This window comes from Eschrichtius robustus, chromosome 13, assembly GCF_028021215.1.
Source record: "Eschrichtius robustus isolate mEscRob2 chromosome 13, mEscRob2.pri, whole genome shotgun sequence".
Lineage (NCBI taxonomy): Eukaryota > Metazoa > Chordata > Mammalia > Artiodactyla > Eschrichtiidae > Eschrichtius > Eschrichtius robustus.
This window is the reverse complement of record NC_090836.1, coordinates 67021182-67129164: the sequence shown is the minus strand read 5'-3', so window position 1 is coordinate 67129164 and position 107983 is coordinate 67021182. Positions and strand designations below refer to the sequence as shown.

At 36.3% G+C, this 107983-nt stretch overlaps 1 protein-coding gene across 1 annotated transcript; it reads left to right on the top strand.

Moving 5' to 3' along the window:
- Window positions 1-270: 270 nt before the first annotated feature.
- Window positions 271-104727, top strand: PAWR (pro-apoptotic WT1 regulator). The gene is made up of 6 exons (XM_068560849.1): window positions 271-1103; window positions 70637-70768; window positions 79946-79980; window positions 95754-95901; window positions 97509-97613; window positions 99788-104727. The coding sequence occupies exons 1-6, from the start codon at window positions 591-593 to the stop codon at window positions 99872-99874; spliced, it is 1020 nt and encodes a 339-aa protein (XP_068416950.1). The 5' UTR covers window positions 271-590; the 3' UTR covers window positions 99875-104727.
- The last annotated feature ends 3256 nt before the right edge of the window (window positions 104728-107983 follow it).

Here is a 107983-nt window from a genome sequence, read left to right as displayed (position 1 = left end):
TGGACTGCTGGGTCGGGACGCGTCCCGCCTCCTCCGCGAGTCGGTTAGGGGACTCCGCGCCTCGTCCCGGGAATGAGTGTGTCGGTCGCGGGGACCCCGGCCCGGAGCGAGGGCTGGAGATGCGACGGGTCAACAGGTGGGGGGTCTGGCCCGGGTCCCCCGACCGCCGCAGGCTCGGACCCCGGCGGGCGGGCGGGCGGGCGGGCGGGGGGGTGGGGACCGTGCCTCTCTCCACCCCTCGAGGGGCGGTGATCGTCCGGGCCAGCCGTGTAGGTGCGTCGGAGAAACTTTGCAGGGTGGGGACTCTTGCGGCTCCTCGCCTGCGGGGCTGAGTGGGCGCGCTCTCGGTGGGGCTCCGAGGGGCGCGGCCGCGGGGACGACCCTCGGGCCGGGCGAGGATCTTACGCTTCCCTTCTCCGCCCCCTTTTGTGTTTCCCCGCAGACCAGCCGGTCCCTGGGGGAGCCGCGGCCGCCCCCGCGCCCGGGGGTCGTTCCCTCGCCTTCTCCGGGTGGCGGGAAGGAAAAGGGGGCGGCGGCCGGAGTTGGGGCGGGCGGCCTGAGGTGAGAGCCCGGCCGGCCCCGCTGGGAATATGGCGACCGGTGGCTACCGGACCGGCGGCGGCAGCGGCGGCAGCACCACAGACTTCCTGGAGGAGTGGAAGGCGAAGCGCGAGAAGATGCGCGCCAAGCAGAATCCCCCGGGCCCGGCCGCCCCTGGTGGGGGCACGGGCGACGCGGCCGGGAAGCTCCCGCCGGGGCCCCTGGGCACCTCGGCCGCCGCTGCGGCCAACGAGCTCAACAACAACCTCCCGGGCGGCGCCGCCGCACCTGCCGCCCCCAGCCCCGGGGTCGTGAACTGCGCCGTGGGCCCCGCGCAGCTGAGCCGCGCCGCCCCCGGCCAGCGGCGGCCGGAGGATGAGTCCGCCGCCGCGGCCGCTTCGGGGGCAGCGCCCGTACGGGACGGCGAGGAGGAGCGGGACGGCGCCCCGGAGAAGGGCAAGAGCTCGGGCCCCAGCGCCAGGAAAGGCAAGGGGCAGATCGAGAAGAGGAAGCTGCGGGAGAAGCGGCGCTCCACCGGCGTGGTCAACATCCCTGCCGCAGAGGTGAGCCGGGCGGGGGCCGCGGCCGGACCCTTGAGGGCTGCCGCCTCCTGGTGTCTTCTCTCCAGGGCCCAGAGCTTTCTCCCTCGAGCCTGCACTTCTTAGCCTTTCACTGAGTTAGGCAGGCAGGGGGTGATGGAGTTTTACTCTCAACAAATGCTTGCTGGGAAGTTCCCCAAATCCAAAGTCGGACGCGTGCTTTTCAGGCTTTCTGGCTAAGATCTCAGACCCATGATCCTTCTTTTCAGTGTTGGAAAGACAACTCGGGGGCTCCAGAACTTGCCCACCTAGCCTTGTTTGTTTATGCTTGATCAATTAGAAAAATTGATTAATGGTGATGATCACGTACTTTAGTTTCCCACGTGCCCGTCTCAAATTATCAGATAGTTTCTCTCTTCTTCTCTCTTAACAGTGTTTAATAGCACCTGTAAAGAAAACGTGGCTTTAGCACTATCCCAGACAGCTTTATCTTTCAGTGAACCCAAGATAAGTATATCCAGCTGAGCATATGCTCTATTTCATATATAAACCAGCTTTTGGAAGTAGTGCTCCCCCACACACGCACACACACGCTCACACACACACACACACACACACACAGAGTTTTTTTCTGAGTGGTATTGTGGACATTAGAAACGCTGTAGCAACCCTCAATTCTTTTTGCTAAGATGCTCTTTCCCTGTATTTAAGTATTTGGCTCTGTGTATTCTGGAAAACATTTGTGGTAGGGTTGGGGATTTTTTGTTTTTTGGGTTGTTGTTGGGTTTTTTTTTTTGGTATTTTTGAGCAGTCTCAAAAACCATTATGCAGGCAGCAGTATCTTGCCATTACAGAGTGCCTGGTGAAACATTTTTACTTGGGGTATAACCGCACCTTTCTCTACCCTCAACAAAACAAAACAATCCTCTAACAAGTATTTGGTTACTTTAATAGTAACTCACCGGTTTTGGGAAGTGATTCAGTAATCTTGTTTCACCCGAAGTAGTTGCATCTTTTTCTCATTGGTTCTAGGTTTTACCTTTTTTTTCCTCCTGGCCTTCTAATTTATTCAACTTTGACACACAGTAAATAAATAGTAAGAATTCACCAACTTTAATTGTGGTTCAAGTAAAAACATTTGTAGTAAGTTAGGGTGTATATCAAACATACCCAAATTTTTTTAAGTCTTAATATAATTTCCATACCTGGAAAAATCAGAGTTTGTCTTTGAAGGGTATATTTTTATGAGTGTTTCAGAGAGATTTTTATCAGCCAGCAAAACTGTCCTCTGTGGTTTGCTACTTGCACAAAAGATCTGTTACTCATTAAATTGCTTTAAAAGGAATTCATAAGAGTGGTAATCAAATTTCTAGGGTTTTTTTTTTTTTAAGTTAAAAATATGAAAATTAGGGGGAGACTGAAGACAAGGCTTTGGAAAAGCTACATTCCTCAACTTTCTTTTTAAAAGTAGCTGATGGTCCAAATAAAAGAATTTGTCATTTGCAATCTTTTCCTCATTGTTCATTTGACAGGGGTCTTATTTTGGGAAATATCTTGGCAGATGTTAAACTTCATTTTTTGTCTGGCTGCTTGTGCTAAAATTGTTATTTCTCAAGTACCTTTTTGTTTTTGGTTTTTTAACAAGGGTAATGTTTACTGGGGGAAGTAAGTATGGTGTATCTCGTGAGGTCCCAAGAAGCATCCTTTGTTAATATTCCTGTTTTGGGTAAGGGAACATAGTGCTGAGAATGTAGATGACTCCCCACTACAATTGAGTCTGATACTCTGGAATGTTTTTCGTTTGGGTGTTGGCAACTCCTAAATTTAATCTTCCTTAAAAACAAACAACCCAGGGTACCATTTTTTTGTCTGTGGAATTTGAACCTTTTTTATTGAATAGGGAATTGAGTACTGCTTTCTTTTTGTGGTAACTCCGGCTCTATCTGTTTAATACTGTAGGACCCAACAAAACATGGTAATGTTTTACCACAGTATCTAATTAGCAGGAATATTTCTTGAGTGCCTCCTCCCCATATTTTCAGTTTTTTTTTTTTTCCTTTAAATTTATTTATTTATTTTTTTGGCTGCCTTGGGTCTTTGTTGCTGCGCGCGGGCTTTCTCTAGTTGCGGTGAGCAGGGGCTACTCTTCGTTGCGGTTCGCGGGCTTCTCATTTTGGGTGGCTTCTCGTTGCAGAGCACGGGCTTTAGGTGCGTGGGCTTCAGTAGTTGTGGCACTCGGGCTCAGTAGTTGTGGCTCGTGGGCTGTAGATCGCAGGCTCCGTAGTTGTGGCGCACGGGCTTAGTTGCTCCGCGGCACTTCGGATCTTCCCGGACCAGGGCTCAAACCCGTGTCCCTTGCACTGGCAGGTGGATTCTTAACCACTGCGCCACCAGGCAAGTCCCCATATTTTCAGTTTTTTAAAAACAACTTAAGTCTTTCAGATTGTTAGTAGTGGTAACACATATGACACAAAACTCTTCAGGTGGCTCATTCTCATATCTTTAAATTGTTTTTTTTTTTAGAATTGTGTGCCATTCATTTCTCTTAGTAGTTTCAACATTGCGAATGCCAGTTGTGGAGTTTCTTGTGTAATACAGCTTAGGACTCCTATTTTAAAAAGTCATATACTATTTTATAGAATTTTAAGGTATGAAAATGCTATAAAAGCAGAAAATCATCAGTCTGTCAATACTCAAAATTAGACTTCTATTATATATAGTGTTGAATAAGACTCTCTTATTTTCAGACAGTATTCCCATCTAAATTTATATTAGAGATTAGCATGTAACTTGTATGCAAAGAGTCTATTTTAGTGGTTGATAAACATTGTTTCTTCAAGACATATTTATTAAACATGTGTGACACATTTGTTGACTTTCATTAACTTGTTTTACTAATTACAGAGTATTGTAAAGTTGTTACAAAATAACATGACAGCAGCTAAAGATACCACAAGCAACTGGAAGATAGTTTTAGTAAGGAAAGAGTTCAGAATCTTAAAGTGGTGGATGGTGATGGGATACTGCATGTGATGGCTGTAATAAATGCAGATATATAGATGCTCATTAATGAGATAAACTTTAGTTGTTCTTATTTACTAAGTTAGAGGTTTTTTTTAACTTTTTTCTGAACTTTTACTTTTTCTGTTTTTTGAGTCATAGCCCAAATTGGTTAATTTGGATGTGACATACTTCCTGCTGATAATTTTTGTATGCATTTATTAGATCAGCCACATGTTTATTACACGTTGGTGTTCAAGGCACTATCATAAGCACTGTGGAGAAAACAAGAAGAATAAGACAGTGTATATTTTCAAGGAGCAAGACTGTAATCTAGGAAGAAGGCTAAGGCATAATTACATGAAGAAACTTAAGTACTGTACTGAGTTAACAGTTTAAAAGCCATCTTAACGCAGCATGTAACTAATTGTTTATTAACAGTGTTGTCTGTTTAAAGGAAAGAGATGATGGGGCTAGGAGTAGCTGAGGTTGAGGGTCTTGAGCTGAGACTTATATTTCTTTACCTATATATTTATATATTCACACACGTATACATACCTGTTTGTATAGTATTTTAAATGTCAGAGTGCAGTGGTTCTTAACTGTGGCAGTACGTTAATATCACGTGAGGATATTAAAAAAATGCTCCCCCCCTTGCTGATTACTTGTCTTCTACCTCCCTGACCTCCTTAGATTTAATGGGTCTGGGATGGATCCCAGGCATTAATATTTTGATAAGCTCCCCTTGTGAGTCAGGGTTTAGAACTATTGGGTTGCAGTCTCAGGATACAGAAATGAACAATAGGACACAGGCCTTGCCCACAAGGGGCTCTCAAGTGATATAGGGAACTGTGTTAAGTAGTACAGTGTTAAGTACAGGCTATTTCCTGAGCAGGGTACCTAACTCAAGAGGAGGGGGCTCTAACTTCCTCGACGGTTATATCCACGTTTTCAGAGTGCTTGTGAAGTTATTGTCATTGGGTAGGTGTGCATGAATGGGTTAACAGAGATGATTTTCATAGAAAATACAATCTTTCAATAAAGGTCAAATGACGCTAAAGTTTGGATTTATATATAAAAGTTAACATTTATTGAAACTTAACCGTTTTCATAGTGGTTGGCTAAAGTGTTTTATGTGTTGTCTTGATTAATGCTCACAGCAATCCCATATGGTAGTTACAGTTACTCTTTTTATCCCCATTTCCAGAGGAGAAAGTGGAGGCTTAGAGAGTTTAAATGACTCAAGATCACATGGAAAGTGAGTAAGTGGTAGAGTAGTATTTTAAAAGTATTTGGTTTTTTGTGTACATGTGTGTCTAGGGAAAGTGGAGTTTTTAATTAATCTATCTTGCATTATTTAGCTTATGTCCCTAGATTTTTTTCAATAACTTTTTATTAGAGGTTATCGTAAATGATTTGAACATCTGAATGGGGAAAACAATGAAAGTATGGAATTGAATAGAAATTAAGGTCAAATTTGTAGGCTCAGAGATTGCTTCTGACCTTCTAGTCTGTAGTTTGCTTGGCAAAATTTTGAACACCAGATCATCAGCAAATTATTAATCTGCTTTTGGCTAGCAGTCAGAAAATGTGGATCTTTGATTTTACTTAAGTGATATGTTGTTTTTCAGTCAAGATGGGGTTATAACACCTACTACATACTTTGAAGGAACATTTGATATATACAAACACTTTTAAGTGAACACAATTTAAGTCATAATTATTTAGCATATTTATTGACCATTATATGGACAAGTTCCACTTAGTAAATCTTGTAAATCCAGATGGATTAAGAAATGCCTTTTGGTATGCCCATTATATTCCAGACTGTCTACCTTTCTATGTGATGAGTCAGGAGAAGAACTAATAGTGACTCAGAGTTGGAGAAAATTGGACTTGTGAATAGGGTAGAAACAGCATAAACACCTAGGTTCCTTAATAATATTTTAGTCACAGCTTTCCTAAATTGATAAAGAAAATTGAAATTTTAATATTATCAGGATTTGTAATGAGTTTTCTAAGCTGAGAGGCCTTTTTACATAAAAATAATTATTATGTAATTAAAGTAGATGATATTTATGGTGTGTTTATGAAGGTGCCAGGCACTGACTTAAGCACCTTACGTACATTGGCGCGTTTCATTCTCTCTACAACCCTATGGGAAAATGGAGCAGAAACGATAAGTTACTTGCCAGAGGCCATATATGTGGTAAGAAGCAAAGTAGTCTGTCTTCAAAGCCTGGTGCTTTAATAACCATCTTATTATATTTCAGTGTATTACATACTATATATCTAGTTTAAGAAATAAAAAGATTATTTTATAAGATGCTAATAAATTACTATAGAATTTGAAAATAACCCTGTTATGAAAGGCAGATGAAGTGGGACTTTATTGGAAAAATTTGAGAGCAAATAAATATATAAACAGTGGCATTACAATTCTTGTTTAAAATCTTTGTCAAGCTAGCAGCCTTATTTATGCTCTTTATTATTTCTGCACTGGTTTTCAGCATCTGTGATATAGGCCAGAAAATAATTATGCTGTTTAATAGTAATGCTGATATAATGTCTTAGAAATGTAAAATTACTGGAAAATACTAGTTTGAAATTTTCTAAGAGTTTTTTTCTTTTTAAAAAGTGAGATATAATTTACATACCATAAAACTCACTCTTTCAAAGTGTACAGTTCAGTGGTTTTCAGTGTATTCAAAAAGTTGTGCTCTAAGTGCTTTTACATTTTCATCTTAATTTTTTTATTATGTTCCTAGAATGTGTGGTACCTAAGTTTTAGCTCCCTACTCAGTAAAGTGCAACAGTATTCAAACCACGAGAAGCTATTAAGTTAATATAATTTAATATCAGCTTTTCCTGCATTTCACAGAGAAATGAAATGGTAGAATCTCTTCAGTTTTAAGTTTCTTAAAACTTAGACATCTACTACCACTTGTTTTTACTGGAATTTTGTATAAGAGGTACTTAATTTAATTGAATGTAATATTTTCAACTTGTTTAACATTTTACATATCTTTCATGGAGATCTGTAAAGCTCTACCATCTAAACGTTTGGGAACTTTGATTCAGAGTAAAAATGGAGTTTTATGCCATTAATGGCTTTAGTCATACATTACTTAAATCAGGGTCCTAAAAGATGTGGCTGGGTTGGGGTGGGGGGAACCACCTGTACCAATATCACCTGTGTTATTTATTTAAAATGCAGATTTCTGGGATCCACCTCAGTCTGCGGGTGGGAAGGAGTTACTTAAGACATCATTTTAACATGTTCTTGAGTGATTCTTGTACATACTAAAGTTTGAGAAGAACTGACTTAAATGCTCTGTACTGGTTTACTGATCTGTGAAATGAAATTGATACTGATTATTTTATTTAATTCATATAATAATCCTGTGAGATAACATTTCTGAAAATGTTCTAAGAATGACCAAATGATAAGTTGTAGTTATTGTATAGGTTACATTGAAAGCTGATTGTTGATGTCTAGTGGAAATTTCTTACTGGGATGTTAAACATTCTTATTTTTCCCTTTTAATTAAGAACTTTATAGATATTTTAACAGAGACAACTTGAGGTACTTGGAAATTCAGAGTATCTTAAATATTTATGTAATGTCATATATTTAGTACAAAATGTTGTCTGCCTTGCTTCTTGCAGAAGCCTAGCCTACAGAAAAAACCTCTAATACTTCATGTGTAATTTGAACTGTACTTTTACTCAGTTTTCTTTTTTATATTCTTTAAGGGAAAGTGTATGTTTGTGAATATGTTTAATAATTAGTTCAAACTCTTAAAACAGGTTTTGTCCATCTTGTCAAAATAGTCTCAAGTGAAGACTTTTTTCCTTTTGTTTACTACTCTCACATATTAGACCTTTCGGTGTCCTTAGGTAGTCAGTTGATTCTTAACATATTTGCTTATTGCTGAGGCAACTTTTGGTGTAAGTCCTATCCATTTTTTTTTTTTAAAAAATATTTATTTATTTATTTTTGGCTGAGTTGGGTCTCCGTTGCTGTGCGCGGGCTATCTCCAGTTGCGGCGAGTGGGGGCCACTCTCTGCTGTGGTGCGCGGGCCTCTCACTGCGGTGGCCTCCCCTGTTGTGGAGCACGGGCTCCAGTAGTTGTGGCACACATGCTCGGTAGTTGTGGCTTGCAGGCTCCAGAGCGCAGGCCCAGCAGCCGTGGTGCACGGGCCCAGCTGCTCCGCGGCATGTGGGATCCTCCCAGACCAGGGCTCAAACCCGTGTCCCCCGCATTGGCAGGCGGACTCCCAACTGCTGTGCCACCAGGGAAGCCCAAGTCTTATGCAGTTTTGTTTATAGCTGTGTACATACTGGTGTTAGAATTGAGCCTCAGCTATTTATTACATTCTCCTTGGGTTACTTAAAAATATGCCAGGCACCATGTCTGAATAAAATTATAACAATATTTAATTTCTAAAAGCAGCAAAATTATATACTTAAAGGGCAAAAACAGCTCCAGTGAGTTCAAAATTTAGCGCGTGAATTGGCTAATACACATTTATTCTGTGATAGTCTTTAGAAATTTCCTTCACCAAATTTTTATGGGTTACAATGTCATTTTCAATAATAGTTTCATTTGCTTTATAAGTTGAATTTAAAGAAAAAGGGCTGTTGTGTTCTGAAAGTGAGTATTTTATTAGAGTTCTGCTGAAATGAACAGATAGGAGAGAATTTATGTTGTAGATTACAATTCTGTGACAGCTAAAATTTTGTTTGCAGGCTCTTTTTATAAACTGTTAAGAGACTAATTGAATAATAAATAAAAATAAAATACAGTTTGAAAAACATGTGATGAAAACATGTTTTGTAATAAAATTAACTTTAAAAGATACCTTTTAATATTCAGCTTATCTATGGGCATGTAAGTGAACTACTTAATCTTATTTGAGAATTTTTCAGATTATGTAAAGTATGAAATGATTTTCTATTACTTTTGGAATTCCTTGCAGAATATTTTTAGTAGTATTTAAAAAGAATGGAAATCTGAGTTATGAAGAACGAAATGAATATTCAGAAGATGGTACCTGAGGAATATGAATAGGAAGTATTTTAGCTGAAATAGTCAAAGAAGTTACTTTAGGTCTCAAATTCTTGACAAGACCTCTTGATATTCTGTAATGCAAGCAAAAGTTGATCCAAATCAAATTTGTATCTTAAATTATTTTTTTTCTGCTGATAAAAATAATGTGTTAAAACAGTAATGTATTCATTGTAGTTCCCTCGTGTAAATACAAAAAAAGATAGAGAAACCTATCACCTCTTATACATATTAATATTTGTTTCTAGTCCTTTTTCTATCTACATAAAAAATGGAACCACATTATACAGATTTGTGTGTATATTTAGTCATTCATTATGAATATTTTTATGGTGTTATTTTTCAAAAATAGGGGGGATGGATTTTTTTTTTTTAATCATGGTAAAATACCCATACATAAGATCTTAACCATTTTTAAGTGTACACTCAGTGGTATTAAACACATTCACATTGTTGTGCAGAAATCACCACTACCATCCCCATAACTCTTTTCATCTTGTAAAACTGAAACTATATATCTATTAAACAGTAACTCTCCATTCTACCGTCTCTCCAGCCCCTGACAACTGCCAGTATACTTTGTCTTTAGGGATGGATATGTTTGGGTTTTTTGATGTTAAAATATTTCAACATTGCTTTATTGGCCCTACTGCTAAACAGCTATTTATTCCTTTTCATATATTGTGTTTCCTGAACCATTCAAGAAATGTGTTCGAGTCATTCAAAGCATCTTATAGATACTGGGACCTTCAGATAATTGTGAAGGATGCCCAGAGATTTTTTTTTTTTTTTTTACCTCCTCTGTTGCCTTTGATTTTGGCGGGAAATTTGTGATTAGAGCTGCAGTAATTATAAGTCTCTGTAAGCTGTAACTCAACATACAAGTTCATGAAACTCAACATGGTATTCAAAAGTCACATGATTAAAAACCACAGGATGTATGGAAAAATGGAGTTTAGGGGCATAACACTCAAAAACTTTGTCAGTGACATGTGAAAAGACAGAAACCTAATAAAGACTAGCACAATTTTATACATGTTAAATGGTTAAGAAATATAAATGTACTGCAATAAATATGACACTTTACCTTATAAAAGGCCTGAAGTTTGCTTACAGAAGTGGGTGTCAAAAGGGTTGCAACGGGCTTCCCTGGTGGTGCGGTGGATAAGAATCTGCCTGCCAATGCAGAGGATACAGGTTCAATCCCTGGTCCAGGAAGATCCCACTTGCCGCGGAGCACCTAAGCCCATGTGCCATAACTACTGAGCCTGCGCTCTAGAGCCCGTGAGCCACAACTACTGAGCCCATGTGCCACAACTACTGAAGCCCGCGTGCCTAGAGCCCGTGCTCTGCCACAAGAGAAGCCACCGCAATGAGAAGCCCGTGCACCACAACGAAGAGTAGCCCCCGCTTGCCGCAACTAGAGAAAGTCTGCGCGCAGCAACGAAGACCCAACACAGCCAAAAATAAATAAATAAATAATAAATAAATTTTAAAAAAGGGTTGCAACTTGTGAAGTGGTGGAAGAAGGGCTATCTGAAATTGGATTGAAAGTTTAACACCAGACATGGATAGGTGTAGCTCATAACACATACAGTGAGTGAACTGAGCTACCTGGCAGAACTTTGTGGTGTGTGTATTTTGTGCGTTTCTGTGTGGCTGGGTAGTGTTTTCTCTGCTCACCTAGTGTTTCTTGCAGTTGCACAGAAGCAAATGTGAAATTTGTGTTATGCTCAACTTGCTCCCTAACATATTAGTTGCTTTGGAACGAATACAGTTTTCTAAACAAATGCTAGAGTGTATATGTATATGCCCGTACATACATACATATCTATGTATCTATCTATATCTGTATTCATACCCACATCCATATATCCAAAATATATAAAACAGTGGCATGGGAAGATCAATCCAAGTAGTGAGGTAAAGAAAGATCTAGGGAGCAGGCAGCGACTAGAGCTGAGAATACGCATTTAACCATATACTAATACTGATTGCTAGGGCAGTGGTGGTAGAAAAGGAAAGCAGTGGATGGATTTTCGAGGGTTTTTCTTTGGTATTAGAAAATTACATAACTGGGTGTTTTGAACAGGAAAAGTCTTTAGAGATCATCTAGTCCATTATAAAAAAGTGTTAACTTGGTTTTCTCAGACTACTTTTATCTCAAAATTTAAGTTGTATTTCGGCCTCAGCCTTCTTCCCTCTAGCTGAGTGTTGCAGTCCTGCCTCTTCCCCGCCATGCCCCCGCCGGGCTAACTCTACCCTGATTACGATCTGGAATCTCGCTTATTTTATTCCTTCTTAAATACTCAGCCTTTCTCTGTTGGTTCATCTTGCCATGAAGGAATGTTCCCTTAATTCTGCTTCACTTTCAACTTACTTTTCTTTCCTTAATTGCTCAACTTAAAGGCATTGTTTTCACCTGCTAACTCCCATTTCACTGCTCAGTCCCACTACTTTATTAAAATTGATCTTGCCAAGTTTGCTTGTGGCCTCATAATTGCCAAATGTGACAGCTTCTTTTCTATTTTCACCCTCCCTGACCTTCTTTAGCATTTGCCGTTGTCACTCCTCTCCCTTGGGTGCTACAGCACTTTGGTAGATTCTTTTTTAGTTGGTTTACTCAAAAACATTTGAGTGCCTTCTCTGTGCCCCAGGCCCAGTGCTCAGTGATAACAGTGAGTTACATTATCACCCGTCTTTAAGGAACTTAAGGTTTTCTCTTAAGGAAAAAAATAATGTCTTAGTTTAGGCAGTTATAACAGAATCTCATAAACTGGGTGGTATATAAACAACAGAAATTTATTTCTCACAATTCTCGAGGCTGTGATCTTGGACTCCCAAGATCAAGACAGCAGCAGAATCTGTGTTTGGTGAGAGCCTGCTTCCTGGTTCACTCTGTCCTCACATGGTGGAAGGGGTTGAGAGAGATCTCTGGGGTCTCTTTTATCAGAGCACTAATCCCATTCATGAGGACTCCATCTTCGTGACCTAACTCAGCCCGAAGACCCCATCTTCTAATATTATCACATTGCGGTTTATGATCTCAACATAGGAATTTTCTTTTTTTTTTAGCCTTTTATTTTTTTTAACATCTTTATTGGAGTATAATTGCTTTACAATGGTGTGTTAGTTTCTGCTTTATAACAGAGTGAATCAGCTATACATATACATATATCCCCGTATCCCCTCCCTCTTGCATCTCCCTCCCACCCTCCCTATCCCACCCCTCCAGGTGGTCACAAAGCACCGAGCTGATCTCCCTGTGTTACGTGGCTGCTTCCCACTAGCTATCAATTCTACACTTGGTAGTGTATATATGTCCATGCCACTCTCTCACTTCGTCCCAGCTTACCCTTCCCCCTCCCCGTGTCCTCAAGTCCATTCTCTAGAAGGTCTGCGTCTTTATTTCCGTCCTGCCCCTAGGTTCTTCATGACCTTTTTTTTCTTTTTTTTTTTAGATTCCATATATATGTGTTAGCATACGGTATTTGTCTTTCTCTTTCTGACTTACTTCACTCTGTATGATGACTCTAGGTCCATCCACCTCACTACAAATAACTCAATTTCGTTTCTTTTTACGGCTAAGTAATATTCCATTGTATATATGTGCCACATCTTCTTTATCCATTCATCTGTTGATGGACACTTAGGTTGCTTCCATGTCCTGGCTTTTGTAAATAGAGCTGCAAGGAACATTGTCGTACATGACTGTTTTTGAATTATCAGCATAGGAATTTTGGGGAAACAAATATTCAGTCCATAACAGATAACAAATAATTATAATTTGATGTTATAAAAACTGCAGTGTAGAAAAGAACAGAGTACTGAACTATCTCAGAAGAGGGAGCCAGCAGTTACATGAGGGAGTCAAGGAGAGCTTTATATTTGATGAAGTGGTATTAAGCCCTGAGACTTGACTGATGAGGACTTCCCAAGTGCAGAGGGGTACACAGTAACATTCTAGATAAGGGAAGGCACAGAACCAAGAGATAATAGCATTACATTGCATGCCTACTGTGTGCACAACACTGTGCTGGGAACTTTCTGTGCATTATTTCTGATCGTCACATTAACTCACAAGGTAGGTTTTTTTATATTTCTCATTTTACAAGATGAGGAAGTTGAGCCTCAGAGAAGTTGTGACTTGCCCAAAGCTATACTGGCAAACTTGGGCTCCACATTTGTTTAGGTGCCAGTGCTCACACGTTGGTTATCATTGTTGGAAAGAGGGAAGGATATGTTCGTACAGAGGAAACTGATACGCAGAGAATTCATGATTGGGAGTGAATGGAGAACAGCTAAATAGGAATGATATGGACCAATTGTGATGCATCTGAATGTCATGCCAGGGAATTCAGACTTTATTCTGCTGTTCTTTGTTAGTATTATTGGCTAAGCATTTCCTTCCTTTGTCCATACCTATTTATACAATAACTCTGACAGCTTCCAGAATGGAATAAGTTTTGCCTGCCTAATTTGAAGTCATTAAGGGAATTTTCTTGTTCAGAGACAGGTACCTATTCAAGAATGGTAAACAATGTAAAATCCTGTAAAAATAATATGCATATAATAGAATAAATAAATCCAGATTTTCACATGGGGTTAAAAACAAACGAGAGGATAGGCCCTAAGCAAAGTTATACCAAAAATAGTTCTGTACTGAAGATTTGGGGGTGACTTCTTGGGGGAGCGGGTTGGAGTAGAGATGGGGGCGCTGGTGATATTAAATTGTCAGATTCTATTCTGAGTGTAATCAGGGGGAGGTTTATAGCTTAATATTGTCCCTGGGTTTAGACTTTTCCCTGTATTTGATATAAAAACAGGTGTTAATTCCATTCCCAGATTCTTTTAGTTCATCTTGGAATACAGATGCTTGGAATACAGGTGCTAAAGGATGGGCATCGCCTTTGACTCTTTTCCTGCTTTTATTCAGCTTCTACAGATGTTCCCTTCCTCCCTTCCTGTCTCCCCCTTCCTTCTGCCCTCTCTTACTTAGAGGAAGTTAAGTGCTTCTCCAAATAACGTATTAGGAATAGTGTTTATTTTTGATGATTTAAAGGCAGTGTCTTCTCATTGCAGAAAATTTGAAATTAAACAGCCAAAACAGGATTGTGCAAACATCAGCTATAGATTACTGCTATCGATTTGACATACATTCTTTCATTTTTATTAATTGGGATTATATTCTATGTACATTTTTATAACCTATCTTTATTTTTTATTTTTAAAAATTTTATTTATTTACTTATTTTGGCTGCGTTGGGTCTTCGTTGCTGCTCACGGGCTTTCTCTAGTTGTGGCGAGCGGAGGCTACCTTTCGTTGCGGTGTGCGAGCTTCTCATTGCAGTGGCCTCTTTTGTTGCAGAGCACGGGCTCTAGGCGCATGGGCTTCACTAGTTGTGGCTCACGGGCTCTAGAGCGCGGGCTCAGTAGTTGTGGCCTTAGTTGCTCTGCGACATGTGGGATCTTCCCGGACCAGGACACCAGGGGGTGTCCCCTGCACTGGCAGGTGGATTCTTAACCACTGTGCCACCAGGGAAGCCCCTATAACCTATCTTTAAGCTTGACATTATATCATGAATATTGTTTCCTTTTAAACTTTTTTTGAAAGCGGAGATGTTAATTTTTTGATTTCATAAATGTAATTCCCACTATCCAATGATAACTATTACTTTATAGTTTTAGTGTACAAGTTTTGAGGATATTTTTGGGCATACACCTAAAATAAGTATATAAGTCCAGAAATTTAGTCATTCTACAAATATTATAACCTTTTTGCTCTTAGTATCTTATGATCATCTTTATATGTCAGTGAATATATATATAGCTGTGTTGTTATTCTTAATGGCTACAGAATATTTAATAATTTAGATGTTCCAGTAAAGCTACCACACATTTGCTACCTTCTTAGTATATATTGCATATTAGACACTGAATTAGGCCTTTTGGGCATCTGAGTTGCTCTATCTGTTGTTACCAGCATTGCCAGGATTTGGACAAACTCTAATTCATGTTCTTTTCCTTGAGCAATTTAAAATCTAATTTGGAGAAATAAGATTATATAAGATACTTTTGAAACATTTTTTAAAAATGTGTAATAAAGTGTTAAATTATGCCATACTCTTAGTACAGAGAAGTGAGAGTTCTGTAGAGGACTGAATAGTCCAGGAAGTTTCAAGGAGGGAGTGTGAGATTTGAGCTGATCTTGAAGGACTGATAAGAAATGGGCAGGTGAAGAGGAGAGTCATATTTCAGACTGAGAGAGAGCAGAGTGGGCAGTGGTACAAAGGTGGGAGTTAGCAACCTGATTGAGATACAGGGTTTATTTATTTATTTATTTTTTGGCTGCACCGCGGCTTGTGGTATCTTATTTCCCCAACCAGGGATAGAACCCAGGCCCCTGGCAGTGAGAGCACCGAGTCCTAACCACTGGACCGCCAGGGAATTCCTGGGATAGAGAGTTTATATTAGGAAATATACCTCAGCTTTGAAGTATATTTAGAGTAGAGTAGAGGGATTCAGGTATTACAACTGGTAGTTTGCTTTGATGCTACCTTCAAAGCTCTACTCTGTAGATGATTTGAAGCACTCAAATTTGTTCATAGTAATATTTCTTTTTAATTTACAGGCATACCTCATAGATGTTGTGGATTTTGTTCTAGATCACTATAATAAAGTGAACATTGCAATGAAGCAAGTCACATGCGTTTTTTGGTTTTCTAGTGCGTATAAAAGTTATGTTTGCACTATACTGTCATTTCTTAGCGTTATATCTAAAAAAATGTACATACCTTAATTAAAGAATACTTAATTGCTAAAAAATGCTAACCATCTGAGCTTCCAGCAAGTCATGATTTTTTGCTGGTAGAGGGTCTTGCCGGATGCCTGCTGACTGACCAGGGTGCTGGTTGCTGAAGGCTGGGGTGGCAGTGGCAATTCCTAAAATAAGACAGTGAAGTTTGCTGCATCAGGTAACTCTTCCTTTCACCAGGGATTGCTCTGTAACATGCAAAGCTGTTTGATAGCATTTTACCCACAGTAGAATTTCTTTCAGAATTGGAGTCAATCCTCTCAAACCCTGCCACTGCTTTATCAACTAAGTTTATATAATATTCTAAATCCTTTGTTGTCATTTCAACAGTCTTTCAGCAGGAGCAGATTCCATCTCAAGAAACCACCTTCTTTTCTCAGCCATAAGAAGCAACTCCTCATCTGCTCAAGTTTTATCATGAATTTGCAACATCTCAGTCACATCTTCAGATTCCACTTCTAATTCTAGTTCTCTTGCTATTTACACCACCTCTGCAGTTACTTCCTCCACTGAAATCTTCCATAGGGGTTGGGATCCCTTTCTTCCAAACTCCTGTTAATGATGATATTTTGACCTCTTCCCATGAATCATGAATGTTCTTAATGGCATCTAGAATGGTGACTCCTTTCCAGAAGATTTTGAATTTACTTTGCCCAAATCCATCAGAGAAATCACTGTCTATGGCAGCTATAGCCTTACACAGTGTATTTCTTAAATAATAAGACTTGAAAGTTGAAATTACTCCTTGATCCATGGATTGCAGAATGAATGTTGTATTGGCAGGCAAGGAAACAACATGAATCTCATTGTACATCTCCATCAGAGCTCTTGGGTGACCAGGTGCATTGTCAGTGAGCAGTAATATTTTGAAAGGAATCTTCTTTTCTGAGCAGTAGGTCTCAACAGTGGGCCAGCTATGTTGTAAACAGATGTGCTGTCATCCAGGCTTTGTTATTCTTTTTATAGAGCACAAGGGCCCCAGGATTTTCAGAATGGTAAGTGAGCATTGGTTTTAACTTCAAATCACCATCTGCATTAGCTCCTAACTGACAAGAGAGTCAGACTGTCCTTTGAAGCCAGGCATTGAATCTCTCCTTTCTAGTTGTGCAAGTCCTTGATGGCACCTTCTTCCAATATAATGCTATTTTTTTCTATGAGTACATTGAAAATCTGTTTTTTTAGTGTAGCCACCTTCGTTAATGATCTTAGCTAGATCTTCTGGATAACTTGCTGCAGCTTCTACATTAGCACTTGCTGCTTCACCTTGTACTTTTATGTTATGGAGATGGCTTCTCTCCTTAAACTTCATGAGCCAACCGTGCTAGCTTTAAACTTTTCTTCTGCAGCTTCCTCACCTCTCTCAGCCTTCACAGAATTGAAGAGAGTTAGGGCCTTTTTCTGTATTAGGGTTTGGATTAATGGAATATTGTGGCCTGGTTTGATCTTCTATCCAGACCACTAAAGCTCTCTCCATATTAGCAATAGGGCTATTTTGCTTCTTATCATTGAGTTCAGTGGAGTAGCACTTTCAATTTCCTTCAAGAACTTTTCCTTTGCATTGACAACTTGGCTAACTGTTTAGTGCAAGAAGGCTAGCTCCGAGCCTGTCTTGGCTTTCAACATGCCTTCCTCACTAAGCTTAATCCTTTCTAGGTTTTGATTTAAAGTGAGAGACTTGGGACTCTTCCTTTTGCTTAAACACTTAGAAACCATTGTAGGGTAATAAATTGGCCTCATTTCAATATTGTTGTGTCTTAGGGAATAGGTAGGCCTGAGGAGAGGGAGAGAGATGGGGGAATAGCCGGTCAGTGGAGCAGTCAAAACACATAGCATTTATCAATTAAGTTGGCTGTCTTTTTTTTTTTTTTTTTTTTAATTATTTATTTTATTTATTTTTGGCTGTGTTGGGTCTTCGTTTCTGTGCGAGGGCTTTCTCTAGTTGCGGCGAGCGGGGGCCACTCTTCATCGCGGCGCGCGGGCCTCTCACTATCGCGGCCTCTCTTGTTGCGGAGCACAGGCTCCAGACGCGCAGGCTCAGCAGCTGTGGCTCACGGGCCTAGTTGCTCCGCGGCATGTGGGATCTTCCCGGACCAGGGCACGAACCCATGTCCCCTGCATTGACGGGCAGATTCTCAACCACTGCGCCACCACGGAAGCCCTGGGCTGTCTTATATGGTTGCAGTTTATGCCACCCCAAAACAATTGCAGTAGTGACGTTAAAGATCATTGATCACAGATTACCATAACAAAATAATGAAAAAGTTTGAACTATTGCGAAAATTACCAAAATCTGACTCAGACAGGAAGTGAGCAAATCCTATTGGCAAAAATGGTTCTGAAAGACTTGCTCAACGCAGGTTTATAAAAAATGCAGTGTCTGCAAAGTGAGATAAAGCAAAGCACAATAAAACGAGGTATGCCTGTAAAAGACTTTGTTAGAGTTGCTTTAGTTTTTAGAGAAATTGAGTAGAAAGTAGAGAGTTCTCATATACTCCCCTACTCCCTAGTTTCCCCCATTATTAACATCTTGCATTGGTGTGGTACATTTGTTACAATTGATGAACCAGTATTTATTGAACCAATATTAAATAAAATCTGTAGTTTACATTAGGGTTCATTCTGTGTTGTACAGTTTTAAAAAAATTTTGTTGAATGCATAATGTCACGTATCTACCGTTACACTATCATAGGGAATAGTTTCACTGCCCTAAAAAATCCCCTATGCTTCACCTATTCATACCTCCTCCCCTTCCCCTGGCAACCACTGATCTTTCCACTGTCTCTATAGTTTTGCCTTTCCCAAATGTCATAGAGTTGGAATTCTCCTATGCAGTCTTTTCAGACTGGCTTCTTTGATATTAGCAACATGCATTTAAGGTTCTAAGATTTCATTTTTTTAAAATCAGATAATAATGGTATTAATTAACCTAATCACCTAAGTTTCCCCAGATGACCTGGGATGATTTTTTTTCAAAGCATCATTATCTACCCTCAGATGACAAACATTTGTTACCAATAAGGAGTTACAGCATAAATGAGGTGTTGAATCAATGTTTATCAAATGAACAGTTGTTCAGAAGAGTATGCCAAAGCTTTAATGGAAATATCAAAAGAGGAGCACTAAAAAATATTTTGGTTAATGATGATATTTTCATAAAGTGTGTACAACTTCATAAGGTGTATATAAAACCTTGAGAAGGTCCTATTGCTTATTTGATCATGTCAGTTAGAATATGTTTATGTTAAAATATTAATCACATTACTTTCTAGTCCACATTTGTAGTTTTTTATGTGGTTTTCCACAAATATCTGATCCTGTGTTTTCACAAAGAAATAAAAATCTATCCTTGACTTTCCAAAGATCCTTAGAATTCATTTTTTATGAATTCTAATAATCCTTTAATTCATTTTTTAATTGATTCAGTGAAATGTCAGAAGGGTAAACATCTAGAGCTTAAGGGCTTTCTTTATGCCTGGCTTCATTTCTAGATGGCAATATATTTGGATTCAGAGAAGTTACTTCCACCTTCAGTATATAGAACTTAAGGCCTGTGTTTCTAGCCTGTTGATTAAAACCTTTCCTGTGTCAATGAAATCTGTCCACAAACTTCTCCCAGAGAAGGGACTCAATCTTGAGATTGGTGGAATATTTAGATGGTAAGTTGATTAGAGACAAGGAACTTTAATTACATTCCTCAAATTTTTATTTTGTTGAATTCAAGGTTAAAAGGGTGAATGCAAAACAACTTCAAGCTGTACATGTTTCTGAAATCATTATTAGAATGTAATGTTTTCCTTTTTTAAGCTTAGCTTTCCTTGAGACTCCACTTATCTTAATATCCTCAACACTTAGCTCATTGCTTGCTCTGCAGAATTAAGACTTTATTGAGAATATGGCAAATGTGTCAAATCTGAGTAAATGATTTCATTTATAAATTATATTTTCTCCTGGATTCCTGCTCTAAAATCACAAAATCTTGAAGTTGACTTAAAATTGGAGTTAAACTTATGATAGCTCTTTTTTATTGTGAACTGCAGTTGGTAATATTGTTATCTATTCCAGTGAATAGTTGAGGATAACAAATACTAGAAAATATCTGCCAAAAAATTTGTGTGGGCATAAGAAAGAGTCAGTTACAGTAACTGCTGTTATTTTGATATTTTGTAAATTACTCCCTTTGCAATACTTGTGTCTCAGGAAACCTCTTTTTTTTTTTTTTTTTTAATGTCATGGAATTTTTTAGAATGAAACTGTATGAGAGACATTTTTAGCATCTTGTAACCCACTGATTTTTCTATGAAGAATTTTCACTGTTACTGACTGGAATTTTTTTGTTCAAGAAAAAATTTATAATAATAACATATAAGATGGGCATGATAATGGTAAAATGTTTTGCCCATTTAATTTTATTTTGGCTCCAGAAACAGATTTGACAGTTTTGTTTTTTAATAGACTTTAAGAGCAGTTTTAGGGTCACAGCAAAATTGAGTGTAAGTTGTAGAGATTCCCCACATCTCTCCTCCCTCTCACGTGCATAGCTTCCCCCATCATCAACATCCCCTGCCAGAGTGGTGTATTTGTTAGAACTGATGAACCTACACGGGCACCCAAAGTCCATGGTTTACATCATGGTTTACTCTTAGTGTTGTACATTCTGTGGGTTTGGACAAATGTATAATGACATATATCTATCGATATAGTACCGTACAGAGTAGTTTCACCACCCTAAAGATCCTCTGTGCTCTACCTGTGCAGACTTCCTCCTAACCTCTGGCAACCACTGATCTTTTTTTTACTGTCTCCATAGTTTTGCCTTTTCTAGAACATCATATAATAGCAATCATACAGTAGGTAGTCTTTTCTTTTTTTTTTTTTTTTTATAAATTTATTTATTTACTTATTTTTGGCTGTGTTGGGTCTTCGCTGCTGCGCGAGGGCTCTCTCTAGTTGTGGCGAGCGGGGGCTATGCTTTGTTGCAGTGCACGGGCTTCTCATTGCAGTGGCTTCTCTTTGTTGTGGAGCACGGCCCCTAGAGCGCGCGGGCTTCAGTAGTTGTGGCACATGGGCTCAGTAGTTGTGGCTCGCGGGCTCTAGAGCACAGGCTCAGTAGTTGTGGCGCACAGGCTTAGTTGTTCCGTGGCATGTGGGATCTTCCCGGACCAGGGCTCAAACCCGTGTCGCCTGTATTGGCAGGCGGATTCTTAACCACTGCGCCACCAGGGAAGTCCGGTAGTCTTTTCATATTGGCTTCTTTTGCTTAGTAATATGCATTTAAGGTTCTTCCATACCTTTCCATGGCTTGATAGCTCATATCTTTTTAGTTCTGAATGCTATTCCATTGTCTGGATATACCAGTTTATTTATCCATTCATCTACTAAAGGACATCTTGGTTGCTTCCACATTTTGGCAGTTATGAATAAAGATGCTATAAACATCCACGTGTAGGCTTTTGTGTAAACATAGTTTTCAGATCCTTTCGGTAAATACCAAGGATCATGATCAACGAATTATATGGTAAGAGTGTGTTTAGTTTTGTAAGAAACTGTCAAACTATCTTCCAAAGTGGCTGCACTATTCCCACCAGCAATGAATGAAAGTTTCTGTTGCTCCATATCTTTGACAGCATTTGGGGTTTTCATTGTTCCTGATTTTGGCCATTCTAATAGATATGTGGTGATACCTTGTTTGTTTGGTTTTTTAAAAATAAATTTATTTATTTATTTTTTGGCTGTGTTGGGTCTTCGTTGCTGTGTGCCGCCTTTCTCTAGTTGCGGCGAGTGGGGGCTACTCTTCGTTGCGGTGCGTGGGCTTCTCATTGCTGTGGCTTCTCTTTGTTGCAGAGCACAGGCTCTAGGCGTGCGGGCTCTAGAGTGCAGGCTCAGTAGTTGTGGCGCACGGGCTTAGTTGCTCCGAGGCATGTGGGATCTTCCCAGACCAGGGCTCGAACCCGTGTCCCCTGCCTTGGCAGGCGGATTCTTAACCACTGTGCCACCAGGGAAGTCCTGTGGTGGTACCTTGTTTTAATTTGCATTTCCCTGATGACACATAATATGGAGCATCTTTTTATATGCTTATTTGCCATTTGTATATCTTCCCTGATGAAGTGGCTATTAATAGGTCTTTGGCCCATTTTTAAATGGGGTTGTTCATTTTCTTTTTGTTGGGTTTTAAGAGTTCTTTGGGTATTTTGGCTAACAGTCCTTTTTCAGATGTGTCTTTCGTAAATATTTTTTCCCAGACAGTGTTATGTCTTCTAGTTCACCAACTATTTCTCTTCATGGATTGTGCCTTTGGTGTTGTACCTAAAAAGTCATTGCCAAACCCAAGGTCATCTAGGTTTTCTCCTATGTTAGTTATCTTTTTTTTAAAAAAATATTTATTTATTTATTTATTTATTTGGTTGCATGGGGTCTTAGTCGCAGCAGGTGGGCTCCTTAGTTGCAGCACGTGGGCTCCTTAGTTGTGGCATGTGAACTCTTAGTTGTGGTGTGCATGTGGGATCTTGTTCCCTGACCAGGGATCGAACCCAGGCCCCCTGCATTGGGAGCGAGGAGTCTTTATCTGGGCACCGCCAGGGAAGTCCCAGTTATCTTCTAGGAGTTTTATAGTTTTAGGTTTTCCATTTAGGTCTGTGATCCATTTTGAGTTAATTTTTGTGAAAGCTATAAGGTCTGTGTCTAGTTTCATTTCTTTGCGTGTGGATGTCCAGTTGTTCCATCACCATTTGTTGAAAAGACTATCTTTGCTCCATTGTATTGTCTTTGCTCCTTTGTTAGTTAACTGTATTTATGTGGATCTATTTCTGGGCTCACTATCTGTTTCATTGCTCCTATTGGACTGTTCTTTCACCAGCACCACAGCATCTTAATTACTGTAGCTTTATAGTAAGTCTTGAAGTTGGATAGTGTCAGTCCTCCAACTTTGGTCTTCTCCTTCAATATTGTGTTGGCTCTTCTGGGTCTTTTGCCTCTTTATATAAATTTTAGAATCAGTATCTGCAAAATAACTTGCTGGAACTTTGATTGTGCTCTCATTGAATCCATAGATCAAGTTGGAAAGAACTGAAACCTTGACAGTGTTGAATTTTTCTAACTGTGAACACAGAATATCTCTCTATTTATTTTGTTCTTCTGATATCTTTTCATCAGAGTTTTCTTGTCTTCCTTATATAGATGTTGTACGTATTTTGTTAGATTTATACCTAAGTATTTAATTTTGGGGGGAGCTATTGTGTTTTTAATTTCAAATTCCACTTGTTCATTGCTGGTATATAGGAAACTTATTGATTTTTAGAATACTAATCATATATTCTGCAACCTTGCTGTAATTCCTTATTAGTTCTGGAGTTTTTTTGTTGATTCTTTCAGGTTTTCTACATAGATGATCATGTCATCTGTGAACAGTATCATTTCTTCCTTCCCAATCTGTATACATTTTATTTCCTTTTCTTATTGCATTAACTGGGATGATAGTTTCATTTTTTAAGTTTAAATTACCTGATTCCACGGTAATCTTTGAGAATAGTTTTAAAAACAAACAAATAGTAAAACCCTTTTGTAATTTGTTAACTTTCCATGCATTTTTCTTTTAGACCTTGCTTACATACTGTCATTGAGTTCTTTAAAATTTGTTGTTAAAACTGTTTACATTGTTAAAATGGGGAAAAATAATAGAAATTTGCTCTGGTGCAAGGAATGAAACAGTGTGATTAACAACTTTTATTTCTTTCTTATTTAAAACCAATACCTATCTTTAGCTTTTTATGCACCCATAAATTAAAAATATTGATATTTTTTTCTTAGAAAAGTAATCCATTAAAAACAAAGAATAACTGGTATTCATAGAGTATAACTTACCAGTTTCAATATACTTTTCCATTTATTATCTGATTTTTTTTAAAGAACACTTGAGAGTTACTCAACTAAGGATAGATTATCAAGATGTTTGTTAGAGTTGCTTCTTTTGGAGGACTTGAAAATGAAGCATCATTTAAGATGATTATTAGATGGGGAGATGTTATTTAAATATGTTTCTTAGTTATTTAAGTTCCATGGATATGATGACTGTATTTTGCAAACCAGTAATCAGGATATAAGACCTGACGACAAGATAGGATATTTGAAATTTGGATGATCCTGGAAAAATAGACATGGCCCTACTCCATGATATGGCTTACTCTTTCTTGTCATGTGGGGAAAGTTTTGAGATTTGTGTGATTCATAAATCTATTATGCAAGTTACTTAAAATTCTGTTAAAATCACAGTACAAGAAACCTTCAATGTAAGCTTATTGGTTTTATATCCTTGATCTTTACATAGCCTTATTGGGTGGGGAATCTCATATATAGCCCAAGCCAATAACTTTTAGGGCTAGTCTTTCAACACCTCCAGGAAAACCAAAATGTGGAGACTAATCAAAGTCCATATCTGAAATAGAAAAAGGCAGGAGTGAACTTATTTTAACGTGCACTCATTCCTTCCTTCCCATGGCTCTGTTTTGAACTTTTTCTTCATTTCAGGGTCTCGGCTGTAGCACACAATCAGAAATGCATGTGTGTAAGCATGCTGGTATTTGTTCTGTTGGGATGAGACTATATCCTTCTAGTGTGAAGTTCCCAACTTGCTACACTGATTCCTCTCTTTATGTTTGTCCTCTCTAACCTTCCTTTCTTACCAGTTGTCCTTTTTGTTTTTGCTTTTGTTTTGATACTCTTGGAGGGCGAAGGGTTCAGAAATAAAACGCTGGAAAACCAAAGACATACTGTTCAAGGCTGCCTTCTGAAGCAGAAACAGCACTTCATCAGGCAGCTTAATGGGAAGAAATACTGGTTATAATAGCCTTTGGCTTAAGAGCAAATGATAGTGATTCAGCTTACCTACAGAAATAAATTTTTTCCTAACTTGAATCATTAAAAATCAACTACCTTTATTATGGAAAAATCAAATGAACAAAGGTGAACAAAATAGTATGATGAACCCTGTGTATAAATGTATTACCCAGGTTCAATAATATTTCACCTCTTTCCCCCAATTCCCATTATTTTGAGGTAATTCTAGAATCATGTCATTTCATTGTAAATAGTATAAATTTATAAAGATAAGGACTCTTTAAAGATGACCACAATACCACTATTACATGTAAATAATAATTCCTTAATATCAAATGTCCAGTGTTCAGACTTCCGTGATTATCTCATGCATGTTTTTTATATTTTGCCCAAATAAAGTCTATACACTGCAGTTGGTTGCTGTGTCTCTTAAGTTTCTTTTAATCTTCACATTCTTCCTCTTTTATTCTTTTGCAGTTTATTTTTTGAATAAAGCTGATTGTCCTGTAGTAGTCTCTACAGCCTGGGTTTTGCTGATTGCGTTCCCATGGCGTTGTTTAGTGTAATCCTCAGAACATTGTATTTCTTGTAAATAGGTAGATTTTGATTTAAACTAGATGTTTGATCAGATTCATGTTCAATTTTATTTTCTCAAGAATACTTCATAGGTGGTATTTTGTATTTCCATCAGGAGGATTAAAACTCTGGTCAACTCTTTTTCTGTGATGTTAGCAGATACTGATGAATTGCCTAGATCAGCTGTCCCCAAGCTTTTTAGTTTCAGGGCCCCTTTATATTCTTAAAAATTATTAAAGACCTAAAGACCTTTTGTTTATGCGTAAATGATATATCTATTGGTGTTTACCTTATTAGAAATTAAAACTTAAAAAGTTCAGAAATATCTGCTATTTATTTAGAAATAACAAAAATAAACCCACTGCATGTTTAAATAAATAACATTTTTGTGAAAACTATTTTCCAAAACAAACTTAGTGAGAAGAGTGGCCTTGTTTTACATTTTTGTAAATCTCTTTATTGTCTGGCTTAAAAGAAGACAGCTGGATTCTCATCTGCTTTATCGTTTAGTTTGTCGTAATATCATGTGTCATGTAGCCTCTGAAAACTTAACGTACACACATGAGAGCGTGAGGGGGAAAAAGCGAGTAACATCTTAGTATTATTGTAAAATACTTTTGACTCTGCAGATTCTCTGAAAGGGTTTTGGGAACCCACCCACAGGGGTTCCTTGGACCATGCTTTGGGGTCTGCTGGTCTAGCTCCATTTTGTTAAGGGTTGCAAAATGGTGGTACTCTAATTCTGTCATTCCCTTGTAATTTATTAGCTGGAGTATTTTATAAAGAGAACTTTTATCAACTATTTAGTTACCTTGAGATATGGCCTGTACAAATAAGGTAGGCTAAATGCTTGGTTTTTTCCCTTTAAAGAGATAGAAGCTTTATTGCATTTGTTTTACCATGTGAGAAAGAGAAAGAGAGGGCCATGCAGCCCACTTTGTACTAATTGAAACCATGTCTTCCAGTTAGAGTCTCCTAGAAGGGAAGGGAAGTCTCCTCTGCTAATACATTTGAGTTGCCTTCCTAAATTATTAAAGTGCAGTTTGTATCTTACAGGTTGCTTATTTAGTAGTATATCATATAACATTATAATCTCTTTAAGAAACTACTTGGAGAGTCTAAAAAGGATTGAAAAGCTTCCAAGGTATCTGATGCTTTTACCTATCTGCCTCCTTATAGAAATTTTGTAAAGATTAACAAGATAATGTCTGTGAATAGTTTAAAGCTCTTGTATATTGTGAGATGTATTACTGTTAACTCCATAGAAGGAAGAATATAGGCTCTCTTACGGGATGTTAAGTTTTGCTGCAGTTTGATTTTAGAAAACTGAACTTTCTAATCTACTTCCAGAATTGCTTCCAAAATTTGAGCACTCTTGAAGCAAGACTGGGAGTTGTAAGCTGTCATAAATGATAAAATCCAGAAACTAATACTTGGAATGGAATGAAGTTTGGAGAGAGGAGATGTGTGTCAGAGAAGTATAAGCAGTAGATTAATTAGTCATAATAAAACTTAATTTCTTGTTCTTAAAAACAAATGAAAGGGGAAGGTCGTCCTAGTTTCTTACTCTTGTGTACTTGAGATGAAATGTAGACTCAGTTCTCCTGTACTTAACAATTTTTATTTTAATTGACTTTTGGAATTTTTATGATACAATAGAAATATGTTGAGATGAGTTTATTGAGCCAACCATCTATAGATCTTAAAATATTTGGCAGTTTAAATAGTTATTTAATGTGGGTTAGAAGTGAGAAAGGATGTGAGTTGAAGGATGGAAAGAAACTGAACCAAATAGAATAATGTCAGCAAAATAAATCTTTTCCAGTTGGACTTAATCTCTTGTTGTTTTTGGACCTGGTGAAAATTATTTTAGAGATTAGAATTTAATAGCATAATTATGGCTTGAAGATATCTGCTTTAGCTTTATTTGTAGACTATAAGAAAATTTTAAAAATTTGAATAATTTTTGCATTTATAAAATTTCTTAGAAAAAAGTTACATTTTTTGGAGAATCTTTTGAGTAACCACCATCATTCCATGGAAAAATATCTGTTTGGAGAAGAAATTAAATCTTTTCTTTCATTGTTTTAATCTTTTTTTTCTCATATATATTGGGGGTATTATCAAACCTCTTCATAGTTGAAGCCCATAATACAAGTATTGTTGATTTTTGGAAGAGTATTTGGTGAACTGTCCCTCCTTCCTGGAAATTGAAGAAGAGTTTTCTAGTTGTTAATGAAGAATGCAGTGACTGAATGTTCACTACAAAGTTAAAAAATATTTTGGTTTGCTTAAGGTCGTGATAGATGCATATTTACTATGTTTATACAATTATCAGTATGTGTTTTGTTCTCATTCTTTTTTTTTAAAGTATAAACTTTGGAGCTTTATGGAAAAAAGATGCTTACTTTGACCTTGAAATAGTTTGGTATCACAATTAGGACTTTTTAAAAAAAAATTATTTATTTTATTTATTTATTTTTGGCTGCGTCGGGTCTTCGTTGCTGCACGCGGGGTTTCTCTAGTTGTGGCGAGCGGGGCGGTGGCTTCTCTCGTTGCAGAGCACGGGCTCTAGGCGTGCGGGCTCTAGAGTGCAGGCTTAGTAGTTGTGGTGCACGGGCTTAATTGCTCCGTGGCATGTGGGATCTTCCCAGACCAGGGCTCGAACCCATGTCCCCTGCATTGGCAGGTGGATTCTTTTTTTTTTTTTTATAAATTTATTTATTTATTTATTTATTTCTGGCTGTGTTGGGTCTTCGTTTCTGTGCGAGGGCTTTCTCTAGTTGCGGCGAGCGGGGGCCACTCTTCATCGCGGTGCGCGGGCCTCTCACTATCGCGGCCTCTCTTGTTGCGGAGCACAGGCTCCAGACACGCAGGCTCAGTAGTTGTGGCTCACGGGCCTAGTTGCTCCGCGGCATGTGGGATCTTCCCAGACCAGGGCTCGAACCCGTGTCCCCTGCATTGGCAGGCGGATTCTCAACCACTGCACCACCAGGGGAGCCTGGCAGGTGGATTCTTTACCACTGTGCCACCAGGGAAGCCCAGGACTTTCTTTTTAATATTACATTTAAAAGCATTGACTTTCTGAAGAACGATATGTGACCCAAAACAAGCTAATTCCATGGGTTTAAAAACATAAATAAAATATACTTTCAGGGTGTGTTCCAGTAAATATAGATTTAGTGTAAAAACTTGCTATTATAGTTTAGGGTAATTGATGATATAAAAGCACGACATGACCCTAAAGGGCCAAAATCTAGAGAAGACTCTAAGGCAGTAAAGGAACCTTCTTTTTGAGTTTTTAATTTAAAATTATATAATTAAAAAATTTTATATTTATTTTTGGCTGTGTTGCGTCTTCGTTGCAGTGTGCGGGCTTCTTCTCTTGTTGTGGAGCATGGGCTCCAGGCGCGTGGGCATCAGTAGTTGTGGCTCTTAGGCTGCAGAGCGCAGGCTCAGTAGTGGTGCACAGGCTTAGTTGTTCCGTGGCATGTGGGATCTTCCCGGACCAGGGATCGAACCCATGGCCCCTGCATTGGCAGGTGGATTCTTAACCACTGCGCCACCAGGGAAGTCCTGAAATTATATAATTTTTTTTTAATTGGGGGAGGGTTTTGCAGAGGTGTAGTGAAAGAATAGGATCATTCTGGCCTTCCTTTTTTAAAATCTCTATATCCTTTTGAGTAATGAAAACTCACTTCAAAAAAAAAAAAATTGGGGGGGCTTCCCTGGTGGCGCAGTGGTTGAGAATCTGCCTGCTAGTGCAGGGGACACGGGTTCGAGCCCTGGCCTGGGAAGATCCCACATGCCGCGGAGCAACTAGGCCCGTGAGCCACAACTACTGAGCCTGCGTGTTTGGAGCCTGTGCTCCGCAACGAAAGGCCACGATAGTGAGGCCTGCGCACCGCGATGAAGAGTGGCCCCCACTTGCCGCAGCTAGAGGAAGCCCTTGCACAGAAACGAAGACCCAACACAGCCAAAAATAAATAAATAAATAAATAAATAAATAATTAATTAAAAAAAAAATTGGGGACTAGTTACAGCCTCAAACCTTTGAAGTGGTAGCCTCTAGTGACTATTTTAAGGACTGTTTTTTGCTTTGTACAGCTTTTATGAAAATAATCATTTATCAAAAATAGGTAAGTAGTCCTACTAAATTTCTTACCAGGTCTAGTTATTTTTAATAGGCAATTTTTTGTTTAGAATGTAAAATAAACTACCTTATTATAAGCTGCTATTGACTGAATGTTTATGTCCCCCCCAAATTTTTATGTTGAAACCTAATCCCCAGTGTGATGGTATTTGGAGGAGGGCTCTTTGGGAGGTGATTAGGTCATGAGGTCGGAGCCCTCATGAATGGGGTTAGGGCCCCTATAAAAGAGGTCCAAGTGAGTTACCTTGCTCCTTCCACCATGAAAGAAAAGCAGAGAACTCCATCTGTGAACCAGGAAGTGGGTCTCACCAGAATACCCAGTCTGCCAGTGCCTTGATCTTGGACTTCTAGCCTCCAGAACTATGAGAAATAAATTTCTGTTGTTTATAAGCTACCCAGTCTATGGTGTTTTGTTTATAGCAGCCCAAAGGGACTAAAACATGAGCTATTACTCCCTTTGACAATTTCATATTTGCCAAGACTTAGTACTTTTTCTGGAATGTGTATTTTGCATGTGCTTTGTAATTGGATTTATTTTTATTTATTTATTTTTATTTATTACATTACAAACACATAGCCTAGTTAATTGCTACATATAGTATAACTTTAAATTTATTTCATTTGTTGTTTGCTGTGTCAGAAGTTCACACTAGCCTATTTAAAACAAATTTATAAAACTTTATTTGCCAAAGAATCACTATGGGAGATTTAGTAAATCTAGGATAGGACCCATGAGTCTGCATTTTAAAGATTTCACCAGATAATTTTGATGAATGTGGACCATCAACAATACCTTTGAGAAATATTGATTTACAGAATTTATTAATAGCTTCATGTTAGCTAAAACAGATTACTCAATTTAAATCTGTGGTTTATTTTTTCTTGGCTTTCATTTTATAAGTCCTACTTTTTTAAAGATTTTGTAGAGTTATTAAACATTTGGTATTTTGCCTGTGAAGGTAGAGTAAGGAAGCACTGAGAAAATGCTATTTAAAAAATGCTAAGCCCTAATCATAAGGAAATAATGAAAATGATACTGTGTTGTCATTGTAAATAAATATAGCTACCACTTATTTGAGGACTTTTACTTGACAGATATTTTAGGTAAACACATTTAATTTATTTAATCCTGAATTTAGAGATAGGCGAGTGAATCTCCATTTTATTCATGAGAACTCTGCACCTGCTCAATTTTACACAAGTAATAACTGATGGTACCGAGATTAAAATCTAGGTGTATCTCACCCCTGAATCCATCCTTCTTAATAATTAACATCATTAGTAATTAACAGTATTCAATAATACTTATTAAGAATTAATATGAAGAATAAATGTTAGGAATTAATAATTCTTAAAGATTAACATTACATTAACAATAATTTGTATAATGGGAAAATGATGAGTGGATAGTTGTTTGGTAATGTGAGGCTTGCTGCCTTGGAACACTGATCACTTACTCTGTATTTACCATATTTTTCACATGGGGTATGGAAATCTGCTGAGATTCTTCTTGGTGCCCTGCCCATTTTTCCTGTCTCTCTCATGATTTTAAGTGTTGATTCACACATTTTAGAATTTATCTTCTGTCCTCTGTCCTCTAGGAATAGACTTGATGGGAATGGGTGCCATTTTATGACTTGAAGTTTGCAGATGCATAAATGGACTTAATGTGATTTTGGTGTAAGCCTTTGTGGATTTCTTACTCTGGAATCTGTAGGAGCTGGGTTCTTGCTTTGGCCTTTATGTGTGAATGATGCTTTTGCTTTGCAAGAAAGGATAAAGGGAAACAAGCTGAACTGAATTCTAGTTCGCTTTGACAAAGTGGTAGGTCCATTAGTGAATGGGCCAGAATGAGGATGTGAATGGAAATAAGAGTTTAGTAATCCCAAGCTATCTAGATTTACCCATGTGGAGATACAGAAGAAAGGACTAGATGCATTAGAAAGATACAGGGTAAAGACTAAAAGATTTTTGACTTTTCTACAGCTTTTACCTAACTTCTGTCATCTTTGATTTCTTTATTTGTTAGAATACATCTTAACGTAGTTGTTCTAATATCAAAGCCTATTTACAGGACTATTGTGAGATTCAAATGAGAGGTTATCTATAAAAACTGTTTTGTTGAATGTGAAGTATTATCCCTACAAATGCTTTTTATCACTGTTTCCTGTCTCAGATATCTGGATTTTTTTAAGCTCTACTGTACGTATTGACTGAGATTTTTCTATATTTCAGGTAACATTTACTGCATTTCAGCTTCTTTTGAGAAGGCTGTTTTTTAGTTTGAGAATCTTTTCTAGCATTTTTTTCAAGTGGCAACATTTGGGTTTTCATTTGAGATATTTTTATTTGTTTTTACTTTTTATTGCTTTCCCATTTTAATTTCTAAATATGATTAAACAGGCTATAACCCTCCTATATTTTAATTCCCTGAATCCTGTCGCCTCTGAGCCCTGCTTAAGGTATGGCCCTGTTTGATCATATTATTTTTTTTTACTGATGACACATGGCTTTTCATAGGTTCTTAGTGAAAAAAATGTTTATGGAGATAAAGGGAACATGATGAAGGGAGGGGGCTTTGGTTTAATGTAACATAATGATGCAAAGGCAGCATCAAACTTCACAGAAAACAAATTTCCGAGTTCTAATAGGGCTTTAAATTCAAGTGTTACTAATATAAGAATTTTTTTAGAAAGTAAATAAGAAAACTATCTTCTTATAACTAAAAGTGAAATATTACCTTAAATGTAATATATTAATTTTTAGAAGTTACATGCCTATGATAAAATTTCAAATGGTACAGGCAGCCACTGTTATTTTTTTGTGTACCTTCCAGAGATATTCTCTACTTTTGCCAACAGATATGTATGGATATCCCCAGAGATTCTTTCGTTAGAAATATTATGGCTAAGAGTTCGAAATACAAGTTCTTAAGGACAGATTTTTTTCCTTAGCTGTGAGTATATAGTTACTGTTTATATTCTCCAGTTTGTATGATTTCATCTTTTTTCAAAGTTCAATAGAATGCTTTTTGACAGTCTTACTAGATAGACTGTGTCTGGATTTTAGGGAAGAGGTCTGGCCTAGAGATAACAATTTGGAGCTAGTCAGTCTGTGGCAGTGGTTCTCAAGTTTTAGTGCACACCATCACTTGGAGGGCTTGTTATCCACACATTACTGATGTCCACCCAGTGTCCAATTCAGTAGGTCTGGGTTGGTGTCCAAGAATTGCACTTCTAACTTGTTCTCAAGTGATACCGATGCTACTCTGATTCCACACTTTGAGAACCAGAGATCTGTGCTGTTCAAACCATGTGAGAGTAGATAGATTGAGTTAGCTTGGGTGTGAAAGAGCAGACAGAATTTTGAGGGCTGAGTACCTTTAATTAATGGAGGCAAGGGGTGGGGTGAGGTAGGGTGAGGTCCTGCCAGGAGAAGAAGAAAATTTCAGGTAGTTAAATAAATTTGGAAGGTCTTTTATGTTATATCACTCTCTTGAAAGTTCCAGAATACACACAAACATGGTAAAGGACTTAAGAAATTCCTGAGGAGAGAATTACGTTTTTTTTTTCCTTTTATTTTTATTAGGACTTTCCAGTGGTTGGTTGGTAGGGGGCAAACATTTCCAACACGTTTTAAAACAGTGTTTTATGGGTTTTCATTTAGTGCTGACAAAGGATGGACACAAAGCAATACGATGTCTTAACAGAGGTCGATTCACAAATCAGCATCAACTTCAGGACTGGGATACTTATCTTAATTTACAATCTGTTTAATCTACTTCATTCTCTTGATCACTTTTTTTCCCATTTTATTTTATTATTTAAAAAAAATTTTTATTGGAGTACAGTTGCTTTACAATGTTGTGTTAGTTTCTGTTGTACAGCAAAGTGAATCAGCTATACATATACGTATATTCACCTCTTTTTTGGATTTGCTTCCCATTTAGGTTACCACAGAGCATTGAGTAGAGTTCCCTGTGCTATACAGTAGGCTCTCATTAGTTATCTATTTTATACATAGTATCAATAGTGTATATATGTCAATCTCAGTCTCCCAATTCATCCCGCCCCCCCCCCCTTCCCCCTTGGTATCCATACGTTTGTTCTCTATGTCTGTGTCTGTATTTCTGCTTTGTAAATAAGATCGTCTATACCAATTTTTTCAGATTCCACATATATGCGTTAATATATGATACTTGTTTTTCTCTTTCTGACTTCACTCTGTATGACAGTCTCTGGGTCCATCCGTGTCTCTACAGATGACCCAATTTCATTCCTTTTTATGGCTGAGTAATATTCCATTGTATATACGTACCACATCTTCTTTATCCATTCCTCTGTTGATGGACATTTAGGTTGTTTCCATGTCCTGGCTATTGTAAATAGCACTGCAGTGAACATTGGGGTGCATGTGTCTTGCTGAATTATGGTTTTCTACATGTTTTAAAGAATGGTTCTGTATGTCTGCCTTGGGGGCAGAAGGAAAGGGTTGCAGTAGAGACAGTTTACCATTTCCTGGATGGCCGGGGGAGGTGGGTGTGGCATGGAAGCTGGGGAGGTATTAGCAGTTACCAAAAGGAAAGTCATCCGGGTTTATTACAGAGAGGACGTGGTACCAGCAAAAAGGCCCTAGAGGAGTTTCCTAATTCTGAAGTTGGTTTGCCTGTGTTTGAATTCCAGCCACGTTTGAGAATCACTGACTGATCCTATTTGTATTTTTTTTTAAAGATTTATTTATTTAATTTATTCTTGGCTGTGTTGGGTCTTAGTTGTGGCACGCAGGCTTCTCTCTAGTTGTGGTGCACAGGCTCCAGGGCGCGTGGGCTGTGTAGTTTGTGGCACTTGGTCTCTCTAGTTGAGGTGCGTGAGCTCAGTGGTTGTGGCGTGCAGGCTTAGTTGCCCTGTGGCATGTGGGATCCTAGTTCCTTGACCAGGGATCGAACCAGCGTCCCCTGCATTGCAAGGCAGATTCTTTACCACTGGACCACCAGGGAAGTCCCTTGTATTTTTTTATAGATTAATGTTACACACAGTAGGTACTCAATTAATTTTAACTTTCACCAATTGGTCTTTTTTGGTTTCTGGTTTGTTGATATACCACAGAATGTTTTCAATTTTGCTAGTGCAGAGATTTATACGTTTTGTACTTATTATGTTGAATTACTCATACCTTTTTTCATTAAATTTCACAGTTGTACTCTGATATATAGTAAAAGGAGAGGGAATAAATAAAGGGTTTCTCTTTTAATTGCTTTAGCAGATTAGGCAGGCATGAATGTCAGGAATTTGTAGCCTTCAGGTCAGGGAAATTCTTGTTTGTGTCACCATATATGGTTTCACTATCTAGTACAGAGTCACTACCACAGGTGGCTGTTGAGCTCCTGAAATGTGACTAGTCTGAGTTGAGATGTGCTGTGAGTATAAAATACATACATACTGGATTTTGAAGACTTTGTTTGAAAAAATGTGAATATTAAATCATTAAAATACTAAACATTCATATATAATGTTTTATATGAATTACATATTGAAATGATACTTTTTTGAGCTATTGGATTAAATAAAATATATTATTAAAATTAATTTTACCTGTTTCTTTTTACTTTTTTTAAATGTGGCTACTAGAACATTTAAAATTACATGTGGCTTATGTTTTATTTCCATTGGACAGCATGGATATGGGGGAAGAAAATTAAAATAGGAACATCCAACTTTTAATACTCTGGCATTTGTCAGTGGATGAAAGGGAAGGGAATAGATGAACTAGACAGTGAATCATATAATGTTATGAAAAGATTGACACACATCTGTTATCTCTAAATTCCTTGGCAATAGCAATTTGTGTATGTATTCTAAAGATATAGTGGTAGAGAATCTTCTATAAATGTTAATTATAAAAATGACTTTGGAGAGGAAAAACAACTATTTGTTACATGTGCCCTTTCCTCAAGGAGGTGAGCCATAGTTTTTAAAAAACAAAGCAGACATTAATACTAATTTATATAGATATGGCTTAACAGTTTGGAGAAAATGAACATGTATTATCTGATTTGATCCTATTGACCTCATTTTTGGTAATTGTAGAAACAGATTTAATGTTATGCCATTAATAGGCTTATCATACAAACTGGTGTACTCAGACTGCCATCAAATGACTCGGGTAGGAGAGGACATGGTTTATATCCCAAGGGGCTCGAGTTGTACTAGTATTGTTGCCCAGTTCTTTGAAGTCTTCTGTACTGTTCTGTACTATTTAACTATTCCCCCCAATCTTTGAATACATTTAGTACTTTAGGAATAGGTCATATATGAACTGTTATTCTGCATATGAGGGTGTGTATTTCCAGGAAGGGTATATGTATCCTAAAATGAGAAACACAGCTTCAAAGAAAGTGGAACTACATCAGATCAAGTATTTCTTGCAGGCCTCTTTTATGAGTTCTGGATATAATATAGGAGAAGATGATGCCTCTGCTTTCTTTTCTCTTTTACACTACCTTTCTAACTATTCTTAATTGGAGGTTAATTCTGTTAAACAGTGTCTCTGCCCACCCCCATCACATATACAAAATCTTTTCCTGTAAATGAGAAGACTCAAAACTATAAGGTTGGGCTTCCCTGGTGGCGCAGTGGTTGAGAATCTGCCTGCTAATGCAGGGGACATGGGTTTGAGCCCTGGTCTGGGAAGATCCCACATGCTACAGAGCAACTAGGCCCGTGAGCCACAACTACTGAGCCTGCGTGTCTGGAGCCTGTGCTCCGCAACAAGAGAGGCCGCGATAGTGAGAGGCCCACGCACCGCGATGAAGAGTGGCCCCCGCTTACCGCAACTAGAGAAAGCCCTCGCATAGAAATGAAGACCCAACATACCCAAAAATAAATAAATAAATAAATAAATTAATTAAAGAAAAAGAGAAGAAACTAAAAAAACCCCAAAACTATAAGGTTTATAAATCGTAACTTTTAAAAACAAAATTTTAGTTAACAGTACTTTGAGTATAGGTAAAATAACCAAATACACAAAGTACTTAAATAGTTATAGTAATTACAGATCCCAGGACTTAATCTCTTTTAACTTCAATTTCCTCACTTGTAAAATGGGACTAATAGTCCTCTTGGTGTTGATATATGGATTAGTAGTAATAATGGTGATGATGATAATGACAATAGAAGCTAGGTTTTATTGCTAGACACTCTTCCAAGCCCTTATGTGGTTGGTATTATTATTATTACTCCTGTTTAATAAAAGAAGAAATTGGCTTTATTTGGAATTCAGATCCATGCACTACTGTGTTCACTGAGCTTACACATTAATGCCCTTGACCGCCATGTTATTTAGCACACGGGGAACTCATTAAATGGTAGGTTAAAAATAAGCACGAAACAAGACAGCTATAACAAAAAAACTGACAGAATGGAAAGAATAACAGTTAAGTAAGAGGCTCAAAGGCCAAAATATTTGCCCAAGGCCATTCTACTAGGAGGTGAAAAAACTGAGATTTGAGCCTAGGTCCATTTGACTCTAAAGGCAAATGATTTCATCAATTACAGCCTAGTTTACTTATCTCTGAAATGTAGAGAATATTATCTGGAGTGGTTGAGCAAATGTAACTGCTTAGTGTTAGTGTCTGACTCATAGATACTTAATGAATTTTAGTGATGATGATTTAAGATTATAGATATCTAATGGTGGTATATGCATAACATATTCTCTTCTCCACTTGAATTTATTGCTCTTGCTGTTTAAAAATACCATCTTTTTAATGATATAAAATATTCATTGATTTTTCTTCTTTTACTTCTAACTTTTTTGCTTTTTCTGCCCTTGTCAAATTTCTATGGCTTATGACCTCCCTATGAAATTAGATTGATGTCCAGTTACTGCCGTTCTCATTAAGACTGGGGCAGTTCTTGTCGCAAATACTTGGACATTTATATTGTGCTTTTGTTTTCTATGTCTTCATACTTTTCTCTTTTTTTTTTTCATACTTTTCTCTTTTAATCTCCCTCCCTCCCCACCGCCATTCACTACATTCCGTGTTTTTCACAATGGTCTTTATTCAGTAAGCAATATTTGGAGACTGTGATGTATTTGGCATTGTGCTAGGTGATAGGAGTACAGTGATGACAGTGATGGGTTTAACAGAGCCTTTCCCCCCCTCCAGATGACAGATATTAGTTAAATAAGTGAACATGAGTGGGTTGAGTCTTACAAAAGGGTAAGTATAGGGCAGTGCTGCTTCTTTATTTTTTTTTAAGCATATGTCATCTGAACAACTTGTGTTTATTTATTTATTTATTTTTGGCTGTGTTGGGTCTTCATTTCTGTGCAAGGGCTTTCTCTAGTTGTGGCAAGCGGGGGCCACTCTTCATCGCGGTGCGTGGGCCTCTCACTATCGCGGCCTCTCTTGTTGGGAGCACAGGCTCCAGACGTGCAGGCTCAGTAGTTGTGGCTCACAGGCCTAGTTGCTCTGCGGCATGTGGGATCTTCCCAGACCAGGGCTTGAACCCGTGTCCCCTGCATTAGCAGGCAGATTCTCAACCACTGCGCCACCAGGGAAGCCCCAGGGCAGTGCTTCTTAAAGTGTGGTTTTTGGGTCTAGCTTTATCATCACCGAGGACCTTGTGAGAGATGCAAATTCTTGGGCTTCATCCCAGACCTACTGTTTTAGCAAGCGCTCCAGGTAATGCTGCTGCGTTGTAGCACTTGAGAAATTCAGCGTAGGTTATTAGGAAATTTTAACACAGGAAAGTATTCTTACCTTGTGAGGTGATGAGAGTGGTGGTTGTGGTGTGTAACTATGAAGGTTATTCCCATGAAGTGTTTTTTAAGTTCTGTTTTCTTTCATTCTTTCCCTCTTTTTTCCTTTCTTCAATGCCTGCTCCCAGCACTTCTGCTGCTTGTTTTTATGTCTGTCATCTTGAATTGTCCTGTGGTACTTAATAACTAGTTTCATTCCCTGTTCCTAACATGGTCAGTTGACCAGGAAAGGACCAGATTCCTGTCAATGCCACACTGAAGTTTACCCTAGGAAAAAGCATTTTATCTTTACTGTTTCCTGTTTCCTTCATTTCATTTCCTCTGGCTACTCCTGACTAGGATAAATTGATCAGAGGCTGCTCACCACAGCTGATTGCAGAACTCCAGGTACTTGCATTTATAACCCACTATGTCTGTGGTAGATTTGCTTTTAATGTCTAGCTGTGTCTCCCAAACTGTTATCATGGGCCTGGCACTAAACGTAATGAGCTATTGTCTTTAGGTGTGTTTTTTTTATACTATATTTGTTGCAGCCGTGTCTAATAAAATAGTTGGTTAAGAAGAGTGAATCGAAAAAAAAAAAAAAAAAAAAAAAGAGTGAATCGGGCTTCCCTGGTGGCGCAGTGGTTGAGGATCCGCCTGCCAATGCAGGGGACACGGGTTCGAACCCTGGTCTAGGAAGATCCCACAGGCCGCGGAGCGGCTAGGCCCGTGAGCCATAATTACTGATCCTGCGCGTCTGGAGCCTGTGCCCCGCAACAAGAGAGGCCGCGATAGTAAGAGGCCCCGCGCACCGCGATGAAGAGTGGCCCCCGCTTGCCACAACTAGAGAAAGCCCTCGCACAGAAACGAAGACCCAACACAGCCATAAATAAATAAATAAAAATTAAAAAAAAAAAGATATCTAAGAAGAGTGAATCTTTTCTTTCCCTGCCCACCCCCCAACCCCCGCCTTTAATCTCTCTTCTTTTGCACAGTTTGTAAAACTGCTTTTGGGGAGTATGTAGTCTTTTAAACCCAAATATTTTCTTTTGTTAAATATCAGAAAAGAAAAGAAAAAAAAAATGGAAACAGGATGGGCCACAGACAAATTCCTTTCTAAATATCACAGAAAATAATTTTTTAGAACTTCTGATGTTCTGTCTTTCATTGGTAAGTTTTTTTTAACGAACGTCTGGTCTCAAGCTGCTATAGGTTATTTTCTTCCTCTTAAATTATATGTTACATAAGAATGTAATTGATGTTCTGAATGATTACGGATAGAAATGTGCATAGTTGTAAAATGGGATTTACTGTGAAAAAATTTTTTTTAAACTAAAGATGGATTTCATCTATAATTATTATTTTTTCTTTTTTTTCGAAGGTGAATTTTAAAAATTTTATTTATTTTTTTGGCTGTGTTGGGTCTTGGTTGCTGCACACGGGCTTTCTCTAGTTGCGGCGGGCAGGGGCTACTCTTTGTTGCGGTGCACGGGCTTCTCATTGAGGTGGCTTCTCTTGTGGAGCATGGGCTGTAGGCGCGCGGGCTTCAGTAGTTGTGGCACGTGGGCTCAGTAGTTGTGGCTCACAGGCTCTAGAGCGCAGGCTCGGTAGTTGTGGTGCACGGGCTTAGTTGCTCCGTGGCATGTGGGATCTTCCCGGACCAGGGGTCGAACCCTTGTCCCCTGCATTGGCAGGCAGATTCTTTTTTTTTAATAAATTTATTTATTTATTTATTTATTTATTTATTTTTGGCTGTGTTGGGTCTTCGTTTCTGTGCGAGGGCTTTCTCCAGTTGCGGCAAGCGGGGCCACTCTTCATCACAGTGCGCGGGCCTCTCACTGTCATGGCCTCTCCCGTTGCGGAGCACAGGCTCCAGACGTGCAGGCTCAGTAGTTGTGGCTCACGGGCTTAGTTGCTCCGTGGCATGTGGGATCCTCCCAGACCAGGGCTCGAACCCGTGTCCCCTGCCCTGGCAGGCAGAATCTCAACCACTGCACCACCAGGGAAACCCCGGCAGGCAGATTCTTAACCACTGCGCCACCAAGGAAGTCCCACTGTGAAATTTTTTTAACGTTTTAGTCTTATTTAGGGATTGGTTGGTCTGGACAATACTGTGAACTAGTGGGCTTTCTCCAGACATTTATTACTACTGTACAAATGGAAATGAAGCTAGTAAGATGAGGTAGAGAGCAGGGGAAGTGTTTTTAATGACAAGAACAAAGTCTGCCTCTGTTTGTGAATGATATGCGTATTTGGCCTTCTACATTGGCCTATTTTATCCAATATCTAAAACGCCCCTGCTGCAAAATATTAAAGAGATTTTTAGCTTGAGTTTAGATTTTTAAAAGTATGTTGATAGTCAAGAGATGTAACAGATTGAATTTACTAAATATTCCAAAATGAAACAAAAAAAAGTTATAAAATATTAATTCTATCTGTGTAAAAATTTAAAAGAAGCAATTAAACATAATTACTTTTTGGTATTATTTATTTTGAAGGATGACTAGCTTGGTCTCGGAATTTTAGTGTTATATAACATAGATAAATCTGCATTTGTTTTGAAGATTGTTCACTTAATTTAATTTACTGAATTAAATTCTTATGTGTGCTGATGATGTGCATCTGTATGTAAACATAAATTTTTATTCTAACATGAGGCAAAAAAAATCTTGTTCTTCTTGGTTGGCTGATAGGAAGAACATAAATAACCCTATTACTCATTAAAAAAGAAAAACTGAAAGAATTTCAAGTATTTAGTTTCCTATTAAATTTAGATGGGAAGATAGACCTCCAAGTTGGACTTTCACTCATGCTTAATGAGTATATGCATTAATTACTGTTAGCTTGATTCTGATTTGATTTCCTTTAAAGACTCAGTTAAGGACAGTTAATTACTGTTGTTTATGTTGAATGTAGCATATTAGTTAGAAGGGTGCCAGTGCCAGATGAAAAATAATCTATTAGTGTCTAGGATTCATGGTTTTTCTTAACTGTCAAACCTTAAATAAATTTTTTACTATATTTCTTAGTCTTTCTAGTTAAAATAACAAATTATTGGATCAAGGATGTCTTGGTGCTCTTTCTCCTACACCATGCCTACCTCATAATATTCTTCTCTTTTGTACGTTGAACATTTTTTAGGCTTTATCTTAATTTGACATTATAGATTGCTCTTTCCTTTAAAGACTCCTTGAGGGAAAACTCTTTTTCCTTTGCTTCAATTATGCCACACTCTCCAAGTTTCTCCTCTAATTCTTTGAAAACTCCTTCACAATCTCTCTGCTTTATTACTTCTTTAAATGTTGGTATTCTTTATGGTCCTTTCCTAGGCCTTCTTCTCAATCTGTGTATAATTGCTCAGCAATCTCAACCACCCTCATAACTTCAGGTTCTGTGTATATGCTGATAGTTAAAAATTTTTTTTTATTGAGATAGATTGACATATGATAAACTGCATAAATTTGAAATGTACAATTTGACAAGTTTTGACATGTGTGTACACCCATGAAACCATCATAACAACCAAGATATTGAATATATCCATCACCCTCAAAAGTTTGCCCGTAATCCGTTGTAATTTCTCCCCCATCCAAGGCAACCACTGACCTTTCTGTCACAATAGATTACTTGGCATTTTCTAGAATTTATATAAAGGTAATCATATAGTGCGTACTCCTTAAAATCTGGCTTCATTGATTGAGCACAGTCATTTTTCTTGTATCAGTTTCCCTCTAATCCTTTCAGATGGATTAGCCTTGGGGTGCTTCCTCATGTGCCTCCACTGGTCAATGCTTAGCTTAAATCTAGAGAGGGGACCCTTTCAGATCTCTGGATATTTTTGTGCAGCTTTCTTCTCTTCAGAATTCGGTCCTGCATACTCTAGCTACCTTGGCCTTGCTGGGCTCCCATATCCACTTCTTCAATTCAGGGAGATTGCTGGTCTCTGCCCAGGTTCTTTCTCACTGTGCTGCTGTCTGGAAACTCTCTAGGAAGTAATTGCAGAGTTTTTAGTTTTCTGTCTCTCAGGATTCATTATTGTGTGCTGCCTTATAGTTATTGTCTGAAAACCATTATTCCATGCATTTTATGTATTTGTTGTTGTTTCAAGCAGGCAGGTAAATCTGGTCCTTCTTTCTCCAACTTGGCCAGAAGTGGATGTTATTAATGTTAATTTATGAATATGTATTTCCAGTGCCTGTTTTCCTCTTGAGCTTAAAACTTTTGTGCTAGTCTGTCTACTGAACATTTCTGGTTTTTTTCTAAAAATTTACAGTCTTTTCTGCTAAACCTTATTGCTCTGGTGTTCCCTAACTTGTGAGTAATATGGCCTCTGCTTAGTTTTTCCAAGTTATTGATATGAATGTTCTGAATTACATGAGTATGTGGCATATTTCCCTGCCCCACCTCCATGTCACATCTATTCATTCACCACATGTTGTCAACTTTAGTTCCTAGATATCGTTCAGATTCATCTACTTCCCTCATATCCTCATTACTACTATACTATTTCAGGCCACCGTTATCACTCATTTGGATCACTGCAGTAGCTCCTAATTAATTTATCTGCCTCCAGTATATTATTCATCTTGTTAGAGCTAGATTTCAAAACACAAATCTATTCATACAATTTTCCTCTTGGAAAAGGAGTTAGGAAGTCTAAGCTCTTTAGTTAGTTCAACACTTTCTCCATTATCAGAACTATATTCAGATTTTGAGTTGCTTTCATTTTCCATTCTCAAGTTTTAAAATGTTTGGAAAGTAGTGATCTGCAATTAGGCCTGGGGCTAGTTGGGGATGTCAGGCTGTCAGGTGTGGCACTTTAGAGGACACCTCAGACTTAAATCTGTATACAAATCACCTGAGGCTTTTGTAAAATGCAGATTTTTTTGAAGGATCTGGGGTGAGGCCTGAGATTGTGCATTTTAGCAAGATTAAATGCATTAGAAAACTAGTCGAGATGTTAAGGAACTTTAATGAAAACAGACGTGTACTTCCTTTTACTTCCTTGATTTCCCCCTCAGAGTACAGTAGCAGTACTTCACAAGCTGAAATGATTCCTTGATTGTTACTGAACGGAAGAGAAAGGGCATTTAAATACTGCAGTCTCCAGTTCCCAAGTGGTAGTTCCCCCACCCAAGGGGTGGTAAAGCATCACCAGAACTAGGCTTTTTGAGCAGCTTTCCATCTGCAAACTCTCCCAGAGCCTTCCTTAGTTGGTTGATTATGGGAAGGAGGAACACTTTCCTTTTGCACAGAGGGACAAGAGGGCTGTCTTTTGAGCCATTATCTTAGAATTATTGCCAAGCTTTGTCTGTTAAATGGGACCATATCCTCTCTTTTCAATATATTGATTACAGGTACTACCTTATTACTATTACTGTTGTTATTATTTTTGACCATATTATAACTATTGGATTGGCTAGTCCATGTCTTCCCCCTCTGCACACACTTTCTTTGCTGGTGCTTTAGTGGAATAGTATTTGTAATTAAGATAAAATTTAAATGTAGTCATATTTAGCCAAACATTATTTATGCAAATGGTGGGTGCTGCCATTACGGGTAGACTTTCATCCATTATTTTAATCCCTATTGTTGTGCCAGTAAGAATGTTATTTCCCTGAGTCATAGGACTGGAAGATTCTTCCAGCATTATCACAAGGATGTTTTTGGTTTTCCCCATTCCTATTCTTTAAGGACTGTCAATTTATTTTTGCTAATCTTTTCTTCCTGTTCTCTCAGGTTTATTGCAGCTATTCAACATGTTTGACTACTTAAATTAAGCTAATTTGACAATTTGGCTCTTATAGGAAGAGTGCATATCGTTCACATAGTACCTCTAGTAGTACTTGCGTTTCTGTGATTTTCCGCACTACATATAAGGATCTCTTAGAACAATTTGAGTTTTTAGGCCTAAACTAAAAGTTGCAGAATTAAATTAAGTGCCTGTTGTCTACAATTAAAATAATTTGTCAAACTAACATTTAAAAAAATAAACTAGAATTTGAAATTTAAAAAAAGATAGAGTGATTTTTTTTTTTAAATAAGCACTGATATATTCAAGTGTAAAGTGTTTAAGGAGATAGATTGAAATTGCATCAATTAAAAAAATTATCCTACTTTCTGGTAGAGAACTCTTGTTCTTCAAAGTAGATCAGTTAAGAGTTTTTAAATGATGCAATTGAAACAGGATTTCCTGCCTTTGGAATATTTAATTTAGTTCCGTTTTTGCTTAAAGTAGAAATGTGATTTCAAATACTGTACTGTGGTGGACAGATAAAGCTAACACAATAATGTGTAGAAAACTACCAAAGGATAATTTTAATTGAAATTCTTTGTTATTTTGTGTCTTTGCTAATAATAATGGAGGAAATAAATGTGAAAACTCATGATAGAACATTTTAAGTTCCTCAGAAAAGAAACTCTTTGTCAAATCCTAAATCCAATTCTTTGCTTTTAAGCCAGGTTTCCGTCCCTCACAAACTAATTTAAATCCTCCCAGGAATGCACAGTGTCCCTGCCAAAGGTTTTCACATGGTGATTGATGAAAAGATTTGCTGCATTCTTTGTAAATACATTTCAGGAACAGGTTAATATAGAGGTTGGAAAATGAAGTAAGCGCATGATGGTCCATATTTTTGTCTTCTTTTATGATTGAACTCTTTCCAAAGAGCTTTTGAAAAGACATTCCCTACAGAATCACAAATCTGAAACTTTTTTATATAAAAGATTTAAAGTGACTCCTATTGAAAGTCTTTCTTTAATCCGCTCAAATATTCACATTCGTCGTGGTCTGTATTACAAGGTATATTTAGCCAATGAGTATCTGTATTACTTAATAAATTAAATATTTAAATACCACTAATGCTCTTGAAAGGTTTTCAGGGTCTTAGCAGTTGTGAGCTTAATTGTTTTTATCTTTCCTTTCCCTTTTTTTTATTGTGGTAAAATATACATAACATAAAATTTACCATGTTAACTATCTTAAAATGTACAGTTCAGTGCATTAAGTACATTTACATTGTTGTGCAACCACTTTTCATCTTCCCAAACTGAAACGCCATTAAACTGTAACTCCCTATTTCCCCTGCCTCCCTGCCCCCCACTCCTACCAGCCACCATTCTACTTTGTCTCTGAATTTGAGTATTTCAGGTACCTCATAGAAGGAGATTCATACTATATTTGTCCTTTTGTTACTGGCTTATTTCATTTAGCATAATATCTTCAAAGGTTCATCCATGTTGTAGTGTGTGTCAGAATTTCCTTATTAAGGCTGAATAATATTCCTCTGGTTATGTATACCACTTTTTGTTTATCCATTCATGGGTGGAATGACACTGGGTTGCTTCCTTTTCTTTCCTTTTATAGCATAAATTCAAAATACTGATCTTGGGACTTCTCTGTCAATCCAGTGGTTAAGACTCCACGCTTCCACTGCAGGGCGCGTGGGTTCGATCCCTGGTCGGGGAACTAAGATCCTGCATGCCCCGAGGTGCGGCCAAAAATTTTAAAAAATAAACAAAAAAAATTACTGATCTTATCAGTCCCTTCTAGTGTTTACAAAAATGGTTTAGAAATCCACTATAGAAGGGGACTGAGGGACTTAAGCCTCGGGACTGACTATCCCTTTCCTCCTTGATTTTTATTATTGTCACTTGAGTCTTTGTTTTGTTAGTCCAGCCTGGATATGAGAATAGCCTGATCCTCCAGCGAGATCTAAGCTGAGATACCACATGAGACAGCTATATTGAGAGACTGAGCTGAGATAAGGAAGACAGATCTGGGAGCCAGGATTCAGGCCTGGAAGGGAAAGCTTTATATGCAAATTATATATGTGCCATAATTTCTGTAACCAGTTCTCTTTTGGTTGTAATTTGCTTTTCATTGAGAACTGTACATGTTTACTTACTTACTTACTGGGTGTTTATATTTTCTGAATTGCCTGTTCATGTTTATGGTGTATATTCTATGCAGTCACTTAGTGTAAAAATTTAAGTGTGAAGAAAGAAAACTACTTTAAATTTCAGAAATGTAATTATTTTGCTTTATTTTAAAATTTTATTTCTTGTGATTATGCTTTATTCATTTCCTAGGCACCTAAGTTTCTCTGTTCAAGATCATTTACTCCACTATCCAAATAGATTTATTGATTGCAGATTCGTTACTGTAAAATGTGTTTGTATAGGATTGTTTCTTCCCATGCCATACTGGCCTTTTTCACACTGCTGTGCAGTAATAAAATGAAGGATTGCTATGACATTAAAGTTTGGATTGGGTCTCACAAGCTATCCTTCCCTGAGAGCACTGGTAATGTATTATAACTTGCAAATTGAATGTTTGCATAATCAAAATGGAAAGCATGGAGTATAAAAATCAGCTTTTTGTCGTGCCCAAACTAGAGAACAACATCTAAGCCTGTTGACTAGTTTAGCTAAATCTTAACTCTGGGTATGGACTCAGTTGGAAACACAGTAAAAAGGAACGGATGTTGATAATGTTTAAAGTATTAGTTCAACCCTTGAGTTTAATGTGAAGGGATAATTGAGATAATATGATCTCCCATTGCTCTATGTAACAAGGAGATTTTTAAAGTTAAATTGGATTGGCTTCCAGTTAGGGAAGAATGCTCATCTAGAGCCAGTGGTATTTACCAACTGAGCCTGTGAAAACATTCCTTTTTACCCTCAGATGCTCACTCAGCCTTCTGTTTTCCAAGTGACATTATTATAGCCTTTAGTAGTCAGAAAAATTAAGAGCACATTTTAAAACCATGAATAGCAGAGTCTCCCTTCAGTTTTACAGAATTACTGCTTTTTATGATAATGCAAATGTGGGACGATTTCTGAAAACTTAAGAGAAATTTTTTAACTGCTAAACATTCTTTGACATTTTAAGGACACAGATCATAGAATTATAAAGCATATGGCAGTTATTTTTGTTGTTGTTTGGTTGGGCTGCTCAGTAACGTCTGACTTCGTTTAACTGAATATTGGAAATGTGACCATTTTAAAAGTTTTGGGCATTTTTTTTGCGATGTCTCTTCTTTGGCTGAACCAGCAATGTAACTAAGTCCTCAGCTAGGATAAGATGCACATGATGAATCTACTCTATCAAATCGAAGTTTTTTTTCTGGGTACAGTATCTCTGTGGAATACATCTAATTTATTGGCCATTTGTTTAACCACTAGTTTTTAGTCATTTACTTTATGGATTTTTATAAGGGTTTCCGAATGTTAGGAATGTGGAAAACTATAGTATTGGGAATTTAATTGTGATACTTAGTTGATTATCAAAGATTTTTTTTCCCTGATGTCACACTTTTTCCCCTTCAGCTACCCCTCTTTCCCCCAACTGGGACCATAAGTAAATTACTTAACTTCTGAGTCTTAGAATTTTAACTTGAAAAAGGGAGTTGTGTAAAGACTTCCTGTTTTGATTGGCTAACTCAGTGCCTAGTACGCCGTAGAAGCTCAATAAATGGTAGTTTCTATTAATATAATTTATAATTCTCCTCTACCTTATCTAACTGCTTTCTTATTCATCTAATCTATTATTCTATTTTTAGAACTTTAAATTACTATTGTTCAAAGAATACTTTTTATCTAATGTTATATCTTGGGAAAATGTTTCTGAAGAAGCATCTCTTTGGTCAACCTACATTATGTCAATATATATCCAGAAAACATTTGCTTCCTAAAGTATGTCTATTAAAAATATTCCTAGAATCAGAATTGAAGGAATCCTTGGAGTTTGAAGTAACTTTCGTTTACCTGGCCTTAACTTTACCATCCAAATTATTATTGTCTCTGCAGTAGTGTGCCTCAAAGTTTAGACATTTACATAGTACTGCCATTTCTGCAAAATGCCTATGTTAATATTTACTTAATAGTTTTTAAACTTAGCCTTAGCTAAGCAATACTAATTTTGAAATTATAGGTTCAGTAAATTAGCTATATTGTTTCTAATGTATATTAAAATAACTGCATAACATTTTGTGTACTGTTAAAAATTGTATTGAATTACCTCTTTATTCATTGCCTAAAGCTTCCCTGACAAGACGATCATCTAGCCTCTAAATGTAATTCCCTTTCTTTCTTGTTTTTCTCCCTTTCTATATAAACTTGAACGTAATAAATCTTTTTTTTAATAGTGAAATATGGCCTTTTTGGTGAACAGGAACCATTATAAATAGTTAACTATATATAGCTATCTCTTAAGTCTGAAAATATGGGGAATATTTATTATATAAACTTTCTTCATTTTGATTTTTTTTTAAAAGAAATTTTTATTTATTTATTTATTTATTTATTTATTTATTTATTTATGGCTGTGTTGGGTCTTCGTTTCTGTGGGAGGGCTTTCTCTAGTTGCGGCAAGCGGGGGCCACTCCTCATCGCGGCATTTTGATGTTTTGAGATGCACTTGGGGAAGAGGACTGGAAATACCGATGTTTTATACATAGACTTTCACTCCTTGTTTCAGTATGATCCTTCCTCACCTCCACCCTTGACTATTACTGATGTCTCAGAGTCCGGCACTTCTTTGGTTCAGTATTTGTAGAGAGTAAACCTTGTCCATGGGGATAAGGTAGTTTCCTGACTGAGGAGGAGGGTAGGGAGTGAGGTGTCCTAACTTCCTCTTATGTAGACTTTTCACCATTCCTCTTGTTTTTCTGAACTTTGGGTTCCTAAGCCTCTTCCCCAATTCTTTGGTATAATTTTTTCCCCTTTTTTTTGGTTGACGTGTAGATTTCAGCTTTCTTTGCTCTGCAAAATCAGCAATTGTTCATCTACTTTTTTTTTTTTAATTAATTAATTTATTTTTGGCTGCATTCCGTCTTCGTTGCTGCGCCGGCTTTCTCTAGTTGCGGTGAGCAGGGGCTACTCTTCGTTGCGGAGCATGGGCTCTAGGCGCGCGGGCTTCAGTAGTTGTGGCACACGGGCTCAGTAGTTGTGGTGCACGGGCTTAGTTGCTCTGTGGCATGTGGGATCCTCCTGGACCAGGGCTTGAATCCGTGTCCCCTGCATTGGCAGGCGGATTCTTAACCACTACGCCACCAGGGAAGTCCCCATCTACTTTTTATAGACAGAATTTAGCTGTCATCTCTCTTTTGTCTCAAGTTTTGTTGATATGTGCTAATATCTTTTTAACATGTCTTCGTTGTCATTTTAGTGGAAGGGAGCTGAGATTAAATATATTAATTATTTATATTATTTATATTATTTAATTATTTCCCAACTAGAATCCATGAGGAGAGGGTTTTTTTGTCTTGTTTTTTGCTCTGTCCCTATTTGCTAATACAGTGCTTTGCATGTATATATTTGGAAGAATGATGGATCCATTTGTTTGTATAATAAGTAATATGTTATGAAGTGCTTAATAAGCATAATTTCATTTGAACATTCCTAAATGTTGTTATATAAATAAATGACCCTATTTATGGTTGAGGAGACTGGGACTCAGGAGGTAGAGGGACTTGCTTAAAGTTAATGGTAGCAGAACTTGACTGCTACCCACTTGTTCTTAATTGAGATCCTGTGCTTGGTACTACTGAAAGCTCTTTGAATTGCTATAACCAGATCAACATTGAGCTGACTTCATGTTCCTTCAGATTATACAGAGAAACACTATTGTTGGCATAATGAGGATATTGATATTTCAGGATATGGCTCTGAAAGTATTTTGGAGAATTTTGTATAATATTAATATTGTTACTGTATATATATTGTTACCAAGACCCATGAGAATTTGTTGAAGAAGTTTGCTCTTTATCATAAGAATACTATGTAGGTCTTTTTCCTAAGTATGGAAAAAGGAAGATGAATTTGTACCAGCCCAAATGAGGACTGAGGAGTATTTTACCCCAGAGACAGCTGAAGAGGGACTGGACTTTAGGTAAGAGCTGGACTTCAGTTAAACAAGAGGGAGGGGTGGAGAATGTTCTTTGAAAAGGTGATGACTTCAGACTTTTGTAAATAGAGTTATTAGAGCCTACACAGTAACTTTTATATATGGTCTTTTGAGGATAATGTAGTCACTTAATGTTTCGTTAAGTTTAGTAACAGTCCCAGTGGCATTTCATTTTATACTCTTATCAGAAGGTTCCCAAACTTTCTCAATTCACCACACCCTTAGTGTGCCAGTAATTCCTTCATGATGCCCTTAGATCCAAAGAAATACCAAATAACTCCATTTACTTAGGTCTAAACGACTTAAGTATTTATGTTCTAACAACTTGAATAAATAACGCATATGAATTCTTTGACTTTCTTTTTTTAAATAAATTTATTTATTTATTTATTTATTTTTGGCTGCGTTGGGTCTTCGTTGCTGCTCGCGGACTTTCTCTAGTTGTCGTGAGCAGGGCTACTCTTGGTTGCAGTGCGCGGGCTTCTCATTGCGGTTGCTTCTCTTGTTGCGGAGCACAGGCCCTATGCGCATGGGCTTCAGTAGTTGTGGCTCGCAGGCTCAGTAGTTTTGGCGCATGGGTTTAGTTGCTCCGCGGCATGTGGGATCTTCCCGGACCAGGGCTTGAACCCGTGTCCCCTGCATTGGCAGGTGGATTCTTAACCACTGTGCCACCAGGGAAGTCCCTTTGACTTTCTTCTTTGAAGAAATTTTTTTTTTTTTTTTGGCTGCACCACGCCACATGCGGGATCTTAGTTTCCTGAGCAGAGATCGAACACGTGCCCCCTCCAGTGGAAGCGCATAGTCCTAACCACTGGACTACCAGGGAATTCCCCAAGAAATATTTTAATTTTATTCTTAAGTAGCTAAAATTTTTTTCTAATGGGATGTGTACAGTTTATATGCAACTTCATTAAAACTTGGAATGGAATCAGATGGGAACTTCTACTCTCATTTTGTATTCCACATTTATTTTTTGTTTTGGCCATTATTTTTTTTCTTTTCTTTTTTTAAAAATTTTAAAATTTAGTTGCAGAGACTTAGTCTTGCGAAGATAATGAGTGTGTATAAAGGAATGCAGTAGGATCTAATTTTGAAACAACTGCCTTGAGCCCAGTGGCTCATGCAGTGTTCCACAGATACCAAAAATTATTTGTTTCCGTTGGAGGAGCCTCTGAATTCACTCTACCTTGGTGTACTGTTTGGGAACCATCATCCTTATTTAAGAATTATTAGGGATAGAATGTATAAACTCAAATTTATTTGAAATCTGAGTTTCAATTTGAAATCCTAGTTTCAATTTAGACTTCACATAAGTTCTATTTTCTTTACCTTAGGTTTCTGGTTGTTAAAGGGAAAATATATTTACAGACAAAAATAACAAAAATACAGAGCTTCCTCTCTTTGCTCACAAAACGTGAATCATTGTTGTAGGTAAAAGTTGTTTTTTTAAACTTTCTGAAGAAGGGCACTATTGAAATACCAGTTATTTGATAAAGGGAATAAGAAATGACTAAGGCAAGGAGAAATGGAATTTTTGTTACCTAGTGTCCTATTTAAATCTTTTATGTAAGTGATTTGGTCAATAATAAACACATTCTGAACACTGAAGGAAGGTATGTAAATGAATACTTTATGCTTGTAATTGTTGGGCATATAATTTGATCTGAATTATGTAATGGGAAAGAGATATTATTATCATTCTTTAAAAGGCTTTGAAAAGTAGGCTACACAAGAGCATTTTTCAGTAAATGTGAGAATTAAGACAAAATGAACTTATCGTTTACTATAGACATTTTGTTTTCTCTCTCATTATAAAAGTCTTGTTCATTTCTTCTGACATATGAGATCAAGAACTTTGGATCCTTTAAAAATAAACTGAAACTCAATGATACGGGATTTTGGCAATTTAAACATATGTTAAATTTCAATTATAAAGAAAAGAAACCATATAATAAGCACGTTTGTACTGAAGGAATGTTTTCCTTTCTAAATAATAAATAACTATTGTTTGTTAATATTCATTAATTCAGATGTGTCAAATTAAAGTAGTGTTATTATCTTAACATTTGCTTTCATCCTCAATGGTCTAAATTTATAGAGAAGCGTGGACACATCAAATAGTAGACCAAAAATGGTCCACCTTTGTTTATGTTAATCTGTTATTCAGTCCAGTGCGATTGAAATATTTTTCATATGGTTAAGACCCCAATGAAGCATTTAAATATTGCTTTCCTTTTGATATTCCTTGACAGTTGAAAATAGCAGAATATTTAAGAATATTTCTTTTCATATAGCTCTAGCTTACTCTATGCTTCCACTTTTCCCTTGTAGATTTGGAGCCACAAAGATGATAAATACTAAATGAGTTGACTACTCAGTGGATGGTTTCTGAATATCTAGGGTTTAGAGTAGGTATTATATGTAAATGCTGTGTTTTATGAAGGCCTTTTTTTGGGGGGGGGAGGAGATAAAATGTAAAAATTTCTTGTTGAAACTGTAGAATCAGCTGACTTCAGAAGCCAGCTTTTGAACTAGTAGACTTCCTGGCAATTACATAGGCCCATGAACTCTGAAAGGTCTTTTAAACTGTGTCTGTTTCTGCTTTCAAATAGCATTTAAATGCTCATTCGGGGGGGCTGGACATTCTGATTCTGTTCGTCAGATTTGCTTGCTTTCTACTTTTATGAACTGTGACATGAAGCTAAGAATCAGCTGAAGTCTGTATTAGACCTTAAACTTGCTGTTATCTTTATACCTTTTCTGAATGTTAAGCATTTTGGTTCACGGAATCCGGAGGGTACAAAACTGAAAGCAGATAAGAGTTTAGAGTACTGTACCCTAAATTGATAATTATCTAACTTACTTTCTTCCTTCTTTCCTTCTACTCTTCCTCCCTCTGATATTTATTGAGTCGCTACTATATGCTAGGCACTTTGTAAGGTGCTAGTGAGTCAAAGGTAAATAGTGGCTCTTATTCTTAAGTAATATAGAGAATAGTGTGCAAAAATTGCCTGAAAGCAAGATTTTCCTTTGTAATATAAAATGTGAATTGATTCTAATACAAGAATGTAGCAGAAACCAAAAATAAGGACACCTTATTGAGCTTAAACAATTTTCTAAAATCCCAGAGAGTAATTTATTTTAGTCTCAAATGAAGAGCTAGTCTGTTTGTTTGTTTGTTTGAGTTGTTGATCCTAATGTAGAAATGACTTGTGTTGAGTACTATTACCTCAATAGTATCTTGCTATAACAGATATGATGTTTTGTATTCCAGGAATGGGTTCCACTAAGATCAGCTATTCTATGTTGTTATGGACTGAATTTTGTACCCCCCTCACAAATTCGTATGTTGAAGCTCTAACCCCCAATATGACTGTATTTGGAGATAGGACCTTTAAGGATATAATTAAGGTTGAATGAGATTGTTAGAGTGAGGTGTTAATCCAATATGTTTGGTGTCCTTCTAAGAAGAGAGAGAGACACCAGGGCTGAAAACACACAGAGAAAAGGCCATGAGAGGACACAGTGAGAATGCAGCTGTCTGCAAACCGAGGAGAGAGGCCTCAGTAGAAACCAAACCTGCTGATAACCTTGATCTTGGACTTCCAGCCTCCAGAACTGTGAAAAAATAAATTTCTGTTGTTGTTTAAGCTACCCAGTCTGTGGTGTTTTATTATGGCAGCCCCAACAAACTAATACATATGCCCTGACCTGAGCATATGTTTGGTAAACCAGTTTCTCATGTTGTCCTGATGTTCTGTACAACCACAACTTAAACTCTAATCATATGTTGTCCTCAGGTTTTTAAGTTCTTCCAAATATGTGGATTCCCAGAATGATACAGCAGATTTCAAGAAATGCTAATAGTCTTTTACATGGTCTCATCTTTTATGCAACCATATATTAAAAGTGTCCTTGATAAGTGACTGTAGTTCATTGACTTTGTTATACTTTGTTCACTTTTTATTTAAGGGTATGTTTTAAACTAATGGTGTATTATAGTTTGGCAGAATTTTCTTTCTCAGTGGCGCATAAAATAATGGTATGTTTTCAGTCAATGGCATCTTTAGATTCAATGAAATATATTTTTCTGATAATCTGCCCCCCACCCAAGATTCGCCCTGTAGCATCTGAGGTAAATGAATGTTTATGATTCCTTAAAATGCTCAGGAAAGGAGTTGTTATGCAGATTCCCTTGGTAAATCATTAGACTTTCTTAATCCTGTTAATAAACATTGTATAAAACATCTGCTGTATTTGAGACCTTTTTTTTTTTTAACAGTGAAAGTAGAGAACAAGCTAAGTCACCCCAGAATAGTAAATATAGCCTAGTGGTTAAGAGCCTAGACTCTGCAGCCAGATTCTCTGAATTTAAATAACAGTTCCATCACTTGTTAGGTGTGTGACTTTAGGCAGGTTGCTTAACTGCTTCCAGATTTGTAAAGTAAGGATAATAATAGTGCCTATCTCATAGGGTTGTTGTGTAGGTTAAAAGAATTTTGCTCTGAAAAGAATTAGAACAGTGCCTGGCACATAAGTGCTGTATAATTGTTAGTGTTCTTGTCGTTATTATATTTGAATTAACATCAATAGTGTTCTCTCTAAAAACATTTAAAAAATAACAGTTAACTACCTTTGTATAATCAGTAAATCTGAGAATTAAGGGCACAAATAGAGTTAGTTATCTAATGAAAGTTAAAGCAAAATGAACCCATCATTTAAAGATGGGTGTTATATGGTAATTAGACAAAATTGAGATTACATTTTTAGTTCTCTTTTTACTTTCTTTATCTAGCCACTGCCAGTACAATTTAGTTATTTCCCCTAACCTCACTCTTAGATGCACATACACATATACTTATAAGCTCTCATTCAAGAGTCCCATCCATCAAACCATTCCAGGATTGATTTTCTTTAAGCTGCATTCCTGTACTCCCAGCCGATCAGTTCTCTCCTAGTTCCTTTCTCTTCTTCATACCCAAAATGTGTGTACCCAAAGTATTAAAGAGCTTGAGAAGTTGGAATTTCTTGGTCGTACAGGTTGGAGATTGCTTACTTGGCTCATTTTATGATTGGAAGCCTGGGATAAAGGGAGAAGGTACAGCATATAATAGAACTGAGTCCTTGATTCTCAGGCCAAGGGATGGGAGAGAAGTGAAAGATGTAAGACTAAGGGAGTGCTAAGGAAAGACCCTTGTTGGGTGGGGAGCATGCTGTGGTCAAGTAGATTAATTAGTTTACTTGTTAAGTTGTTCATTCATTTATTTAATATTCAGGTACTGGTAGTGTGCCAGCCTCCGTGTTAAGTGCTAGCTCACATTCAAGATCAGTTTTAATTTTTTTTTAATATAGACAAAACTTCTTATTTTTCTGTGAGAGAAACTGTTCTTAGAAATGGAAGTATATATTAGTATGAATGATTTGTACGATAAGTTTAAATTAAATTACTTTCAGATTGACTCTCTGGGGGATGAGAGGATATGCATAGGGGACAAGGAAATTTAAACAGAAATGTAAAGCTTCTTGAGAGGGGCTAGACAAATGTTCCTAAGGGGGAAAGAGGACTGAAAATGAAGTTTACAGACAATAGACCAGAAAGGTATGTCGTCCGTAGGACCTCTACAGAACTTTAGCTATGCATGTGGACACCTTAGCAAAATTATGAGTCCACGTATTCTTCTCTAGGATCCCTTTTCCTATAACCTTTACTTATTTAGTTATTTCTTTTTAGTACTACTGACCATTGGTGAAAGGAGACAGAGAAGCTGTTTGGTGGTTTTGTTTCTCTAAGCATAAAAGAGATTCCAGGATAATTGCTCATTTTCAAAGGGTTCGGTGCTATCATTCTTTTTGTTCAAATATGTATACAAATTATTCTGTCATTGTGTTTATCCAAATATTTCTGAATTCTCAGAAAAACCGTATTACATTGGGGAAATCGAAACGTGTGGTAGATTGCCTTCTGTTCTATAATCTTCTCTCTCTCCCTGCTGACTAAAATCTCAAAAGGTGGTTTGACTATAGGAAATTCTGAGTGTTTTTATAAATAAACATTTCCACAAAAACTAGTAAGATAACTTATTTTAAAAGTTTCAGGGCTTCTGCGTGCTGCAATCCTTTTAGACTTGACTTAGTTTCAGGTCCTCTGAATTTATTAATCACTGCTTTTCATTCTTTGAGGGGAGGGGTTTGAGGCTGAGAGTGATCCACATTCATTATGTAAGAGGGAAGTTTTGCTTGTTTATTGCTGAAGAAACAAGGCTTTACTGCATTTATATAGTGTTTCTTAAAGCATGCTGTGTATGAGAGTTCTTGAAAATCCTGTATTTCTCGTTAGAATCTATAATGATATTGACTGGAATAAAATGGGAGGTAGTTACCAGAAGTTATTTCTGTGTACATGAGGATTTTTCAAACTGTATTTTTTAAGCAGAAGGAATGTTTTTGAATAAAAGTGAATAAATATGCTTTTAAAATTATCTTAAAATTTTATAGGACAGTCAGGAAATATTAGGGAATTTGCATTTATGTTTATTAAGTTCCCATTGTGTAGATGTTACTGACAAGAAACTGAAGGATCCAGAAATAATACTGGATGAGGTTTCTGCCTTTGGGAACCTTGAAACCTAATTAAGTAGATAGAATTTGCAAGATAAAAGAAGGGACCAGGGACTTCCCTGGTTAAGAATCCGCCTGCCAGTGCAGGGGGCATGGGTTGGAGCCCCGGTCCGGGAAGATCCCACATGCCACGGAGCAACTAAGCCTGTGCACCACAACTACTGAGCCTGTGCTCCAGAGCCTGTGCGCCACAACTACTGAGCCTGTGCCTAGAGCCTGTGCTCCACAAGAAGAGAAGCCACCGCAAGGAGAAGCCCATGCACCGCAACGAAGAATAGCCCCCCCCCCCCCCCCCCCCCCCCCCCCCGCTCGCTGCAACTAGAGAAAGCCTGCGAGCAGCAACAAAGACCCAACGCAGCCATAAAGGAAGGAAGGAAGGAAAAAAAAGAAAGAAAGAAAGAAAAGGGACCAGTGCTATATAGTATGTAATCAAGAACTGGAATGAGTTAAAAATTAAGAAATGGAGAATTTATAATCTGATTTTTTACATTTGAATAATCAGACAAGGTTTCATTCAATAAAGAAATATTCAGTAAATACAAAGTGCCTACTCGGTGGAAGAATTGGATACTTGTGGTTGGATTAGCACAGAGGAGTAAGGAGAAAGTGATTCCAGTTGAAACAGCATTGACCAAAGGAATCTATACTAGTACCTACCTGTGAGGATTAAATGAAATGATCCAAATAAAGTATTAGAATAATGCCTAGTACGTTGTAAGTGTCCGGTAAAAGTTAGCTATTGTTATTATTAGCGTGTTTACGTGTACATCTGAGTGTTCATTGATGGGAGTTATGATGATGATAATAAAACATTTACTAAGTTGCTGTGTGCATCACTGTTCTTAGCTTTTTGCATACATGATTTCCTTTAATCCTTAAAATTTTATGGGACATAATTATTGCTGTCATCCCTCTTTTACAGATTAAAAAAAAACCCTGAAGCATAGAGCAGTTACATATATTGCCCAAACATCTAGGAAGTTGAAGAATAACAATCATGGGATTAGATTTGCATCATTGGATGTAGCTGAAGAAAGGCTGTGAATACTGGATTGTTTAAATCTGATAATGGTTGAAAGCTAAATTAGGTATTTTGGGTTGTTTTCTTTGATTACTCATTGCGTCTCTAGGAGTATAATCAATAATTTGTGAGCTGTTAAGCTTTGGAGTGTGATGTTTATTTTTCCAACCTCAGCACTATGCTTATTTAAGAGCCATCATTGATACATCTAAGATAGAATATATTTTACATATTTGTCTCTTTTGGTAGTTCCTTCTGAAGATAGCCTCTTTCCTTACACTAGTGCCTAGTTTGTTTCCCTAGCATTGTTTGTGTGACTCATGTTGAGGAATTTTTATGTTGTAAATACCCAAGGCTAGTACTTGGGATTGCTAAGCATTAAAACAAATATAATTAGGTTGAGACCTGGGTTGTAGATAATAAAAGAAAGTATAATATAAAACCGTAGAAAGAATTTTAATCTAAAATCAGTGTGGTTCTGGAGTCTTTCTTACTAAGTTTGGTAACTTAAAAAAAGAAATCCAGTGGGGGAAAGTCAGATATTGATGGAAAATGATATTAACAAAGTTTTTATGTTCAAGTATAATTGCACAATTAATATCCCGCTGGTCAAGACTTGCTTCTGAGTTACCTGTTTGAACAATTAAGGGATATGGGGAGACCCTCCTCCTTACTCATTCCAAAAATAATTAGACGACTTGCTGAAAATATTTATGAAGAAGTTTCTCTACTAGAGTTGGACTCACAGCAGTAATGAGCTTTAAATTAATAACAGCTGATATTAGAGATTGGCGCCATTTTGAAGTCTTAGGGTTTTCCTTCTGAGCTGGACCCTCAGCACTTGTCTGGAAATCCTTTGCATACTTTTATTTCACTCAGTTTCATATTTCCTACAAATATGTATTCTAAACTTTTAATCAACCTACACCCCACTACCTTATCCTAAACTTTTACCCATGTTTGTCAGCAGAAAAGCACAGTTACTTCTCAGAGAAGTTCGAGAACCCTCTGTCAGAACTCTCAATTTTTGTTTGCCTGTGTCGTCTAACTTACCTACATTTAGAGCCATCTTGAGAGTTTTACTAGAAAAGGTTTAGCCTTTGATCTCTACCTTGGTCCTTCTTTTCCTTGAATTATTTGTTTATATCACACAAATATTTCAAATACTCAACACCAAACACCTTCATTGTTTCTCCTCTCTTTAAATTATCTGCGTGCAAGAATGATAGATACCATGAACTAGAAAACTAGGAGTCATCTTGTTACTGCTATTTACTGCTTTTGACTCAGTGGTTCAGATTCCACTGCTGTTTGCTATGTCTGTCCACAGTCCGTATCTACTTTCATTTCCTTAGTTCTAACTTATTGCACAACCCTGTTATGTGGGTACTGCTGTTCCCATTTTACAAGATCACACAGCTAATTAATGTTGTCGGTAGTTTTCTCCAAATAATTTATATATTAATTCAAACGTATTGAAATAATTATTCCATTGTACCAGGTGAATTTGTCGTCTGGGAATGGCCAAGAGAGTTGAATAACGAATAATAATGAAGGAAACTGTTAGATACTACTAGATACTATTAACTTTTAATGATAAAAATAATATGATTTGGGCATTAAAGTAAATAGATCAATGGAACAGAATAGAAAGCTAAAACATAGCCATATATAAAAATATAAAGATGGCATTTTGAATCAGTGGTGAGGAGATAGGGGTTGTTTAAGAGCCCCTAGGTGTGAACCTGGAGGGGGTGCTGAGCTCCTCCCAGGGCTGTTACTCATACAGCCTCCCGCCGGTGTTGCAGTTCTGGGTTAGTCCATTTCTGGGGCTAGAACAATGGCTTACCCTAAAAAAATCATTAGATTCCAAACTCACTCCCTATACAAGAAATTAAATATGAGATGAGTTAAAAACTTTAAAAAAGTGAGATGGTAAAAGTTAGAAAGTATGTGTGTTTATTAGATTTTTTAAAATAGGAATATCCACGAATTCCGGAATTCATGAACTTTGGAATTCATGGACTTTTTTTTTTGGCTGCACCGAGCAGCATGTGGGATCTTAGTTTCCCGACCAGGGATCGAACGTGCGCCTCCTGCAGTGGAAGTGCAGAGTCTTAACCGCTGGGCCACCAGGGAAGTCCTTGTTTATTAGATCTTAAAGTAAGAAAAACATTTTCTTAACATAAAACCATGGGGAGAAAATCTCAGAAGGAAAACTTAAACAGAATTAAAAGGTGAGCTAGAAAAAAAAATTGACAATAAAGGTTACCATCTTATTATATGAAGAGCTTTTGGAAATACTAAGGAAATGAATAAACCAGTATAAAAATTGAGAGGATATCAGTGAAGAAAGTGAAGATACATAAATACATAAAGCCAATAAAAAGAGAGCACAAGTTCATCCTGCTCACCTAGGATTCAGTGAAACCATTATTTGCCTGATATGTTCGGAGAGAGTTAAAACAATAATAATAAGGGTAAGACAACATTAACCTTCTTGGAGGAAAATTTGGCAGCATGTTTATAGAGCCATAAAAATTAGAGATAGGCACACAAATTTATATGAAAGGCTATTTAGCTTATATGTCCTACAACATAGATCTGATTAAGCAAATTTAATATCATACTATGCAACTACTAAAATTTTTGTTGAAAATGAAGAGGCCATATAAATAGATCTCAAAACAAGATGCCTACAATTATATGGATTTAAAAAAAAAGAAAAAGTTCTACTAGAATGATTTGTACCAAAGTGATGACAGTTGTTTATTTTAAGATAAAGGATGATTTTTAATTTCTTCTTTTCTCTATTTTAAAAGTTTTCTTGTAATGTACATTAATTTTGTAATTAGGAAAAATCTCATTTTCTGTTTAAATAAAAAGTACCCAACTATAGTTTCTAAGTTATTATTGTTATTATTATTTGTTGAGATTGCTGAAAGTGAGAATGCTGCCTGCCTCTCTCATTATGAATATTGTTGCTCTTTAGAGAACTTGACACTGCTTAACCCTGAGATCTGATGGGATCCCAGCACGAAGTAGTATGGTTGGATTGTCCATGGCTGAGTCATATCTGATAGGACTGGTGTAGAATTTAAGGTGGGGGAGGTGCTTTAAAATTGTGGAAGGATGAAATTCTGTTTTCATTTCCTGTTTTTTGGAATGTTATATTTTCAGATTCTTTACAGATAAGATTTCATTTTTGTCTAAAATGCTAACCTTTGTGCAAACTCAGCTTTTATATCCATGAAATCAAAGTACTTATATTAGTATCAATATATTAGCAAGTTGTTAGAAAGCCTAATTCAGTATGATAGATGAAATTCATTGCTAATTTACAAAGTTAATCAGGATGTTTAATAATTAGTCTGGAAAATTCATACATTTTGTTTCATCTAAAAATTTATTTATTTATTCATTTATTTAATTTTTGGTTGCATTGGGTCTTTGCTGCTGCACGCGGGTTTTCTACAGTTGCTGAGAGAGGGGGCTACTCTTTGTTGTGGTGCACGGGCTTCTCATTGCGGTGGCTTCTCGTTGCAGAGCACGGGCTCTAGAGTGCAGGCTTCAGTAGTTGTGGCGCACGGGCTTAGTTGCTCCGCGGCATGTGGGATCTTCCCGGACCAGGGCTCGAACCCATGTCCCCTGCATTGGCAGGCGGATTCTTAACCACTGCGCCACCAGGGAAGCCCCATACGTTTTAATTTATCCCACTTAGTTCCCAAACTTTCTAGCTTAAGGCTGTGTGTGTGTGTGTGTGTGTGTGTGTGTGTGTGTGTGTGTGTGTGTAGCAGTTTTTAAGCATTGTGTTATATATGTGGCTTTTTCAGCTATCTAATGAGAGGAGAGCAGTCATTTGTTTATTTTGCTCAGTTCTTTTCACATAAAGATGCTTATTAATTTGATCTTACTATTCTTTTTGTTATGTTGTAAAGTTCCTTTTGTTTAACCATTTCAAAAGAAACCTCTTGGCTTAGGAACAGGGAGGGAAGGTAAGGAATAGCTTGGCAGAGGTTGAATGATGACAGAGTGGTATATGCTAGATAAAGGACTAATGGAGGATGAAAAGGGGTATTACCAGAGGGGGAGGCAGATAAAGCAGCAGTAGTACTGATAGGATGGCATGGTCTCTCTGAAGAAAACTAGTGGAATCTAGCTTAACTCCCCTAATACCTTTCACGGACACAGTAACTTTCCATTTTGGAAAGTACAGGCACTTATCCACATTCATGGTTTGTAACTGTGTGATCCCAAATACAGACTTTTTTCCCCTCTCCTGGAGCTGTATAGTTTTTTTTTCTCTTCCCTAAAAGCCTTGCTAAGATTGCTTAAAATGCAAAGGGAAATCAGCATGCTTTTAGAGCCACATTTATATGATTTATTGTACATAAATACAATTAAACTTACTTGGCTGTTTAGTTCTATTGTAATTCTGTTCCTCATTCTGATTCATATGTAGAAAATATTGTGCTATTCCCTGGTGTTAGAGTTTTCTAGAGAAGTAATTATACTTTGCAAAAATTTACTGAAAAACTGAAACACCTAAGGAATTTTTGTGGATTCCTTATATTAAGATCAGATGTTCATAGGTTACAGAGACTGAGGCATTTGGGAAGAAGAACATGATATTACACTTTTGGGGAGGGATTCTGAAAATTAAGGAGACTAGTATTTTTAAATGGATTTTATGAACTATTGTTAATAGTGTTTGGAGATGAATGAATTGTTTAATTCATTTGTAAGACTTCTCACTTAAGAAAGGGAACAAATGTGAAAAAAGAAAAAGGAATGTGAAGCAATCTCTAGCTGAGATCTTCCAAGAACTAGATAGTATACCACACAATTTATTCTAGTTATGAAAGTGTCAAAACTTGGCCTCAGCATTTATTTTATTAAAAATTAATTTTAACAATTTTTAATGCATTTGAAATATTTTTTAAAATTGTATTTTCTTTAGTTGTGTGTGCATAGTTTCAGATAAATAATAGTTGTGAGTGATGATTGTCTGTTGAGCTTACTTACTGTCCAAGAATTCTTATTAAGTAAAAAGTTCTATGGAATATGCTCTTCTCCATATATTAGAAGCATTTAAAAATGTTAATACAAGTTGTGTTTAAAGTAGGCAAATGGTATGTTGGTTGCTTTTTCTGGATTCCTGAATTTTGTGGAGTTCTGCTTTTTCAAATTAATAGGGAAAAGCTACCATGAAATGGATCCTCTTTAGTTATTTTAGTCTAAGAACTTATTAAATGTTGATTTATTAAAAACCTTTTTTTGGACTGATAAAAGTGTGCTTTATTAGTCAAATACCACAAATAGTTTTGCTGTCAGTGACCTTTTCCAAAATGTTGAGCAACTTTAAAAAAATAAGACTACTAACAAATGAAATACCATGTTCTCTGGATTTTAAGGGTAGTTGTCTTCCTGGAAAAATCCGTATGTATTTTAAAACCCTGGAACCTCCATTTCCCCATCCCCCCGCTCCCCCACACCACCGCCCCGTAAAATGTGTTTAGGCTCAGATAATTATAAATAGATTTTTCACCTGCATGACTTTTTGGTATTACATTTTACACTTGGATGGGACGTGGGTCAGTTCTATCTTAGAGGGACTAATTTTTCAAATGCAAGATATCCATTTCATGCTTCTGATCCATAAACAAGTAATATTTCTTAGTCATCAATATGACCAAAAATGCCACCACAAAATTCCATGCCTTGTAGGGAGTGGTATTGACTGAATAAGAATCATTGGCCTAGAGCATTGTGGCCAAAGGAGATACTTGCTCCAGAGAGGTAGTCAGAGAATACACCAATCCTACCACCAGGCCCAAAGGTATGAAAGAACTTCAAAAACAAAAACTTCCAGTTGAGTGAGCTACAGGGGAAAGGGCTTTTTCACAGAGCCAACTAGGTTTCATCCTGTAGCTGAGGAAAGCAAAATGTTAATCAGCAGGAATTCCAGAGGGCACAGAGGAATGATTTGGAAGGGAGAGGAAGGACACGGGATTGGGTCAGATTAGGAAACGTACAGAGTGGTATGGAGTGAGTGGTACTCAGTGGTATTCTGTACAAGTGAATGGGTGAGACCTGGGGAAGTTTGGTCTGCTGTCAGTGACTGAAATAAACATGGAAATGAGACCTGGTAGAATTCCTAAAAGTCCCTTTAAAAATGGGAAAAAAAAAAAAAGTAAAAATGTTAACATACACAGAATACAGAGTAAATGAACCCCCCTTATATAACTGTCATCCAGCTACAGCAATAGTCAACTCATAACCACTCTTTTTTTCCCTGTAACTTCCAGTAATTCTGTGTTCTGCAAAGTGATCCAAGACCCTCACGAGATAATGTGAAACCAAAGTTTCACAGGAAAGTGCTCACTGATATTTTCTGCTCTGTTCCTTTTCTTTTTCTTCAAATAAACTATGGGTTGCAGAGCACTAAATGGATTTCGTGACTGATGAATAGGTTACAACTGGTAGTTGGAAAATTGAGGTTGAGGTTTGTAGTTAGACTGCTTGGGTTGGAGTTCTGACTGCACCCCTCAACAACTTTGTGTCCTGTTACTTAATTCTAATCCTCACATCCCTCTTATATAAAGTAGTACCCACCTCCTAAGGTTTTTGTGAAAATTACCTGTATTTGAAATACTAGATATTAGAGCTTAACAGTGCTCTACATACCTAGAAAATATTCAGTTACTAGTAGATGCTATTACTATTTTAAGTGACCAACCTGGGATTTCAATCTAGGTCTCTCTGATTCCAAAATCTGAGTTCTTATATTTTTTTAATCTAAAATATAACTTACAGACAGTTATAAATTTAAAAAAAGAAAATCAATCTAGAGATAATGTGTATTTTTCTTTTTATCATTCATCATAGTATTTTTTCCCACTCTACATTAAATTGCAAACATTTCCATTTCTTTGAAAAGAGTTTTCAAATAATATTCCACCATTTTGCTCTCTAGAGGCAGAAATGTTATGCTTCATAGGAAAGATACTTACCTAGTTCTAGTTACTTAGTCAGTGCACAGTCAAATTTTATTGCTACTTTTAGAACTTTATTGTGAGAATTTTGGTCAAATATAAAAGTCAGGAGAATGGTGCAGTGAAGTCCCCCATGTCCACATCCTTCAGCTTCAACAGTGATCAACTCCTGGCCAGTTTTGTCTTACCTATACCACCACACACTACCCATTCTATCCCTATGTTATTTTCAAGCAAATCTCAGATGACTTATTATTTTATTCTTAAATATTTCAGCATATGTCTCTAAAATATAAGGAATCTTTTTAAAACAAAAGAACAATATCGCTATCAAACCTAAAAAACGTTAAAAATAGTTCCTTAATCTCATGAAACTCCTTAGACTTAATTTCAAATTTCATCGTGTTTCAAACTGTCTCTTAAATGATTATTTAAAAAATAGTTTCTTTGAGTAAGGATGCAAATGAGGTCAATATTTTCGTATTCGTTCATATGTCTTTTGAGTTTCAAATTTGTGGCTCTCTTTTCCCTCTCTCTCCCCTTCTTATAATTTATTAGTTGTAGGAACTGGCCATTTGTATTTTATAGTTACAACAGGGATCAGCAGAGGCTTATTTCTATATGATGGAGAGCAGAGAATGGTTTTTAAAGTTTTTGTTTTTTTTTTTAAAAAGCAACAAACCTTATGTAGCCCCAGATGACTGTTTGCTCTGTGGTCTTTTATATTCCCACAGTCTGGATTTTCATGATTGCATCTCCATGGTCTTGTCTAATATACTGTTCTATTCCCTCTATTTCCTTTAATTGGTAGTTGGATCTAGAGTCTTAATCAAACTTAGGTTCAGTTTTTTTTTTAACTCATTTTATTTGTTCAATACCTCCACGATATTTCTTTCTTTGTTAAGTCATATTTATTAAGGTGTCTTTTACATATAATAATATGCTACTGTCTTAAGAGTGTGATTTGATGAATTTTGACAAATATACACAACTGGGCAAACCACCATGAGAATCAGGATATAGAACACTTCCATCATTCATTCTGCCCCTTTCTAGTCAGCCCCCTCCCCTCAGGCACAGCTTCTGACAACCACTGATCTGCTTTCTGTGACTATGATTTTGCTTTCTCTAGAATTTTACAGAAATTGAATCACACAGCATGTAGTCTTCATTTCCTGGTGTCTTAGCATAATTCTTTTGTTACTGAGTATATTCTGTTGCATGGCTGTACTACTCTTGGTTATCTGTTCACCAGTTGATGTACATTTGGACTATTTCCAGTTTTTGGCTGTTATGAAAACTGATATTTTTTTTGTTCAAGTTTTTGTGTAAGTTTTGAGTGAATATGTTTTCATTTCTCTTGGTAACTAACTAGGAGTAGAATTGCTGGGTCATATGGTAAGTGTATATTTAAATTTATAAGAAACTGCCAAACTTTTCCCTATATGACTATGCCACTGTTAGTTCCTACCAGCAATATAGGAGACATTCAGTTGTTTCAAATCCTCATTTAACACTTTAATTTTAGTTGGTATTTGATTTTATTATTCCAGTAGGTATGTAGTGATAGCCCATTGTGGTTTTCATTTGCATTTCCCTAATAAGTACTGATATTGAGCCTTTTCTTCATGTATTTATTTGTCACCCCTATATTTTCCTCAGCAGTGTTCAAATTTTTGCTCATTTTTAATGATGTACTGGAATTTATCCTAGTATGTGGAATAAATCCAATTTCACATTAAAAAATATATAGTTATCCAGTTGTCCCCAAATCATGTGTTTAAAAAAAAGCCCATTCTTTCCCACCAGTAAGAGTTTCTACTTTTATTGTAAACACAATTTGTCTATTTAGATCTATTTTTGAACTTTTCTGTTGTGCTCCTATGAAGTACAGTTTCTTGAATCCTAACTAATAGGACTTAAAAAATCCGTTTTCTTTTTATTTGGTTACTTTGTCAGATCTGAGCAATAATCTTACATGTTATAAAAAATTATTCAAAGTAGCTTCTTTTTTTTTCAGTGTTGATACTTTGTTATTAGCAATGAAAATCATACATTTCCTTTTTTGTTCTGAGGTTTTATTTGTTAAAATATTAACACTCTAAATGTACCTTTGGGAAGAGCAAAGAGCTTGCTGAGAATTAGTGATGCTTATTATTATCATTTCATAAAATCGGACTTTTTGGTTTGTTTCAAATAATTGTTAACTCAGTTCCCATGCAACTTCCTCTCTAATCTGTGTGAAAGGAGAGAATAACTTTTACATGTTTACATTTATCTATAAATGAGAGCTGAGAAGAGAGGTAGGAGATTCAGTCCCACATTATTGTTGTAATTATACTATAAAATCAGTAGCTATTTTCTTCTCATCTTTTCCCCTCCCAGGTAAAAAACTTATAATTCATAGAAAGAATCTTTAAAAAATATTTAGGGTTCTTTTTGGTTTTCTTTTTGCTAGTACTTATTTAAAGACCAACTCTCTCTCTCTCTCCCTTAAGGATACCAGCCAGCTTCTGTGCTTAGAAAATTATTAATCTTTGCAAGAAATAGAAGATGTCTTTACCCACCTTTGTCTATTAACTCAGTTCCTTTTTGCTTTCAGCCTTTTCTTATTTCTCACCATTTTGACCAAGTTGTTCCTCCAGGTGTACTTATCCCCCGTTAAGTAAGATAGTTTAAGGAATTTGTAAGATGCTTGTTGCTAAAAAAACCTATACTGGTTTCTAGAAGAACTTTGGAGGGAAATTGTGATTCATCAAGTAATCCCTATTCTAAAAGCTTCCTGGAAAGCAAGATGTACACACTCTCCACAGAGATAGTATGTGTGATGAATAGGTTCCCAGGTTAGTGGGTAAGAGTGTTGCCAAGAAAAAGAACATTCAGAATTTTAACTTGGGGTGCAACAGTCCATCTCCCTTATTTGTCTCATCTTGGTAACTCATTTATCAAACATTTACTGAAGTTTATTTTTTCTGCTTTCTTTTAATGCTGGTGAGTCTATATTACTCTATGATTTAAGAATTCATGCTACTGACATTTGATCCTACGGTCAGGGATTTTTACAGCCCAGGTACCAGAGAATGATTGCTTTCACAGAGTAGAAGGCTAGATGAGACCGCTTTTTATTCTTTCTAGAGCTTATAGTCTTGCTGACCTCTTGTCTCAGTACTATGTATTGAAGAATTTCTGTACTCCATTCTCTTTTCTGTTCTAGTATCTTTATGACATAGTTTTCAATGTTGTGGTTTTACACATTTTAATGTTAGAGTGAGTGTTCTGTCATAACTCTCTCTTTAAAAGTAATTTTTCTGGATGTCTTATGTAATTATGCATCCAGATGATCCACCCTTACTTTCCAAATAAATTCAACTTATGAATTGATTTACAGATTATTGACACCTTCAGTATTAGTTTTTTTCTTAAGAAGAGATCTTAATTTATATCACTCAGTAAAATTTTACAGTTTTTTCATAAAGTTTTTTTAGTTTATTTTTATGGTTACTATTAAAATTATATAATCTAACTAGCTATTGATGTTACTCTGAGAAGCTATTTATTTCTGTGTGCTTAATGAAAAACCATCTTAAGGAACTGTAGTAATTCTAAAATATTTTTGACAAAATTATATCATTTGAAATGATGAAAATTTGCCTTTCTGATGCTGAAATCTCTTATTCTTCTTCCCTAGTTTTACCAAATAGTACTTCCAGAGTGATGTTAACAACCCTGTTGATAGTGGACACCAGTGTCTTAAGTCTGGCTTTGCTTTTAAATTTTGTTGATATTTTGGCATAAAACATGATACTGTCTATTGGTTTGAGAAAGTCTTTTTAAAAGTCCTAAGAGAGATTCGTTTTCTAATCAGGACTAATTTCTTAAACTTTGGTACCCTTTACTAGATTCCTTTTATTGGTTCTGTTTCCACCTAAGATACAACTTTTTTTTTTTTTTTTTTTTTTTTTGGCCATGCTGAGAGGCTTGAGGGATCTTAGTTCCCCGACCAGGGATCACACCTGGGCCCCGGCAGCAAAAGTGCTGAGTCCTAACCACTGGACTGCCAGGGAATTCCCAGATACATCATTTTTCATAGGATCCCATTGCCTACTATGTTGTTTAGTCTCTCCACTTTTGGTCCCTGTTAATCAGAACTCTGAATTGCTGTATACAGGTTCTTTTCCCCAAATCAGTTTCGATCATGTTTTACTTATATTCCAGGGAATTGTAGCACTATAACATGTTTCAGTGTTATGTAATGAAAAGTCCAGACTTCTTAGGCTCTTTATTATCTGTATTTCTTTGTGATCAGAGCATATGCCTTTCCAATACTCACCTCTGTCAAGGACTTTGAAGGATCTGAGATCTTACCCTGCTCACAAGCTAACGAGTTAGCCTGCTATGGTTTCATGGATCCTGGCAGAAGACACTAGTCTCCTGGGGGTCAAGAACAGTTTGTTACTCACAGCAATAGCAGTAGCCACAGTGTTATCATTTCTCTTGTACCAGTTACCTAAGCCCCAGTTCCCAGAGGGTGAGAAGAGGACCAGGTGATACCTGTACACATAGTTAGTTGCATTACAGGAGAGACCCTAAGCATTCTCTGGAATCTCAGCCCACTTGTTTCTTTAATTCATCCCTTCCATTCTGCCCCCCAGCTTTCCCTCCACATCATCCTGATTTAAGACTCCATCTCAGACAGATGCTTTCTTCCATACCCCCGCCCCCCGCCACCGCTATGGACCTTGTGTCTTTGAATGTGCTGCTTATTTTCTGTGTTCTCCTATTTCAGATGCTCCAGTGATCCTTCTTGGTTTGCACAGTGGCTTCAGCCTTTCTTTTTCTCTTTGCACAATTTGTAAATACTATTGTCTTTCCTGCTATTCTGTGCTTTGGTCAGTGTCTTTGTGTTTACAAATTGCCGGCAGAGATATTATTTATTTTTTGTCTCTTACAGAACACACACAGGCAGTGTATTGGTTAAGAATGTGTTCAGTTACAAGGAACAGATGACCTATTTCACAGTGGGTGTAATGGATAGAGTTTAGTTTCTGTTTATGGGTTGTTGGTTTTGTTTTTTTTATTAACGTAAAAAGTCTGGATAGATAACACAGGTGGTGATTCGGTTTTTTAAACAGCACCCTTTCATGTGAGCTTTTCCATATGCTCGTCCCATCATCTGAAATTCTCTTTTTTTTTATATCTGCAATTCCAAATTAAACGCATTTTTTAAATTGTAAATTCTTCTACAGAGTGTTTGTAGAAGACTTACTCCCTAGGTGAAGATACTCATAGGCTACTAAGGTAGAAAATGGCCTTTAACATTAAGTTATCTGCGCACGTACACACACACACACACACACACACACACACACACACACACACACACACACACCCCTTCAGTGGCCTTTATTATTAAGTTATCTGCACATGTACACACAGACACACACCCCTTCCCGTTAGACTCTACATTCCATGTCTGTGTGGTGTATCTTTTGTTACCTTCCAAAAAGTGCTTTAAGGTAGTCCATTTACTTGAAGATTGAATGATGAAGAAAGAGTGAACCCTACCTTTAAGCAAACCTTGTCACTGGTAGTTAGAGCCTAGAGCCTAGAAAGATGTTGACAAGGGTGTGAATGTGGAGGTTTGGATTTTAAGCAGATAATTTAGTTTATAGGAATTAAATGTACCAATTGCTGAAAGGAACACTTTTATTGTGAAGTTTCTGTATGCTTAGTATTTCTTAATGCTATCAAATGTATCTTCACGTACTATCAAAACATTTTATTAATATTAATAGAAGTAAAATGGAAACTATTCTTTCTTTCAGTGCTTAGATGAATATGAAGATGATGAAGCTGGGCAGAAAGAGCGGAAACGAGAAGATGCAATTACACAACAGAACACGATGCAAAATGAGGCTGTAAGCTTATTAGATTCAGGAAGTTCCTATCTGTTACAAGTGAGTATTTAAAAATTCTAGAATGTCACTAGCTATTTGAACAATAATTTTTAAGTTACTGTTAATAATTTTTCCAGTTTCATTTTGGTTGCATCAACTCCATTTAAGTACTTTCAATGGATTTAACCAGTGATTTTCCTTATATCTAAATAACTTTTTGACGTGAGCAGTATTTGGTCCTTAGCTCCTGATCAATGAATATTTACTGACTAAGCAGGTTTAAACAGTATCCGTTGTAAAAATAAGCAGGAAAAATAATTACCCTTTGCTCTTAAAAAAGTAAGGATTAGTGAGTTTAAGTGAGTGGAGAGTACTGTTCTAGGCTGATATTTGCATTAGAATTATGTAGCAAATAAAGAGTTGAGTAACAAGTGTCTACCAAGTCAGATGTTTAAACATAATAATAAAACACAGCATGTAGTATTGTGAATTGCCAGAAACATCCATATTTCTGTGTAATTATAAAATACTTTTTAAAACAAAATTTAAGTCAGTTTCCAATTAGCTGTTATCTTGGCTTCTTGTAGCACAGAAAATTGGGAGTTGTTGGCATTGGGGTGCCTGAGTTTAAAGCAAATCACTCTGCAGAATCATTCCATATAAACTGTACTTTGGGAATTATCTTGATATATCTAATCTTAGATTAATTTGATGACATTTTGAGATCGTAAGCTACTGTGTTGTCTTTTCAGAGTTCCAGCTTTGACTTTTTAAATGCACTTTATTATGATACTACTCTAAAAGGAGTTTCCGAGCAGGACACACATCTCCCTGTTTTACTGATGAAAAAAATGAAATGTAAACTTGTCTATTAATTTGCAAGGTTATGATAGAAGGCATTTGGCAGAGAGAGGCAAAATATTTTGAAGTGGTTTGGATGTGAATGCAAAACTTCTTTTTCCTCTGCTCTTTGAGGCAGGTACATTGATGTGAAGAATGGTAATGTGGGTTTGTCTGTGCCCCTACTGCAGTTGCTACTGCTAGAATACCCTATTATAACATAGTGTAAGCTAACCAGCAGTGCTTCTCTCAGCACCTCTGTGACTGTTCATAATCTAAAGTATCTTTGTGTCCTTTGTTTTTGTGTATTACAGCAAAGTTGAAATTAAATCTGTGCCTATTCCAGGTGAAGAAATAGGCTTAATTTATTGGGATAGAGACAATATAGCATTTTGATTGAGTCTAGAACTGGTTTCAGTTCTTGGTCTGTCACTTAACATCAGGCAGCAGCTTTTGGAAGGAGGGCTGATTTCTTTCTGTTCCTTACCCAGTCAAAGCTGAGGAGCCTAGTGTTTAGTTTATTTCCAAGTTTACACCCAGATATGTAGCGGTCTCTGCTGATCTGGGCTCTCTGAGGAGCTTTCTGCCTTATCCAGTTTATCTTCTTTCCTGTAGCTTTTCTAATCTCTTCCTAGGTCCGCCCTTCATTTCTCTCATGTTTGTTTATTTGTTTGTTTCATTAGCAATTAGGATGTAACTCACTGACGGTCTTGGTTTTAAGTATGTATATTCCAGGCTATGTGCTTAGGGTGAAAGTGAGGCAAAAACTCTCCTGTGGATCCCAAATTGCCACATTGAAGTTGGAATGGGAACAGGAACTTTTCTGTCTACATAGTTGACCTCTCTCTGAGTTACTACCTAAACTCACATATTCTATTACTCAGATAAGATATAGATTTTATTTATAACTCCAACTTCAAAAGCAACAAAAAGAGAGAAAATATTGGCATCATTGGTTGTTCTAAGGCTGTTTTTGAATAGGACAGAGAGATTTTGTTTCTCAGCATTATGTATGTGAATCAGTTAAACAAATTTTTTAAAATGAAGAATGAAATGGGAACATGAATTTGGCATAACAGTAAGCTCTGTGAAAGGTTAGAGTGTTTTAAGTTTCTGTTTGGCATTTTTCAGATAATATGGAGTAGTGGTAATAAAAAATGAGCCTTTATATTTTCTTCTCATATTTTTAGCTATGACTTTACACATTTTTAACCATGTTTTTTTCCTAGATAATATGCCAGTTTTTAAAGTAATATATTAATTCTCTGATTAAATAATACATGATCAGTTAGAAAATTTGAAAAAAATGAAAATATAAAAGACAGGGGAAATTATCTAGTTTGGTCTCCTTATGTATTTTTATGAACTGTTTATTAAATTTTAAACTTTAGGCTTAATTAATATTAAAAGAAGCATACAGTCACATGCTGAAAAATGCAAAAAGCATAAGAAGGTGTATGGTAAAAAGTCTTCCTCAGCTACCTGGTTACCTTCTTTGGAGGCAACTAGTGCTTTCTTTTCTTGCACATCCTTCTAGATCCTTCTCGAGGTAGTCCATAAACAAATTTATGTCTATATGTGTGTATATATATGTCTATATATGTATTCACTAATTTTTAGCACACTATTTTGCATCCTGTTCTTTTCATTTAATATTGTGGAGTACATAAAGAGCTTCCCTATTATTTTTTTGTAAACACAGAATATTCTATTTTATATATGTATCATAATTTTTCTAACTAATTTCTATTGATGGTCATTTAGGTTATATATAATTTTTTGCTTTTACAAACAATGTGGTGGTGAAAACCTTTCAATATATGTTCTTTTGCATATGTGTGTGTAAATCAGTAGGATAAAACCCTAGCACTAGAATTTCTGGGTGAAAAGGAATGTGCATTTGTAATTTTGATGGTATTGCCAAAATTCTCTTCGTAGGTGTTATAGCATGAACATTTTTTTTCATGTTATTCAAAGCTCTTTGTGTATTATTTTCAGTGGTATAGAATTTTCTTTGTTAATGTGTATAATAGGTGACACAAATTTCCCATTAATAGAAATCCTCAGTGGTTAAACTTTTTTACTATTGTAAGTCATACTGGAATTGACATCTGTGGAGATTAAGCTTTTTGTGTTTTGAATTATTTTCTTTGGCCAGATTACCAGAGATGAACTTATTGGGCCAAAAGCCGTAACGCATTTAAAAATTTTTTATTTATTTATATTTTGGCCGCATCTTGCAGCTTGTGGGATCTTAGTTCCCCCAGGGATCGAACCCGTGCCCCCTGCAGTGAAAGCACAGAGTCCTAACCACTGGACCGCCAGGGAATTCCCCATAATGCATTTTAAAGATTTAAAAAATTTCTGATACATATTGCCTAAATTACTTATGAAGAAAAGTCTGTCAGTTTATGTAAACAATGTCGTTTTGTGAGAGGACATTTATGAGTTTTATTTTTCTCCTTTCTTTGATTATTTATTGATTTGCCTTTTAATACAATCTCAAGTTTACTGAAAAGTTGCAAGCACTGTACAGAGAATTTTTTTCCCTTAAAATGTTTGAGAGTAAGTTGCTAACTTGATGCCCTATTAACCCCAATACTACACTCTGTGTTTTCTACAAACAAGATCTCCTACATAACCACAACACAGCTCTTAAAAATAGGAAATTAAAATTGACACATTCTTTTACCATCTAACATATTCAGCCATCATCAAGTTTTGCCAGTTGTCCCAATCATGTCCTAAATTATAGCAAGAGGGTCTAATTCAGAATCACATGTTCTATTTAGTCACTATATCTCTTTAGTTTCCTTCAATCTGATACCTTCTTTCCTTAACTTTAATGTTAACACTTTTTAAGATTTATAGGTCATTTATTTTGTGATGTGACCTTCAGTTTGGGTTATCTAATATTTACTTATAATTAGATTCAGGTTGTATGTCTTTGTCAGGAATATCACAGAGTTGGTGCTATGTTTTTCTCACTGTGTATCCTATCAGGTGACACATGATTTTAATTTGTTCCATTGCTGATGATGGTCACTTTGGTCATGTGATGAAGGTGGTATTTGCCAGGCTTCACTGCGCCTTCTTAATAAGTATTTTGTGGATAAGTGCTTTGAACCATGTAGCTATCTTAATCTCCATCAAACTTTCTATTTATCTCTATCCATTTATCTATCATCTATTTATATCTGTATATCTGTATCAACTCACTATTACCTATTTTATCTGATGGGTTTTACTTACCATCTGTATTAGTTTTCTGTTGCTGCTATAACAAATTACCACAAATTTGGTGTCTTAAAATGACACAAAATTATCAACTTACAGTTCTGTAAGTTGGAAGTCTCATTGGACTAATAAAATCATGGACTGAAATCAAAGGCTAAAATCAGGGCTGCATTCCTTTCTGGAGGCTGTAGGGGAGAATCAGTTTCCTTGCCTTTTCCAGCTCCTAGCGGCTACCTGTATTCCTTGTCCCTCTTCCTCCTTCAGAGTCAGCATTGTGACCTTTCTTCTTTGCCATATCTCCCTCTGACCTTCTTCTGCCTCTTTCTTCCACTTTCAGTGACCCTTGTGATTACGTTGGGCCCATCAGATAACCCAGTATAATCTCCCTATTTAGTGGCATTTATTAGCAACCTTAATTTCCCTTTGCCATGTAACCTAATATATTTGAAGGTTATAGAGATTAGAATGTGAACATCTTTTGAGGGTCATTATTCCGCCTACCACACCATCATTATTTATTTTAATAGTCACATTATCCCAAATTTGGCCAGTGGGAGCCCCTTTAACCTTTTGTATCCTTTGCTACGTCTCCATCATTCTTGGAATACTTCTTTGTTTTCTGGCGTCATAAGATAATGTAGACTCATCTTTAGCTTCTTACTCCAGTCTTGGAAGCTAGCAGCTATTTCTCTAAGGAGCCCTGATTCCTGTTATTGGAAAATGATATTGTGAAGCAGAGGTCTGGGCTGTAGTTATGTTCATGTTATTGAGATGTCACCGTTCGTAGTCCCGCTCTATGTACAGACCTACTGTGTGTGTCTATATGTACATGCATGCATATACATATCTGTTTGCTGCCTGCCTACCTACCTAGCTAACTACATCTATCTATGTAGATCCTGAAACTAATTTATACCAACATGGCCAATTCTAATCTAATATCACAAGGCTTAAATCTAGTATTTGTAACTCCCTTTTGTGACACTGAGGAACCTCTTTCCCGTTATTCTTCATGTGTTTTCTTATTTCGTCAATTCCCCTATATGTAGCCTATCTCCCATTGCCACTCCTTGCCCACACTTACGCCCCCCTCACCGCGAGTGGGTTCTGACGTCATGCACTGCCTTTACCCTGTGCGTGAGCACTCTCTTCGCTTTCTTCAGGCTTGGGCATCCCTCGTGAAGCTGCAGGACGCCCTCTTTACCCTGCTTGAGTTGTGACTCCTCACACCAGTTCACCCCCTCTGTGGATTCCCTCCTTACCCTGCTTAGCTTCTCCACCCTGTGACAGGCCGCTCTTCCCTAGGGTCTTCCTTTGTTCCTGCTCAGACTGAGACCTCATGCTGGATTACTCCTCCATGGGGACCCCTTATCACCTGATTAGGTTTTGACGCCTCCAGGCCAGGCTGCCACTCTGTGGACACTCTCTTCATCCTATTTGGGCTCCGGCACATCAGCCCTGGTCATCCCCTACAGAGATGCTCTCCACACCTTGCAAGGGCTGTGAATTCTCCACGCCAGGCTGCCTTTTTGAGGGAGCACCTTCTTTACCCTTCTGGGGCTCTAAATCCCCATTTTGGGCCCCCCTCATGAATGGATGACCATCACACCCTGCTTGGGGCTCTCAGTATCCCTTCACGGGACTCCCTTTCTGACCTTGCCTCAGGCCTGATAACCTGACTTCCCTTTTCATTCTTTGTAGACCCCTCCTCATTCTGCTCAGGCTCTGATTTCTCATGCCAGGCTAAGTCCCCCTGCTGTATGGATGCTGTCCTCAGTTTTCTTGGACTCTCATTCTCTTTGCCTAACAGCTCTTCTTCATGGAGTGTTCTGGTATTCTGAAACCCTCTGGTTGGGGCCACCTTGTTTCCTCCCTACCTTGCTCTGCCCCACCTAATGCCTTTAGGACTAAGTTGTTCAGGAAAGGTGGGGAATGATGAGCTTTTCCTTTTTTTTTTTTTTTTTTAATTGAAGTACAGTTGCTATACAATATTATACAAGTTACAGGTATACAATATAGTGATTCACAATTTTTAAAGGTTATACTTCACTTATAGTTACAAATATTGGTTATTATTTAGTTTTTCCTTTTAAAATCTTTGTTAATTTGATAATGTTCTTATTTTATTCTCATTTTTAAAGTTATTTTATCAATTGTACATTACAGATATTCTGTTCTGCATTCATCTTCAACATTGTATCTTAGTACATTATGTATACCAGTATAGGTATTTTAAAGTTAGTCCTGAGAGCCAGTTACCATGGTATACCATAGTTTACCGAGGGCTATACTGAAGTTATTCAAGTTTATTTGAATAACTTCAGTATTATTTTACTATATTCTACTGGGCCTGTATTTGTCTGATCATATTTCACATATGCTTTTATATTCGTTTATACTTTACAAGTTCTGATCTGCCACTGCACCTGTAAAGACAATGTTTGTGGAATTTCCTTATTGACCATTCTAAGCTTGAATGAAGCAGAATGTTTTAGTTAAACTCATAAAACAGTTCGTGCTTTGCCAACATTTTCTAAGCTCTACATAGGTCTTTCCCCCTCCCTTTTGTAATATAAACCATCCCATTACAAGAAAGATTATTTCAGGAAAAGTATATTTTAAATCAGTTGTATAATAAACTTTAGGGTTATTGGAAGGTCTAATTACATAGTCTTTGAAACTTTTAAGACCAATATAGTCTTAGCATTTGTATTTTTTACAAGCAATTTCAGTGATAGTGAAGGTACTTCTTCTCCCTCCCGCCCCACATTTAGAATGGAATTTTCAACTTTAACAGTTATAGTAATTATGAAGTTATCACTCTTTGCTTGGAAATCTTTGTGGTCACAGAAATATAGAGGGCTTCTAGTTAACAAATCTAAGGTTTATATTTGTATAGAATTTTGTATTAATGTATAGAAACATCAAGAATTTTCCTCCTTAAAGTTATAAGGGACTCTTTTACTGCACTATAGGGGCTGATTTTTTTTTTCTATCTAACATTTCAGTTTCCTCTTTTTAGCAGGGCATAGAGATCACTTTAAATTCCATCTGTAAATGTGAGTCTTGAATACACATGAGAAGCAGGCTACCACCCCTCCCAATCTCTGCTAATATTAATATAGTCTATCCAATTTGGGGAACATTCCATTGTTAAGCCATGGAATTTTTTTTATATATATAAATTTATTTTTTATTTATTTATTTTTGTCTGCATTGGGTCTTTGTTGCTGCGCGCAGGCTTTCTCTAGTTGTGGTGAGCGGGGACTATACTCGTAGTTGTGGTGTGCGGCCTTCTCATTGCGGTGGCTTCTCTTGTTGTGGAGCACGGGCTCTAGGTGTGCGGGCTTCAGTAGTTGTGGTACGCAGACTCAGTAGTTGTGGCTTGCAGGCTCTAGAGCGCAGGCTCAGTAGTTGTGGCTCACGGGCTTAGTTGCTCTGCGGCATGTGGCATCTTCCTGGACCAGGGCTTGAACCTGTGTCCCCTGCATTGGCAGGCAGATTCCCAACCACTGCACCACCAGGGAAGTCCCTAAGCAATAGAATTTGATTACTAGAGTCACTGTGAAATAACATTTAGTTACAAAATGTATAATCTAATAAAAACTGTATTCAAATCTGACCAATAAACAGTAAGCTTAAGTGTTGTCTAATAAAAAGCATATTCAAATCTAACCAATAAATAATAAGCTTAAGAGTTGTTGGTCTGCTTTAGAATCTTAGCTCTTGAATATTAGTTATACAGAAATAGGCTTAAATCTAATTGTTTATACATCTTGGACATGAGCATGGAGTAATTTCATCAAGTATGTCCGAGTTGTAATTTGATCAGTTGCACCAAACTAGCTGTAGAGAAAATACCGTAAAACTTGAGATATGTTTTAAGTGACTAGTTGTTTAAAAAAAAAGCTGTGAGAAATGTAGAAAACAGATATTATACAACTTATTAGTATACTTAAATGGCAACTTACCTGATACCTGACTTTAAGTCATTTATAGTTGGGTCAAAGTATAACATTAGTATAATGCCACGACAGTGTAGTGTTGCTGAAAACATCCTCCATTTCACCTTTCTGTGTTTATTAAAATTCTACTCTAAATGTGTATTAGTCTTAAGTTTTACCATGTTAGGGGAAAATGCCTACTTTAAGCCTCAGAAATATTATTTATTGCCAGGTTGTTTCTACCATTACAATCAATATATCAGTTAGTTACCCACAAATCAGTAAATGCAACAAGGGCTATTCTTATTTAGCAATTTTGCTTATTTCATTGCAGCAAGAGATAGTGTGGATAATCAAGCTGATGTCATGTTTTGAAATATTTCAGTTATAACCAAAGTGAGAGAGGTGTTATGTTTTGGAACTTAAGGCACTATTAGCATTTTTTCTAATGCATATTTAGACAGATATCATTTAAAGTCTGTGCCTTAAGTTTTAGTTCATATAGAATAAGATTAGGGACTTTTATGAAAGAAAACCTTGATAAAATGTTAGTTGGAGTACTGTTTGTGAAACTTAAGGGGAAAAGTTCCATATGAAATCATTATTATCTACATTCAATAAAATGTACTTTGAGTGCATATACATAACCTTAGTATTTCTTTCTGCTTTATCTAAATAACCAGTGATTAAACATTTAAATCCTAGTTACTGTGGTTTCAAAAATAGTTTTAAAGGGACTTCCCTGGTGGCGCAGTGGTTAAGAATCCGCCTGCTAATGAGGGGGACACGGGTTTGAGCCCTGGTCCGGGAAGATCCCACATGCCGCGGTGCACCTAAGCCTGTGTGCCACAGCTATTGAGCCTGCGCTATAGAGCCCGCAAGCCACAACTACTGAGCCCACGTGCCACAACTATTGAAGCCCGTGCGCCTAAGGCCCGTGCTCCACAACAAGAGAAGCCACCGCAATGAGAAGCCCGCACACCACAACAAAGAGTAGCCCCCGCTTGCTGCAACTAGAGAAAGCCCGCGAGCAGCAACAAAGACCCAGTGCAGCCAAAGATAAATAAGTAAAAATAAATAAATCTATAAAAGAATTATTTTAAAAAAAGCAATGGTAATTGTTCCAATATTCTCTATCAATAGTTTTATATAATACGGAATTGTGTGCTTATACACATACCCAAACTGATATGTCATTTTTTTTTTTACTTTACAGGAGCCATCTAGAACAGTTTCAGGCAGATACAAAAGGTAAGAATCCTTAAGTTATGACTAACAACATATTGTAGACATCAGTGTAATGTCTTCCTGACCATGGCTTAACTAACTAGAACTGTTTCAAGCAGCTGTTTGAAAAATAAGAAACCTTAATATTGTGCTCTTAAAAAGAAATTACATCGTAGGCAGGAGTGTAATGTCTTTCTGACCACGACTTATTCTGACATAGTCTGCAGTCTTTGAACACTGCACACACCATGAATTTGTAAGGGTTTGATGAACTTAGCAAAAGAAAAACTGAGTCATTTTCCCTTGTGTATTTAAACACAGAAAATACAGATATACCATCTGTATTAGTCAGCTTGGGATACCATAACAAAATACCATAGACAGGATGGCTAGAGCAGAAATTTATTTTCTTACAGTTCTGGAGGCTGTAAAGTCCAAGATCAGAGAGTCAGCGTGGTCTGGTTCTGATGAGGGTTCTCTTCCTGACTTGCAGAGAGTTGCCTTCTTACTGTGTCCTCAAATGGTGGAGAGAGAAGGGGTGGCTTCCCTGGTGTCTCTTTTGATAAAGACACTAATCCCATCATTAGGGCCCCACCCTCATGACCTCATCTAAACCTAATTACCTCCCAAATGCCCTGCTTCCAAATATACCATCACATCGGGGTTAGTGCTTACAGCATATGAATTTTGGGAGTATCCAATTCATTCTGATCTTAGTTCATTCAGGCCACTATAACAAAATATCACAGACAACAGAAATTTAGTTCTCACAGTTCTGGAGCCTGGAAGTCAGAGATCAGAGTGCCAGCAGGGTCAGGTTCTGGTTGGTGAAGGCCCTCTTGCCAGTTGCAGACTAACAGCTTCTCACTGTGTCCTCACATGGTGGAAGAGGCTAGAGAGCTCTGTGGGATTTCTTTTATAAGAGCACTAACTCCATTCATGAGGACTCCACCTTTGTGACCTAGGCACCTCCCAAAGCCTCACCTCCTATTACCCTTACATTGGACGTTAGGATTTCAACCGAATTTTGGGGGGGGGCACAGACATTCAGACCCTAGCAAGTCCATAGCACCAGCTATACACAAGGAGTAATGCTTTTATCAGAAAATGTGTTTGAGTGTGTGTGCACATGTATAGGAGGAAAATCACAATTAAGTATAAGTTGTTTAACGGAGATGACTGAGATATTAGCTTCTGTCCCTGTTGAAGCCATGAAGGTTGCAGAAGGTGTGGTCATGCTTGTGCTAATAATTATGGAATAATGGTAAATCTTATCAAGTTCTTATAATGTCCAAGAAGCTTTACATAGAGATCTCATTCAATTCTCAAAGTTATCTTGTAAAGTAGGTACTGTAGGTATAATATTTACTTCCATTTTGTAGGTGAGGGAAGTGGGATAAAGAGGTAGAATCATTTCACTGTGGTTACGAAGCTAGTGAACAGAACAGTCTGGATTTTAACTTGGGCAACCTGACTCCAGAACCCACATGCTTGCACAAGACAATCTACCTAGATTTATACATAAAAAACCTGTGTCTTCCCCTACTTTTATGTTAAAGTTTAAAATATTTGGTTAAAAGTTGTGGTTATTATAATTCATCTAAAATAAAACATTGATTAAGAAGAGCTCTAATTTTAATACTAAGTTATTATATAGATAAAATTCAATGTTTAACTTTCTTTTAAATAAATTTATTTATTTTTGGCTGCGTTGAGTCTTTGTTGCGGTGCGTGGGCTTCTCATTGCGGTGGCTTCTCTTGTTGCAGAGCATGGGCTCTAGGTGCGTGGGCTTCAGTAGTTGTGGTGCAAGGGCTTAGTTGCTCCATGGCATGTGGGATCTTCCTAGACCAGGGCTCGAACCCATGTCCCCTGCATTGGCACGTGGATTCTTAACCACTGCGGCACCAGGGAAGTCCCAGTGTTTACCTTTTAAAAGAGATAAGAAGGCCAAGGTAATCAACAATTGACTAAGTAGGTCTGATATGTTTGCCACTGCTGCTGCTTTTATTTTCATTTCTGAGTAATTTTGATGTAGATATAATGAAACTTGTGCTTGGTAATTTTTACTTAACATGAATAGTTTAAACTGGAAAGAATCTTTTTTCTTTTGCTAGCAAGCATTGCCAATCAAATAGCTTTGATTTGGCCTATTTCCAGGCCACATTTTCAAACCAAAAGAGTTTTTTTTTTTCTTTTTTTTTTTCAAAAGAGTTTTTATCATCAGTTTTTGGTTTGGGGAATAAAAATAAACTTCAGTAACTTATCAAGTTTGCTGTATCATTCATACATATTTAATCCTTATTAAATTATAAACCTTAAATTATAATTGGCACTTTTCAGATTTGCATTCTTTAGTTAGAATCATTAGGGGAATAACTTTCTTACAAATCTTCATCAAAAGCTTTATTTATATATTGTGTTAAATTAGGTAGAAAATTGATTTCACATGGTGTATGTTTTTATTTTTAAGCTTTTTTTTTATTGGAGTATAATTGCTTTACAGTGTTGTGTAAGTTTCTGCTGTACAGTGAAGTTAATCAGCTATATGTATACATATATCCCCTCCCTCTTGGATCTCCCTCCCCTACCCATCCCACCCATTTTTAGACCATTATTTTACTTGTGACCTGTTCATATACTTGTTACTTCTTTTATTTTCATAGCCTAAAGCACATGGTTTGTTACTTTTCAGCTCTCAAAGGTTTAGCCATGTTTAATACTGTTATAAAACAAACAACAAAAAAATTTTTTTTAAGTTTCTAGTCATTATTCATGGACTCATAGCAACTCATAGTTGAACACACACCAAATAAAAACAAACGCAAAATCTAGATCTGAAATTATCAATTCCTTATCTAGAGGAATTTGTTATATTGTATATCAACACTTCATTACTTTAATCTGTCAGCAAGTTGTAGCAAAGACTGGAGAATGTATGTTTTTTGGAGAGGGTGTCTGCTGATTAATGGGGTGAAAAAAGGAGGAATGTGCTAAAGGATAGAAATTTGGCATTATATGTTAGAAAATATTTTCAGCAAACCAAATAACCTATGATACATATACGACTAGACAAACTTAAAAAGTCATTAGAGGGTACAAGCCACCCACAAGACTAGTTTGTGTGTTCTTGTAAATTATGGATTAAATATTAAATTTTTTCTTACAAATATCAAGGATGTACTTTTTAAGCATTGAGTTTGTTAAGCAGTCACTGTAGTTAAGCTCTATTTTATTGAATCAACTCCTGTTTACCTAGAACGTCTCTTAACATATTCACTGAACTCCTTTTTAAAACATGTTTAAATAATTTGGATAATTATTTGGAGGGGGGGTCATGAAATTTCTGAAACTCAAGGTTTAAGAAAGATGGATCAGTGGTCATCTGTTTTGGGGTTTTTTTTCCCCCAATGTGTAATTTTCTTAGTAGAATGTTTACTTGGTTAAGTTTATAGTGATCGCTTTAGAATAATTCATATACGTAACATACCAGAAATGAACATGTATGATAGCCGCTAACTGGAGAAACTTAAATTTCTAACAATGAGATAGGTTATAAGCTATAGCATATTAATATAAAGTTACAATACAGGCATTAAACTGATTCTTTAGAAAACCATTAATTATAGGAATTAATAATTATAGGAAAATTATTACCTATTTATGTTAAATGGAGAGAGGGAAAGCATATTACAAAGAGTATGATACAAAACAACGTCTATCATAATATATATAAGCGTTCTTAACTTGAACTCTATTGATGAGCTGCTAAAATTCTATGTAAAAGAATATCATGGTTATCTGGGAGAAGAGCTATATTTTTCATCAGATTTTCAAAGAGATCTGCAATCCAAAACGGTTATGAACTACTAATATATTGTAGAACATAACAGCCGTTATCTCTGGGTTGGTGGAGTTACTGGAGATATTGATTCATGTTATCTGTTTCCCACAATGAATATGTATCACAATTTTAATAAAGAGTCTGAGAGATGATTTTGGTCTTTAGTTGTTGCCGTGTGTGTGTGTGTGTGTGTGTGTGTGTGTGTGTGTGTTTAAAGGGAGAAGAGAGAGAAGACCTACACAGAGTGAGGGGCTGTTTGGGACAGTGGTGGTGGAATTGAATAAGGTAGTGAAACATTAAAAATATGGAGACCAATCATGTACTTCTTGGTTATTTAATAATTTCACAACTTACCTAATACTTCTAAATATTTGGTATCCATTCTAAAACTAGAATTTTACTCATGGGTCTTGTATTTCTTCTAATTGCTAAGGTTTAAAATATCTATTTTAGTGGAAAATTCCTCTAGCTGTAATCTCATAATGCTGCCAATCTTGTTCTCGTGATAGTTTTATCCCCCAGCACAACACCTTCTAGTCTTTCCACAGAAAATATGAAAATTCCCAGAGGGGGAAAATTTCGGTAAATGGTGGTATTTATCTTTGATGATACTGTTTATTCTTTTTCCTTTTCTGAACATTATGGTTAATACTTTGTAGCTAAGGGCAGAGGGGGATTCTTTTTGGAATTGTATTGGTTAGAGATTTGTGTTAACATTCCTGAATAGAACGTTACAATCTTTTTGGAGTTAATAAAACAATCTTTTATTCTGGGTATTTTGCGCTGTACATATCCAGCCCTCAAAAATAGGTTAAAAACATTTCTGTTTTTAAAATAAACAGAGCTAAATTTGGTAATAAGATCAAGTTAAAACATAACACAGTTATTCACAATTAGGACAGTGTTCTTTACAGACCTAATACCTAATGGGGATAAATCACTGATTATGTTTTTCAGTAATAATTATTCCTTGTTTTGAGTGTGTATGATATTATCACTTGTGTATTGACAGGCCTAATATGAAGGATTTTTAAAATTGTTAATAGGTTAAACTTTTTGAAATGCTGTTTTAAGCTTGTACATCAAGCAAATACAAACATATTAAGGGATATCCACATTTTTAGGTTTTCGTTTGTAGTTGTCAGCGTTGTGGTTTCTACTTGAATAATCTGTGGTTGATGCAGATAAGTGGACTTCTTTTTAAGTGAAAAGAGGTCCTTTAAAATGATTCTAATGCTCTTTTATAACATGATAGATAATGGCTTTGGTGATACCTTACCCTCTTGATTTTCTTCCTACCACTTTGCCAGTATTTCCCAGTTTTTATTTGTAGTTCTTCCTTTCCTGTACTTACTCTTTATGTGTTGGTGTTACTCAGCTCTTTGTCTTAGACTTTATTCTCTTTTTGTTCTGTGTATTTGTTCTAGAAATTTCTTTCACTCTGGTGACTTTGGTTACTGTATATACCTATGTTGATGATTCTAAATCATTAGCTCTATACCTATATAACCAACAACTTTCAAATATCTACTTTTAGGTATCTTAGAAGCATCTTAAACTCAGCATGTTCAAAAGTAAACTTGTGAAACTTAGTGGATTTCAGTAGTTGGTATCAAAATCCATTCTTGCTCAAGTCAGAAATCTGGACATTGCTTTTGACTCTTTCTTTCTTCCTTCCTTCCTTCCTTTCTTCCTTTCCTTTCCTTCCCTTTTCCTTTTCCTTCCCTCCCCTCCCCTCCCCTCTCCTCCCCTTTCTTCACTACCTCACTTAAATTCAGTCATTGTAGCTCCAGTGCCAACCCACCAATCTAGGACACCATCATCTCTTTTTCTAAAAAGAAAAATAAATAAATAAATAAATTTTTGGCAGTGTTGGGTTTTTGTTGCTGCGTGTGGGCTTTGTGTATTTGTGGCGAGCAGGGGCTACTCTTCGTTGTGGTGCACGGGCTTCTCATTGTGGTGACTTCTCTTGTTGCGGAGCACAGGCTCTAGGTGTTTGGGCTTCAGTAGTTGTGGTGCATGGGCTTAGTTGCTCCGCGGCATGTGGGATCTTCCCAGACCAAGGATTGAACCTGTGTTCCCTGCATTGACAGGCAGATTCTCAACCACTGCGCCACCAGGGAAGTCCAGGGACACCATCGTCTCTTACGTAGATGATTACAATACCCTTCAAACTGGTCTCGCTGCCTTCAGTTTTGCTCATTTCCAGTGCATTTTATTAAAATGATTCTGTCACTTTCCCTGCTTTAATGACTTCCTATTACCTTTAAATGAGTCTAAACTGGTCTCCATGGCAGGGTGATACACAAGATAATGTTAGGATGCAGGAGGAAAATGTTAGATCTTCTGTTTATATTTACCTTTTAATCTAAAAGACAGTAAGACATTTACAGTCATCCCTTGATATTCACGGAGGGGGGATTGGGTCCCGACCCTGAGGATACCAAAATCTGTGGATGCTCAAGTCCCTTATATAAAATGGTGTATTTGTATATAATCTATTCACATCCTCCTGTATACTTAAATTATCTCTAGAGTGCTTATAGTACCTAATACAATGTGAGTGCTATATAAATATAAGTTTGGCTTTTTGGAAATTTCTAGCATTTTTTCCCCCCTGAATATTTTCGATGTGGGTTGGTTCAGTCTGGATGTGGAACCCACAGATTCGTAGGGCCCACTGTATACTTAATAGCTAGCACTGTGTACTTGTTATTTACTCCCTTGTTCTATGTATCAAATGATTATTTAGTATTTGAGGTACCCTGAGGAAAGTGTGCTTTGTTCACTTTCTAAATGTTGCACAGTAGTGCAATTTGAATGGTTAGATGGATTTATGAATTATTATGTTGTTTAACTAATACAAAATGGATAGGTCGGGGGGGAATTTAAGGAGAATATAAAAACAAGTATATAAACGCAAAGGTGATCATGTGGTTGTTCAGTTGGCAAGATACATAAAATCAGATCTGTTCTTATAAATTAGAAAAAAATTTTGATGCTTGCTTTGGAGTTTTAAGTGAAAATTTTAAAAACTTTAAATTCTTACTGTGAGGCATCTCTTTCTGCTGTTACAGACATTAAAAATCAAATATGCAAGCTCATTTTAGAACTACACCTTCAAATCTCTATATATCACAAAGAGTTAAAATAAGTTCCTCCGAAGTAAAGCATATTCAAATTATACTTTCATTAAAATTATTATAGTCAATTTTTGTGAAAACAAAAAAATTTGTACCATAAATAATTAAAATGTATATTTAGGGACTTCCCTGGTGGCACAGTGGTTAAGAATCCGCCTGCCAACACAGGGAACATGGGTTTCATCCCTGGTCCGGGAAGATCCCACATGCCATGGAGCAACTAAGCCCATGTGCCACAGCTACTGAGCCTGCCCTCTAGAGCCCGCGAGCCACAACTACTGAGCCTGTGCACCACAACTACTGAAGCCTGCCCGCCTAGAGCCCGTGCTCCACAGCAAGAGAAGCCACTGCAGTGAGAAGCCCGCGCACCGCAGCGAAGAGTAGCCCCCGTTCGCCGCAAATAGAGAAAGCCTGCGCGTAGCAACAAAGACCCAACGCAGCCAAAAAAAAAAAAAAGATGTACATTTAAAATTCTGTTCACCCCTTTATGTTATATTTTTTGTGATACAGATAATATTTTAACAATATCATATTGTAAATCATATTATTTGATTTACATATATGTTTGTATAATAAAGTATATATGAATATGTAATATTTAATATATAACCAAATATAATGATATTGTAAATCGATTATAAAGATAGTAGATAAATATACATACCAATGTGTATGTAATGGATAAATTTGGAGACCATTAGTTGAAATCCTTCAAAAAATAGCTTTCAGGTCTCCTGCTTGCTTTTCCAGTGTCATATCTTATCACCCCTATATTTACCTTTCATGCTTTAGCCATATTGGATTTTTCTGTTTCTCAAAGGGCCGCGCACTCTTTGTTTCTAGATATTTACACATTCTTATTCCTCTTTTAAGTCTGAGTTTAAACATTCTTTAGCATAATGCTGCTCAAAAGTGTGGTCCTTGAACTGTTTGTAAGTAATCCATGACAAGGTAAGAATAAAACTTAAGAGTAAATATTTAGAAGCCTGAATTGCATTTTAACATTGTCATCATCACGCCTAAGTGCATGATAAGCGGAATCCTTTCAGAACAGGATATCAACTAGTTCAGGTGCTGTGGTACGTACGTGATTTTTTTTAATTTAAGTATTTAGAGCAAAATTGAGGGAAAGGTAGAGAGATTTCCCATATAAACCTGTCCCCGCACATGGATAGCCTCCCCATTATCAACATTCCTCAACAGGGAGGCACATTTGTTACAATTGATGAACTTACACTGACACATCATAACCACCCAAAGTCCATAGTTTACATTATGATTCACTCTTGGTGTTGTACATTCTGTGAGTTTGGACAAATGTATAATGACATGTATCCATCACTATGGTATCATTTTACTCTCTGATCTTTTTATTCTCTCCATAGTTTTTGCCTTTTCCACAGTGTCATATAACTGAAACCATACAGTATATACCCTTCTCAGATTGGCTTCTTTCACTTAGTAATATGCATTTAAGTTTCCTCCATATCATTTCATGGCTTGATAGCTTATTTCTTTTTAGGTGCTGAATAATATTCCATTTTCTGTAGTTTGTCTATTCACCTTGAAAGGACATCGTGGTTGCTCCCAAGTTTTGGCAATTATGAATAAAGCTGCTATAAACACCCATGTGCAGGTTTTTGGGTAGACATATGTTTTCAGCTCCTTTAGGTCAATACCAAGGAGCATGATTGGTGGTAAGAGTATATTTAGTTTTATAAGAAACCACGAAACTGTTGCCGAAGTGGCTGTACCATTTTACATTCCCACCAGCAGTGAATAAGGGTTCATGTTACTCCACATCTTCACCAGCATTGATCCTGATTTTAGCCATTTTAATACGTGTACAGTGGTATCTCATTTTAGTTTGCATTTCCCTGATGATATATGATATGGAACATCTTCTCATATGCTTATTTGCCATCTGTATACCTTCTTTGCTGAGGTGTCTGTTAAGTTCTTTGGCCCATTTTTCAATCGGGTGGTTTGTTATTGTTGAGTTGTAGGATTCTTTGTATATTTTGGATAACAGTTCTTTATCAGATATGTCTTTTGTAAATATTTTCTCCCAGGCTGGCTTGTCTTCTTGTTCTCTTAACATTATCTTTCACAGGGCAGAATTTTTTTTTTTTTTTTATAGTTTACTGTCATCCATTTATTTTTCTAAAATTACCTTTTTTTTTTTAGAAATTTCATGTAATGTCTGGAACATTTATATTAACATATTTCCATACAAATAACCCAATGAAAGTTTAGTATTAGTTGTTTTGCTTGCTTGTTTGTTTTTTTATACTGCAGGTTCTTATTAGTCATCAATTTTACACACATCAGTGTATACATGTCAATCCCAATCGCCCAATTCAGCACACCACCATCCCCACCCCACCGCGGTTTTCCCCCCTTGGTGTCCATACGTTTGTTCTCTACATCTGTGTCTCAACTTCTGCCCTGCAAACCGGCTCATCTGTACCATTTTTCTAGGTTCCACATACATGTGTTAATATACGATATTTGTTTTTCTCTTTCTGACTTACTTCACTCCACAGAGCAGAAGTTTTTAATTTTAATGAAGTCCAGCTATCAGTTTCTTTCATGGATTGTGCCTTTGGTGTTTTATCTAAGAAGTCATCAGCATATCCAGGGTCTTCTACATTTTCTCCTATGTTAGTTATCTTCTAGGAAATTTTGTAGTTTTGTATTTTTCATTTAGGTCCATGATCCATTTTGAAGTAACTTTTGTGAAGGGTATAAGGTCTTTGTCTTATTTTTCATTTTTTGCACACGGATGTCCAGTTGTTCCAACATCATTTGTTGAAAAGTCTGTTTTGTTCCATTGTATTGCCTTTGCTCCTTTGTCAAAGATGACTTGTGGGTTATTTATGTGAGTCTCTTTCTGCTTCCATTGCTGTTCCATTGCTCTATTTGTCTCTTCTTTCACCAGTATTGCACTGCTTGATTACTGTAGCTTTATAGTAAGTCTTGAAGTTAGGTAGTGTTAGCCCTCCAACATTGTTTATTAATATTGTGTTGGCTATTCTGGATCTTGCCTCTCCATGTAAACTTTAGAATTAGTTTGTCAATAGCCACAAAATAACTTGCTAAGATTTTGATTGGGCTTGCATTGAGCCAGTAGATCAGTGGGAAATCAAAGTTGGGAAGAAGTGACATCTTGCCAATGTTGACTCTTCCTATCCATTAACAGGGATTATTTCTCTATTTAGTTCTTCTTTGGTATCTTTTATTCGAGTTTTGTTGTTTTCCTCACGTAGATGTTGTACATATTTGGTTAGATTTATACCTAAGTATCTCATTTTGGAGAGAGCTAATGTAAATGTATTGTGTTTTTAATTTCAAATTCCACTTGTTCAATGCTAGCGTGTAGGAAAGGGATTGACTTTTGTATGTTAACCTTGTATCTTGCAACCTTGCTATAATTGCTTATTAGTTCCAGGAATTTTTTGGTGTGGATTCTTTCACATTTTCTCCATCTTATCATTTGTGAACAAAGACAGTTTTATTTCTTCCTTCCCAGTCTGTATAACTTTTATTTCCTTTTCTTGTCTTATTGCATTACCTAGGACTTCCAGTAAGATGTTGAAAAGGAATGGTGGGGTGGGGGGGACATTCTTGCCTTGTTCCTGATCTTAGCAGGAAAGCTTTTGAGTGTCTTACCATTTCGTATGATGTAGGTTTTTTGTAGGTATTCTTTATCAAGTCAAGGAAGTTCCCATCTGTGCTTAGTTTGTCCAGTTTTTATCATGAATAGATGTTAGAGTTTATCAAATTCTTTTTCTGAATTTATGTGTGATCATGTGATTTTCTTTAGCCTGTTACTGTGATAGATTACATTAATTGATTTTTTGTTTTAACTGATGAACCAGCCTTGAATAAATCCCACTTGATTTTGGTGTATAATTCTTTTTATACATTCTCGAATTTGATTTGCAAATATTTTGTTGAGGATTTTTGCATCAATGTTCATGAGACATCTTAGTGTTTAGTTTTCTTTTCTTGTGATATCTTTGGTTTTGGTATTAGGGTAATGCTGGACTCATAAAATGAGTTAGGAAATATTCCCTCTGCTTTTATCTTCTGGAAGAGATTTTAGAGAATGTGTATAATTTCTTCCCTTAATGTATGGTGGGATTCACTAGGGAATCCATCTGAGCCTCGTGCTTTCTTTCTGTCTTGCAAGGTTATTAATTACTGATTCAATTTCTTTAATACATACAGGCCTATTCAGATGTTTGTTTCTTCTCGTGTGAGTTTTGGCAGATTGTATCTTTCAAGGAATTGATCTATTTCATCTAGGTTATCAAATTTGTGGTCAGAGTTGTTCACAGTATTCCTTTATTATCATTTTAATGTCCATGGTATCTTTAGTGATAGTCCCTCTTTCATTTCTGATGTTAGTTGTCTGTGTCCTCTCTTTTTCTTAGTTAGCTTGGCTAGAGGCCTATTGCTTATATTGGTATTTTCAAAGAAATCGCTTTTGGTTTCATTGATTATTCTGTATTGGTTTCCTGTTTTCAATTTCATTGATTTCTGCTCTGGTTCTTGTTATTCTTTTACTCTGCTTACTTTGGATTTAATTTGCTCTTTCTTTTCTAGTTTCCTAAGGTAGAAACTTAGATTATTCATTTTAGATCTATCTTCTTTTCTAATACATGCGTTCATTGCTATAAATTTTCCTCTAAGCACTGCTTTTACTGCATTCCACAAGTTGTAAGTTGTAAGTTGTGGGTTCGTTTTCGTTTTGTTCAAAATATTTTAAAATTTCTCTTGAGATTTCTTCTTTGACCTATGTGTTATTTAGAAGTGCACTGTTTAATCTGCATGTTATTTTGGGGCTTTCCAGTTATCTTTCTGTTACTGGTTCTAGTCTAATTCTCTTGTGGTCTAAGAGCAGACATTATATGATTTCTGTTCTTTTAAATTTGTGAAAGTGTGTTTTTTGGCTCAGAATATGGTTTATCTTGGTTAGTATACCATGCAAGCTAGAGAAGAATGTGTATTCTGCTCTACCTGTGTTATTTTTATGTTAGTCATTTGTACCCCAAAATGTGTAAGAATTGAAGAAGGATTTATTTACCTTAAAAATCATGTGTTACATTTAATCAGGCATATTCTTTTCCCATAAGTAAAATAATTAAAAAGTAAATATATAATAGTTAAATCAAAATAAAACAAATAAAAACTAAAAATCGTTTTTATTCTTTTCAATTTCTGCTTTTGTTAGTATTATCTAAATCTAGGAAGTAAAATTTATATTCTTTATTTTCAATCTTAATTTACTTATGATAAAGGAAGCTTTCCTAGATTTTTTTTTAAATAAAAAAAGATACATCTTTTCTGAATGTGACAGTAATACTAAACCAAATGATGATGATGATGGAAGTAATTTCAAAGAGGTACAGACCAAAAGAGTTTGTACTAGTTTTGTTGGGAAGTATCCTCCCTCCTATATTGAGTTTAATTTTTAACCATTATTGATGGGAAGTGCTAGAACCACAGTGGGTTATTTGCAGTGATGTACTGGCTGCTAAAACAATAAAACCATCAAAATTTAAGTGGCATTTATATGCATGACATAATTATATTCACAACCACAAATGCCTTATTTGAAAGAAGAACTATTACAGTTAAGAAGCTGACAGAAGCAGATCTTCAGGATTTCATATGTATTCAGGATTTCATTAGTATTCTGTGAGTTTCTTTTACAGTCTGACTTCAGGTTGCTAACATTAAAAAACTACACACAAATGACAAGACAAAGATGTTTGCTGGAAGGTGTTGGAGGAATCTGTAGCAAAGAAGGTAGTTCATGTAACACTTCCCAGCAACACCCATAGCTTGGTGTATTTAGGGACAGTTTTAGTCATACAGAAGACCAACTCTTAGACAAATCAGGATAGCAAAGGAATTACTGTTACAATATGATCAACACATTGATTTTGCTAACATGACAGTAATGTGAAGGAAGAATTTATTTTTCAGCTTCCTTGCTGACAAACACAGCTTGCTCTGAAGTATATAAAACTTTGAAGAGTTAACAAGTCAACAAATGTGGTTTGGTGTTTTGCTTTGCTTTGCAGGAGTATATTCTGATTATTATATAGACAGTGACAGGGAAAAAATGTTGGAACTTGTGCCAGAATGTAAATCAACGTCCTGCTTGTTTCATTGAGAAAGTTTTGTTATGTCGGCTGAACTAAATAGTGTACTTGGTATATCAACTAAATTAACAGTTCACTAAAAGTGTGAATTACTTAAACACTAATACATTAAATTTGAGGTTTTAAAAAAACTAAATGATAGTTTGGAAGCTGAGCCAATCAACTGTTACCATATGCTGAGGTATACAATAATTTTTAAAGGGAAATTTTCAGGCAAAGTATTTGACCTTTGGCATGAACACTTCATGTTTTTACAAGATAAAAAATCAGGTTTTGTAAATCAACTATACTTCAATTTTTAAAAGAAGAAACTAGTTTGGTCCCCAGCTTTTAAAATATGTGAATTAAGTTTACTTGTCTGATAGCATCATTCTTTTTTTAAAAATGATCTTAATTAGCCTTTCGTGCAAGAAAGAAATATCAAATGTTCTCAGTGTTACATAAGGTCAAAGGACAAAAATGAAAGTTAGAAATTTGGGGGAAAAGATTCTTCAAATTGTTATGATGGGTTCCACAATTTATCAGTAAGTAGGTGATGATTTTAGTATTGCACTGTTGCAAAATGTTATAATCATATACCTTACAAATTTGATAAGACACTTTGAATTTTATTTTCCATCAAAAGAAAACCCATGCATAGGAAATTAATAGATCAAGAATCTATTATTTTTCATCAAAAGTTATTTTAGATTTAACTATACTTTTGATGGATAAATTTTCGGAACTGGCTACCAATAAAGAATTGAGGACAAATTTTGAAAAGTGTCATTTTCTGCATATTGGGTAAAAGTTAAAGCTGAATATCCTGAGCTTGCTAAAATTGCTTTAAAGTCTCTTCCCCTGTTCTGGTCAATATACATCTGTGAAACCAATTTCTCTGTTGTGAGTGCTACTAAAACAAATCGTAGAGGTAGTTTAGATATACCTTACCCCTTGTGACCAGCACTGTCATCAGTCCAACCTGGATTAGGTAAATTAGCAAGAATGATGCCAGCCTCCAAAAGAGCCCCCAGGTAGTTCTACCTCCTGGTATTTTCATCTTGTGTAATCCCCTTCCACATTCAACATGGGGTTGATGTGATAGTATGTCACTTCTGAGTTTAGGTCATAACAGAGACTGCAGTGTCTGTCTTGGTTGTTGTGTCGCTTTCTTTCTGGAAGCCAGCTGCCTTGTTGTGAACAGCCCAGTAGAGAGGCCCTCATACTGAGGAATTGAGGCTTTTGGCCAACAGCCAGTGAGAAGCTGAGGCCTTTTGCCATCAGCTCTGTGAGTGAGGCAAATTCTCCAGTCCAGACAGGCCTTCAGATGACTGTAGCCCTGACCAACATCTTGACTAAAACCTCATAAGAGACCCTGAATCATGAACACCCAGCTAATCTGCTTCCAGATTCCTGACCAACAGAAATTGTCAGATAATAACTGTGTTGTTTTAAGCCACTAAGTTTTGGCATATTTTTTTATTCAGTAATAGATAACTAATGCAAAAGCAAGAAGCAAGCTTATTTGTTATATTAAAAACTTTAAATATTGACATACATGCTATTAGTTCAGAGTGTGTGAATTGGTGTTTAATATGAAGAATGGCTATTTCAGTGATAACTTTTGGTTAAATAAGAATTATGAAATGACAAAAGTTGCTAGTGCCATAGCTGTTTTCTATAATTGCCTATATGCATACTTCCAATGAAAATTATGCAGTTTTATGTAATTCTTTTCTTTTTTTGTTTATCCTATTTTTGAAATATAATTTTATGGGTCTGAATCTAATAAAACATTTAGGCTTGTATTTTGTATGGCCTTTTTTACTTTTATTTTTCCAGTTCATTTTTGTTTGATCTTACAAAAGTATTGGTCCATGGGGACTTCCCTGGTGGCGCAGTGGTTAAGAATCCGCCTGCTAATGCAGGGGACACGGGTTTGAGCCCTGGTCTGGGAAGATCCCACATGCCGCGGAGCAACTAAGCCCGTGAGCCACAACTACTGAGCCCGCGTGCTGCAGTTACTGAAGCCTGTGTGCCTAGAGCCTGTGCTCTGCCACAAGAGAAGCCACCTCAATGAGAAGCCCATGCACCGCAGTGAGGAGTAGCCCCTGCTCGACGCAACTAGAGAAAGCCTGTGTGCAGCAGTGAAGACCCAACGCAGCCAAAAAAAAAAAAGTATTGGTCCATGATGTAATGGAATTTAAAAATAAAAAGAGAAAGGAAGTGGTTCTTCACTAGAGATAGGCTACATTAGGTCCCCTGTCATAGTTCTCAGAGCACCTTACACTTACCTTATTGTGATGGTTGTCTTGCTTTATTGTCATTGGTTATACTCCTGTTACACTGAAAGCTCTATGAAAGTCAGAGTCCGTGTTTGCATGTCTGTGTTTCCTGTTCCATCTTCAGTACTCATAACAGTGTCTGGTACTTAGCAGCTACTCAGTAGATACTGGTCAAAAGAATTAATTAAAAAAAATTTTTTTTATTGTGTTGGAATAATGGTTAACTTCCATAATTATAAATAAGTTGGCTGTTATAACCATGTGTCCTCAGGGGAATGATAATTGTTTAGGGTGAATAGAAAATACTCTTGGCCCTCTTCTTGCTGAATATTAGGTATCTTTAAAAATTTTGTATCTTTTTTATTTCCATAGCACAACCACTGCCTCTGAAGAAGATGTCTCAAGTAGATTTCCCCGAACAGATAGAAGTGGGTTCAGCAGGTATAACAGGGATGCAAATGCTTCTGGTAATTTGGTCTCAAGTAGCACATTGGAAAAGAAAATTGAAGATCTTGAAAAGGTATGAATTACAAATTATTTAAGATTTATGAAATTAATATACCATTGGGATTCCTTTTTCACTTTCATAGCAGCAGAGAGAGAAAAATTGAAATGTGTAAGGGAGAGACAGTGTCGAAAAAGGGAAAAGAATAAGGGGCACTAATGGAAGATACCATTAGTGTTAATTGGTACTTCCATGTGTAGTCAAATAAAAGCTTTGAATCACTCTTAATTATATATTTTCTAGATGCATAGTGGCTAAGCATTTTCTGATTTCCTTAATACTTTTCTATCCAGTTCTGTTGATGTTAAAACTTTTAGAAATGGAGCCAGCTCTTGAATTGGTTAATATTTAATGGATACTCTCATTTTGCCAAGTGTTATCTTTAATATATTGAAAACAATCTTTGCCTTTGAAATGGTTAGAAGTCTCTGTTAGCAGTATGTACTACTGTGTGTTTTATTATATTATCTGTACAGATTGTAGACTTTCTTCTGGGTTGTGAGTTAGAGCCTAGAGCCACTGTGGTGTTTGAAACAATTTTAAGGATAAACCTGTTTAGGAGTATCTTTGAGAACATCTCAAATGAATATTGGCATTAATTTATTAACCATGGGGTCTCAACTTTGTTCTGTAAACATTCAATCCCTACAATTGATAACGGTGCTGAATTACTTTCTGATTGTTGAAAGTGTGTTTTATTTTGCTGAACTGAAACTATTCCTTGTGATATAAAAATTGTTTTAGGTAGAGATTGAATTTTAAAAATTCTTTTTATAATATTATGATTATTTTTAGTTCACATTTGAACTTTAACCCTAGTTTCTGTGAGTTTAAATTAAAAACTTTAAGGAATACATAGTATAGTTTTCAAGGGGGTTCTTCAGAAGGGCTTTTAAAGTTCCACAAGAGTTTGGATTGAGTTCCTAGTAGTTGGCAGCAGCTGATTAATGAGGCCGGCTGGCTGCTTTCCTCTGAGGGTGAGTAAGAAAGAAACCAAATTCTATGTGAGACCTTTTCAGTTCTGCTTCACTTTTGCCCCCAAGGTGGCTGACCCAGCATAAAGTCCTGGCTTCTGAATAAGATTGCTTTGGAAAAGGTGTTGCATTGTTTAAAAAAAAAGAAAGTTTAAAAACCAGTAATCTTTTTCAGTTCCTTCATTTTATCCATTGTCAGTTAACTGGCAGAGCCAAAAGTAAAATGGAGGATCATTATTTTTCTGTTTAGAGTTTTCCATAGAGCCGTCTCCTTTTCTTAAACTTTGTATTTTTAATTAAAATTTTGAATTTCCTTCAACAGGGTATTAGTCATTAAATGTTAAGATATTTTATTACTAATGGTGGTGATCAACTAAAGAGCTAAAGTCATTGAGTATTGGTATTTGTTAAAAACTTGGTAAACATAGATTTAATCAGACGTATATTTTACAACTCCTGTATTCCTCTCATTCTCTGGTTCTTTTCTGGGATGGGTTCCTCCTTCCCTTACCAAGTGACTTAAGAAATTCATTGGAAATCTTCATGTATCTAAGGTACTTCACCAGACTTAGCAGATGTATGTATGCTATTTAAGATTATAAACAACTTGTTACTTCCCAATTAATACTTTGTAATTATACCTACCAGGAAGTGGTAAGAGAAAGGCAAGAAAACTTAAGACTTGTGAGACTAATGCAAGATAAAGAGGAAATGATTGGAAAACTCAAAGAAGAAATTGATTTGTTAAATCGAGTGAGTATTCACATATTTCAGTTTAATGGTTTCCTTTTTTTCTGTCAACTGGATGAAAATACATACATATGAAGAAATTATTTAATTTTATTAAATAATAATATGAACTAAATAGTTCATTCTCTTGTTAATGCGATAGTAATTTGTGGTAGCCAGAGCCGTCATTTTATTCCATAAACTGATTTCCTCTGGCCAGTTACCAGTCAGTTGTATTTACTTAATATTGTTCTTTTGGGGATGGACCAGTGAATGGATTTGTTCTGTGTTTAGTTAGAGTGTGGAGGTAAGAGGCAGCTTGGTCAGCGCCACACATAAAATGGTACTGGTACAGAGTTGCCCCAATGAAGAACTAAAATTGCTACTGTCTTGCCATAAGAAACTCCATATGTCCTTGTCTTTGTGGTATTTTCACCACTTTTTTTTCTCCAGTTATACATATGCATCCCCAGCTTTAGGTTTAGCCTAAACCTAAGGTCTCTCTTTTTTTTTTTTTCTCTTTCAGCCCTAGAATTTACTCCCTGCTTAAGAAGCAGGTATTACTTAGGTAATGGTAATGAGGAGAGATTTCATAGTTTCCCTTTTTCGAAGGCTTTACATAAGATGGAGGAAAGAAATAAATTTGCTTCAGGGAAAAACGGAACAAATTCCTAATCCAATCTTAACTCTAATTCTAAAAGAAGAGAAAATAGAAAGCTTCATTATGTGCAGACTCATTCTAATACAGCTCTGCAGCATTAACTGCAGGGTGTGGATGAGGACACTGAAACTCAGAGTTTAACTTGCTCAAGGTCATATGTAGTAATCACATAGTTATCTGCTGAGCCAGTATTTGACCCTCAGGTATTCAGTAGTTTTAATTCTAAGTAAGCTCTTCCATTCTTATAGACTACCTTTCATCTTGGTTTGGAACACGGGCATTCCTCTTCTGGTTCTAGAATAATTTAATAAAATCTGCAAATATTTTTATGTCTATGATATATTCGCACTGTCTTAGGCAGTGTGTTCATTAAAAAGAATAATAAAACACCTGCCCTTACAGAGTTTATAATCTAGTAATGATATGTGAATGTATTTTATTATTTAATTCTAAATCTTAGGTAGGTCTCAGTTGTAGTGATTTTAGGAATCCTGTATCTTTATTATCGTTAGTTTCAACAAATTAGTTTCCTAATATCATTCATATAGTTTGTGAGTAAATACAAATTCTGTGTGTGTACATTTAAAAATCATTTACCTAATTGTTCAAAGACAGTATACTAAATGTATCAGAATTTTGCTATCCAGTAGTATACTTAGAATTCAAATTGATTTCTCCAAGCTTAGTATTTTGAATTGCAAGGATAAATCTATAAATGTCTGCTTTTCCAACCATCAGTAAATAGTCTGCCTTGAAATAGTTTTTCTTCAAACTAAAACTTATAGTGGATTGTCTTTGTATTTACCAACTGGTTGTATATATGATACTAAGATTAATATAGGGAACATAGAGCTAGAATCGGGTAACTTTAAAGCACCTAGTTTAGTGGCTTTCGCATTTTTTTAAGCTCGAAACCTTTCCCTTAAACAAAATGTCATAGAGAAGCCTAACGTAAATTGAACCAGATCAACTCTGTAAGCCCCAGACCTCCTTTTCTGTATACCTCAGTTCTATCACCTCCCCAAATTCTCCCCCTGCAACATGCATACTTGTCAAAGATCACCAAGGTGGTAGGGGTACATCTAGAACTTGTACCTGGATCTTTTTGATGCCTAATTTGACACAAGGTTGCAGTCCAAGGCCCCAAACCTCATATTGACTGCATATGTATTTAGCCCTCAATTTGGGGAAGGAGGGATTTGTTTTTAACTAAAAACGTAAGTTATTTATAGTGATTAAAAATTGGAAGATTCACAATAAAGAATTCTGATTTCTGGCTTCTCTTTAAAAACTGAAAGATCTGGCAAGAGCTGGCCTGCATTATCATGATACCAATGAGGACTCTAGCAGTGGATGCTGCCTTTAGGTGGGGCATATGCCTTCCAAAGTTGTTTTCAGAACTAGCCCTCGTTTGCAAACTAATTGCTTGTATGAATTATCTTTGAATGTATATTTTTGAAATTTTTTTTTATCACCTTCAGAATACTTTTAAGTGTTGTAAGAACTTACGTATTATTTTCCTTTTTGTTTCCTTAAGGACCTAGATGACATAGAAGATGAAAATGAACAACTAAAGCAGGAGAATAAAACTCTTTTGAAAGTTGTTGGGCAGCTAACAAGGTAGAAGATTCAAGGCTCAGTGTGGAAAAATATTTTAAAACTACTGATTGAATGTTATGGTTAGCGCTAGGACAGTATTCCTATGCTGTAATACATTAAACTAACTAAGTATGTATATTTATTTCTAGAAAACAGTGGATGTTTATTTTCAAAATATTTCTTTTTCATTATTAGTTTCAAAAAGTATCAACCTTTTATTTCACGAATAAGTAACATCTTTTAGTTATTAAACTGGTAGGTTATGCCTCTTTTGGTTTTGTGTGGTATTCAAATAATATATGGTTTAAAGTCACAGCCATCTGAATATATTTCATCTATGGTAGTGCATTTTCTCCCTAAAAGAATATACATAGTCTTTGTTTACATGAATTCAAATACTTTTTAGGGAGTTACCTGCAAATGCCTTATTACTGATGTGCGCAACCTTTTATATGTTGATGATTTACTCATAAAGGTCTTTGTCTACTGTCATTTGTTCTCTGAACTTATTCTAAGCAATTTAGAGGAACATAGAGTCACACTCTTTTGTATAACAGTCATCTTTAAAAAGGAAAGCTATTATAAAAAGTCAGTTAATATCATATACTCGTTGGCTAAATATAAAATTTAAGAGAATACTTGAATTATGCTATAGTAAATTAAAATGTACTATTTTGTATTCAAATATTGAAATAAATTTAAAATCACTTTGACTTCTGAAGAACATACAATTGTAATTTTAATGTAAAATTTCTTATGTAGGTACTACTTTTTTTTTTTTATTATTATTCCAAGGTTTATAAGTGAACATGGGGTATTTTAAAGGTTGTTCAAGCCTGGAGAGTGTGTACAATTTCAGTGTAGAAGGAAAAAAAAATCCATATTTTTAATTATCATATGCATTAAAATCAAAACCAAAATATTTATCCACATTTAAAACATTTGTACTTACTGTAACAAAACAGTATGTAAACAGAAATAGTACTGAAATACTTTGCTTAATTTCTAACTTGGAGGATAACACTGTGACACAGTTGTTCCCGTATGAGAGAATTATTCCCCTACCTCAAATGTAAGGGATTTTCTTCCTAACATTGGATTTTTAAAAACAATTATTTTGAAGAATTATACAAATTTTCTCTTTTATTAAATAACAGTAATGTTTAGAATTATTTTATATTACATTTTCATGTTGAGTAAGGAAACCTTCTCCTTTAAAATACATTAAGAAATATCTGTCTGAAGTTGAATCTCAAACAGTATACTGGTACCCTTTTATCCAATTAATGTACGTAAATGGCTTGAACATAGTAAAAACCCACTTTGGGTACCCTACTAACTTTTCCTTTTACGTGCTAAGCCACTTCATTATTCACTGTTAGAAAAATAGGGAAGGTGAGACAATAGGGAAAAAATGTAGAGTAAATGATAAATATCAATGTTGAATTCTAAAACTCTGCAATAACCTAGATTGTGCCCTCTTCCCTCCCCCACGCCCCCAATTCAGAAGTTTCAACCTTGACTAATCATCAGAATCATTTGGGTTGCTTAAAAAGAATTCCTGGGTTATAGCTTCTAGATAGGTTTAGGTTGAGACCCTGGATAGAATTTTTAAAGCTCAACATCTAATGATTGTGATCATAACTTAGATTTGGAAACAGCTACCCTTGCTTCTTTCCTCCTATATCTTCCATTGGAAACCCTGAAATTAACATAATTTTAGCTATTAGCATTTTTTCACCATTTAGTTTATTTAATAATTAACTTGGTCACTGGAGAAGTTCACATATGTCCATATATATATTTAGCAAAAAGTTCCATGTTAGGTTATCAGACTTGATATAGTTGTAGAATTATTGCATAAGGGCATCCTTTTTGAAGAATAGTCCCAGCATGGGAACAATGATCTGCTGCCCACATGTCGAAGTGGTATGCCAGGCTCAGTCACCATCTTTGGCGGTGAAATCCTCATCTCCCTTTGTTTATCCTTAGGCGTATGGCAGAAATACCAGCGTGGCCTAGTTTCCCATCCATACTTTGGATGTTGTGAAAATGGTGTTAGTATCCAGCCTTAAAATGTATTAGTGTACTCGTTTTTCAATAAGAGAAGTATTTTGAATTTTCTGTTTAATCCATTTGGAAGTAAAGGAATATTTCATTTCCCCCTTTAAAATTATACCAGGTATTAATGCTTTTAAAGACCAAGCTGTTTAAAAATTTTTCCTTTATTTCAGTTTATCAGGAGCATTTCCAACAATGATCTTTTACATAATGGTACCTAGTGCAAATGTGCAGGAGCCTGACAACTTAGGCAAAGCAGTTCATTTGCAGTCCTCCCTCCCGTCCTTAAAATGTATATTTATATCACATATAGATTTTTACACTGAGTATTGAAAAATAAAGTAGGACCTGCTACAGTTTCCCTTTAAATTTTATAAAAAAGCACTGAGATTTTAAAAAGGTTACTTAAATACATGTGCATGACCTTAAAAAACTTGGCTATTGTCAGTAAAGTGCTAGTATTTGTGAAATTATTAGTCCCGTTCAGAAATAATATTTCTTATATCTCTTGGGAATTTGTGGCATAATAAAGCATATCCAAAGTTCTAATGTGTTTATGATATTATTTTCAAAACAATAAGTTTATTATCTTTAAAATGAACGTGACTCTCCTCCTTGATTTCTGACATGCATTAACTTGGGAATTACTGTAGTAATATCTGTTTCATCTTTCTAGAATTGTTACTAATTTTATTGCACTATAGTTACCTTTAGAGAGGAAGAGGAAGGCTTTAGGGTGTATATTTCTAAGGGAATTTATTAAATATAGTAGATTAACATTGTAATACTTGCTCAAGTAGTTTATAACAGAAGGTTAAGTATCAGGAGCAGATATCTGAAACAATGTGTTTCTTAAAATAACTTTCTAATTGCAGTAGAAAGCAATGTATTCTTAAGGTAAAAAACCTACCTCAGTTACATGTGGTTTCTGTTGTCTGGAGTAATCTGGATTTTTATAATTAGAAATTAAAATGCAAATTTTTGAGTCCACTAATACTTTGTGGAAAATAATGCAAGTCAATGTAGTAGCACGTCCGTATGTTCAACACCAAAAGACAAAATAGGAAGGACCTTGGGTTTGATGATTAATCTGATGTCCTACACAGTATTCATATGTATAGTGATAGTTATCTTTCATCTTTTTTGTAGTTCTTTGATCTTGACTCAGTACCTAGTAAGTTCACGCAATGTTGGCACTTATTTAATAACTATTCATAATGTTGTTAATAACCTGTTATAAGATTAAGGCATATATTTTCATCTTATAATACGAAAAACCAAACACACCAGCTTTTCACTGGGGAGAATATATTAAGTGAGAAGAAACTAGCATTCAGCAATCAGAACTTTAAAATCACATGTTAAAGTCAGTGGTAAATGTTCTCTTATTATATCTAAACCATTCCTAATATGTAACAGTAAACTTGACTTCTTTTGCATTGGAACTATGCTCTCATAAATAAAGGACATCCCATTGATTAGGATTGTAACTTGTACGACTTATCTGAGAACTAGTGACACTTTCTTTTGTTGTTTCAATAAACTGAAAACATAGTACTAATAAGACAAACATTTTGCTCATCAGGTCCATCAACAAAGGCACTTCCCCCCATCCTGTTAGGTTTTCTCATTGATGTATAGAAGTTGGTCGTTTCATTCTCAGTGTAGACTTGAATCACAGTCCAAGAAAACCTGAGCCCATGTTGTTTTTTTAGTTTACTTAGCTAGAATCTCACAGCATATTAAAGTCATATCCCCATCCCACCCCCCCAAAATAATTATATGTGAGAAAAATATGGTTGAGGGCGTTATGTTAAATTTTCATACTTATTCTTTCAGCAAGTATTTTTTAGTCAACTGGGTATACAATTCTAGATATTACAGAAGTTTCAAAAAAATGGACATGGACCAGTCCTCTGTCTAGCATTATACAATCTGTATAGTGTGTGTCAATGCTATCTTAAGAGTGCTATCTTAAGTAGCATTAGCCAGTCTAATCTGAATAGTTCATTCAAAAGTATTCTTTTTGTATTTATTATCCAGCCATTGTATTTTAGGTCTGGTTAATAGGTACTGTTTAATTTGCTGCAGCATTTACTGAATGGTGGATGAAAGACCTGATGCATATTGGGAAGTATCTTACCATGTTTCTTTAAGATAATTATGTATTATGAAAAGAACGTTTTAAAGGCATTTGTACCAGTGGTGAAGTAAAAAGAATTCAGTGTATGTCAGATACACCAAACTGTTAATGGTATTCAAATGTAATTTTAAGTTAGTTTTTCTGTATGCATTATTGATTACTGGTTTGTTTTTAGGTATTTAAGTCTAATAAACAGTTCACATATTGGCAGTCACTTTGGTGGTAATAGAATGTTAGTGATGACCACTTGATGGACATTTATTACATGCCTGTTTTGTTTTGTTTTGTTTCCCCCTCTGGATACCTAATAGATGTATATTACCTTTTTTTTTGGTGAACTTGTTTCTTCAAAGTTTTGACTATGCTATTCAGGGTTTTTATTATTATGCTTTTCTGCTAAATTTAAGTATCAGATGTCTGCTATTACCAGTAAAGACCATATGAAAGCTAAAATTACTGTTTTGTTGAAAAATCAGCTAATTCAGGTAATCCAAATTTGTAGAGAAACATCTGGATCATTTATGGATCACATTAGTATTGTTGTAGACAGCTTTCATAATTCCCATTGCGTAGGTTTTCACTGGGGTAGTCAACGTGATATAGATTCACTTTTAATATGCTTTGCATGTAAAATAATAAATACTCAATAAAAAGTAAATTTTTGTTTAATTTTTAACACTGGTTAATTATTTTTTTCCTTCCTGTACTATCGGTGAAACCCGGTGAAACCATGAGTTTTATTTTCGAAGTTAAAGGACAATGTTAATATTCTAATTATGTGCCTCTTACTGAAACAGTATGCAGTACTTTAAAATCTTTATTAGTATATTATTGTAGAAGGAATTGTGTTTTAAAAAACAAACATACAGTATTGATAAGATCTGAATACATTCGTGGTGGGGCTTTTTGAGTAAGTGAGTAAGTGTACATGTTCAACCTGACTGAAAATTTTAATTGTTTTTGTGTTTTGAAACTGCACAAATAATTTCTTAATCCAAAATTGGCTCTATCATCCACTAAATCTGATGGTGGTCAAAGAATTTCAGGTCCCTCATACTTAGAAAAGATAAGTAGAGGTCTGGGAATGTAAAAATCCAGTCTGTGTTTTTTTAGTAAATGGTTTACATAACCTCTTGCCTAATGTGTCATTCTTCATACACCTGCACAGGCTAATCAGTCTTCTTTACTTCTGGAACTCTAAATCTTCTCAGTAATGTCATACATGTCTAACAAGTGAACAAGCATCTTTCAGTCAGACTGTTTAGATAAAGTCTCAAGTCATTATGTAAGAATGTACTCCATTTGCAAGTTTATTGAAAAAATTTGCAAGGTCTCCTAGTCTCAACTGGAACTGGATCTCTTTATCTTGGACTTCATCAAATCCCTATTTTTTTTTTTTTTTCTTCTAGATTCACTCTGTGCATGCACAGAATTCTGTGAGTAGCTATAAACTACCCATATGATTTTTTAATCTCATGCCTCTAGTTTTCTCTTTTTACCTCTACAAGAGGTTACATTTTACTCTTGGTCAGCTTCTTGGAAAGAATTATGTAATATTAGACCTTCATGTTAAAGAGGTAGGGCTGGTTATAACACCCTTTACAAACCATTTTTTTTTTTTTTTTTTTAATGTCTAACCATGTAAGGTTAAAAAGAAAGCAAAACACTTCTCTCTTAATTCTGGACCAAATGCACAATTCAACTCTCACTTTAAAAAAACTGCTCTGACTGAATAAAGATGCTTTTATTAAAGGAGAATGCTGCTTGGTGTCAGATAGTTGAGCAGTATGAAAAAAAATTAATATGAGCTAGTTAGGAAAGGTAGATTGGACTTTGACTTTATACATGTGAAAGAAAAACGAAATAAGGGTTTTGACTGCTAGGTATGTTTTTTCATGTTGAAGTATGAAAAATTATTCAGGATAAATTATTGTCTTAATCCATATATGATCAGCAGCTATACCTGCTTAGATATACTACGGGACATGAAATTTACAGTTTTTATATTACATTACAGGCTTTTATCCAGGGAAATGTTTGCATTCCTTTAAAATGTAAACTATTTACTGTGGTTAAACAAAGGTAGATGATGTCATCAGTGGACATTTTAGCTTTATGGAAGCAAAGTTTTAGGAAAGATAATAGAAAGGTATCTGATTCCTTTTATTATTCTTGTAGTGCAAAAGTATAAACAAAGCTATCAGTCAAAGGCATAGGAAATTCCATTTGAAGAACCTGCAAATCACTTTTGGTAAGAATGCATTCATTTGATACGGTGTTAAGAAAAGTGGGAAAATTATTAGCCTTCTGTAGCAGATTGAAAGTTTCATGAATGGATAGGTCAGGATAGTAAACAACATCACTAAAGTAAAATTATGCCAGTAATTTTCATATTAACTGTATTCTTTATTATTTAAAGTAAATCAGTTAATCAGTGAAAATTGTAATTGGATGAATAAATGTACACTTAAGAATGCTAATTAATGATCATAAGAAACCTAAAAGTACCTCTTGTTTCTTGTAACTCTTTTGAGATCAATATATCTTAAGTTCAGTTAAGCATAGTGACTCAGTTAACAATATGAACATAACTTTAATTTCGTATAGCGTAAAAACATTCAATAATTAATAATTCAGTAACCACATATGCCAGGTATTGTGTTAAGTGCTTTAAATATTGTTTTTATTTGATTCCTTAAAACTTAAGCAAGGTACAGATTGGGAGGTTAATTTGCCAAGGTCACAAAGCAATACTTTGTGCCTTTTGCTATGACATACTCACTTTCATGACCTTTTCATTGTCCTATTAAATATTTTCCCAGTGGTTCTCAAAGTGTGGTCCCTGCACTAGTATCATTGGCTTCACTTAGAAACCTGTTAGAAATACAAATTCGTGGGCCCCACCCAACAATAGAATGAGGTGAGGCCCAACAATCTGTGTTTTAACAAGCCCTTCAAATGATTCTGCTGCAGGTCAAAGCTTGCAAATTTGCATTATGCACTTCTATTTTTAAGCAAAGATCTTGGTCCTTCTTTTGTCTTTGGACATTATATAAGTAATATAACATGAACTTGTAAAAAAAATAAATAAGTGATCTTTTCATTGTTGCTTACATTGCAAGAGATTGTATCAGGAAAAGCCTCAGCATGGATACTGGCAGCTTGACATGACCCCATTAGTTTAGTATTATCTCTGGAACTCAAATGAATTCTTAAGTCCAAGAGTCTGTGGAATGAAATCTTTGTTTTTCTGTGTTAAGGTCGATCTCTGTTATTGCCTGAAGGTTTTTGGTAACAGAAATGCATTTTTGTCAAATTTTAAACCTTGATGGGAACAAATAAATGTATGTTTCATCAGAGTTATAGTTTTGTTTTTGTTTTTTTGTATGTATAGACACTGTGGGGGTGGTCCATGGGGAGACTGAATTTTCAGTTTACTCTCTGTGCACTCAGAAATTCAATAGCATTTTCTAGCTAATTGACTGGTGAGGATAAAGCCACAAAATTGCATCCCAGTGAGTAAAGAAAAACATTGAAGTCTATTTGGGATCATTATTTTCTTATATGCTGAGATAGTTAAATAATCTACTGTTTCGTTTTTTTTTACTTTTTAAAAACTTTGGAGCAAGTTTCTATTACAGAATTATTATGAAGATGGTACAGAGAGTACTTGAATACCCCACACCCATTTTCCCCTGTTATTAATGTCTTACATTAATGTGGTTCATTTGTGATAATTAGTGGATCAGTATTGGTACATTATTAATTACTGAAGTTCATACTTGGTTCATGTAGCCTCACTTTTTCCCAAATGTCCTTTCTCTGTTCCAGGATCCACTCTACGATACCGCATGATGCTTAGTTGTCATATCTCTTTACACCCTTCTTAGCTGTGACAGTTTCTTAGACTTCCCTTGTTTTTGATGACCT

Coding starts and splice junctions, on each gene's coding strand:
- PAWR (XM_068560849.1), top strand. CDS start 591: ATGGCGACCGGTGGCTACCGGACCGGCGGCGGCAGCGGCGGCAGCACC. Junction 70,769..79,945: donor GAAGTTCCTATCTGTTACAA/GTGAGTATTTAA, acceptor TTTACTTTACAG/GAGCCATCTAGAACAGTTTC. Junction 97,614..99,787: donor AAATTGATTTGTTAAATCGA/GTGAGTATTCAC, acceptor TGTTTCCTTAAG/GACCTAGATGACATAGAAGA.